The sequence below is a fragment of the Urocitellus parryii genome, unplaced genomic scaffold (assembly GCF_045843805.1).
Source record: "Urocitellus parryii isolate mUroPar1 unplaced genomic scaffold, mUroPar1.hap1 Scaffold_37, whole genome shotgun sequence".
NCBI classification, from domain to species: Eukaryota; Metazoa; Chordata; class Mammalia; order Rodentia; family Sciuridae; genus Urocitellus; species Urocitellus parryii.
This window is the reverse complement of record NW_027553327.1, coordinates 6,899,622-7,043,800: the sequence shown is the minus strand read 5'-3', so window position 1 is coordinate 7,043,800 and position 144,179 is coordinate 6,899,622. Positions and strand designations below refer to the sequence as shown.

At 34.7% G+C, this 144,179-nt stretch overlaps 1 protein-coding gene and 1 pseudogene across 1 annotated transcript; one reads left to right on the top strand and one right to left on the bottom strand.

Annotated features, from left to right (window-relative positions):
* Positions 1–67,806: 67,806 nt before the first annotated feature.
* LOC144252107 (cysteine-rich secretory protein LCCL domain-containing 1-like) lies at positions 67,807–110,297 on the bottom strand. The gene is given in 14 exon segments (XM_077794661.1): positions 67,807–67,858; positions 70,372–70,508; positions 74,665–74,740; positions 80,163–80,235; positions 80,333–80,376; positions 82,430–82,560; positions 82,773–82,840; positions 82,949–83,008; positions 83,191–83,331; positions 84,934–85,034; positions 85,707–85,822; positions 86,819–86,951; positions 87,284–87,402; positions 110,040–110,297. Coding segments are annotated over 14 exon segments (1,509 nt in total).
* Positions 110,298–140,293: 29,996 nt separating this feature from the next.
* LOC144252173 (heat shock cognate 71 kDa protein pseudogene) lies at positions 140,294–141,655 on the top strand (annotated as a pseudogene).
* Positions 141,656–144,179: the final 2,524 nt, after the last annotated feature.

The window sequence follows — 144,179 nt, the reverse complement described above, 5'->3', positions numbered from 1 at the left end:
AGACCAGAGATCCTGAGATTGACTATAACACAGTCTTTCATATTCTATGAAATGAGCATCACAGTGTTACATACCTCAATGACAAAAGAGGTCGAAATAACAGCAGAATCTACATGTTATCAAAAATCTAGATGGAAAGAAAAAAAGCAAACAAAAACCAATGCAGGATCCAAATATTTTCAATGTTGAATATTTTGAAACCTGGATTTAGAGCAAAGATTTAAAATTTTAATCTGAATGTATCCTTTGGCTTTTAAGAGAACCACTGCCTAGTACTCCTACCCTAACCTACCCCCCAATCCTGCTTGAAATAGCATCAAATAAGCACAGGCTTCACTTATTTCCTTCATTCAGATTTTTGTTTAGATCATGCATTAGTCAGCTTTTCATTGGTATTGTAAAATACATGAGATAACCCACTTAATCAAAGTTTTGTTTCAGCTTCCGGTTTGTGGGCCCCATTGCTTTTGAGCCTGTAGTGAGACAGCGGATCATGGCAGGAGCACATGGTGGAGTAAGCTGCTTACCTCATGGTGACTGGGAAGCAGAAATAGAAAGAGCAAGAGACCAGCGTGTGACAGTCCCCCAGGGACATGACCCCAATGAACAATACCTCCCATTACGCTCCCACTCTGAAAGTTCCCATCCCCTGCCAATTGCACCAAGTTGGGCACTCAGGCTTTGAGTGACGCTTAAGATACAGACTGCAGCAGATGACTTATTCACAGAGGGCCCTCCCTGGTCATTCTATCTAAATTAATAATATTCTCTTATTCCTTCCTTTCCTCGATACCCTTGACCTCCCTTATACTTTCTTTAAAATGGTTATCACAGCTGCTGGGGTTTGAATATTTGTCCCCCAGAATTCATATGTCAGAAACTTAATCCCCAAAGTCATGTGTTACTGGTATTTGGAAGTGAGAACTTGGGGAGGTGACTTATTAATGAGGGAGCTCTGCCCGCATTAATAAATTAATCCATTCATAGATTGATGTGTTAATATCAAGGGAATGAGCCTGTTAGAAAAGCCACTTTGGACATTGGGATTCTGCAAAGAGTCCCCACAAAAAGAAGGCCTTCATCAGATTTGACCCCTCAGTATTGAACTTCCCAGCTTCTAGAAATGTAAGAAATCATTTTTTTCTTTATAAATCACCTGATTTTAGGTATTCAGTTATAGCAGCATAAAATCAACTAAGATAAGATAACATGTAATATACAGGCTTTTTTCCTGTGCCCAACACACACACACACACACACACACACACACACACATACACACACAAATTATAAACTCTATGATGTTCACTGTTGCATCCTTAGTACTCAGAACAGTTCCAGAAATATAGCAGGAACTTGGTAAATAATTATTTAAATAAATGAACAAAATGTTTTATGTAAAAATATATAACATGGAAGAGCAAGAACAAAAATAAATGCATTTGGCATAAATTATCCATATGAATCAATAATATTGAGCAAGTACCTGAGTGCATAGTTGTGGCAAAATCAATACAAAGGTCCCCACATTATCTCCTTTTCCCAGGCATATATACTAGATAAGGCCATGGGACTGTGATCTGGCTGAGTACTCTTCAAATTTGAATTTCTATGCAAATTGCCTAGAAATCTTGTAAAACTATAAGTCTTGATTCAGTAGTTCTTGTTATTAATAGTCTCTCAAATGAGGATGGTGCTTCTACTCTGTGAACTCCACTTTTAAGTAACTCCTTTTGTTTTCCTTTTTTCAAATTTATTATTTTTAGATACACATGACAGTAGGGTATATTTTGACACATTATACATACATGGAGTATAACTTATTCTAGTTAGGATTCCATTTTGTGGTTGAACACAATGAGAAGTTTCATAATCATATATGAACATAGGAAAGTTATGTCCAATTCATTCTACTGTCTTTCCTATTCCCATTCCCCCTTCTTTCCCTTTATTCTCTTTGTCTAATCCAATGAACTTCTATTCTTTCCTCCCCTACCCTTATTATATGTTAGCCTCCACATATCAGTATCAAAAACATTCAACCTTTGGTTTTTTGGGATTGGCTTATTTCACTTAGCATGATCATCTCTAGTTCCAAACATTTTACCAGCAAATGCCATAATTTCATTCTTCTTTATAGCTGAGTAATATTACATTATGTATATATACCACATTTCCTTTATTCATTCATCTGTTGAAGGGCACCTAGGTTGGTTTCATAGCTTTGCTATTGCGAATTCACTGTAGTATGCTGATTTTAAGTCCTTTGTATATAGCGAGGAGTGGGATAACTGGGTCAAATGGTGGTTCCATTCCAAGTTTTCTGAGGAATGGCCATACTGCTTTCCACAGTGGTTGCACCAATTTGCAGGCCCACCAGCAATGTATAAGTGTACCTTTCCCCCCCACATCTTACCAACATTAATGCAATTCTTATTAAAATTCCAATGATGTTCTTCATAGATATAGAAAAAGCAGTCATGAAATTCATTTGGAAAACTAAGAAGCCCAGAATAGCCAAAGCAATTCTTAGTGAGAACAGTGATGCAGGAGGCTTCACAATACCAGAACTTAAATTATACTACAAAGGTATAGAAACAAAAACAGCATGATATTGGCACCAAAACAGACATAAAGACCAATGAAACAGAATAGAAGACACAGAGACAAACCCACATAAATACAGTTATCTCATACTAGACAAGTCACCATAAACATACACTGGAGAAAAGATAGCCTCTTCCAATGAGTGGTGTTGGGAAAACTGAAAATCCATATGTAGCATAATGAAATTGATAGATAGGGATCTCTCAGCCTACACAAAACTCAACTCAAAATATATCAAGGGCCTAGGCATTAAACCAGAGACCCTCCACCTAATAGAAGAAAATGTAGGCCCAACTGAATTAACTTCTTTACTAAGCCCTTTTAAAATGTCCCATGTGAGACCAGAAGTACCCCAGTAACAACAAGTGCATCCACACAACCAAATAACGGTTTCCAATGCCATTCTCCAGCAGAAGGAACCAGGGCTTCTTTAAGAAATTCCTAATTCTAGGATTGGGGCAGAAAATATGAATCTGGAGGATCTTGTTATGCCAAAAATGATGTGCTTGTTTATGTTAAAGGGACCCAGCAGCCAACTGAAAGATTTCCCTGGTCATCGTGGAACAATTGAAACCACAGAGAAAAGAAGTTCTGGATTATGATCCCAAGTGTAAAATATCCAAGAGTCCATGCTAATATAAATAAGTAAATGGGAAAAAAGAGACCGTCCTCCCATTCAAAAGAATTCCAAATAATTTATTTAGATATTCCCCTGTCAAGAAAAGGAAGCAATTCTCCCCACTACTTGGCTTCAAACTGCACTAAGTGATTGTATTAATCAGTGTTCTCCAAAGATACAGAAGAAATGGATGGATGGATGGATAGGTGATAGACTGATAAACAGATTAGAAGAGATTTATTAGGGGAATTAGTTCAAAGATCTATGGAGACTGAGAAGTCCTACAACACACTGTCTGTAAGCTGGAGTCCCTGGGATGATGGTAATGTGGCTCAGGCCAAGGCTGAAGGTTCTAGAACCAGGGAAGCTAATGCTGTAATTCAGTCCAAAAACCTGAGAACCTGGGGGCCCCTTGGCCAGAAAGCTTGGAGTTTTAATGTCCAAGGGGAGGAGAAGAGGAGTGCAGTCCAGCTCCAGGAGATGACACACTCACCTTTCCTTTATTTTATTTTCTACAGACCCCTGGTTATTTGGATGGTGCCTGACCCCCATTCATTGTGAGTCTTCCCCACCTACATCATTCAGACTCACACACTGTTCTTCTCTGGAAACACCTTCATAGACACACCAAAAAACAATGCCTTACCAGTTTTCTAGGTATTCTCTAATCCAGTTAAGTTGACACCTGACATTAGCCATCACAATGACACCTTCCAAAAAATCTAGTATAAAGGGGGTGGGGTAACAAACACTACGTCAGCCAAGTGATCGAGGTCAACATCAACAGTTTTACATGTCATCAGCGAATACCTTATATGGCTGATGAGAAGGCACCGTCTCTGTGGTCTCCCTCCCCAAATATGTGAAAAGTGCCAGGCAGACCCCAGTGCAGGGGCATTCTACAGAATACATAATCAGCACTCCTTAACACTGTCCTGCCACAAAAATCAAGGAAAGGCTGAGAAACTGTCACAGCCAAGAGGAGCCTGGGGAGACAGGATGACTAAATGCATCCTGATGGGACTCCTGGAATCAAACATCAGACTGATGGGAAGGGCCTCCTTCCATGCTGTGCCCTGGAGAGAGCTCGAGCCTCGCCCTGTGCCAGCCTGTTCCAAGGGACAGATAGAGTGCTATGGTTTAGATACTAGGCATCCCCCAATATCTAATGTGTGAGACAATGCAAGGTTTACAGGTGAAATGATTGGGTTATGAGAGCTTAATACAATCAGTAAATTAATTCCCTTATTAACTTAGTGGTATCTGTAGGCAGGTAGGGTGTGGCTGGAAGAGGTGGGTCCCTGTATTTTGTCCTTATTGAGTAGAGTTTTTTTTCTCTCTCTCCCTCCCCCCACCCTTCTCTCTCTCCCCCTCTCTCTCTGCTTCCTGAGTGCCATGCCAAATCTGCTTTCCTCTGCCACACTATTCTGCCATAATGTTTTCTGCCTCACCTGGATTCTGTGGAATCAGCCATCTATGAACGATGACCTCTGAAGCCATGAGCTCCAAAATAAACTTGTCCTCCTAATCAAAGGACCCAAAAAGAACACAGAGGATAGCTGAAGCAGATCTTACAGCTGTAAAATGGACTAGGGCTACCTCCCCCAAAGAATGTAAAATAAAGACTCAAAGTGCCAAGGCACAGAGGTTTTCAGGTTTTAGAGTTAATTGTAGCAAAACCCACTCCACTCTAATATAATAATAAGAGGTCAGGACACTATGCCCCACAGGCCAAATTCAGTCTGGAGATTCTTTTTGTACAAAGAATTGGTTGGTTTGTTGGTTTTAGGTTTTGTTTGGGTACTAGGGATTGAATCCACGGGTGCCTAACCACTGAGACACATCCCCAGCCTTTTTTTATTTAGAGACAGGGTCTCAATAAGTTGCTTAGGGCCTCACTAAGTGGCTGAGGCTGGCTTTGAACTCACAATCCTCCTGTCTTGGCCCTCAACCTACTGGGATTAGAGGTGTGCACCACCAAGCCAGCAGTTTGCAGGGTTTTAATAGAAAGGAGAAGGAGGAACAGAGACTATAGGTGGCTAGCAAGGCCTAAAATAGTCACTATCGAACCCTTTATAGAAAATTTGTCAATTCCTGATCTATATCTTATAGACTTTCTAAGTTACCCCAAGATTATATTTACACAGATGAGCTCTTAAAAGAAAGATTAAGTTATCACAGAGGCTCCACCAAGAGTCCCTAAATCTATAAGTGACCTCATTTCTTTCTGAAATCTATTCAGAAAGACTTTAAGGGGTTCCTTGGTTTACAAACTCGTATCTGTCCTACCTCCATAGAAGCTAAGCCTTGAAAACCAAGGAACATCATTAAGCATCCCAAACACATTTGTTCTTTAAATTACAAATATTTAATTTTACTCATGTTGTAGTTAAAAGATATTTCATTTCCCTGTGGTATAGAAATAGGCCCTCTAAAAAAATACACCTTACTAATTTCAAAAGATGAAATTTCAATCTCCTTAAATCAAGAAAGAAAGCATTTTATAGATCAGCTGCCTGCCAATTTCTAGAGTAAAGCAATCATTCAAAAGGGCATAGAATTTAAGAGTAATACAGCAACTTGAACATATTTTCTTTTTCACTGTGGGATACTTTTTTTCTGTGAAATAAACTCCAGAGAAATTCAGAATCAAACCAAGCAAAGAAGAAACTCACAATTAATGAGGAAAACTAAAAATGTTGCATTATGAATTTAAGGGAATCTGAGAATGAGTACCTATATTTTGATTCAGCAAATTATCAATTACGAAGTTATTGGCTGAGGGCTGATGATATACCTTACACTACGCTAAGCGGGAATATTTGTTCACTTGAGTTAAAAGATATTCCATTATTGAATAATTATGTCAAATTAACCCTAATATTATGTATAACTAAAACAAATAAAAATACAAATCCACTATAGTAAAAATCAAAGCCCGATGAGTTTACCCATAGAAATATTTGTATGTGGGTGGATGAATGTACTCACCACTCCCAAAGACATAAACAACCTGAGTTTCAAAGCTGTGTTTGTAAGTGATGGGGGGGTGAGGACTTAGAGCACATTTACTGGTGAAAAAAAATTATATTGAAAATGCTGCACAGATGCAGTTGGTCACAAAAAATGTAAATTCTCATGATGTTGACATAACCTTGGGTGTGGTGCTAGAAATTCTTAACACATCCATGGTACAGTTTCCTTTATGATACAGTCCTGCATATGCTGAGCCATAGGCTCTGCTCGCTGACCCAGTTGTTTATGCTGGAGGGCATCCTCTTGTCCTGACCCCGCACAAAACTACTGCCTTTCAGCAATCCCTGGCATGACATTATGGGAGGCACTGAGCTTAGAATATGTGAAAAGAGCCACTCTATAGGGAAAAATACCTACAAATTTACCAATGGAATATTAGCTATAAAATCTAAACAAATTACAATGAGTTTTTAGAAAGCTGGTAAATAGCACAAAGAAAATCAAAAAGAGGAATGTGTGCTATGAATTCATATTTGATTCATCTCTAGAATATTTTCCCCAAAGTTTTTGACTATCAACTTTTCTATGACTACAGTTTTCCACACTAATAACAGAAAGGCAATTCAGTATATTCCTTAGCATAGTTCACCTTTTTTCCCTAAATTATTGATAGTAGCTATGGTTTGGATATGGTTTGAGTGTATCTCCAAAAGGTTTATGTGCTGGGCTGGAGTTGTGTGTCTCAGTGGCAGAGCACTTGCCTAGCATGTGTGAGACACTGGGTTTCATCCTCAGCACCACATAAAAATAAATAAATGAAATAAAGGTATTATGTCCATCTACAACTAAATTTTTTTTTAAATAAAAGGATATAAAGAACTCAAAAAGCTAAGCACCAAAAAAACAATAAATGGGCAAAGGACCTGAACAGACACTTCTCAGAAGAGGATATGCAATCAATCAACAAATATATGAAAAAAAATGCCCATCATCTCTAGTAATTAGAGAAATGCAAATCAAAACTAATCTAAGATATCATTTCACTGCAGTCAGAATGGCAGCTATTATGCATACAAACAACAATTAATGTTGGCGAGGATGTGGGGGGAAAGGCACACTCATACATTGCTCGTAGGACTGCAAATTGGTGCAGCCAATATGGAAAGCAGTATGGAGATTCCTTGGAAATCTAGGAATGGAACCACCATTTGACCCAGCTATCCCACTCCTCAGTCTATACCTAAAGGACTTAAAATCAGCATAATATAGGGACACAGCCACATCAATGTTTATAGCAGCACAATTCACAATAGCTAAATTGTGGAGCCAACCAAGATGCCCTTCAGTAGATTAATGGATAAAAATGTGGCATATATACACAATGGAATTTTACTCAGCAATAAAAGAGAATAAATTCATGGCATTTGCAGGTAAATAAATGCAGTTGGAAAAGATAATGCTAAGTTAAGTTAGCCAATCCCAAAAAACAAATGCCGAATGTTTTCTCTTATATAAGGAGGCTGATTCATAGTGGGGTAGGGAGGGGGAGCATGGGAAGAATAGATGAGTTCTAGATAGGAAAGAGGGGAGGGGGGGAAAGGGAGAGGCGGAGGGTTAGCAAGGATGGTTAAATGTGATGGACATCATTATCCAAAGTACATGTATGAAGACATGAATTGGTATGAACATACTTTATACACAACCAGAGATATGAAAAATTGTGCTGTATATGTGTAATAAGAATTGTAATGCAGGCCGGGATTGTAGCTCATGGTAGGGTGCTCACCTAGCACCTGCAAGGCCCTGGGTTTAATCCTCAGCACTACATAAAAATAAATAAATAAATAAAGGTATTGTGTCAAATGCACCTAAAAATAAAATTACAATTAAAAAAAGAATTTAAAAAATCAATAAAAAATAAATAAATAAGGTTTATGTACTAGAAGCATGTTCACCTGCATAGTGATGGTGAATGGAAGATGAATGCCTTGGTCTTGCATTTCAGCTCCCGTCTCCAAGCACACTTAGGAGACAGTGCTGTTCAATTCTCTGAGAAATGATCTATTGATACCCTGTAAGGAAGATATATCGGTCTCTAAATCCAAATCTCTCTACAAAATGTCTTAATTATCACATGTATCTCTACTGCACCCATTTTCAATGGGTCACTCAGTGAATTTAACTAGAATGATGCAGTTTTACATTTTCCCATTGCTTGTATTATTGACTTGTGGAAAGGTTACTTTCAAAAACACAGACTTATTCATCCAAACAAGTGCCATTCTCAGGTGTTTAATTGCTATGACTTATGTGTATTTGCCGAGCATCTGACCTATTTTTTTTTTAAGGAACTCATTGAGTAAGAACACCCACACAGCTGGTTGACCTAACTTGACTTCCTGCCTGGGTCCTTAGTCAAACTTTTCTTGCAGCTTTCAGTGAACATTAGGTGTCACCGTAGGGAAATCTACTGCAATTATCACCAGGATGTCATTTCCTAAATTAGTTTAAAGTCATTGAAATTCTATTTTTGCTTTCTTGATTAATAACCTTCTACAAATGGTCTCCTTGATAATTTCCCATCCTTTTTTTCCTCCTCTTTTATATTTTATAGTGCCAGCCATGAAGTCAGAGGCAGTCAAACTCCTTCGGGCTAATTGTCTTTTACTTAGAAATGAAATTGGTCTATTATCATCAAAAAATAACGAGAAGGATGATGAAGACAAGGGAAACTATTTCCTTTGCTGTGATGATATGCTTTCTTGTGATTCATTGAAGTATTTTTGGTTAGATATATATTAAGGGTACATGACAGTATTCTCTAAATTTATTTTTAAAATAAAAAGTAAATATGTATATATTTACAAATATAATTGTTAAAGACATTATGAAAAATAGAGTCCCTGTGCCCCTCTGATTCCTCTTCTGCAGATAATTTAACTTCCTTTGGACTACAAGCATTTACATATAGAGATCTAAATAAGATGCATGCAATCTTACTCCTTGAATTTTTCTGTTTTAGAGATTGCTAATGACCACAGAAAGAAATTTGATTCATTCACATTCCCTCCCCCACTGTACACCATACCTCCATCTCCCTTTCCATTATAATTATTTCTGAATTGCAATTCTTAGCTGGTCCATATTTACCATCTATAATGGCTTCCGTTGAGGAGGATTTTTTTTGGTACCTGGAAACTATGAATGTCTCTTTTTCTATTTCTTCATTTGCTCAATTCTGTGTAATTGTCACCATTTCCCCCTCAAAGTTCTAATGTTAAATCAAAACTACTCTTGACACATTCAAACTTTATTTTTAGTTTCATGAATTTATCTTTAACAATTTTATTGAGATGTAAATCACATACCATACAGTTCACCCTACTGCAGTATATGTTTCCATAGTTTTTGGAATAATCACAGATATATGCGTCTAGCTCCACAATATGTTAGAGAAGAATCTGTTTTCATCATCCCAAAAAAGCACTCAGTAGCCTTCCCACCAGACCTAGGCAACTGATAATCTATTTTCTCTATAAATTGGCCTATTCTGGATATTTAATTAAAATAAATATAGTATGTGTTGTGACTGGCTTCTTGTAAAGTCAGTAATAATGGCTCTACTTTCATTTCTGATATTAATTTTTTAAAAATATTTTTTAGTTGTCAATGAATCTTTATTTTTATTTATTTACTTGTTTATGTATATGTGGTGCTGAGAATTTAACTCAGGGCCTTACACGGGCTAGGCAAGCGTTCTACCACTGAGCTACAATCCCAGCTCCTTCTTCTGATATTGATTTTTATAACTTCCTCCTCTTCTCATTACATATTTGTGGGATATATATATATATATAATATATATATATATATATATATATATATATATATATATACACACACACACACATTGTGAAATAATTAAATCAAACTAGTTAACATATGCATCACCTCACCTCATTGACTTAGCTTTTTTTTGTGGTGAAAACATTTAAAATCTACTTTTTTTTCACTCCCCTTTTTTTCTCTGTTTCTAGATGTCCTTATACATGTGTTGGTACATTTATTTATGTACCACAAGTGTCTTAGGCTCTGTTCATTTTTCTATATTCTTTTTCCTTCTGTCACTTCAAAACTGAATAATTTAACTTATTTCGTTTCAAGTTTTCTGGGTTTTTTTCCTTTGCTTTCTCAAATATTTCTAGAAATCCTATAATGAATTTTTAATTTCAGTTATTATACTTTTCAACTCAAAAATTTCTGTTTGTTTTCCTCTTATAATTTCAGCCTCTATATTGATGTTCTCTATTTGGTGAGAAATTGTCCTTATTCTTTCCTGTAGTTCTTTGGCCAAGGAGTTCTGTAGCTGTTTAAGCACATTTAATAGCTGACTTAAAGTCCTTAGTAAATAAGTCTGGTGTTTATTTCCTCAGATGAAGTCTTTTCTCCATTTTCTTACCCTCCCTTCCCCACTACCTTCCTTCATTCCTTCCTTCCTTTCTCCCCCCTCCCTCCCTTACTTCTCTTTCTTTTTATTTCTTATGAGTGAATTTTTGTTGAAAATTGGATGCTCTGAATATTATAATATAGTAACTCTGAAATTCAGATTCTTCTATGTTCAAGGTTTATCATTTATGCTTGGTGTGGTGCTGTAGTTTTTTGGAGAATTTTATGAGCAACTTTTGCAAGGGTTGTATTTCTTGTCATGTGCGATTTCTGAAGTTTCTTTTCTTTTAGCTTAGTGGTAAACTATTGATTTGATAGAGTTGTTTTGTTTTAGTTTTAAACATCTGTCACTGGCACTGAAAACAAAACACAAAATGAAGGAGAGGAGAGGAGATGAGAAAAGAATTCTCTCTGGGTCTTGCTCATTGGCTGTTTTGGGGGTACTCCCTCAATACTTAACCAGGCCATTTATGATCCTGCCTTACTTTTATTTCCTGTTTGCACTGAGTTTAAAAACCAGCCAGATGTGAAGTTATTCACTTCTCAGGTCTTTCATCATGCACCCTCCCCTGGGCATGGTGTTATAGATTTTCTTGTTTATCTGGAAGGTTTCAGATCCTTTATTTCCGAAATTACTATATTTGCTCGATATTCCTCTCTGGGATAAGGCATAACTGTTTTTTCACACCACTGCTATTTTACACTATAGGTAGAGCAGACTGTTCCTTTCCTTTCCTTTCAGTGTTTTGGAAAAACATGCTCCATGGGTGGGGCTGGGGCTGGGGCTCAGAGGGAGAGCACTCGCCTAGCAAGTGTGAGGCACTGGGTTCGATCCTCAGTACCACATAAAGTAAAATAAAGACATTGTGTCCATCTATAACTAAAAAATAAATATTAAAAAAAAACATGCTCCATGGGTACTTATCTGACGTGAGACATTTCTGAATTAGGTAAAACAAAGCAGCCATCTTGTATCAATCCTTCAGGGATCCACAGAAATGTCAAAACAGACAGATTAGAATTCCTTGGGAACAAGGTTCACACTGCTCCATTCTGAACCAGGTACAAACACCAGGAACGTGGGATGTCATTTTCAAGACTGTCTCAGCATCCTGTGGTGTTGAGTTCAACAAAGATAATTTAATTTTCCCAAATTACCCTCTCCCACCCTGCTTCATAACCTGTCTTCTTGTTATACATTTAGTTATTTGCTGGGTTATCTTCCAGACTTCCCATGAGGTTGATTCTGTTAGTTTTTTGAGGTTTTCAGTGTTTCTGAGCACAGATAAACTTCTGGAATTTTCTGCTGTACCATTTTTATTGACCTCCCACTTGCCACATTTATACCCTGTCTTATTAAGCACTTTCTAGTTAAATTTGAGAATCTCATGAGACATAGAAATCTCTAAACTGCTAAATTAATATATAAAATTTTCCTCTGGAAGTGGAATCCTTTGGGCAACTGACAAAAGCAAACTATAAACTATTTACAGAAAAACACCCTTTACCCTAGCTGTACAAGAATACTAGAGGTAAAGTCCCACTGGAGATTAGGAAAAAATATTGAAACCAAGTAAACACATAAAGAAGAGGCTGCCATAAAAAGGATTCAGAAGATTAAACTACAAGAAGATTAGACGGTCATGATCTTAAAAAAAAATAGAACTGCTATTTGAAAATGTTTTAAAATTTGATTTAGGTGATTATATTAACTATACAGCACTGTTGATTGATAGGATTCATGAGACTACAAAAGTTATATTCACATAAAGCTTGAAATGAAGCTAATATAATGCAGAGGCAAACATTAGAAAGGTCTAGGACTTCCAAACAGATTAAAGACATCCCAGTATCTTTTCTGACCAGATGAGGGACTGCAGGATACATCCTTCACTCCCCATCATTTCCATATCAAATGCCTCCATGAAGGCTCATCTCATGAAACAAATAGTTTACTTCTAAAGACCAAATGTGAGTATGAACTTTTTTATTTCAGTTTTATAAAAATTGAATCTATAAGATGATATCTTTGCTTGCTTGTTTTTGATGGACTCAACCTATCCCACTTAGATTTTCCTCCTTCATATTTATATTTATAATGTGGCACCCCACAATAATGGACTTCTTACCTTGTATTTCTTAAGGCCCATTTTAGGAATCATTTCCAGTTCTTTGGCTATTACCACAAAATCAGTAAAAAATCATACTATATTATTATTTTTATGATCTTGTTCCTCTAATATCATAGTTGGGAAACTTGATTATTAATTATATCCACTGAGTAGATTCATCTTTACATTGTCCACTCAGAATATAAAAACTGGCCTGTCACAATGCCTTCTAGATCCAATGTTGTTCTTCCATTTTTGAGCTAACATCTATAAACCCTAATTTTGTGTGACATCTCTGAGAACTGATTGATGGTAGGGGCACATTAAGCTCTGGGGCTGGAGATCACATTGGGCAGATCACATCTGGCAGATTGAACATAGAGCCCAAAGCCATGGAAGCTAGCTTGTAATGGATTGCAGTTGTCCCTTCTCATGGACATACATATACCATTTTTATTTGATGAGCAACTATTGGATTTTTCCCTATTAGCATATAATTTTTATATAATGCATGCTATTATAGGTATTTTATGTGTTAAAATAATTAAAATAATTGTATATACTTCCATAATTGATGCAAAGTTTAATTAAATCACAATACAAGAACAACAATTGCTTTTCAAAGAATGCTTAACTGGAAACTACATCAGAAAAAAATTAGTTCAAAATCCTAGTGGTTACCACTAGGAGGCAGGAATGGGATTTAAGCAAAGGCTTCAGTGAGTAGGTAGAGTTGCTGACACTAGTAACATACATTTGAGTCTCATTGGGGTTGAATATCCCCAAAGCATCCAGTGGACAATGACTCTGCTATGCTCCAGAGAGGCTGCTGTTGGTCAGAGCCTTATTCAAATACAGCTTAATTGTTTCCTGATCACTTTAATAAAATTTATAGATGTTCATGACTTATGAAGCAAATCAATCAATTTTTGTTTAAATTTTTAAGCAGGAAGAGATAGTGGCTTATTTTTGTTTGTTTGAGAAATGTTGCTAATGTCTCCGGACCAAGTAATTCCTGTAATTGTTCCTATGTGTTCCTATAATTATATATTGTCCCTGGCTCCTGTGTTTTAGGTAGTCAATTAGCCAGTGCTTTATTGTGTTCTGATTAATCAGCACCTACCACTCTATGAACTTGATTTTCAGATTCAAATCAACATTATATAAAAAGAATAATGTATAGCAGTATGTTTTGATTGATTCAAATCAAAGCCTTTTTTTCAACAGGTTGTTGTAATAAGCAGAATAATTTACATATCCTTTTGGAATCTCAGTAAAACTATATTGTACTAGACCCACATGAATAACATAGACTTTGACTTTCTTCCATAACAGAAATAAGAAACAAACCATTAGATAAGTCAGTTAGAGAATGCCAATCCTTCTCAACTTTTGCACTCTTGAACTGTTAACTTCTATCAGGTGTGGCTGATACTCTGGAATGACCAATTTATTCAGTCCTCCATAGTTTATGATTAACCTCCTGCATTCCACAACTTTTCTCATAGACCATACAACTATTTAAAAAGGTATTCAGTGGGTACTTTTTATTCTTGATCTAATGTATCTCTGATCAAATCAGAAATATATTGACGATTCCCAGATATGCTATACTGTTTTAAATTAACCACTTAAGTTGGTAAGTTCATTTAACTGGTTTCCATCTAGCATGCTATTATAGTTTGGATACAAGGTGTCCCCCCAAAGCTCCTGTATTAATGCAGCAGGTGAAATTATCAGATTATGAAAGCTATAATCTACTCAGTAGATTAATTCACTTGATGAATTAATAATTTGAACAGACTGAGTGGTAATTGTAGGCAGGTGGGGTGTAGCTGGGGGAATTGGGTCACTGGAGTCCTGCCTTGGGGATTATATATTGTCCCTAGCTCCTTCCTGTCTGTCATGAGCTGAACAGCTTTTCTCCAACTCACTCTTCCACCAGGATGTTCTGCCTCACATCAGACCCAGAGCAATGGAACCAGCCAATGGGCTGAGGCCACTGAAATCCTGAGCCTAAGTAAACTTTTCCCCCTCTAAGTTATTCATTTCAGGTATTTTAGTCACAGTGATGAGACTCTGACTAACATGTGTGCCCAATGAAAGCAGGATAAAAAAAAAAATCGATTTTTTAACAACATCCTTTTATTCAGTTGTTTTAGTAAGAGAAGAGTGTCCTGCCTCTCTCTCTCTCTCTCTCTCTCTCTCTCTCTCTCTCTCTCTCTCTCTCTCTCCTTGCCATCAAGATGTCACAGACATCCCAACAATGCATTCTGGTCGAGTTGACAGAACAATGATAAATAACATTTGTACATAAATTTCTACTTTGAGCCACTGCCTCTGTTTTAAGCCATTTACAATATCTACATTCCCATAGCATTACTACATTATTTTTTTTCAGATTTATTAGTAGAGTTAGGTATGACAGTATATGATGAACCAGTATAGAACAGTTCCAATAAAATTTCTCAGTCACATCCGTGACATCACCACATCACCACATCAGTGCAACAGCAACAATCCTCCACTCTGGGACCAACCTGATATATGTCCTTTAAGCTCACATTGCTTTGGTTAACATTGGTTCCAAAGGTGCTTTAGTATGTGTGTCCTCATAAGATTTTTAAAAATTTATCTCGAGGTGGGAATATTGAAAAACTATGCTCCAAAATGGCATGTGGGGTGTAGCTGGGGGAAATGGGTCATTGAAGTCCTCCCTTTCAAACTTTGTAGCTTGAAAAGTTGATCAAGCAGCTAAACCACATATTCTTTATAGCAATCTCTTAAAATGTTACTAGTTACTGCATTTGTCACCTTCTTTTCCACATTTTGAATTAGCCATCTGGACAATTTCATCCCATTTAACTGTTCTGAAGTTTTTTTCCATCCTTTTTATTCTTAATATTCCCTTTCTTCTAAATATTTCTAATCTTGTTTTCATCATTCAACCCATTTGGAAGAGTTCACCCTGTAGGTCAGGAAGAGCTCTTTTCACCTATTTTTACACTCCTAACAGGAGAGTCACGCAAGAATCCCAAGAATTTGGAACTCAGTTTATCACATGAATCATTTCTTGGGTAGAAGGCCCATATTTGGAGCATACTTTATTATATAATCAATCTGAAGGTGGCTACATTTTCAACATTCCTTCACCTTCAGGAGTATTCAATTTATCATAAAAGTGTGGAAAAAAAATAAAAGTGTGGAGTTGGAATATTCCTGTATCAAGATTTTTTTGTTTTAATATTTTGATACATGCCTTTGCCTTCAACTAGCTTAACATGTTAAGGTGCCCAGATTTCTGAAAAAGACATGCTGTCTGAACTCTTAGAATGTTACCATGACTCAGGTATCTTGTGACCCTACCCTTATCCTATCCCACCATCATGCCCAGAGCCTATACAGACTTTTCAATGATTATCAAGTAGGCAGAGTAACATTGTGATCAAAAGAAAAACTGCAGTTCTTTATCTTATCATGTTCTTGACCCTAACAGACAGAATCATGGCACACTGGAGGCCTTGTGCTTTTTCTGAGTTATTCTTGCCAAAGCACCCAAAAGCAGCCAATGCATGGAATTCTTGGCTGACTTTCTGTCTGAATTTCTTTTTTAAATCCATTTAACTATTTTCCTCCTCTCCAGATCTACCCCCACGTCAAGTTGATATGTTTTTCTTGCTGTCAATGGTCACAGCACCATTCAAATGTACACTAACATGGGCGTCAATGATCCTTCATACCCCATTTCCTCACCTTCCTTTCAACAAAGCTGTATCCACTATTATTTAATCACCAAGCCAAAGGCTCCTTCAAGTATCCTGCTCAGAGTAACTGCGGTAATCACACAGGGTCAGACAAATGAAAATGCTCCTGAGACTCCATACTGTACCCCTGCATGCTTTAAGAAAAGAAAAGGAGATATTGCAGCAGGAGACAGAAAGCACATAGCTTCCAGACTCTTTCTTAGTCACCTAGGACATGAGCTTTGTCTGTGGATCAGGAACCACTAAGACACAAGTGAGAAAGCAGATTTTAGCAGAGCCAAGGCATAGGATTACTGGATTAGTCCTTTATACTCTACTGTTCATGGGATTAAAATGAAGCTGAGAGACCAGGTGAATTAGATGCAAACCATCACTTTATATCTTTTTAATAAACAGTAGACAAACTGGAAGAAAATGCTTCCAGGTGAACTTTTAACTTTAAACAACATGTTATAGCCCAGTGCTGTAGTGCACACCCGTTAACCCAGTGACTCAGGGGACTGAGGCAGAAGGATTTCAAGGTCAAAGCCACCCTCAGCAATTAGTGAGGCTCTAAGCAACTTAATGAGATGCTGCCGCAAAATTTAAAAAAAAAATTGGAAAAAGGTTTGGGGATGTGGTTCAATGGTTAAGCACCTCTGAGTTCAATTCCTGATACTAAAATAAAACAAAATGAAACACAAATAAACAACATTATAAATCACTGACTAGATATTCCATCACTATCTTGTCCAAGAATTATAGTCACAATATCCCTGGATGACTGTTGTCTCAGAAATCAGCAAAGAAATATAAAGAAAACTGAAGTTAAAAGTCATAGAAAATAGATTCAGAACTTAGAATATATGCCCTTAAAAGTAATAAAGTTTACAGTAGAGAAAATGGTGTAAAGGATATTTGAAATGACAATTTTTCCCAACACCGTAAACATATGTAATATTCAACAAGTAAAATAAGGTTAAGCAATATAAATAAATGATAACTCAGTATCTTTAAACTAATATGAAAATAACACCATATCAAGGAGAAAAGGATTGGAAGACAGATTGCCTTTAAAAAAGTCACAAAGAAGACAATGAAATACTATATAAAATATGTAATTTATATGTCTGTAAAGTAAAACATGAAATACATATAACTATCAACTTAGAATTAATAATTCTAAATTACCATTAAGAGTGAAAGCAAAATCAAGGCCTTTTCAGATGAAATGTACGTAAAGAGTTTAGATACAGTAAGGTCTTTGAAGAAACTAATTCTATAGGATGTAATTCAAGAAAAAAAGGAGAAATTACAAGATTTTGATAAATAAGTAAATGTAAATAAGCATTTACTGCAAAAAAATCACAAAATATAATTTGGGAAAAATAAAAATAAAGTGGACTAAATAGTGACAAAAACAATTAATAAGATTAAGAGCAGGGATCTGTGATAATGCTTTGGGAGGAAAGTAGATATGGAGATTAGCTTTAGAGTTTGCTTTGCTAATTGTAAAGGTGGTATCTAAAAGATTAACAGAATCACTTCCAAAATCATATAAGGAATTAATATTTAACACTTAAAAAGTGCCAACCTCTGTGATAATTGATTTTCTTATTTACATTCTTAATTATTTCTGCGTGTCAGCATAGGAGGTATTTTCTTTTATGAGTAACAAGGATCATGCAGCTGGGAGCTGATTGGCAGTGCTATGATTGAAGCCTAGGTTGTGAGGTCCTAGAGACTCCATGGTAAGCCTTTACACTACACTGCTTTCTAGAAAAATAAAAGAAGAAACAAAGAAAGGGAAACAAATGAAGAACAGAATAAATAAATAAACAATAAACAACAATAAAGATAGGTATCAATGGAAGACAGAGAGTTAGAAAATATTGCAGAAATAAACTGATTAAAAATTATGATTAATGTCCAATGATTGAGTATTCATATTTTAAAAAGAGATTGGCAATTTTAATTTTTAAAAATCCTGACTTTGTAATAATATATAATTCTAAAATATAGGGATATAAGATATTTTTTAAAAATGAAGGTATGGTAGAATGATTCATGGAAGAAATGATGGATAAAGTAGACTTCATTAAAATTAAAACCTTTCTCCTCTGTGATAGACACTGTCAAGAAAATGAAAAGACAAGTCGCAGATTGGCAGATAATATTTGCAAAAGACATGTCTAATAAAGTGCTATAATACAAAATATATACAAAGAACACTTTTGTTCCATTTGTTCCATTTCTAAATATCATTTTATTGAAGATTCAGTTATTTATATTACTTATGTTAATAAAAATGTGTATAATATATCTGTATGCATATAAATTATTTGCATATTTTTGAAGGATTTCAATGAAATAAATAACTTGTCATATTTTTACTCTGTGGCATAGGGGAGGAAAAATATAAAGTATATAAACTTACTTAATAGTTTTATGTGACTAGGGAGCCTTTTATCAAAGAACTCTTAAAAGTCAACAATAAGAAAACAAATGACCCAACTTTAAAAAATGGACGAAATACCTAAGAAACCAATTTGAAAGACTATACACTGTATGATTCAAATCATTTGACATTCTGAAAAGGCAAAGCTATAAAAAGATGGTAAAGAGATCAGTGATTTCTATGGCTTGTAGGAATAAAAGAATAGATGGAGACAGTTATTTTTAGGGTTGTGAAATCATAGTATATGATACTATAATAGTGAATACATATTTTTAAATAGTTATCAAAATCTGTAGAATGTACAAGATGAAGAATGTGCCCTAATGTACACTATCAACTTTGGTTGATAATAATGTGTCAAGGTAAGTTTCATAATTATAACACATGTACAATTCCTTTTCAAGATGTCCATAGTGAGAAAAGTTAGGGAAGTTATATGTGGACTGTGGACTGTCTACTCAATTTTGCTGTCAATTTGAAAATGCTCTAAAAAATAAAGTTTGTCAGTCACATTTCCATCTCTGTGACAAACTAGCTGAGAAAATCAACTTAAAAGGAGGAAAAGTTTATCATAGCTTATGGTTTCAATCCATGGTTGTTTGGTGTAGTTATTATGGTTAGGTAAACTATCAAGATGGGGAGCATGTGATGGAGCAAAGCTACTCACTTCCTGGTTGCTGGGAAGCAAAGAAAGAGAAATGAGGAGCTGGGGTCCCAGTATGCCTTCAAGCACACACCCCTTCTAACTTTCTTCTACTAGACCCCACTTCCTAAAGGTTCCACCACCTTCCAGTAGTGCCACATGCTGTTGACCAACACTTCTTCATGGGGAGCCGCCTCAGAAAACACTCTAAGTCCAAATTCAAACAAAAGAGAGCTTTATTTACCTGACCAGGGACTGTCCCCGATCCATTGAGACTGATGCTCTGTGGGAGAACAGCGATTTCCTGGCCAGTGTCTTAGAAATTTCAGGATGAAAACCACAGCTCAGGGGCTTTTCTCAGCATCATGCAAGCAAGCAAGTTACAGAAACTAAAAGAAGCAGTTAGCTTAACCACATCTTGGGTCCCAACAAATGTTAGACAACTATCCTGAGTTTCAGCTGAGCAGGGGTGATGATCTATTTTAAGGTCATGTAGACCCATAAATGTACTCAAACCCAGGATGTAGCTCACCTCGACGACCACCATATCCTGAGTTGAGGACATTCTGTGGGGTACAAAGTACAAAAAAACAATTTTTTTTTAAAGACAGCTTTCATTTCAGTTTCTCAGAAATGGGTCATGCAGGTCCCTCTTTACAGGAGCTGTAACGAAAAACTAGGATGGAGTCTAGAACAGCTAAGATGGGGTCCAAGGCAACACTTCTTATTCGTATAGCCACAGTGATTCCATCCCCGCTATCCCAGCACTAGAAACTTATTTGATGCTTGCAGTTATCTCATTTACTCATTATTTTACTACTGATATATATAAGCCTTCTGTCTACATGATCAAGCTAATACAATTATTATTATATACAATTGTTATTATTAATAATTGTTATATTAACCTTGTCAATATCTATGTTAACCTATCAGCCTCTATTTATCTATTACTATCCTGGCATACTGACTTATCACCTTTCACTGTTCCATATCTTTTTCCTGTGGCTTAAATCCTATGTCTTACAGTCACATGACTTTATTACTCTTACTTAGGCTTACTCCTGATGAAGTTAACTATCAACTTATGTCTTACTGTTCCTTAACTATGTTATCTTACCTTATTCCTATAATCTATAATCTATGTCTATGACTTATTGATTATATTGATCAGTTCACACCACAACAACTTTAACACATGAGCCTTTCGGAGACACTTCAGATCTAAATTATCAAATCCTGTCCCAATATGGGATGGTCAGTCTTGAAACTTGACTAGATAGATTTGAGAGATGCCTAGAAAATTGGTCAAGGGCTATATTTGGGTATGTTTGTGGAGGTGTTTTTAGAGATAGTTTGCCTGTGGGTTAGTGAACTGCTTAGGGAATACCTGCCCTGAATATAGGCAGCACTGTCCAATAAGCTGCAACAGGCTAGGAGCCCAGATGAAATAAAAAAAAAAATAAAGATGAGGGATGCTCATATGTGTCCATGTATGATCAGCTCTTCCTGAGTGGGTGCATTTTTGGCTGTATGTCACACTCCAGATTCTCCAGTCTGTGAACACAGATTTGCTTCAGTGACTCTTCAGGGAGCTCCCAGACCTTCAGCCTTGGACTGGGGCTGAGTCATTTATCCCTCTTATTCTTGATGTCTAACTGCTTGGACTGAACAGCTACTAATTTCCCTGTTTCCAGCTTGCAGATGGCCACAGTGGGACTATTCAGCCTCTGATTTTATAAGCCTAACTAGTTAATACACTCTTATAATTATGCATATATTTCTATTGCTTCAGTTCCTCCAGAGAACCCTCCTATATCTGTATAAAGGGGAAAAAATGAAGGGATGGAAAAAAATATACCAGGCAAATTATAAGTACAACTGTTCTGTTAATAGCAGACAAACCAGGGACTAGGGTCTTTACTAGAGATGAAGATTTACCACATTTGATAAAAGGAAAATTTTACCAGATGGCTCTAACTATACCCATTGTGAAAATTTACCTTTCAAGCTTCTAGAAGCTGCCCATGTCTTTTCTTAGCATGCCTTTTTTCAGTCTTCAAAATCAGCTATGTTGTATCTCTCTGACCATCTTCCTTTCTCTCCTTTCTCCCTCTTCCTTCTTTCTATCCCTCCAGTTCATAAAATTCCCTTTATCAGAGGAAGGAAAATCTTTGCAGTCCATCATAGAGAATGACTCCACACAAGTGAAAAACTTGAAATATCCAAATGCCTGTTGTCAGAAGAAAGGATTAATCAATTGTGAACAATGAAACACTGAACAATAAGATGAGTGAACTAAAGGCTTGTGTGTCAACATAGATAAATCTCAGAAACATCATTTTTAACAAAGTATAAGTTCTATGCCATATTGTACCGTTTGCTTCAAGCTGAAAACAAGGAAAATTATATAACATAACATAATGTTTCTATTTATACAATTTGTGTATATGTCTAAAAACAGTGATAAACAGTGAAGTCCACAATTGGAGTAGGAGCTACTTCTTAAAGGGGAGAGTGAGTTACACAATTAGGAAGAAATATATTGTGACCTTAACTGTCTTGCTTGATTTACTTTTTTTTTTGGGGGGGGGGATGCGTACTGGGTATTGAGCCCAGGAACACTTTACTACAGAGCTACATCCCCAGCCCTTTTTCAATTTTTGAGTCAAATAACCATTCCTCTCATTTATTTATTTTAAATTTTGAAACAAGTTCTCACTATGTTGATTAGCGCCTCCTTGCTAAGTTGATGAAGCTGTCCTTGAACTTGTGATCCTCCTGCTTCAGTCTCCTGAGTCCTTAGTATTACAAGTGTGGGGCACTGTGCTTAGCTTGATTTACTTATTTTTTTAAAAATCTTTAAAAAATGATGTAAATGAAACTACTAAAACTTGACAAAGATGGCAAGAATCTATATTATACTCTATTTTTTTCTTTAGTATGCCTGGTTATCTCATTAAAGTTAGTTTATCAATTTATTAAGACAACACTTGGTAATTAAGACAGGGAATGGTAAGATCTCAACTTCCCTACATCCTAGCTAGAACTCTGGTTCTTTTACCAAGATACTTCACCAATTTGTGTCTCAGTTTCCTTTGAATGGGTTAGTGAGCACTTGACTCATAAGGCTGTGGTAAAAATAAAAAATGAGTTAATACATGTAATATTTAAAACTGTGCTTGGCAATTTGTAGAGTTGGTTTTAATTGTCCATGTGGCTAGGCTGTAATGCCCTGTTATTTGGTTGAAAGCTAATCTAGAAGTTGTTGCAAAGGTACTTGTGGATATGGTTAACATTTACAACCAACAGACCTTAAGCTAAAGCAGATTATCTTTCATAATGGAGGGGATTACATCCAATCTATTAAAAGTGTAAGCAGAGACTGAGCTTTCCCAAAATAGAAATTCTAGTTAAGGCTGTAGCATATATCTTGCCTGAGTTTCCTGGCTTATAGACCTCCGACATTCTGTCCCACAATTCTGTAAGATATTTCTTAAATCTCCACCAACACCCCCCTTTATAATAAGTTGCACTTACACATATATCCCATTGGTTCCATTTCTCTGCAGAACCTTGGCTAATATAGGACTTTATAAAGCAGATATTCTTTTCTCCTTTTGGTCTATATTAGCACAGCACATTGCGTAATGTGAGACTATATTCATTTTTTGAGGATGATTCCATCTGCATGTTCCTCTTTTGCATTTATTGGAATGGGGCTCTTTTATAAAACTTCCTGTGGTTTCAAAGTACACTCTGGAAAACATAATATGTAATGTTTTCCTGAGTAATGAAAGATTTTAATTTGACTTTGGACTACTTTGGTTAAGATAAATCAAGAATTAATGGAATATCTTAAACATAATGATAATGAAATTAATATGTCTGACATATGAAATGCATTCTGGACAAAACCACTGACATTTATGTTAAGATGTAAACATACAATGTGTGACCCCTAGAGGGCAGGCAACATCTGCCACATTTTTTCTAACAAGGCCTAGACTACAGAGGAAAGTGGATGCAGTTAAGTCAATCAAATAAGAAAATGGAGCCCCATTTATGTGTCACTAACTTTAACTGAAATGTGGATATTTAAACTTAATTGAAATTGAATGCATTTAATTAAAAGTCACTTTCCAAACATTTCTCAATATTTAGGTAATTTTCCCAAGACCAGATTTTTAAATACAATGTGCTTGATCCCAAATCAACGAGTATTTAGGTAAAACTAGATTTTAAGTTTTTAAAGGTAAGGATGACACTTTATTTATCTTTCAGTTCTAACATATTTACTGAAAGATTTTAATAGCATGGATATATTTTATAATTTTTAATTATAAAATTCAAAGATTTATATGACAGTGAGATTCCCATCGCTATGGCAAATACCTGAGATAATTCAACTTAAAAGTAGGAAAAGGCCCATTTTGCTTCACAGTTTCAGAGGTTGCTCTCCATGGTCACTTGGCCCCATTGTTTTGGGTCTCTAATGAGGCAGAACATCATGGTGGAAGCATGTGGTGGTAGAAATTTGTTCACTGCATGGCGGCTGGGAAGCAAGGAAAATAAGAGGAGGCTGGGTTCTCCTATGTCCTTCAAGGCACATCCCCATGATACAATTTCCTTCTGCTAGGCCCCACTACAAAACCTTCTATTCTTCCCCTAATGTCACAAGCTAGTGACCAAGCCTTTAGTTGATGGGCCTTTGGGGGACTTTGGAGACCTAAACCATAATAGTATTGAACAACCTAGATACTTTACATCAGTTTTTAATGCAATTCTGTAGAAGTCCCTTTGCCAGATGTACAATGTAGTGATAGTTATTGATCAAATTATGTTCTTTAGGAATTAGGACCAGATGACAGACTTATATGTCAGAAGAAAGAAGTATCTAAAACTATTTCTAACTGCTTGTTGGTTGTTGGGGGACTGACTTAATATCTCCTAATGATTAAACCTCATGTCTTTTCAAGTATTGGGTACTTTGGCCCCATGTTCTGTATTATACAAGCCCCTAGATATTCAGTATATTTTCTTTTTTATTATTGCCTGGTTTGTTTCTTATTAATGTTACCCATAATAAACGACATACCTACTTGCATTTAATTTCAAAGAACCTTAACATATTGTGCTTTTTTTGCTTTAGGATTTGACCAAGACAGACTGAGTTCATAGTTTTGTCTTATGTGATATCACATCTCAAGATGACAAGTATGGAATCACAAAGATGATTTCTTCTTTCATTTGATCATGTGAAAGAGTTAAGAAAAACATATTTTCTTTGAAAATATTTCATAAACAGTCTTCTTCCACAGTTGTCCAAAAGTTGTTCCTTACTGCTATTCTAGGAAGCTATCTTCTTAACTGGTACCTCTTACTCCGTTTCTCTTTTTGAGTCCCCTTCTACCAAGCTGCCAGACGAAATTTATGTAAAGATTTCATTATGCTCCTCTCAAGTCAATATACCCCTAGTGATTTTTCATAGCCATACCAGAGTGAAAGACCTCTATCTGATATGTCAGGTGTCTCAGAATATGATCCCATCCATGTCAGAACTTAATTTTCCCTGATTAGTTAAATTGCAGCTTTCTCTTAAGAGTTAGGCTTCTTGTCATAACAGAGAAGTGAAATTTGCATCAAGTCAATAGTAACTTTAGACTTACTAATTTGTTCATATTATAACTTTAATCTTCTTTAGAATGGGCATTTTTTTTTGTATTTTCAGTGCTTTCCTAAAGCCTTCTACTAAAGAAAGCACAATCATTTTTGGTTAAGTATGTAAGTTTAGAAAATGAAATTCAGGCTCAATTCCTTTTTTCCACCATTCTGTCATACTTAAGTCAATGTATGCTATGGTTTAGATGTCAAATAATCCTCAAAGGCTTTATCAAAGCCTTTATCAAAGGCATGGTGGCATAGGGAGGAGCTGTGAACCTTTGGAGGTCCTTGGGTTACTGTGGATGTGTCCTTGAAAGGGACCATGGGTCTCAGTCATTCAGTCCCTCTGTCTCTGTCTCTCTCTGTCTCTGCTCCCTGGCTCATGATATGATTGGCTTATTCCAATACTTGTTTTCCCCATAGCAATATGATGCCCTCACCAGGGACCCAAAGCAAGTGGCCTAATCCAATCTTAAAATATAATCTCTAGAACTGTGAACTAAAGAAAACTTTTATCTTTAAGAGTAAATTGCCTCAAGTAGTTTGTTATAGTAATATGAAGCTGACTAATGAAATGCAGTAGAGTGGATAGCATATGTGATTTAGTCAGAAGCCCTAGAATTGAGTCCTTTGTCCTTTATCTACTCACTATGAAACACGGGGAAATTTTCTTATCTTTTCTGAAATTGAGGAAAAATCACTATTAGTTGCAAAGATAATGTAGGCATTATGGAAAGATCAGGAAAGAAAAACAATAAGAAAAAAAGTATCCCTAAATCAATTATTACCTTTCTGCTGCTGCTGTAACAAACTACATGAACTTAGTGAGGTAAAACAACACAGATTTGTTATCTCATAATTTTACAGGTAATAAGTATAAAATGGATCTCACCGGGCCAAAATCAATTTTTGAAGGACTGTGTGACTTTTGGCAGGCTCTGTGGAAGGATTCATGTTCTTGACTTTCCTACCTCCTAAAGGCTACCTGCATGCATGTCTTGGTTAGTGACCCCTTTCTGTCTTCAAAGCTAACAGTGACCAGTTAAGCCATTCTCACATTACATCATCCTGAACCTGACTATTCTACCTCCCTAATCAGCATTTAAAACACCCTGATAAATATATTACTGTATTAGTTTAAACAATCCAGGACAATCTCTTTATTTTAGGTCAGCTACTCTTCTTACTTCCATTTGCTCCTTTAATTCACCCTTGCTAAATAACATAACTTATTCAGAGATTCTGGGAATTAGCAATGAACACATATTGGATGATGGCATTATTTTTCCTGTTGCAGTCTATCTGATTGCCCTAAAACATTCATATTGTTTCACATTTAAAAAAAATTCATTCACTTAACTTCCCACAAAGTCTTAACTAATTACATCAGTTCAAACCTCACTAACTCATCTAAACATCATCAACTCAAAATCCCAAATCTCCTCATCTAAACTGTCTAAATCAGGTATGGACCAGGCTCTCAATATAATTCATTCACCTCTGAGTCATAATTTACCTCTATCTGTGAAGCAGTGTCATTCAAGAAACAAGTTATTTGTACCTTAAATAAAATGGCAGATTGGTAAAGGACAACAGTTTGTAGACATTGCCATTTTAAAAGGGATAAAATGAAAACACAAAGGCATCTTTCATCCTAAGCAATTATATGTCATTGAGGCAAGTTTTGTTTTCAAATACTTAAGGGAATCCTCTGAGGGTCATGACTCTATCGCTTTACCTTCTGGGCTCCTAATTCTGTTCTGGGTGTCATCCTTTCTTTCTCCTGAAAGGTAGCACATTTTTGCAGATGATTAGTTTTATCCACCTATTTAAGGATGCCATAGATATTACTCCATCTGTTCCTTTTGCTCCAAGCTAGAGGCATTTCTGCTTGTTAATATTCCTAATAACTATACCTAATCTCTTTGAAGATCTATCCATGAATGCATATCTGTTCTTTTTTATTTTTCTGTGGCACTAGATAAATGTTGTCCAGCCACATCATTGGCTTTTTCTTCAGAGCATGCTATTCAGACAGCAAATCTTCTAACTTTAGCAACTTTTGTAAACTGAAGAGGCTGAAAATTTCAAGAAAAAAAGATAGAGCTCAAGCGTCTTTCTTTCATTCCAAGCTCTCATTAGCATATTAGCACCTATATTTCCACTTGTACTCTATTCAGGACAATGTAAGCATTTTTGATTATACTTCTCAAAGCTTCCCTGGCCCCTTCTCACTATCCAATTCCAATGTCATTTCCACATTTTTAAGAATTGTTATGCATCACTCAACTTCTAGTTCACAAAATTTTTATGAGTCAAGATTCAACCAGAGGAGCAGGTCAAGGAGGAGGTGGATAGTAAAGATGGATTCCAAGGGACTGGTTTTATGATTGCTTGGGCTGGCTAGGTTTGCCTAGAATCCAAAGGACAGAACATCAGTAATGGCAATCTAGAATTTTCTGGTAAGGATGAAGCCACTCTCCAAGGAAGGAACTTCTTATTCATCAGGAGGCTGGATATATATATATATATATATATATATATATATATATATATATATATATACACAATGCCTTTATTTTTATGTGGTGCTGAGGATCAAACCCGGGCCCGCCCGTGCTAGGCGAGCTCTCTACTTCTGAACCACAATCCCAGCCCCAAGAGCCATATTTTTAAGACTTTTCAGCATGGCATGTTTTTGAAGGTTCATTTACCACATAGATTTGTTTTAGTGTGTTTTTTTTTTTGGGGGGGGGGGTTCTGTGTGTGTTTTTAGGAGTAGCATAGAATATAAAAGATACGGGTAAAATGGAGAGGGGTGATAAAGCTGTTATGAACCATAGCTTTATCTTGGGTTTTACCCATTCGTTCTTAGGTGGAAAAGAGTGAGAGGGAAAAGACAGTGTTTTGATCTTTGGCTCTGTTCTGGGTTCTCTTTTTTACTCTGTCGGATCCCATGGCAACTTCACATACTATGGTTTCCATCATTGCCGCGTGAACCACTAACTCTCAAACTTTCCATTTAAGACCAGTTTTCTGAGCTTCAGCCTTTTATACCCTGGAACCCACTGGACGGCTACACGTGAAAGTCTCTGTGGTCCTAGAACGCAACACTTCAAACTGATCTCAGCATTTCCAGGCATGTTTTTTATCTGCAGTTTCTTAGTTAAATACTACTATAACACACCTAGTTACAAAGCCAAAAATCTTGTAGTCAGTCTTGCTACTTTTTTCTTCCCCATTCCCCAGATTTCCTTAACACCCAGATTCTGTCAATAACCACATCAATGAATTTCACAATCCCTCTGAGCTCCATATCCTATATATCTACTGCCACTATCTTCATGTTAGTCTAAACTGTCCTCATCCATTTCCCAGTGGAGCACAAAGCTCTTGCATCTGTTTTCAGAATATCTACTCATTCCCCACTTTAATCCATACAGTGGGAAATTCTACTCCTCATTTCTTTGTAGTAAGAACATTCAAAAATCTTTCTTCTAGTTTTTTGAAATATATAGTACATTATCATTATCTATTGTCATCCTACAGTGCAATAGCACACCAGAACGCATTTCTCCTTCCTGATCATAACTGAGTACCTGTTGATCAATTTTATTCTGCTCTTCTTCCTTTTTATTTTCCCCAGCCTCTGGTAACCACTATTGTTACTTTCAACTTGTAGGACATCAACTTATTTAGATTCTACATAAGAAGCTTTTCTGTGCCTGACTTTTTTTATGTTAAATAATTTGTTACATCCATCCATGATGTAACAAGTGACAGAATGCCATTCTTCTTATGGCTGAATGGTATTCTATTGTGTATATGTCTTCCATTTTCTTTTTCCATCCATCCTTGATGGACACTTAGGTTGTTTCTTTTCCTGGGTTATTGTGAATGGTGCCACAATAAACATGGGAGTGCAGATGTGTCTTTGATATATTGATTTCATTTCCTTTGGATATATAAAACCAATAGTGGGATTACTGTATCATAAGGCAGTTCTATTTTTAATTTTTTTTTGGGGGGGAACCTTCATACCATTTTCTGTAATGGTTGTGCTAATTCTCTTTCCCATCAGGGTTGAGCATTCTACGTCCTGACTGGTGCTTTCTATCATTTGTCTTTTTGCCAAGTGCAGTTCTTACCAGAGTGATGTGATGATATCTGAGTGTCAGTTAGAACTATATTTCTCTAATGATTAGTGATGTTGAATATTCTTTCATAGTCTTGTTTGGAGAAATTTCTGTTCAGGCTTATTATCCATTTAAAATTATTATTGTTAACGGTACTAAGTTTAAGTTTTTTATAGATTCTGGGTATTAACCCCTTGTCAGATATATAGTTTTCAAATATTTTCTCCCATTCTGTAAATTATTTCTTTTTTTTTCTGTCAATTGTTTCCTTTGCTGTACAAGAGTTTGTTTGTTTGATGACATCCCATCTGTCTATTTTTGATGTTGTTTCCTGTGGTTTGGGGGTTCTTATCCAAAAATTCATTGCCCATTCCAATTTCTTAAAGTATTTTCCCTAACTTTCTTGTAGTACTTAATAGACTAAGTATTTTCAGTACTATATATTTTATACATTATTATCTCCACAATTCAGTTATGAATTCCTTGAAGGCAAATCAAGTGTCTTTTATCCTCAGTGTAGCACTAACCACATGTTGGTGTGATATGTGCACTGCTCAAAGGCACTCAGGTCCAATGGTGGCTAGGAGCTGAAATTCAATGTGACCTAGTGAAGGACTCATAGTATAAACAAAGAGGGGCTTTCCCTAAGCTGTGGAAAGGCTCTATTGGCCTAGCTGTGATGCTACTCTAATGCCTAGTATAATTCATTGTAATTAATTAAAGTTTGTTTAAATTCAAATTCTTCTTTGATACAAACAAAAGTCTCAGGACTCCTCTGTCCAGAATGACAATCTCAGAACATCATGTTCTAGAGGAACAGGCATAAAAATTAAAATAGACATAAAAAAGAAGGAAAATACATAAAATAAAGCAAAGGGAGAATTGTTGCTGAAGTGTAAGCTAGATGAAAAGAAAGGGGACATTCCAGAGGTTTTGATGTGTGCAGAGGTGACACTGATGATGTTAATAGTGGTCCAACATAATTCACTTCTTATTGTTGAATTTAGTCTTTAATAAAGTGAAGAGAACAAACACACCTGGCTTCAAAGTTTTCTTATAAATGTTTTACAAGTCATAGGGGTACGGTGACATCAATAAATGGAAAGCAATCTTCAAAAAGAATATTTAAAACCTATGTTTTTTTTCAGTTAAAGAGATGAATAATATAAAGATAAAATAGAAGTAAAAGTTACATTTAACCCCAACATTAAAAAAGGAAGTAATACAGGTTTAGATCAAATATATATTTTGGCAAAGTTCAAATTTTAGTGAAATCTGATAATGGCCAAGTATTTTATGTGTTTGCAAAGTTACCTGGCTTAGTATCAAAATAAATTTTCATTTGGAAATTTAAAAGTCTATATAGTGGGGCTTCCTCTTACCAAACTTCACTTAGGTCATTGAATAAAGATTTTGTGAATATAAAGAATTTAATAGTATTTTACTAACTCTGAGAAGAGTGAGGAAATTTTTGGTCACCAAAATAGTAGAAAAGATTGTTCTTGACTGACTTTATTTCCTTCTTTCTTTTTTCTTTTTAACAATAAATGGGATTTTTCTAAAGAATACATTTAACATAGAGAATCTTTGGTTGTATTCCAGGTAGACTAAATTTTAAGCAGACACTAGTAAATAATGATTCTATGTTTGATGCTGAAAATGACCAAAGTCATTTTCACAGATACTTGAATACCTGTCACCTGAATATCAGCAAGGGTTTTGCAAGAAATATACATAATATATAGATCTGAGGATATTTTAAAAGCAATTATTTACAAAGACACAAAATAGTTTTATCAAAAATGCTATTAAAGTGTTGTATTTCAGGGGCTAAAAGACCCAGGAGCTATATTGTCTCATGTAAAGATAAAGGTAAGAGTGATTTTGCTGTTACCTATAGCAGAAAACCATACAGTGACCCTACAATGACCCTTCAAAGAAAAATAAGAGAAATAAATATCCTAACCTCAGATGTTCTTGTCCTTCCTTACAATTTTTGATGGTATTTCCATTAAGTTAACCAAATATATGAATGCTTTATTTTTCCCCTTAATGCTGTTCAGCTAGTGAAAAAGAAAAATATGAATTGCTATAAACTTTTTCAGTGAAAAATTACCAAATCTTGTAAGAAACCAGATAAATATGAGATAAAGGAAAAGTATTTTTAGTAACATGGAAAATTGTCATAATAATAATAATTAGAAACACAGGCTATGAAGTCACCTATCCAATTTGAGCACAACTAGTTAAAATGTATGCACCAAATAAAAATGAACATAAAAGGTTTATTCTTCAAGGTTTACCTTCTAATAGCAAATGTACTTTGAAAAACAAATAATCAAAGCTCTTTTACTCGATTAAATTGTGAGTGTTTATTATTCAACAGTAGAGAGATTTAATTTATTCTCCAGTCCAGGATAGAGAATCACACCCTAATTGTCAATTGTTAAAATTGATGCAGTTTACACAACATTGAAAAACAAATCCAGGCTCTTAGTTGAATTAAGTTTGTCACATATTCAATAAATACTCTGGCCAACTAAACTGTTTATAAAGTAGTGGATAGCTTAAAGAGCACAATAGTATATTGGTTTCAAATTGTAAATAAAAACTAATAGCAAATCCAGTGGTTTCATAAAATGGGCATATGTTTCCTAGGAATTTGATTAAGGTGATTAGACTATAATTAGTTGCTAATTAGCAGTTACTTCACTCAGCAAAGAGAAATTGATTTTCTATAAAATTAGGGGGTAAGATTTAACATTTGAATTTAGATTAGAATTTTAAAAAGTTACTTGAATATACACTCTATTTTTTCTTCTCAGTATGAAAATATTTGAAGTGTATTATTATTATTATTATTATAGTAAATTATAAAATGTAAAGTCTCACCTATTTTTTGATAACTAGCTTCATAGAATAAACAGATTTCATTCCTATTATTTCAAATATGTTTTTAAGAAAATTGCTATTTTCCTCCCAGTGGGAACATTGATTTTTTTCTATTTCTGCTCAGGTATTTTTGTTCACCAATATGCACAAAAATATTTGCATCCTCATGTACTTTCACACATTTTCCTGTCCATACAGTGTCCATCCACAGAAGCAATTCCATTCTTGATTGCATTTTCAGAACAGCCAAAGTCCTCACCCTGCTCTACTTTGTATCTGCCCTGTAGAGAAATGATAGAGAAATCACAAGTCTAGGTAGGATAGACAGATGTTCCAAATTGAAACTTCAGATTGGAACACCAAGCAAAATATTCTGGGACTTTTGCTACATCCTACTCCAATTTTTGGATGTGTTGACTAGAGTTTTGAATTTGTTTTAAAGTAATATTACTTTTGCAATGGTTTCAGTTTTGGTATACTTAAAAATTATTAAATGATATGTGTGGTGGTTTATACCTGTAATTCTAGCTACTTGAGAGGCTAAGGCAAGCTTGAGGACAGTCTGGACAACTTGGTGAGTCCCTGTCTCAAAATAAAAATTAAAAAGGCCTGGAGATGTAACTCAATGGTACAGCACTCTGGGTTCAATCCTCAGTACAATTTCTGGGCTTTCTATTCTGTTGCACTTATCTATTTTTCTATTCTTTTTTGTCAATACAACACTGACTCTATTAGTATAGCCTTAGAGTAAGTCTTGAGATTGGGTAGTTTCAGTCCCTCAACTTTGTTCTCCTTCAATAGTGTGCTAACTATTCTGAGTCTTTTGCTTCTTCATTTACATTTTAGAATTAGTTTTTCAGTGTCAACATAATAATTTGATGGGATTTGGATTGGTATTGCATTGAATTTATAGGTAAAGTTGTGTACAACTTTAATTTTGACAATCTTATTATCATCATATCCATAACCTCGGATAACTCTTCATTTATTTAGTTGTTCTTAGGTCTCATTCATCAGAGTTGTTAAATTTTTCTTATATAAGGCTCAGACAAATTTTGTTATATTTATACCTAAGTATTTGATTTGGAGGGGTACCATGTAAACAGTATTGTGCTTTAAATTTAAAATTACATGTTTCTTGATGGTATATAGAAAATGATTGTCTTTTATAAATTAACTTTGGATCTTATAAATTTGCTAAAATAATTTACTAGTTCCATAAGTTTGTTGCCAAACATTTCAGATTTTTCATATAGATAATCATGTTATCTGTGAACAAAACCAGTTTTATTTCTTCCCAATCTGCATACCTTTATTTATTTTTCTTGTGTTATCACATTATCTTTTACTTCCAGCACAATGTTGAAAAGGAATGATGAGAGAGCACATCCTTGTCTTGTTTCTGACCTTAGAAAAACTTCTCTTTTGTCACTAATAAGTGTGGAAACATCTCTAGATTTTTTTATCAAGATAAAAGAAGTTCTTTTCTTAATTCTTTCTCCCTTTTCCACATGAGCATTTATTCATGATAGAGAAAAAATGATCAATTTCTCCTATTTCTAAAACAGTAAGAAAAATTCCTCTCCTTGATTCAATTTTCCCTCCAAACTTCCACTCCTACAAACATTGTATATATTCACATATCCTCCATTACCTAAATGCATAAGCCATTGCAATCTGATTTCCACCCATAGGAGTCCACTGAAATGATGATTAAATTGGCTAATTACATTCTGTAGATTATCTTTAATCTTTTTTGCTGCTGTTATTAGACACCATGGCAACATCTGAAAAATAATGCTAATCTCAATTATCTTGAAAATTCTTTTCCCCTGCTCACACCTCATTTGGCTTCCATGATCACTAGAAATTCAAATTTCATTCTCTCTCTCAGTCTCTCTAGCTCTTTATCTATTTAAGCTGATGTCACTAGGGCTTACTAGTTGCCCTCCTTCCACTCTGTACTACCTTGTCCATCATATGAAGTTCCTATAAGAAATTATGCTATAATATTATATGTATAATCTATAGGGAATGGTGCTACAATATTATATGTATAGCTTCTTCCTCAAACTTTAGTTAAGATGAGTTTTCTGAGGTAAGTTAAGCACAACATATTCTAAATGGCACTGATAATTCTAGTTCTCTCTGCTCTTTCAAAATGTTGACCCTTTGATATTTCCAGTGTGATACATGGTACCAGCCAGAAACTTGGGAATCATCCTTGAACTTTCGATTTCCTTCTGGTAAGATAATTTTATTCTTTAGCTTTCAAAATGTCTTATAGCCAAATTTAATTTTAAAACAGTTTTCCAATTAATAACCTAAAATGAAGGATAGGAATAGAGAAAGGCAGAATTGCTTGTATACAAATAATGGAAAGGCTAGGGATGTAGCTCAGTGGTAGAGCACTTGCTCAATATGGTGGGAGGCCCTGGGTTCAATCTGCAGCACTGCAAAGAAGAAATAATAAAAAATGAGAGAAATTTGTTCAAAATTTTTTTCAAGAAAGTGGTGTGTAGTCTGTGGCCCTGCAAAAGAAGTGGTAGTGTTATAAATAAAAGGTAAAAAGTAAGACCAAGTCACATGTTGTAGGGACATGGCTGGGATGAATGACAACTAAGGATAAACTCATGATGGCAGCATTTGTTCCTTCATCTTCCTACTTCCATTATTTTAGTAACATCTTATAAAATTTATAGAATGCATGCCCAAATCTTCCTGTTTTCCTGAGCAAGACTAAATATCTATCTGTATCTTCAGACTATGTAAGAACAAACTTCTATTGTTTTAAAGCACACAATTTGCAGAACTTTGTTATAATAGCCCTAAGAGTTTGCTATGCACCATTTTCCTAATGGTTTCAGGGTATTTTTTTTAAGTATATGACATCTTCTCTGATTGAGAATCTTGACTCATGTAAATTTTTCACTCCATCTTTGAAATTTCATTTTAACTGAATGTTAATTTCCCTCTATTCTCCTTTGCCATGGAAGATTCTCATATATATTCTTATTTTTATATAGCATGTAACACAAATTAGTAAAGACATAATTATTTATTGTTTTTTCCTTCCACTATGAGGTAAGTTCTATGAGGACAGAGATACACATTCATCACTCTATTCTTTACAGCTGAGACCATATCTAGTGGAAGATATTAAATAAAAATGTTAAATTATTTAATTAATATACATGATAGCAAGCCTGAATTTCAAGGTACTAACATTTATAATTTAAAGAATATGCCTGTTTAGAAATAGGTTGACATTAAGACATTTTTTTCCTTTAAAAGAGCCCAAAATATTAAATACATATTTATTTATTAACATGTCAGGTTAATGAATAAAAGGTAGAGTTCTTATTATGTTTTCTTTGGAGGGATTTAATTGATGCCATCAATGTTGGCCATCCACCAGAACTTTGATCCTACCTTAAAACACATTTAGCATGCTCACTTGAAACAGTTTTCCTTCATGGACAGAAATTTCACTTTCATTCAGCTTTTACCCACCTGAGTGCCTCTCTTTCCACACTTACCCAAGTTATTTTTTACACACATAAACAGAGAGAAAGAAGTCAGTGACAGGGATAGAAGGCAAGAAACATGTGAAGAGAATAATTAAACAAAGTGTCACATTGTTTTTGGTTTCAGGAGAATGGCCCAGGGATAGGTGCTAGCAACCAGAAAAAGTATGATAATAAGCTAGAAGCATGGTCATGAATAAGCTTTGGGAAGCTTATGTGGAAAGGGGACTGGGGAGACAATCACAGAAATGGGTATGAGCCAGAATACTTAGAAACAGACAAAACCTGATCCCATGGAAAGGGAAAGGAAAGAACAAAACAAAACAAACTCTGGTTTACAAATAGAACTTTTACAAACAGTTGTTCTAGCATAGCTGCAAAACTGACTTCACACTAAAGAGATTTCACTAATCTTGGACTTCCTTACCTTTTCTGTGGAGACAGATCACAGCAACTGTATCGAAGTACAGCCTTTCCGTGATGCTAAGAATCAAGTGCTGAACTTCAGACTCAGATTCTTTTAAATGAGGATGCATAAATGAGTAAATCCTTGACAAAATGGTCAAGAGTTTTAAAATAGAAGTAGCTTAGAATAAAAAGTTTACTTTCAAATTGTACAATCAATAATTCACAAATTCTTTTTGGCAACCACAGACATGAAGAAATTCCCCTTAAATTTGAAATGCATTAATTTAATATTCAACACCAAAATGATTTCCACTTTTTAAAAAATATCTAAATTAACATATGCCCTCACGACTTCCATTATTTAAAATAAGCAACATATCTTTCCCTTAAAAGGTAGAAATATCTCTTTATATATCTATATCTATCTATTTATATATATGTAATTTTTTTTTTTGGTACCAGAGATTGAGTCTCGGGACACTTAACCACTGAGCCACATACCCAGCCTTATTTATTTTACTATTATTTTTTTTTAAATTTTGAGAGAGGGTCTTGCTAAGTTGTTTAGGTTGCTAAAGCTGTTCTTCAACTTGTAATCCTCCTGCTTCAGCCTCCCAAATAGCTGGTATTATAGGTGTGTACCACGACACCCAGTTTACCTATATCTTTTAAAGTTCAATTTCATTTTTAATCAATGTAATAATGGTACATTGTTTACAGTTTTAACCAAGCTTTTCTAGGATTTTTAAGTCAAATTGCATTGAATGCTTTAAGTATTTTTCTATATGTGGTTAATAATATATAACTCCCAGCAAATGAGATTTTTGGCCTTTTCAATTTCCTAAACAATGGAGAAATTAACTTCTTTTCATTAAACATTTTATATTTTACTTTATGACCACGCTTTTAGAATTATGAGAGATTAGGGTTATTGAATTTCTGAGAAGAGCATTAACTCATTACTCTTAAGTTAAATTGTAAACTTAAAGTGAATATGTGATAGTTATTTGTGATCAAAAAAAGTGACTTTCTCATAAAATTGTAACCTTTCTGTTTCCAACTGAAAGTCAACTACATCTCATTAGAGATATTAACTAACCTTGCTCATGAATCTGTTACAGTTAAGGACCAACTTATTCAGGAGGAATTTATTCCTCATCAAGCAGCTTCTCACATGAGCCACACAGCTCTCCCCCAAGTTTGCCCCATCTCCATGGAACAGAGGACTCACCATATATTTTCTTGGTAATGGCAAAAGTATAGGAGAACAAAGTTGTTCATATAATGCTTTTTTCCCTTTGGTTGGATCACATTCACATACCTCAATTAGCTAAAGCTATATATAATAGGTGTGTTGGGGTACAAGTAAAACCTGCGTCTATATCAGTAATTTGTTCTACTTTTACTGTTCATCTAAACATCAATCTATTTATTGGAGATAGGAAGCCTAAGCATGCCAAGTAGAAGAATCTAATAATAGAAAAAGTGGCATTTATTAAAATAGTAGGTGGGTAAAAATGATTCCTGTGTATATGGGTGTACTGAAAACTAAGGTTTGGCTTTATGCAGGAAAGCAAATTAATAGATCCTTACTGCCCTATGAAAACTACAGTCCTCAGCTCAAGGGCTGAAAGATTTATTTCCCTGTAGACCAAAGTTTCAGCAGATCAATTAATAGAGCGTGTTCTTCTCTTCTGCTGCCACGTGAAAGAAGAAAAATGTGTTGATTATGCCATTTTAGAGTCCTGTATACACAAAGACAACTCTATGGGCTGGTCTAACCTACAGTGCAGGACTCAGAAATTGGGAACCAGAAAATAATCAGTCTCTGTCCACTTGGCAGCATGAACTATCATGAAGGCCAGTGGTTGGCAGACAGGCTCTGGGACCTAAGAACTATGTTCTTAACTTTTATTTAAATAAGAAATATGGTCAGGCATAAATTACTTTGGATGATTTAACTGTTTTTGTTTAATATCAGTGAAGTGGCTATTCAATACTCTGAACTATTAAATAGAATTCCAAATGAGGGAAGGAAACACATCAATTTTCAGTCATTACAGCTACTGCCTATGAGTTGTAATCTTGCAGAAAATACCATTAATCACAACTCCACCTGGGTTTGCTAATGAATTTGAACCTTTTAACTGGTTGGCTATGATTTCAATCACAGGGCATATTTAAATGATTATTAAACTTTACACATTTCTGTCAAAGGGCAACATTATTAACATTAATGTCATTACTATGTAAATACCACAAATTGGAAATTAGTCTAAGTCTTACGACAGGGGGAAAGTACTTTATATTCATAGCTTACGGAGTCACGTTTTTGGACAGCACATAAAATAAATCTAATTTGATCCAATAAACCCATAGTAAGAGAAGGGAGAAATGTGTCCATGGAGTCATTCCAGGCAGTTAGGATTCTCCTCATCTCATCCTTGGATACTGTAGTTGGTTCTTTCACCAGGTTAAGTTCAATTTCTCCTCTGCACAGAGTAATAGAAGCTGCAAATTCATGTCCTTAAACTTCCAGTAAGAGAGGAAAGGGCTCTTCCCTCTCTCAACTCCAATGTGAAATTTTCCAGGGAGGCATCTCACTGCTTAGCGGGCCTTGATTGCTCATTCCTGAGCCAACTCTGAGGCTAGAGGTTGAAGGTATTCTGAACATAGCCATGTGCTTCAAGGGCTTATGACTCTACTGATCATCATGGAAATGGAAGCAAATTATTTAAGAAATGGTGGCTTCTATTCTAAACATCTTTAAATGAGATGTGTGATGTTGGGAACTAGAAAAATGTTTTTAAAAGGAGGGATTAGTTCTCAAAGAAGAAAAGGGAACTGGGGCGATGAACACACACATTCTCCACAGTGAACTCTTGGCTCTTCAGAAAACTCATTACACTCTATTACAGATCCCTTGGGGTTCATAGGCATAGTGCAGTCCCTCCACTATGGGTAGTGAAACCTACTTTTTTCCTCTTTTCAGAATTCTAATAAGGTCTTTGAGTCAACAAAACAGTGGATTTGGGGTTCTTTTCTCATGCAGTCAAGAATCCGAACTCAGACAAAGGAGTGCTGATGTAGGGTCTCCACAGTGTCACCAGTGTCCTCTACTCCTTCCATCTTTAACTTCTGTCTTTCATTTGCATGTATTTTTAAATGGGATTTCTTGAATGTATAAATTGGTGTTTGCAACTGTGTCCTTGTAACCGCAATGCTATTAGGAACAAGAATAATCAAGAAGTAGAAAGATGAAGTCAATATTAGTGAAACAAAATTTTCCTAACAACCTACAGGGTTTCTACTCTGTGCAGCATTCTGGGTTTCATACTGATATGCTTTGGTTGTTGGTTTTAATGCATTTTGCTTAGTAACCTCTTATTTTCTGACAATTTATGTTTCTGTGCTGAGGCTTTTTCATGAATTTTTTTTTATATATTCCTTACCACAATTTTCCACACTGATTTTTTTCTGTGACTTCAATTAGAACTTGGAAATTTCGAATCAGTTTTTTGTAATGTCAGAAAATTCTATTTTTATCCATTTTATAAATTTGATCTATTATGTATACCTGTTATATATTTGTATATTTACTCAGAACTGCTCTTTTTGCTCTTCTACCCTACCCATAGGTTTTACTTTTTTTTAAATAAGCATCATTGTTGTTTGTTGTGGATGCATCCTTTTTCTTTTAAATCTCAACATAAGGCTTAAAAATAGTTTGCTTTTTAATTCCTTGCATTTTTTTTCTGTTTCTTCCAAATTTTTAAAAATTCGGTGTTCATATTTAAGGACATTTTAAAAGGATGTGTGTATTTATAGAACTTACTTTGAATAAATGAAAAATTACCATAAAATAATCTAGCTGGCTGATGCCTCGATATAGGTGACTTTTTCCTTTCCCTTTTTGATCTGGTTAAATTTCCCAAAGAAAATTCCAGTCTTTTTTCTGGAAGTTGAAGGTCTAGCACATTTTTAGGGTCTGCTGAGGAGTTACCAACTTAGTTGGTAACTTCTGTTTTTCCTTCATTTTTCTTTTGAGGGAATGCCTAAACAATACCTTTCTTATCATTGTAGTGGCATTTTGAAAGAAAGCAAAATTAAATGTATGAGCTTAATTACCTACCTACTTAAGCAGCAGAATAGTCACTACATTCTTAGCAAGGGAGATCTACATGACAATTAACAGCATTTCTATGCTTCCAAACAATTAGAAAGAATCACTATATACAGAGATACTAATTATTGCTTGTATTTTTCAATTTTTTAAAAATAGGGTCCAGTAATAGTAATTCAGGCTGCATTAAAACATCTTTCTTTTTGATTATGGCACAGGCTGTGTTGGATAGGCATGAGCTGAAATCATGCTGCAGATGAAAAGATTGAGGAAAACTCTTCTCTTCATATATTATTTTTCAACATATTTACAACAGATGTGAGATGTTTTCTGGTCAAAAGTAGTTGAATTTCTCCATTGGTAATATTTGGGACTGTACAGGGAACTAAACAGAGATTAGATTTAAGGGCAAGGCAGTGGATTTCTGAGACAAAACCCACAATAAGCCACAACTAATAATATTATTGCACTGTTATGGTTTAAATATTAGATGTCCTGCTGCAACTCCCATGTAAGACAATGCAAGAGGTTTAGAGGTGAAATCATTGGGTTTGAGAGCCTTAACTGAATCAGTAATTTTATGCTGTAATAGGAATTAACTGAGTGGTGACTGTAGGCAGGTAGGGTGTGACTGGAGGAGGAAGGTCTTTGGGGCCATGCCTTTGGGTTTATGTTTTCTGAGCTGAGCTCAGTCTTTTTCTGTTTCCTGATCATCATATCCTGAGCAATTTTCCTTCACTGCACACTTCTGCCATGATACTCTGCTTCATTTCTGGTTCTGAGCAATGGAGCAAGCGGTCTATGAACAAAGACCTCTGAAACTGTGAGCCCCCAAGTACACTTTTACTCCTCTAATTGTTCTTGTCAGATCTTTTGGTCACAGCATTGAAAAAAGCTAAAACATTGAATGTTGTTAGTAAATGGTCTGACTGAAAACCTGCACCCATCCTGACCAGACAGCCTATCCATATTTTTGCATGTAGGAAAATAAATGTTTGGATCCTGAATAAAGGTAGTATTGTTACCTCCTCCAATATGTTTAAACTTAGTTTGAAAAAACATAATGCAAGAATCATCTGTTTGCTATGTTCTCAGGAGTAAAAATGCTGATGTTCAGCTTTGAGGAGCTTCAGAAATTTTATGGAGTGATTTTCATTTGCATCAATGGTGCCAAAACACCATCTATTACTGCATAGAGAAATAGTGAGCTTATTGCTCTAGTTCTTTTTACAATAGCTCTCATAGGAAAAGTGCACATGGAAGCAACCAAGGAGAATGATGGAAACCCATATGTTGTGTCAAAATGCACTAAGTTTGAAACACAATTCTCCCAATGGGTAACTGAACATGACTTTGGATAACAAACATTTTTAAAAGGCTTAATTTTCTCATTGACACAGTGAAGGTCATATTAGTATTGACATTACAAGCATGCTATTAAGACAATTTCTGCTCATATAGCAAATGCACAGTAAATTTTAGTAATTATTTTTGCTTTTCCATTATTATTGTTCAAGTATATTTAGGAAGACAAAAATACACTACTCCACTGAATCAGGATCCCCTCCTGTGCAGGACTTAATGTACATACTTTTGAAAGCAAAATATTTACCAACAAATTGAATCCATGTACCAAAGCTGTGACTATGACCTCTACTAAGGCAAATCTACAATACTCTGGAAAAATTCAAATGAATGCAATGAAAAGGAATAGTCTTCTCTAGTCCCTCCCCATGTGCCTGGCACCCAGATCTGGATTAAACATTCCTAGTACAGAAGGCACTTAGGAATCTGAAGGCCCCTTGAGCTACTATGAGAAAATTCCCTGTCTAAAGTGAGCCTGTGGATTTTTTTTAAGTTACCCCTGTATAATCCTAAGAAAGAAAGAAAAATGAAGCTTTAAACAAGCTAATGCCATGCTTGTCAAAACAGTTCAGGAGAGTCTATAAAATATGATTATAGAAAGAGACAGAACCCGTTGGAAAGAAAGCTAACATAAAAATAGGAAATTCTAGCAAAAAAACTTAGAGACCCAAAGCATCAAATGTTTTTCTGCACAGATGTCTGGAATTTGGACAAATACTAGAAAAGTGCCGGAGGCTGCGCGGCTAACGGGCGCTGAGCCGAGCTTAGCCTCGCCACCTCCCTGCTGGGCGCCTCGGTGCTAGCGCTGCTGCTAGCGCGTGCCGGCTTGCGATACCGCACGCAACCCATCTAGGTGCAGAAACACAAGCCGTTCGAATAGAAACAAAGTTTTATTATTTAAAAAGACCGGTAGTGGTCCGTGTGTGTCGCTGCTCACGAGCCGGTCCACACACGTGTGTCTTTTCCGGAACCCGGGGCACCCGCACCTCCCCCGGATGTTCCCTCCTACTATCCTTCCCCAACCAATGGGAGCTCTCCCATTACATGAGTGACATGAGTAACCATAACAGGCCCAGGTGAACAGCAGGAGTCCAATTTCCATATGAAATGTAAAGCTTATCATCTCAATGGTTAGCTGGCTGTCACCTAGACCAGAGGTGCCATGTTTCATAATACTTTGCTGTGGCTCCTAGCAGAAAAGAATCAGTCAACAGAAAAATTCTACAAAATTTTTAGTGGTTTTATTCAAAATATGAAAAAATTTGATTAGTTTCTTCCTTTTTAAAAAATTTTATTTTTGTTTAAATACAATCTGACCAGTGAAAAGAATAGAATCATGTCTTGTGATAACAGTTTGCTTAATCGGGGTTCAAAGTCAGTGTTCCCTGTCATCCAGCTAATTGTAAATGTTCATGTGTGTTATGGACTAAATGGTGTCTGCCCCTAATTCACATGTTGATCCTTAATATCCAAAGTGAAGGTGTCTGGAGAAAAGGGCCTGTAAGTACTATATGTTATAGGATGTCCTGAGAGCAGGTCTTGATGTCCCTGTTTGAAGAGGAGTGAACTGCAGAGATCTCTCTCCCATGCAAGAGGAAAACTCATATTAACATTCAGCAATGAGACCATCTACAAGGCAAGAAAAGCAACCTCATCAGAAACTGACACTGATGGCACCTTGAATTTGAACTGTTAGCCTCCAAAACTATAAGTAAACAAATTTCTTCTATTTAGGCCATTGGGTTCTGTAGTGTTTTGTTATGGTGACCCTAGAATACTACTACAATCTATAAAATCCATTTTAACCCATTAGTGTACAAAAAACAGGTAGCAGGCCGGAGTTTGCTGACTTTAAGCTGCATGATCAAGAAACCATTTATGAAAAGTTTTCTTGAATGGAAAAAGGAAAATGGGGTAGCACCAAAGAAGGGATCTTAGTTGCTTTTTGAATCAGATACATGGAGGGCGCCAGAAGCTGCTCATGGAAATATTTCCCATTCATTACAGTGTGTAAGGACTATATCCTCTCTCTCGAAGTCAAAAATCATGTTGTGTGTGTTTCCCACAAAGAACTTACATTCAATCTTCTTATTATCCTTGAGTTGTTCTTATCTTGTCATTTAACATTTCTGATTTCCAAACTATCATAATCTTTGTAAGAAGAAGAGCAATGCCATATGACCATTTTAAAATAAGTAGATTAAATGACCAGCTCTAGAGATATTTTGAGATTTCAGATGGTTTACATTCTCTGTTGTTTCAGGGGTGTCTGAGGGTTTATTTACTTATTTATTTTTAACATAACATGCACTTGCTGTGGAGGTTGCTCAAGTTACTTTCATTTCAATGTGTTTTAGAGGGTAAAAAACACATTTCAAATATTTTTAGTTTAAATAGAAAAAAAAATTAAATTTTCTTCATTTTCTCTCATCACTCCTTAACAGAGCTGGGCGGGGTTGAGGGAGAACAGTTAGCCGGAGGTGGGGAGGATGTCCCTGGATGGAACCTCACCCTAAGCGTCTCATCTTTCTGTTTGTATGCTCTTCAGAATAACACCAGAAGGGAAAGAGATGCTCATAGATGCATTAATATGTAAGTAACCTTCTTTTAGTTTGATACCATGTCTCAAACCTTGCAGTATTTACTCTGTGGCCATACTGTGTTCCTGCACAGATGTCTGGGACCATACTATGTTCCTGCACAAACTACTCTGGAGATTAGAAATCATCTCTTTACTGTGACACTAACTGAAAGTATAACACAATATGTTACCATGTGATGCGCCTCACTTTTTTCACCATACCCGAATATTTACTCAAAATACAAATCTATCTTATGTCATTAAAACAAAATACAACATTTCTATAATTTTCCATATGTCAACTAACTGATCATCCCAAGGGTTTCTCACTACGAAGAGCCAAAAACAGGAAAATAAATCAGAAGGATTCTATTAGAATAGTTGCACCTTACCATAGAAAACAATATTTTGGGATATTATAACAAAAGGTATTATTGGTCCCCCAAATTAGTTCTTTACTTCTTTTAAGTTGATAGAATTATTACCTGGGCACCAGGCTATGTGGAATAAAGTCTTTGTTTCAAACTCCTTGCAATGTTGGCCAGCCATTAGACTTAGTGACCAATGGAGTGTCAGTAACAGCAGTAGGTGAGAACTTATTTCCCCTTAGGGTCAAAAATAGAAACCTTTGAAAAATATCAGGGAAATTAAAATTTGGGGGCTGGGGTTTGTGGCTCAGTGGAAGAGCTCTCGACTGGCATGTGCTAGACACTGGATTCTATCCTCTAAATAAATTAAATAAATGTACAGTGTCCATCTACAAGTAAAAAAATTCAAATTTTAAGGCTAAAGACGAATCTGGACTTAACATCCTATCTTTTTATTTATTTATTATTTATATTACTGGGAAAATCAAGAGAATAGGGCATCTTTAACTTATTAACCTCTTTGGGTGGTCCCAGTATGCTTTATCAACAATTGATATATCAATTGTCAGAAATTCTTCCATTGTAATGAAGATCCTTTTCAGCTCCTGGGGGAACTTACCTAAAAGTGTGTTAAAGAAACCTGTCTCCTTTGACAGCACTTCAAGTGAGATGATGTCTAAAGGGATTGTTCAGCAGGTGAACTGCAGACATTGATGAACAATAGGATTTAAAAATTTCTTTGAATCAACTGGTAGGTGTAAGGGTAGGTTCTGCAAGAGAGGAGGTAAAGAATAAAACCTGAATCCAAGGAGTTATCATCAAGCAACAGGAAAAAGTACATTTTGCTAAAAAGCAAAAATACATGAAAATGAGTCACCTGAACAAGCAATATTTATCACTGTCCCCAAAACCATTCATTTGAAACTTCATTGACTGAGCTCAATGTTTTAAGTTAAAATTTTAAATGATAAATGATCATTTAAGATCTGTAGAAGGAATGACAGTCATGGTTGTGTATTGGCTTTCCTTGATTTTTTTTTTTTTGTGTGTGGTGCTAGAGATTGAACTCAAAGCCTTGTGCGTGAGAGGCAAGCACACTACCAACTGAGCTATATCCCTAGGTCTTTAGCAGTGGTTTTATTCTTGGTAATCCTCATTCTATTACTAATAGCATAATGGATTATTTTTGTAGCTAAAAATTATCCCAAATAATAACTCAACTTCAAATAATTAAACTAACACTGTTAATCTAAGAATATGTTTGTTTGCTTTTTAAAATCTAACTTCTCAATTGTTCTACTTAGAGAGCTAAGTGATATTCTTAAGAAAAAACGTATAATATGAACCATTTAATTGTACAAATAAGAATGAGAGTTATGTTGGAACTATAGCAGAAAACTTCTTGTGAAACTGCCTGAAAATAAATTTAATTTGTTGATTTTGATAAGACTTGAATTATTTATTATTTATGGAATGATTTCTAATGGATTTTATGCCATAAAATGTACATTTCCCTAGCAAATGAGCACATAGTTACAGAAAATTTCCTCTCATTGAATGCAATTTTACAATGTAATTTACTTGTTGGATTATTTTCAAAATGTGTTACATATGATTTTTATAAATTTGTTTATTGATTCTATTCTTTTTATCAATAAACACTTATTTTCTTGAGATAAAATTGTTTTAAATTGATTAGTAAAAAAAATAGAAATAAAAACACTCATAAAGAATCTTTCTCCCTTATCATTTAGTTGAAAAATTACCTTTTGTTTTTAACCATTTTTTTGCTATACGAAAAATCATTGCTTTTAATCAGTTTTTAAAATACTGAGTTTCCACAAATATAATACCCCCAAACCCTTAATTTCTTGACTATGTGAAACTAAATTACTAGTAGAATGCCTCAATGTTCTCAGTACATCACTATGTAATTCCTGCTGACAAGGACATTCTCCTGTAGGACCACAGTACAACCAACACTGATAGACGGCTACCTCTAAACTACACAGCACACTCAAGTTCAGTAACAACATGGAATTCAGTTGTCTAGGATTACATGTTCCATTTAGTCTGCTTGTTTCTTTTTGTCCCTTTCAATCTAAAACAGTTTCCTATGACTTTCATGATTTTGATGTGAGAAGATTACAGGTCAGTTAGTCTCTAGAATTGTTCCCAACAGGGGTTATTTGATATATTCTCATGATTAGATTCAGGCTGTATGTTTTTGGGTTAAAATTCTCTCAAGTGATATTCTATCCTGGGCATTCTCAGGTAATCAGGTAGTACCCCATTTTGATTATTCCATTACTACTGGTATTAATTTTATCACTTGGGTAATAATATATTCCCAGGTTTCTTTACATTAAAATTATTATTTTCCCTCTTTACTGTATTTGTAGGAGGAATTCAGACCATGTATGTTTTAATTTCCTGTGTATTTTTCATCCAATAATTTGTTAATCGACTGTGAAATGGGATTTTCTGATTTGACTATCCTACATTTGGTAATTGACCAGATTCTGTAAGAGAGAGGATGGAGTAAGGAATATTGTAAAGACATGTCATTTATTCTATCAATTTATGTATTTATTTCATTATATTCATATGAACTCATAAATTCCTATTTTATTGACAGTTATAATTCTTTATCATTGTTATATTTTTTAATGCTCAAATTGCCTACATTTGAGTCAAAGGAGCCTTTTTAATATGATTTTTTGATCCTCTGGACATACCCCTCATTCCATAAGATCTTCCTTCTCTGTGCAAGTCAACTCAAAGTCGATTAATGAGCTAGGAATGAAACCAGAAAGCTTGCAACTGCTAGAAGAAAATGCAGACCCAGCATGCCATCATGTTGGCTCAGGAACCAACTTCCTTAAGAAGACTCCTAATCTTAAAAAAAATTCAAAAAATAATAATTGAGATGGCATTGAATTGAAAAGCTTCTTTAGAGCCCAAAAGCAAGAGCATGAAGAGACAGCATGAAGAGAGTTAATTTGTTAACAAATTATTGGATGAAAAATACACAGGAAATTAAAACATACATGGTCTTAATTTCTCCCACAAATACAGTAATGAGGGAAGATAATAATTTTAATGTAAAGAAATCTGGGAAGTATATATTATTACCCAAGTGATAAAATTAATATCATCAGAAAGATTTGGAGAAAATCTTTCCCACTTGCTTCTCAGATAGGGTATTAATATCCAGAATATACAAAGAACTTAAAATACTTAACATTAAAAAATAATAACCCAACCAATAAATGGGCAAAAGAATGAAACAGACACTTCTCAAAAGAAGAAATACAGTCAACAAATATATGCAAAAATGTTTAACATCTCTAGCAATTAGAGATGCAAATTAAAACTACATTGAGATTCCATCTCACTTCAGTTAGAATGGCAATTATCAAGAATACAAATAATAATAAATGTTGGAAAGGATGTGAGGGAAAAGGAACACTCATACATCATTGGTGGGACTGCAAATTAGTGCAACCACTCTGAAATATATAATGCAGACTCCTCAATAAATTAAAACTGGAACCACCATATATATGACCCAGCTACCCCACGCCACAGTATATACCCCAAAGATTTAAAATCAGCATACTACAATGATGAACCCATATCAATGATTACAGCAACCTAGGTTCCCTTCAACAGATGAATGGATAAAGTAAGTGTGAGATATATATATATATATATATATATATATATATCTCACATATATATACATATGTGTATGTATATATATAATGGTATATATATATATATATATATATATATATATATATATATATATATATATATATATATATATATTGTGTATGCATGTATACACACACACACACACACACACATGCAGACATAAAGAAGAATGATATAGCACTTTGATGGTAAATAGATGGACCTGGAGACTATCATACTAAGTGAAACAACCGGTCCCCAAAAGTCAAAACTAAAATGTTTTCATGTTTTCTCTGGTAAGTGGAAGCTAGTCCAAAATTGGAATGGGGTGTAAAAAAATTGAAGAAAAATCAGTAGAGTAGATTAAGGGGAATGAAGCAGGAGGGTAGGAAAACCAAAGAGTGGAATGCATCTGACCTAATTTTCTATGCATATATATGAATATACCATAGTAAATCTCACCATCATGTACATTCACAAGACACTAATTTAAAATAAAAAAGTCCTATATGTAAATAGCAGAAAGATCAGAAGAGTAGAAGGAAAAGAACAGAAGAAGGAAGGAGGAGAGGTTAAGAAAAAGTACTGGGGACTGAATTAGAACAAGTTATATTTCATGCTTTTACAATTATGTCAAAACAAATCCTGATATTATGTATAAGTAAAAAAGAACCAGAAAAAAAATAACTGAACCTGAAAAAAGAAAAAGGACTTCTTTATTTTATGTGAAAACAGGATGTCACAGAATCATCTTGTTCATTTCATGCTGTAGATAAAAGCAGCCATTTTTAAAGGAGTCTTGGTTCTTCAAAAGTGGTATTTAGGAATAAAGACTGGTTGCTAGGAGCACCCACTAACATTTATGTAATGTTCTTCCATACATGTATGTAATAATATACATGTATGTATCTATGTTTATATGACTGGAGATATGCAGACACACTTGTACATACATATACACTGCAGATATTAACATAAATTTGTGATTTTCAATATTGTGGATAAAAGGTTAATATAGATTTTATATATATATATATATATATATATATATATATATATATATATATATATTTCATTTTATCAATGAAATAACATCAATTCAGACTAAGACTTCCCAATCTAATCCACAGAGTTCATTTTTGTTTCTCCTGTTACATACTTGATATTTTTGTTTCCAGCCATAAACATGTGGTTCCATTGCAGTGTGAGGGCTTCTGAATGGTCCTACAGGAACAGAGGATCACTCTGTGGTTTCTTGGAGCTTGAGCTTAAAAAAGTCAGATTACATTTATTTTCAATGAATTTTTATTTGCTTTATCTGCTCTGGATGTAAATAATCTCCAGTCAGTGTCACTGCTACCCATTTTGCCTGCCTTATGCATTCTCCTCAGCTCCTAAATGATTTGCTGGATGACTTGAATCCACACCTAAAGCAGATAGTTCCCTTCCTTCCTCAGTCTTTGACAATCTACACACAGCAGCTGTGCAGGCATAGGGAGTCGTAAACAACCTAAATCTGTTTGCTCAGGATCACTAGGCAATGCTGAGCTGACGTGGATCTGGGGCGAACAGTCTGGGCCTCTCAGAACACACACTGAGCCCGGATCGGCTGAATTCAAGCTCCCGTTCGCCTGCTTCCTGCAGACAAACAGCTGTGACTCAGCACTAATCCATCCGGCTGAAACAACTGGTCAGCCCTTCTGATCCTATGGAGGTAAATGCCAAACGAGCCTTCATAGATAGTGGCCACAGGTTTGAAACGGGGCTTGGGAGAAGACAGTAAGGACCCACCCATTGCATTGGTCACCAGGCAAAGGGAAACAACTGTCGCCATTTGCAAGAGATACCACCAGGGCAGAGAACTGACGTCATCAGACTGCCGCGGAGGAGACAACTTCATTGAAACCTGCGGCTACAGGTGTGTAATTCCCTAGCCTTCCCTCTCCCCACATCAGGGAAACCTTAAGGGCCCCTCCCAGCTCTCTCATAAGGGTCCCTCCCAGCTCTCCCGTGAGCACGATAGCCAGACCGTGGGAATTAGAGGTGGTGCGGGACCCGCTACATGGAACTACCACTCCCACCAGTGCTGACAGCTGAGGTCTCTTGCACCAGCTACCAGGGGTGTGGATACCGGAGGGCAAGTAAAATTCGCTGAGGATTAATAGAAACATTACAGAATAAAAGCCCAGACATCTTCAGTCCTTTGGTGATTAAATGCACATTAGCAAATCTATGTCTTGTCCTGATTTACTGTTGTAAAGCATGAGCCGAGGCTAGAAGTATCATCTGGATTGTTGCGAAATGTTTAAAAGCAGTGGCTCTCTGCTTTTATTCATTTCCCCCATCATGGTTTAAGTATAAAGCACTGTGAATGAAGGTAGTTGTCAGGGTTAGCTGCCAGGGGTATAGGTGTGTTTATTTTTTATTTTATTTTTTTTGAGGGGAAAGGTAGTTTTATTTTAATTTTATGGACTCCTTTCACTCCCCTTTATGGTGAGCTAATTTCATTGGTTAAAAGCAGCTAACCAGTTCTTTAGAATATGCTCTCTAGCCAAGTCTAACTTTATTTAGACTCTGTAGATGGACAAGCTTGATTGTTTGAATCAAAATAGGAACATTAAACAAACATCACAGCCCTCACTAATAACATTGTGACTTTGCTGTCAGGTGTAGATTTCCCCCCTTCAAAAAAAGAAAAAAAAAAGAAAAAACTTGTGACCATTTTGTATGGCTTCTCTGGAATTCTGTAAATCTTATGTTTTAGTAAAATATTTTTTGTTATTCTACTTTGCCTTTGTACAGTTTATTTTACTGTGTTTATTTCATTTTCCCAATGTGACAATCGTATTTAAAAATTAAAAAACTCTGAAACATTCTGTTTTGGTCTTCACCATCTGACAAATTGAATGGCAAGAGATTTTGCCAGTTTCTTTTCACTGATGCAAACTTATATTAAGAATTACTGAATGGATTATTTATAAATTGGCCCTGAGCATGCATAAAGCATCAGTGTCTGACTTTTTTCTTAACCTCCTAGAAATTAAAAATAAATGTTCGTTGTCTGATTTAGGTAGGCTATCATTGGTCTTGCCACAATGTTTGACAAATTACTGTACAGGGATTAGTCACAACAAAGAAAGCATTAGTGACTGACATGTAGAACTTTCACATGTCGTGCCACATTTTTACCTCAGATGTGGAGTATGACCTTTTTCTTGGTTCCTATCTTTAAACTTCCTATGTGGCCACTGGTGTGCATTATTAGGAAACACCAATCTGGTATTCATTTGGGGTTTGCTGAGGCATTTGAGTCTTCCTTATAGACCTAAGAGTGTATCTCAAGCAACCAGCTTGCATAAGTGTCATCAGAAAGGTTTCTTCCTTTGAGAGCATCAAATCTTAGTTAATGTGCTTTCACCTCCCTAGTATTTGCTTTGGAGCTTTTTTTATTCTTTAATTTGTTATTAGTAAATTTTTCTTCACTGACAGTTTCTTCCCTCACAAAACTGTTCTTTTCCACCTCTCTCCACATCTAATGCCTGATTCTTATTTTCAAGTCATAAATGTAGCCAGTCATAAATATGTAAATGTTAACCTTCACTTTGGAATCTTTTGTTTCTTGCAGTTTAAGGTAATGGATATCGTAGCCCAATCTGAATTTTCCTCACTCTTATTCTCATAATTTCTGGAGTTTCTTCAGAATGTGGTGTATTTTATTGTGCTCCTATGTAAGATGAAGAATTGTCTATTAAAATTATGTTTTCAACATAAAAAAATCGGTTATTTTAAGTCTGTGTCTGATTATTCCATTAATTGGGTCACAGACACATCTGTGTCTTATTATGTGTCTCTCTTTCCTGTTTGTTCTGTTTCTTGTTATGCCTGGTCATTTTTTATTGAGTGTTGGGCATTTTGTATTGAAATTACAGAGGCTCTGGATTGTTATTTCCCTTCTTTGGTGATATTCTGTGGTGAGCAGCAGAAAAGCAGATCACCTCAAGCCAGTCTGAGGCTGCTCTGACTTAAGGATTGCTTACAGTTTGTCTCAGGCTTCCTTTATCTCTGCTTATCACCACTCCCAGATGGAAGCATTCAGGGGTCTCAGATTTTCCTTAGGGCATAATTTTTGGCAGACCCTGACACTAATTTTTAATTCTCTCTCTATCACTGTGATACTAACAAAAATTTTCCATTTCTTTTTAGAGCCTGTGCTTGGTTTCTTAGCATCTTGCTTCTCAGAATACAATCAGCAAATTCCCTGACCTTAAGGGGTGAAAATAATTCAGAGCTAACTACTTAGGGTCTCTCTTCTTTTGAAACATAGCTCCTCCTCGGGTTCTGGCTGACTTAGCATCTCTGCACTTGAAATTATCTTTCCCCAATTCCTTGAGTTTTCCTAAGGCTTTTCTGGTTTCTCTGTCTCTCAACAGCCACGCTCTACCTAACATTCCAGTTTTGTATCCAACAGCAAAATTGGCGAGTGCCTTATGGGAATGATGAGCAAGTACAAAGTCAAGTTTACTTCAGTGATTTTCCTTCTCCTCTGGGACCTGGCCCTTTGAGTCCTGACTGCTTTCACAGTTCTCAAATGTCTTTATACAAAATTTATGATTTTTAAAACATTTTATGTGGCTATTTTAATTCTTGGTAAGTATTTTGGTCTGCCATAGGCTTCACTAATATAGGCAGAGTGGAAGTTCTATGTGGAGTCTTGAAGGGCAATTTAGGAATAGAAAACCGAAAAAGAAAATCTGTATAACAGTCAAAGTAAAAAGCATTGCAAAGCACAAAGTAGAAAGAAACTATGCTCTGTTAAGTGGGCACAGAGTTCCAAGAACAGAAATAGTACAAGTTTGATAAGGGGATAAGATGAGAGAGAGATTCTGGGTTTAAGTAAGCAAATGTCTTGTTTATCTTTATAAGTGATGTGTATTTTGTCTTATAGATAGTAGAATGCCATTAATAGATATTTGGTATGGAAATCACAGAAGATACATGAGATATGTTTTTTTAAAAAGTAAAAAAAATAACTCCTATGATATTGTAAAACATGAATTTGAAGGGGTACGAATGATGGGTAGGTCCATTAGGTGGGCTGTCGATATATACCAAACAAGACCATCTAAGGACTTGAAGTGAGAAAGCACCAGTGATGGGGGGAGAAGTGAATTACAGAATCAATGTGGATTTTGTGATGGATCAAGCATTATAAAGTAGAAGATGGATTCAGAAGTAACTCAAGTTTATGACTGATGGAAGTTTCTACCATTCAGTTATAAACAGAATACAGACAAAAAACCAGATTTGTTAGTGAAGAGAATAATATGTTGGACTTGACTTTCCGAGGCCTGAAGTACATTTATGCAAAGATGTGCAGTAGGTAGCTACACTGATATGTCCAACCATTAGCAGAAACTTTGGGCAGGAACTTAGGGTGGGATGTCATTGTGGGCTGAGTGTTAGCTTCAAAAATAGCACCACTCAGGCAGTACTTGTTCTCCTTTTTACTCTAGCAATCTAGTGGAGACATAACTTCAGTCCTTCCCTAGAAAATCAAGATATCAAGAAATTCTTTTTTTCTAAAAGTTGCTAGAAATTTGTTTGGATCATAACTCATTTTCAGACTCCAGAGTTCAGATAAACTATCTGACTTGATCTATGCTTCTAATACAAAGATAATTATGAATATTTTTAAGGATATTATTATATACAAACATATACACACAAGCTACAGATTGAACCCAGGGCCCTCAACCAATGAGTTATTAGCTATACATCCTAATCCCTTTTAATTTTGAGACAGGGTCTCATTAAGATGCCAATGTTGGCCTTGAACTTGTGATCCTCCTGCCTCAAATTCCTTAGTTACTGGGATTATAATGGTACACCACAGTGCACAGCTATAGACATAATATTGTTACAAAGGGCTCATAAAAACTTGAATTAGGCGTGATTTTAAAGAATATTTGCTGTGGATTACTCTTTCTATTCATGTGGGAAGGCATTCTTGCAAAAGGAAGGCTTTTGTGGCAGGTAGAGAATCTATTATTTGGAAGATATTTTTCAATTCACAACAAAATTTCTGCTGGCAAAAGTAACTCCTATGTGATATATTAAATTGCTCTATTATTATCTTAGGTATTAGATCATAAGTTGATTTATTCTGAAACTATTTATTAAGAAAAAAAACAATACTAAACCTAAAATTGGATACATTTATACAAGGTATGTAAAACATTAGCATTGTCAAAATTACTTAGATAAGACATAAATTTTGTATCGATAATATTGAAGATTCAAGACAATGTGCTATGAGGGAATAATAACATTACAAATTTCAAAAACATGTCAAAGAAATAAGTCCAAGGTCTGGACTCTCAAAATACTCCCATCTAGTATATTTTAGCCCTTTTTAGTTTTGCCTTTTCCACTTTATCCATTTCAGAATTATAATATTTTAAAACATTTGAAGTTCTCAGTTTATGCCTTCAACTTATTTGTAAGATGAGATTTCTGATTGTTTAGAGATAAAATTGTCATGTTGAGTACAATTTCTGTGTTCTTCCAAGCTTCAGAAAGCCTCCAATAGCATTCCTGCTTTCTAATCAAAGTCTAGGATTGATAAACTAGTGATGTCTGTGAGAAGCCACTAACATTTGTATGAAGTAAGGTATCTAACAAGACCAATAACACTTTGCAAATCATGTTACTTTTTAGAGATAAAGTGGCTGCTGTTATTTAAATCTTTTAATCTAATTAAAGTAAAAAGTAATGGAAGATAGAATTCTCTTAGATTATATTTCTTTAAAACTAACTGAGGATTTCTGCTTCTCACCATGATGGAATGACTGGGCCAGATTTCCCTTTTCAACTGAAGTGTGTAAAATGATGGAAAAACTACATGAGTACACTCATTTCAGACTTTATCAGATAACACTTGTAGTGCCCACAGGAAAGAAAGCCAGCAAGGTGATTCCCATGATCACCTTGGCTCTGTGCCCTGAGGAACATCCCATCTGGGCTCAAGGAGTAAGTTCCCAAGCAGAGTACCAGAGCAAGATTGTCTGAGCTGGGCAGACATGATAAAGTTCAAAGGAAACATACTCTATATACAAAGATATGAAAAATTGTACTCTATATGTATAATAAGAATTGTAATGCATTCCGCTGTCATGTATTTAAAAAAATAAAATCAATAAAACTAAAAAAAATAAATAAAAGCTAATATTTTTTTAAAAAAGAAATTAAATTGTTTACTCCTGTAACCAATTTTTAAAATAATTTTTTAAAAAGAAATTAAATGTCATACTAAGTTTTCTATTTTTTATGCTTCAAATAATAAAAATGTTTTTCCTAAAAAGAAATTTAAAAAAAATAAAGTTCAAAGGAGGCACTTCTGGATATTGTAGATGAGACTTCTGGAAAAGAGGGAGCGATACACAGAATGAGGTCAAGAAATGTGCATGGGGTCACGTTGAGTTTTTTTGCTGAATACGAAGCTACTCATGTATAATATAAAATTCCAATTTATTGATCCTTGGTTTTATTTTTTGTGCTTTAGGAGTCATATTAGGGAAGTCAGTTCCTAAGCTGACATGTTAGAGAGTTGGGCCTACTTTTTCTTCTAGTAAGTATAGGGCCTCTGGTCTAATTCCTAAGTATTTGATGCACTTAGAGTTGTGTTTCATGCAGGGTGAGAGGTAAAGGGTCCAACTTCATTCTATTGCATATGGATTTCCTGTTTTCCCAGCACCATCTGTTGTATCTGTATTCCAATGTATGTTTATGGTGCCTTTGTCTTGGATGAGAGACTTTATTTATGTGGGTATGTTTTTGTGTCTTCTATTTTGTTCCATTGATCTCCATGTCTGTTTTGGTATCAATACCATGCTCTTTTTGTTACTATACCACTGTAGTATGATTTAAGTCTGGTATCATGCATGATGCCTCCTGCATCACTTTTCCTGCTAATGATTGTTTTTGCTGCTCTGGGTCTCTTATTTTTCCAAAAGAATTTCATGATGGCTTTTTAAAAATTTCTGTGAAGAATGTCATTGTCATCTTTATAGGAATTGCATTAAATCTCTATAGTGCTTTGGTAGTGTGACCATTTTGACCATATTAATTCTGCCTATCCAGAAACATGCTATGAAGAAGAATGAAATAATGGCATTTACCATTAAATGAACAAATGCAACTGGAGAGAATATCATGCTAAGTGAAATAAGGAAACCCCCCCAAAAAACAAAGGCCAAATATTCTCTCTGATTTGTGGATGCTAACCCAAAATAAAGGAGGTTGTGAAGGAAAATAATATAAATCCATTGGATTAGACAAAGGAAAACAAAGGGAAGGAGCAGGGAGGGAATATAAATGACAGTAGAACTAATAAGACATAACTTTTCTAGCCTTGGATTTGAATAAACAACCAGGGTAACTCCACATCATGTACAATCACAAGAGTGGGATTCTAAATATAATGAGTTATACTCTATGTGTGTATATTTGACAAAACACATTGTACTGTCATGTATAACTACAAAGAACAAATTTTAAAAATATTCCAAGAAACTGGCAAAGAAATATTCCAAAAAACTGGGGCAGAAATGAGGAAACTACTTCCAGAGCTCTGATCAGGGACAGTGAAGATTCTTTTTTCATCGTTTGAAACACTTAACAGAGCCTTGGGATGGACTCAAGTATGAGGCTAAACTCTTTCTAGAGAGTGATAAAAAGACAGTCTTAATAGCTGCCAAGGAAGAACCAGCTGGTGCAGTGGCCCACTCCTGTAACCACAGAGGCTCCTGAGGCGGAGGCAGGAGGATCACAAGTTCAAAGCCAGACTCAGCAACTTATCGAGGCCCTAAGCAACTTAGAATGACCCTATCTCAAAATTAAAAAAATAAAAAGGGCTGGACGTGTGGCTCAATTAAGTGCCCTAGGTTCAATCCCCAGTACTCTCCTCCCCCAAAAGAGGAAGAACCATAATTTAAACCATGATTTAGAGATGAATGCATCTATAGACGTTTCCTCACAAAACACATAACTCAGAAGACAATGAAATGTCTTCCTTAAAACTGCTGCTAGCAAACCACTGTGAACCTACAATTCCATGCCTAGAGAAAATATTTCTAAAAAAAGCAAGTTAAAACTTTTGAAGAATACTTATAAAAATAAATTTGTGAGTGAATATAAAGATATTATATGCTATGTCAATGTACAAATATACCACAATGAACCACATCTGTGTACACATGTGTATATATGTGTATATATATATATATATAGATATAGATATAGATATAGATATATATGTCATAATAATGTACTAATTAAAATAACAACAGTAATACAGGGAGATTAGTAGAGTAGAGCAAGTGAACAGGGAAATGATAATGGGAGGGAGCTGGAGAGTAATGGGAAGAAGACTCAGCAAATTATTATGTATATGTATGGATATAGTGAGTGAATTCCACTATTATGTATAATTCTAATACACCAGTAAAAACTTCTTAAAAATATCAAAATATGCTTGACAATTTAAAACAAACATAATTGTGTATTGTGAAATTTACAATAAGTTAGAGTTAAATTTATGTGACAAATAGTATAAAAATGTGAAAGGAAAAATGGGAGTACTTTACTGTGTTTTATATTTAAGTAGAATCATACTTTGTAGAATAACTGTGATAATTTTAAAGATGCATATTGTAAACACTAAAGAAAACACTAAAAAAATTAAAACAAAGAGAACCTGAAAAGGAGTGAGCAATGGAGATAAAATGGAATATTAAAAATATTCAACTAACCCAAAAGAAGACAAAGAAGAAGTAAAATAAGATTGCAAGTAAAATAAAATCAAAAGCTGGAAGGTTGAAACCTGACCATATGAATATGTACATATATAATAAACAAAAAATATATATATTTAATATATATGACCTAAATATCTAATTAAACTAAAGAAATTGTCAGACTTATTTTAAAAAGAAAATGCCCTATTCTATGCACCTATTAAATATATTAAGTAGAGAGATTGAAGGTAAGTCTATAATAATACATTCTCACTGTACACCTATTTGAATGGCTAATACCAACACATGCTGGTGAGGATGATAAGTAAATCTCAGACGTTGCTGGAGGAAATTCAAGACACTTTGGAAAACTCTTTGGAATATTTAAAAATGGTCAGATATACAATGTAATTTTCAAGGCAATCCCTATAAAGCTTTATTTATAATTACCAAAATGTGAAAACAATTTAATGTCCTTCAGCTGGTGATGAATAAATACACTGCAGTACAGCCACATAATGGAATAGTGCTCAGCAGAAAAACTTAATGAGCCATGGAAGAAGGGCTCAATATGGAAGACTCTCATATTGGTTATGCTAAGTGAAATTAGCCAGAATCAAAAAATTACATTGGTTCTACTTATATGAAATTCTGGAAAAGGCAGAACAATAGTGACAATGATTTCAGGAACTGATAGTGGAAGACAGGTCTGACTTCATCAATGTAGCATCAGACAAATTTGACAATGTAGCATCAGACAAATTTGACAATGTAGCATCATTACAAAGTTCTGTAATTGAGTTATTTGCTAAATGACTATATGTATTTGCCAAAAGTAAGAGAATAGTACACTAAATATTATGCAATATATATAATAAAATGCATGAAAATTAGGTCTCAAAGATTAGTAACTGGATGGATGAAAATCTGTTCCAAGAACAATCATAAAAAACCTGGAATGACAAATAAGCTAGTCTTTAGAATAAAATTATTACCAAATATTTTATAGAGATTATAAGTTGGAATAATAATATTTCATACACATTGGATTTAATAAAACATTATTCAAATGAACTTGATCTTTTTTTCATTTTATTAATGTAACTATTAGAAATTTTAAGATGATATATGTGACTCACATTAAATGTTTATCACATAGTTCTGGAGTCATGTGTCCAGACTTTTTTAAACACGAATATCATGGTAATTCAATGGGAAAGGACAGTTTTTTCAACAAATGGTACTCGGAAAACTGGATATTTATATGGAAATATAAATAAATAAGTAAGTAAATAAATAAATAAACAAACAAATAAATAAAGTTTTCACTCTTACCTCACATATCCACAAAAATTAAATCAATAAGATCATAGAATTTGATCAATCCCTGTTATCAAAACTAGAAGAGACCACTGGAGAAAATACTTGTACTCTTATGTAAGCAAAGAATTCTTAAAGATGACACAAGAAGCATAATCTACAGAACAAAAAAAATGACATATTGGTTTTTATCAGAATTTAAAACTTTTGCACTAACTGGAAGTAAATATTTGAACTATATGTATTAGACACAGTCCTTCTAGCAATGATATATATTTATTTTTATTATAACTCAATAATAAAAAGACAACCAACATAATTGGGAAATAGGCAAAAAATATGAACAAATACTTAAGCAAAGTGTACAAATGGCACATGAAAAGAAGCTTAACACTCCATTCATCAAATAAACACAAAATAAAACCAGAATAAGATGTCATTACACACGTATAGAAAATGTAAAATTAACAGGTGAAAAATACCAAGTTTACCAAACATGTGGATCAACTGAACGTTTCCTCACTGTGGAAATGTCAAATGTCACAACCACTTTGAAAACTAATTCAGAAAAATGTTTTAATTTAGTCATACATTTACCATATTACTCAGAAATTCTACTTATTTACCCAAAAGAAATGAAGATATATGGCCAGGCACAGTGGTGCATGCCTGTAATCCCAGTGGCTCTGGAGGCTGAGGCAGAAGGATCACGAGTTTAAAGCCAGCTTCAGCAAAAAGTGAGGCCCTGTCTCTAAATAAAATTTTAAAAAAATAGGGATGGGGATGTGGCTCAGTGGTTGAGTGCCCCTGAGTTCAATCCCTGCTATCAAAAAATTTTAAAAAATGAAGATATATTTGAAGACTTGGACATGTAGATTCATGCACCTTTATTCCTATTAGCCAAAATTTAGAATGATTTTAATGCCTGTAAATAGGGTGAGTGAATAGGCAATTTGTTGTATATTTATACAATGAAATAAATACAAGGCATTGAAAAAGAGGAGAAAATTACTTATAAATGTAACTGCATAAATAAATCACAGAAACATGCAAAACAAAAGATAACAGCACAAGATAGTATATATCATATCACTAAATTTATATGATAAATTTAATCAGTAGTGGAAAAAAGGATAACAGTCATTGCTGAATCTGAGGGCATTTGGGGATTGACAGGGACCAAGTGCCAAGGAATTTGGGGGAGTTTGTGGAAATGTTTATCTTGATTATAATGGTTGTATATATGAATATATAAATGGTTGTATATATGAATGTATATATTTGTCATCACTCAGGTAACGGTTTAAATTGTGTTTGCCAAAATTAATCTGTGTAAGTCCTAATTACCAGTACTTCAGAATGTGACCTCACAGATTAACTAGTTAAGATGAGGTCCCATTGGAGTAAGGTAGGTCTCTAATCCAATATGATTGATATCCTTATAAAAAAGAAATTTTGAACAGACCCACACACAAGGAGAATCCTCTGTGAAAATACAGGTTAAGTTACAAGCCAAGGAATGCACAAACTTTCCTGCAACCCAGCAGAAGACAGGGGAGAGGCATGGGACAGATCACACATGCAATCAGAGGGAGCATGCCCTACCAACACCTTGGTCTTAGAAGTTTAGACTCCAGAACCATGAGACGGTAAATGTCTACTGTTTAAGCCATTCCATCCGTGGTGCTTTGTTCTAGTAGCCCTAGGAAACTAATACAACCCATCAAAATGTAGCACACATTATTTGTGTCTAAATTGTACCTTAATAAATTTGATTTAAAATAATTGAATATATTTCATAAAATAATTCTGAAAGAAAATCCATGTAACCTCTGAGAATACAATCTCCTTCTGTGCCCCTATGTGTGTATGTGTGTGTGTATGTAATATCATTTAATTAGTGTTCAGCAAGTGCCAGGCAATTTCATCTATGTTCTTTAATTTCTCATATCAATGTTGTGAGGAATTTATCATTCCAGCATTATATGTAAACAAACTATACTGGAGAAGTTTGATAAAATGTCTCAATAATATGGCATTATCTGATTAGAAAAAGGCAAAACTGTTACAAAAATACATTTCTCGCTAGAAATTCTGTGCTATATCATGCCTTACCCTTAATTTTACATGATTACTGATAGTATCAATGTGCTTGGATGACTACTTATATTGCATATTTTTATCTTGAAGTAGAAATTTTTCTATTCCAACTTCCACAGCTACCCTTAAGATTCTGACTTTTAGTCCCCATCACGATGTATAAGCTTGTCTTCATTCTCAGTCCTTAAAGTAGCTGAGTCTTTCCTCCTCTGATTTTCAAAGTCTAATATTGTTTTTGTCCTCGGATATTTTTATATACTATCCTGTTCTTGTTTACTTGTGTACTGTCCTCTAACCTCCCCTTTGCGGATATTAATAATACTGTTAGAGGAATTTTTACCTAAAACACTGGTTTCCTCTGATATCATTTGACATTATGCTCATTTATCTGTGCCTTTCTCTGATGACCCTTTTAGTTTTTATGTTAATGTTTGAAGAAATTGATTCATGAACATAGGAATCTCTTGTTATCAGTGGTGGCCTGACCTAAGATTCCCTTATGCACCTGGTGACATGTTGGTTGGTTGGCCTCTTTTGCTGTTATGTGGGCAGGGTTAGGGTCAGAGAGTAAAGAATGAAGTCCAGCTGCCAGCAACTGGATGTTAGAAAGGAGATTCTGTGGTCACTTTAGTCTGTGACACTACCATAGATTCACAAACTAACCCCTCACCTCAGTGTCAGTCTTCTCTGCTGTGGGTGCTGAGCCCAGTCTCCTTGTGCTCTGAATTAATCACCAGTATAATTCCAGCTGCCATCCATATTCAGGACATTCTTGCTTTTATGAGCACATTTGTGTTTCTCTTTATTTTCCCTTTTATGAACTGGGGGAGGGGTATTCAGTCTGTTTCCTCGGGAAAGTAGCCCAATGATTCAAAATCTGTGGAACACAAACTTCAGCTTTCTTTGATGTTTCTTGAACCAATATTCTTTTTATCTTTGTTATAGTCCACTTGTAAAGAAAGCTATTATCTCTATTCCTCTTCTACAGACCTTCCTACATCTACCAAATTCCTGGAATAGCCAAGGATTATAAAATGTTCTATGTTTCTAACCCTGGCATGGGAGGAACTCTTGAGTTCATTCACAGTCCCAGCAGAAAAATCTTGTGAGGGTGATCCAATAGAGGAGAGAGGACATTGCGCTTAGAGAATGGAGATGTGAATTACTTTTCTCAAACTGGAGACACAATTTTGCTTAACCTTTGAGAATCTGCATTCTAACATTTAAGAATGGAAATACAATCTTGTCTCTTGAGTTTAAAAATCAACATGAAGTGTATAGTGGTTTCTCTAACACATAGTTGGTGCTCAATACATGTCATCACTTCTCCCTGCTCATAAAATCATCCACAACCCACGGCTGACAGACGTTATAATTACTTGAGAGTCAAACTCTTTAGGTTCCCAGAGTATTAAAACACTTTATTGTAAAGTGATAGAGAATTCTAAGATTGATTTCTTTATAGAATGTGTTCATTACTTTTCCTTCTGTGCACAAACTTTGAATACCTGAGTGCCTTTTGAGTGTATTGATACCTGTCACTTCATATTACTTATTCAATCTAGGCATCTCTTTGAGCTCCAATAGTGCATTTTAATCCTAGAGAGGTTCTATCCAGGCTTTTCTGTTCCCCCACTTTGGTCCTGACTCATATAGCACATTATTTGTTCTATGCCTTCAAAACATACTGACCTTTTTTTTGTTGTTGTTGTTGTTGCTGCTATTCCTGCAATATGGTATTTCCTTCCTTCTTTCTTGTTGGTGTGATTATAATTAATATGTCTAATTAATATGTCTCCCTCACTAGATTCTGGTTTCCTGAAGACATTTTTGCTTACAGGCATGCATATCTACATTGATCAACAGTCCACAGCACATTGTAGAAATTCAATATTTTTCTTGAATGAATGAAGCCCCAAAGCAGAAAGCTTCAGGAGAGGCTATTTGTATTTGTTTTTTGTTTTTGTTTTCCTTATATTGTTCCTAGGCATGCTGTTTTCACATAGCTTTTAAAAAATTCTTTTTATGTTTAACCCTCAGGACTCAATCAGTTTGGATTTTAGCAACCTGATTGTTATTAGCAACCTGATATTTTAAATCAGTTCTTGCCTTTTAAATATAAATCCTGGATTTCTAATTCATTTTCTGTGCATGTGTCTTTTTAAATTGAGCTTTTCAGTTAATCTTGTGTGAGCCTTCTGCTTTTCATATTCATGAACATAGTCATAAACATAATTGACAACAATTATGGTTTTAATTAGAAAATAGTTTTTAGCAATCATGGAAATATTAGTTTCCAAAACTTAATGGTCTAGTGCAAGGATGTTTAGTTATTAGCATTGTTTTCTACACTGATTATTTTGTGCAACATACATAAGAATTGGAGGATAAGAATAAATAAAGAATGTTTAATTGCAAAGTGGTAATTGCAGTTCTAAGGAGAGTGCCTGCCTTTTTAATCTCAAACTGATATAATTTAGCCTTAATTCCAACAAATAAATGAAAGAGAATCAGATTATTTCATTCAACTATAAATAACATTTCTCCTAAATGTTATGGTGCCAGGGTGAAGATATCACCTCATACAAGTTTGTTTGTTTGTTTTTCTTTTTAAATCAACTTAAACAATGTAATTCTTTGTGAAATAAATAAACTCCAAATCTGAAGATTGGTATGTTTGTGAAAATGATAGCATGTTTCTTTGCTTAGTTCATAATATTATTTAGAAGAGTTGAAATTTCTTTTAAAAACATTTTTGAACTACTAAAGAGATTTCAAAATAGAATATTGAATGGAAAGTAGACACTAATATGAAAATTAACTAATGGATTAGGAGAGAAATTTATTTTTGTATTTTTCTCATTTGCTTGAAATTTAGGAATTATTTTTAATAGATGAAGACACTAACGCAATTAACATGTGTTCTGTTAAAAATTGAAAGCTAAAATAATGATGCTGATACTATTCTATAAGTATTGACCTGTTTTAAATCCACATAAAGAATGTCTATCATCTCCATGAGCTATAATACTTTACATTAATGTTGACCTTCTACTATGATAATATGCAAAAAAAATATTCACTTATGTAATCCACAATCAAATTAGGAATCCTTGTAATATTCATTCAACAATATAGACTCGGTAATTGCAGAGTGCAATAAGTGCAAACTCATTCAGCTAATTGTACTCTCAGGTAGAGAGAGATAAGAATATTATCATTCTCAAAGACTTACTGTCAAGTTTAAAGAACTAGATATAACACAAGCTAATTTAATAATTAATAGGGTCAAATTAAAAAGGCATGATATTGGAAGCATTGAATTATTACCAAAAGAATTAAAGAAAAATTCCTAGAAGATTTCACACTTACTGAAGTGTCAAAGGATGAATAGTATAGTATGATAGGTACATAGTTTTTCAAGGTAAATAATAACAAAATAATGATAAAAATGAACACTGACCATATATTATTTGTGTAAAGTTCTTCTTAGTACATTACACATAATGTCACAATTGATTCTGAGAGCACTCTCTCTGAGAGGTTATATATCCATTTTTCAGGTGTGGTAACAGAAGAATAGAAAGTTTAATAACCCACCCAAGTCCATAGCCTTGTGTAGAAGACAGACAATATAAATGTGACCATGTAAGTTCTTAAATGCTTTTATAATGGAGTTTGGTTTTCTTAAACAATGGAAACTCAGGAAAGGGAAAGATTGATGAAAAAATAAACATGCATTGAAAGGAAATGAGAGGGACCAAACAAAGGGGCTCCAGTGAGTGACAGTGCATGATGGAGCTCTAACTAGGGACAAATTCAAGAAACTGTGTAACTAACAAAATTGATGGGAAGTCCCTACTGTGGGATAACAAGTGAGAAACAGAAGAATAAATTCATAACACACTATTTTAAAAGGTGGTAAAGCATGTATGTTTTAGAAAAAGTGCTCCCACAAAATCTGCTTTAAGTTTTGAATTTTTAATGTCTAAATCAAGAACTTTTGGCTATCTATATTTTGAACTGGCAATCTGCCTGTTGATTCTCCAATAAGAAATTTTGGCTCATTCACAAATTTGCCTTTCTGTGGTCATATGATTCTCTTTTTTTCTTTTTAATTATCCAGCTTGCTTGCTATCCTTGACCCCTGCATATAAATGATCTCCCATTTATCTGCACCTAAACACTGCTCAATTACTCTCTAAAAATTCTTTAGGTATTTATTGTCTTGCCAAATCTTTCATAATTTCAGTCACTGCATATCTTTTGAGCTCTTTTCTTCTACTTTAAGAATACATTTCTCTCATTTTATTCAAATTTTTTTTCTTGTGATTATACTTCTAAAATGACATGACTGTAGCCAGGCCTGGTGGCGCACACCTGTAATTCTAGTAGCTAGGGAGGCTGAGAGCCAGGACTGTGAGTTCAAAGCCAATATCAACAACTTAGTGAGGCCTTAAGCAACTCAGTAAGACCCTGTCTCTAAATAAATAAAAATATAAAAAAAAGAACTAAGGATGTGGCTCAATGGTTAAATGTCTCTGGGTTCAATCACTGATACCAAAAAAAAAAAAAAAGTGTTTTCTCCTCCACATTTTAAATATACCTAAGTAATTACACTGACTTTGCAACCTTCTATTATTATGTTTATTTATACTAATACCAAAGTTATGGTTTGGATATGAGTTTCCCCAAAAAAAAACTTCTGTTAATGCAGAAAAAAGTATTCAGAGGTCAAATGATTAGATTATGGGAGTGTGACCTAATCAGTTCATCCTAGTTTGAATGGACTGAATAGGTGGCAACTTGTACACAGGAAAGAATGTGTCTGGAGGAGGTGGGTCACTGGAAGGGCACATCTTCCCCTCCCCCTCACTTTTTGCTTCCAGAATGAGCCATGAGCAGAGCAGCTCTCCTCCACTGGGCCCTTCCCCCATGATGTACTGCCGTGGGCCCAGAGCAACAGAGAACTCTATGAAATGAGACCTCTGCAACTGTGAGCCCCAAATAAACTTTTCCTCCTCTAAGCTGTTGTTGTCAGGTATTTTGGTCACAGTGAGGCAAAAACTAACTAAAATAGTTAATAACTCGAATTTAGACAACTTCTACCAATTGTGCTCATTAATTGCAATAGTACTTCTAAATCAAAGCATGCACCATACAAACAGAACTGAAAACAATACTTTGAAACATTATTAATTTTAATATGTTTATAGGAAATGCACAAATTCACCAGCAGAAAAAATATCAAAAGTAACATTTTACAGATTTTTTTAGTCTCAACGCACAAAACATCTTTCATAGAAACAAATATATCACCACTATTGGTACTATAATATGACAACATTTATACATAAGGCCATTTGCCACTATGAAGATCAGTAGCAATGATGATGCAATACATTAGTTCATCTTTGTTAAATGTTTTGCTATTATACTTCCTGGCCTGCATGAGTATTTGCCACGATATAAAAGACAATGTTGTGACCTCAATTTAAACATTGCACAGGAAGCTATAGCTACCCATGCTTAACCTATATTTATGACATGATCACTAGAAATGTTTTCATACCACTACTTTTACCTTATTCCATTTACTATTAAAGCCATTCCCAAGAAACCAAACATTTTAATAGATTCATCTGAATATTAAAGAATTATTTTAAACAAAATAGCGAGTGTAATAACATGATTTACTATTCTATATTCCTAAACTTAACAAAAGAAAAAAAAACTGTTCAGGTATTCAATGGAAAACAAACTTGAGATTTAGTGCAGGTAACAATAGCTGAGGAAAATGTGATAAAAAGATTTCTTTTCATTTTAGAGTTGATTATTTTTAAATGCACCAGATAATTTTCTGAGGACCATTCACATTCAATGTTGAGATTTGTTTTATTAGTGGCATATACAAAGCACCATATAATATAACATATATAATGTAGAACAATCATGACTATGTAATTAACTGTAGAAATAACTGCTAAGAAAATATAGCAATATTTAACACAGGATTTCTAAAACCATTACATATTCATTACTTTTTTCAAAGTTAATGTCCCATGTTTTATTTTATAGATTTTGTCTATCAATTTTTATGCAGTTGGCACTTTTGGGGGGCTGAAAATAGTTGCTATCTTCTGTACAGTAATGTTACAGTTTTATACAAACTTCAGAAATATGACATTTGAAATAGTCTTTATGATACCCTTCCAAGTGTTCCATTTCACACAACAGCAAATACTCTGAATGCCTTTCCTCCTGGAGGATTCTGTAAACTGCAGAAATGAAAAAAATATTGATGTCATCTCTAAACATAATCCTTCTAATAAATCATGCTGTCTTATGACAGTTATATGAATCCAGATGATTAACTTTCTAAGGCCACTATAATTTGTAGCTATTGGAATGTGTGAGTGAGGATGACATAATTCTTTAAATTTTGGTTGTACGCTAGACTGAAAGTTCATTAAAGAAATTGAAGATGTGCAATCGGAGTAATAGTAGTCTCTAGAAAATGTCACAAAGTCTGTATCAAGTTTTCATATTTTATTTCCTTTGATTCTAATAAAACAGAGATAGGCACTCATCACTCCACTTTTTTGAGGTAATGCGGAGACTCAGTTTACAATTGATTTTTATAGACAAAAGTTAACTCCAAGTCAAAAAGATGTCTGATACTTAAGCAATATTGTGGAGTACTAGGTCAGTATCATTTCTGACAGAATTTAAATTATATTGCTATTGCATAGATTAATTCTTCATAACATCCACATTCTCAAGGAAAATATTAGCAGGAAAATTTAATGGTGAAATCTGAAAACATTCAAAAATTTCTTCATCAAAATGGGAAAACACACACACACACACACACATACCACAAAGCATGCAGTGTCATTTTGGAGGTACTTTTAAAACAGAGTTAAAAGTAATGAGAACCATAAATTCTACTCTTTATTAAATTGTTTATTTTTTATTTGGCATCAATGATTAAACTACATTTTGCTTAAATTTCTAGAAATTAAAACATACTGATAAGATCATTAATCATTATTTCATCTTTCAACTAGAAGCTTTTAAAGTTTTTGCTTTTTTACATAGTTCTATTGGCTTAATAATTTTAAAAGATTTTAAAGGCAATAAATGATCAATACAATGAATGCTAAGAAAGAGATAAAGTGTAAGTGCTTTCATGTATTTCTTTATATATATGTAATAAAAGGAAGAATTTTAGGAGTTCTTTTAATTTTTTTTAATATTTATTTTTTAGTTTTCAGCAGGCACAACATCTTTGTTTGTATGTGGTGCTGAGGATTGAACCTGGGCCGCCTGCATGCCAGGCGAGTGCGCTACTGCTTGAGCCACATCTCCAGCCCTGGAAGAGAATTTTAAAGTGAGAAAAATGATGCAGAAACCACAAATGTGCATACACACACAAAATATATGGATGGACACGCATGCACCAAGTTTTTCACACAAGCAAATGCTCAAGTTCAAGGTTTATCTCTGAGCCCATAGCCTTAGTGTGGAGTCTGAGTTCAGGGATTATTAAGCTATGTGACCTTGGGCACGTCAATTATTTAACCAACTTGGAACAACAGTTAACATGTGTATACATCAGAGTTTACAGAACTGAATAGACATTATGGGGCTTTTGGTGAAGTTGAGAGAAAATACTTAGAGTATGGTAGTGCCTAGTGTCTGGAATATTCATATCAGATACTCCAAAATTATTATTCTCAATTTTGTTAGAATGCCATTTTATAGCTTCAAGATGAATTTAAGAAATATAAGCAGTGAATGGAATCATATCACTCAGGTTAGCTTATAATGGAAATATCAGATTCCATAGACTCAAGAATTCACTTTGCATATCATATCTGATTCTCGAGGCCAGGAGGCAAGTTATTGAGAAATCCCCCTCTCAATAATGGCCTCTTGATATGATCTCATCTGAATATAGATACTAAATGCAGATTTGTCTTTTTATGAGGCTGATACCCAGAAAGTTATGTGAAAGACAATCTAGATATCCTGCATGGCATATCCTGTGGTGTTCTTTAGAGTAACTAGTTGATATACGAATCCTCCATTGGTAATTTTGGAAATCCCAGGAAACATCTAAAAGTTAGGGATTTTATTCTGTGTCTATACAAATAAGTGGGACATAACATTACTTCCAAAGTACCAATAATTTCAAGAAATCATTGAGGGTTCATTTATCTTATTATTTATTAACACATGATTAGGTGAGCCACATGAATTTTTCTCAAATCCCCAGGTATATATAACACTAATGAGCTAAATACCATGAGAGGACCTGAAAGAGTTCGTTTACAACATACAAGGCATCCAAGTTCCAGTGCAAAAGAGAATTTGGTTCTAGGGAAAATCAGACTCATTATTTTTGTCAAATACTTTGTCAGATAACTGGATTAGAGAAATATTCAGTGCCTTGTTCATCGAGAAAGAATTAAGTATAAAACCTAATCTAGAAAATCCAAAAGAGGTTGAAAGAAATTTCCTAATTATAAGAGCAATTAACAAAAGAATGGTTCTGACTTGTAATCAGATTTTCATGTTGATTTTTATAAGCCTGCAGGAGACAGGCACCTCTGGTACTGCAGATTCTCCCACCCCTGGAAAACCAGTCGTTACACAAGTATGTAAAGGAAACACCCAAGCTGGGTCGCCTAATGAAATCATGTGCAAGTGGGTCTGCTGTGAAGCAACCATACATCACAAGGTAGGTACATGAAAACAATTGCACACACTACACATACACATACACACATGCTTGTTTTTACCTTTCTGAGAAGAAAAAGAAGCCGTGTAAGTCTTCCTTTTGTCCACAGGCATAACATCAACATAACCACCATGATTTCGAACCACTCCAGCATGTACTGCTGCTCCGCAGATACTGGACAGCTGAGGAGGCAAGGAGAAAAACGCACCACTATTAGGAAAATACTGCGGAACTTGCACAGCCTATTCTTCTACTTCTGACATCTGTCTATGCAGCCATTTAGGAGTTCCTGGACAATGTTTGGCATATAAAGGAATGTTTCAAAAGGCACAAAGTCAAAGCCAATCCTGAGAAAGTCTGAAGGAAGATCTTGAGGGTGGCTTCCATGGTAACACCCTTCCACCATCTAATCTACAAACACTAGTGCTGTACAAAAAACAGGCTTTTATAGTCAAAGCAATAAAAAAGCAAGTTAGGTCCTTTTATCTCCTCAGGGTCCTATGTGTCATTATTAAATTTTACCCTTTGCTGATGCATACTGAAATCAGTCTGCTGAAATGTTCATAGGTTGGATTATCTGTGCCTCATTCATGTTCCCTTTTGACTTCCATATAACCTTAGTTTTATATCTCTATGGTCCATTTGCCAAAATATGGGCATATATTAAATGGGGATTTTTTTCCTATTACATAATAAAATTCTATGCAGAAATGTTTTGCCCTACAGAATAACACAAAGTGACCAGATTACAGATTACACTGTTATATTGTGTGCATTTACAAATATGTAGCAATGAATTCCACTATTATGTGTAATTATAATGCACTAATAAAAATATTTGTGACAAAAAAGAAAAAAATATAGCTTCTACTTAGATTTGCAACGGTTATTATTACTCTGGTTTGAAGCACCTGACATGAGTATTAGAAAAATGACTTTGTTTACAATGTACCAGTTACATAATCTGAATTTAATACAATTTCTATGAAGGAGAAAATTACTGTTTCAAGTCTAATACTTTCAAAATTTTTAAATGAATCCTAAAAGTCAAATAATTTCTTTTGGCCTATCACAGTCTTTCCTAGATTTTACTATTGGCTTTAAGCCAAATGTTCTACCAAAATTTGTCGATAGCTGAGTGCAGCCTAAGGAAATCCCATAACAGGAAATGCCTGAACTGTTTCAGTATAGAGCCACCCACCTCAAATCCCCATGGGTCTTTCCCAGTCTCATTGGCATGTTCTGTTCTTACCTCTCTGCACATGTGGGTGACTGAATATGCTTTTTTAAACTTCACATAAGCGTGTATATCTTACATGACCTTGCTTTCTCGCTGTGCTCTGAACTCTGTGCCATCAGTCAGTATTTATTAGCTCAAAGAGCCTTAAGCCAGGCTGTTTAATCCTTCTCAGGCTTTTCCTATCTCACCAAAATACCACACATCTAAAACCTTGTGTCCAGACTCTAAGGAGGCATTTTATTGACCATATGAAAGGCCCACACTGAATTCATAATCGTATCCAAATACAGTTCATAACACATGGAAATAGAAACAGTTCTGTACACATATTTTTGCTCTTCTGTTAAAAGGGTAATATCAGCATTTTTTCCCCCAAGGCAACAAAAGTGCTTAGATGATAACATTCACTAAATCCAAACACTTTTACTATGTTTTGAGACTATTGTTTAGCTTACAGCTCTGCAGTCAGCAGGCATTCCAGCTGAGTTCAAAAGTCAGAAGTTTTTTTTTTTTTTTCATATCCATACTTTGTAAGAATATATTATTTGAAAGAAATAAGAATTTTCTCCATGCATATAGTGGAATTTTGTAATGAATGTGAAATTAACAATCTGTAATAAACTACCAATAAAAATTCAAGGCAGTAAAATGTGCACGTTCTAACTCTACAGTGTAAAGTAGGAGAGGGCGGAGAGAAAGAGAAAGCCAGAGGGAGGCAATTTGGTTGACTAATGCTCATCTTTCCATATCAACCTTATTTAAAGGGATTATATATATTGTAGGAGCTGGGAACCCTGGAAATTATTGGTTTAATCTGACTCTGCACTCCCCATGTGACTGTAATTTTTATATTGCCAACTTACTCCCTAAAGAACCAAATAATGATACATATTATCTACCCACTTTACTGAGATAGGAAGATAAAATGATATCAGGATACAAGATCTAACAAACTCTAATTCTAGAAAATGGTGGCTTCAAGGTATAGAATTGAATGGACAATTCTGAAAGACTTTTTTACAGGCATGACTAAAATTAAAAGTTCTGATGCTTAATGGGAAAATCGGAAGAAACAATGCTTCTGGAAGTCTCTGAAGAGTCCAGATAGACACATTCCTACACATTCATTAGTTGTTTTCAGCAAATATTTATGTGTAAGATATTTGCTTAGAGTCGGATGACACTGTGTGCTCTAGGTTCTGTCAGAGCAGAAACAAGCATAACTTGGCAGATATCAAAGAAGTGATGTAGAAATGATGGACAGCACAGCTGCTGCCCTTGAGGAACTCACAAACTAATAAGACAGACAGGGTAACCAACAGGATACCTAACAAAATAGGTAAAGTGGTAAAGGCAACACAATAGGAGATGAAAGCAGGATGAATTCATGATTGAATTAGGAGGGCCAGCAAGGTACCTCACAGAGAAAGTAGCAATAATTTGGAATATAAGAAACAGCCATGAATTTGACAGAAAAATTTCAAAAAGGGTGTATTTCAAAGAGATAAGAATATAAACACAAATGTGAGGGCTAGCAAATTCCAGGTATCTGTAGGAAATTTAAGCAGCTGACAGTAATAATGCAAATTGCAAATCTAAAGCTTGTAATGCTTAGAATGGGAGAATAATTTCAAAGCTGAATTTGGGAAAACCTTGGACTCAAATGAATGTTTCAAAAGAGACAAGGTGGTAATATGCATATTTCAGGCTTCTTTACACAATCAGATTCTTGTAGTATTCTATTGAATAAGTACATTCTTACTTTGGATTGTGTAGAGGGGAGTGAGAGGAGGGGTGGGGGTGTTGGCAATGCAAAAGACAGTAGAATGAGATGGATACTATTACCCTATATACATGCATAACTACACTATTGGTGTGACCCTATACTCTGTACAGCCAGAAGAATGAAAAGTTGTGCTCCATTTGTGTACAATGTGTCAAAATGCATTCTACTATCATGTATAACTAATTAGAGCAAACTAAAAAATCAAAACAAGAAGATTCTTAAATTTGTTTTTGTAACTCTTTGGCTTAGAAATCTGTGATGGTTTCTACATGTCTACAGCATGAAATCTAAACTCATCAGCATGACTTTCAGCGTCTTCACCTATACATTCCCAGAGCAGATTCCTCTCTCTCTTTCAGACTAATTTGGCTGTGGCCTTTCTTAGCTCCAATTTTCAAGGTATGGCTACGAGCAACACATTTAATCCATGTATTTGTAGATATCATGCAAACCACCCAGAATGTTCCATAATCTCCTCTACCAACCAACACTTTAAACCTTGCTCAAAGTACATTTATCCATAAGGAAACCATCATAGTTAATATTCATTGTTCAACCCTCTTAAGTCATCTACTTACAGCATACATGCAATTAGTTTCCTTTTGCACTTTAGGGAATGATCTGATTTGTATTCTAAGCTACTTCTCAAATAGATCTTTTTAAATTTTTCAACTAAGTTTATTAAGGAATAATTTACATAGAATAAAATTTACCAATTCAACCTTTTCTAAAAAGGCATACAGTTCAGTGACTTTGTCAAACATATAGTCATGTAACCACTAGAATACTTTCTATGCATTTAGCAAATTCTATATGTTTAGCAAATCCGTAACCATCCAATTTATACTTCAGATGTGGATGAATTAAAAGGAAGAAAAAATAAAAATGCATTTTCCTTCCCAATAATGCCTCCAAGGTTATTCCTTTAAGTGCCTGATATAAAATACATGAAAAAGATATATGCTAGGGAGTGATATGGGCCAAATCATATTGTCATATTGTGTGTATGTAGGAATATGTAACAACAAATCCAATCGTTATGTATAACTATAATGCAATAACAAAAACTGTGGTGAAAAGACATACTGGAAAGATATAAATAACAACTTATGCAAAATAAACTATTTTACACTCATATTTGCACATGAATATACTCATTTTTCAGTGATATTATTGAGTAACTGTTCCAAGAGTAAGTCTCTGGGTAAAGAAACTTTTCTTATTCTCTACATAAAGGCACATATATACATTTAAATACATGTATATATTTTTATATAAGCATGAATATTGAGATCTGTATTAATTAAGATACATCAGAGTAAATTCGAGATCCAATTACACGAGCATAATGTGGATTTGCCTGCATACAGTTACGAGGACAATATACTCTGAAAAAAAAAAACAACATGTAATGTAAGTGGTTTACTTCAGTCATTCTTATTAATAAGAACATAGGCATTCATACACAGAACCAAACTCAACATTGTAAACCCTATTATTTTTTTCTCTCCTGAAGTAGGTCAATTGTACAAGCAGGCAATCGGCACAATTGCTTCTGTTTATTTTATCCACATCTAAGTTTCAGCACAAATGTGAGATCTTAAATTTAGTCAGGAAGACATTTAACTTGGGGATTCAAAGCAGAAGAAAATATCAAAAGCACCTCTATGCAGTGGGGAATCTGCTACTCACTGTGTCTGTAGAAAAATGTAGTCAACAGACAACTAGGAAAATCTGAGTCACTGTCATAACATCTCATAGTTCCTTTTCTGTTTACATATTTTGTCTTATATTCAATTCATGGCTTTAATTATCATTTACAAACACCTGATTTCCAAATTTGTATCTGCAGTTGGGACTTCTTTTATTCAAAAATTATAGTTGGGTGAGATGGCACAAGCCTATAATCCCAGAGGCTCAGTAGGCTGAGTCAAGTTCAATGCCAGCCTCAGCAAAAGCAAGGCTCTCTCTCTATATATATATATCTCCTGCCATTTATTCAACCCTCCTGTTAGTTTGAGGTCTAATTAATATCTCAAATTTATTTTGTATGAATAAAAATTCCTAATCTCTACTCCCCAAATCTATTTCTTTGTAGGATTCCCATCACAATACATGGTATTTTCATTATTATAGGAGTCTCAGCCAAAACCTTTATTCTACCCATGGTCCCTTTCTTTATCTCACACCTTACATTCAACCCAGCCATTTCTATTGGCTACACCTTAGGATATATCTAAGATCAGAGATCCCTAAGCATATCAAGCTCAGTGACTCTGGATTCTATCATCTACTGTCAAATTGACCGCAACAGGCTCTCCAGGGATGATCTTGTTCATTACTGGTTCTCTCCAATCTATATCCATATGTATAAGTCCAAACACATCATTTCTCTGCTTCAAATACTCCAGGGGCTTTCCATTTCATTCAAAGAAATGACAAGATGCTTAGAATGTCCAATAAGCCCTGCATATTCAGTACACCATTAACTTTCTGAGCTAAACACTCCTCTTTTTCTTCCTCACTCTGCCCCAGTCATGATGGTTTGACATGATATTTCTTAAACACAATGTGATTCTGCCTTGGGACATTGGGACATAATCATATTCTTCTTTGCATAAAAAGTTCTTTCCCCAGATATCCTATTTCCTGTTATCTGACTGGATTAGTTCATGTAAAACAAATTTCCCAAAACTTTATTTAAATATAAAGTTCAATTATCAGTGTTTAATCAAAAATATTTTCAAATCTACTCCTAGAGTTCAAGAAACTGTCATATAGCACATTTTTAAAGATCAATTGCTCTTCTTAGTTTATTCTCTCCCCCTATCTCATGTACACACATGCACATGCATGCAAGCATACATGCCAACACATATTCATGCACTAAAAGGAAATATAAATCAACATTGGAAAAACTACAATTAAGTTTTACATATTAAATGAGATTCTCAATATAACAACTACATGAAAATCACTGGTGGATGGTGGTATCAATGATTTTCAAAATTTTCATTGAAACTACCTTAACCAATTAAGCAGCTCTTCGTCAGGATAGCTTTTAAAAATAGCTCTAGTTCTTATTTCTAAAATATGCATAACACTGTATACTTTTGACTGTACATATTTCATATTTAAATATCTAAACCAGAACTATTTAAACAATAAGAAATAAATAAATCTGAGTGTTTTATAACTTTGAATTTAAAAACTGACTATTATAAAAGACAGTGTTGCGGGGCACAATGGCACATGCCTGCAATCCCAGTAGCTGTAGGGCTGAGCCAGACTCAGTAACTTATAGAGGCCCTAAGCAACTCAGTGAGACCCTGTCTCTAAGTAAAATATAAAATAGAGCTGGGGATATGGCTCAGTGGTGGAGTGCCCCTAAGCTCAAAGCTGGTAGCCCCATCTCCCCCCCAAAAAATACATTGTCTGGGGTTTTAAAGAACGAAGGGTGTCCCATAGACTGGAAAATGAGCTGACTATATTTGGGAACTGTTGGACATTCACTGCCCTCCCACTGGTTGTAAAACTACCTGCTATGCCCTTAAAGTCATGCTGTGTGAACTCTACCTTACTTATATTTAACACTTGGTTTACAGAAGGCCAAGGTCAATAGCTTTGAGGTGAGTTAATATCTACTTAGTTAATTTCAGGTAAAAGCAGAAAAGACAGGGCAATTTTTTTGCTTATATCCTATATCTATTTTTAACATCTCATTACATTCTACAGAGAAGGTAGGCAGTGATCTAGTAAACATTCCATTATCTATATTTTGCCTGTAAGCCTTGAATTAAAATGCTAACACATTTTAATGACACTTTTACATCTTAAGTATTCAATAACTTTAAAGACGTAATTATTTATAGATAAATGTAAAGCAGGATAAGATTTCTAGTAATACAAATGTGTGTGCACACACGCGTGCATACACACACACACACAAATTCTACAGTTTATTTTAGGTTATTCTGTATCTATGAAACCTCCCAAGGACATGACTATGCAAGCAGTCCTTCATATCCTTCATTAGCTACTTTATTTATATTATCCTTGCCATTGTTCTCCAGGATATACCCTTAAGTGAAATAAAACTCTAAGGCAGATACATCAATCATATAGTTCCCTAAAAGTTATAAACTATTATATCAGTTATACAATTATGACCTAATTTATGAGCTATTAAAAATTTTACATGAGAAAAGATAATCTTGGTTTCACTATTCAATAAAACAAAAAGTTAAAAAGTGTATAAGGAGGTACTTTCCAAACTACATAAGGTAAAAATCATGTATAAATTATTAACTCTATGGTTTTATTATTTGGTGAAAACATAATAAAATTAAAATTTAAAAATTTATATCATTTTCCTTTTTTGGATGCTTCCCTTCCTGGAATAAGACAAGAAGTAGGAAACTCATTAATTAATATTTTACTTGAATGATTTTTCTCTATGGGAAAAATATTTTTATACATACTGTGAGAGAGACAGAATTACCATTTGTTGAGTATTTACTAAAGAAAGACTTTATAGTCTATGCTTCATGGAGATTATGCTTATTATTTATTCCTACTCATTTAGCTGCATGGGCCCTAGCATAGTACTGGCATATGGTGAATAATAAATATTTATAAATGTGGAATTTTGATGCTAAAATTCATCAACTTCACCTATCAATATATCTCTACTTCTCCCTATAAACATGTAATCTGTAAATACAGGACTAGTCTGAAAAAAATCCTGCAAAATTTTCTAAAATTACATAATGACTTAATCAAATCAGTAGGCTTTGTAATAGCATAACTGGTGAAGCTCTAGAAACAGAAGATTATTTTATTATAACAAATTTTTAACATAGCCAGGCAACAAGTAGCACATGCCTATAATCTCACTGGATTGGGAGGTTAACGCAGGAGGATCATGAGTTCAAAGCCATCCTCAGCAAAATTGAGGTGCTCAGCAACTCAGTAGGACCCTGTCTCTAAATAAAATATAAAATAAGGCTGGGGATGTGGCTCAGTGGTCAAGTGCCCCTGAGTTCAACCTCCAGTACCCCAAAAAATAAAAATATTAAAAAAAAATGTTTAACATATAGTTCATTTGTGGTCAGATGGTGAAAAAGTATACAAAGAATTTCATACAGTAAGGGATCCTCAAAGTATTCCATCCATTTTGTAATCTGCTGACTTTAATAAAACACATACGCTGAAGAATCCAGAAGTCTCAAATCAGTATGCACCAAGTTAGCTGACCAAAAACATTACAACAGTATTCTTGCATTAGAGTAGAAATAAAAGGATTTAGTGTTCAAAAGGAAACAGGTTAGATATTCCTGTGCGAAAGAATTGATACCTTAAATCACATCAATAATTGAGAATCTTCCTTCTGACAGATGAAGTATTTGCTTTCCTGTATCAACAACATAGTCTTCTGTTACTTTGTCAACAACAAGCTCATTCTTTAACTGAGATATTACTTCAGTTTTAAAAGGGTTTTCCTAAGTAAATAAATTTTACCATATAATTAGATTCCTTAATTTTTTTGGCGGGGGGGGGGGAGAAGGGGGAGTTAGCAGGAATTGAACTCAGGAATGCTTGACCACTGAGCCACATTCCCCAGCCCTATTTTGTATTTTATTTAGAGATAGAGTCTCACTGAGTTGCTTAGGGCCTCACTTTTGCTGAGGCTAGATTTGAACTCATGATCGTCCTACCTCAACCTCTGTCATCAAACTACCATTATTTCTCTAAATCTCATTATGAGTTTGGGAAGTAGCATGTCTATGATTAAGACAGTATGTGTAGGCACATAGTTTACTTTTCTTCAGTGTTGATGATGGCTTGTGGATGTACTGTTCCTCTAATAGTGTTCATCTTAGCTTGGTTCAGAAAAGTGAAGACTTTTTCTTCATTATTTTATAGTAGATAAATTTCATTATAATTTTTAAGAACATATTAAAAACTAAAAGAAAAGCAGACATAGGCCTTTTGACTTATGAGTTGCAATTAGATTAATCTAATTTAGAAACTGAATAGCAATGCTAAAACTACATCATTTCAGTGTCTATGGAGGAACATTTTATAGAAAGAATGTTTTTGTATCTCAAAATTCATATGCTGAAGTCCAAACCCCATTGTGACTTTGTGATAGGACCTTTATGAAGGGAATTAAGGTTACAACATGACATAAGGGAGGGCCCCTTACCAAATATAAGAATTAGTGACCTTCTAAGAAGAGATACAAGGGAGTAAGCCCTTTCTCCAGCCGCCATGTGAGGACACAAAATACATTATGCTACCTGACAGCTAGGAAGAGTCCCAATAAGTAACCAAATTATACGGCAACTTGATTTTGGACATCCCAAACCTCTAGAACTGTGAGGAAAACATTTTTGTTGTTTATACCATCTGGTCTATGGCATTTTATTATAGTAGCCCAAGCAGACTGATAAAGAACTCTTTTGTAGCAAATATGAACATACAAATCACATGCACCATCCTTGTTGCTAAAGAATAGCAGTAAGTACTCTGGAATTTGGAGAAGACATACTAGGAGGGCCAGGAGTGTGTGAAGTTTGTGAAGTCCTATCACTTTTTACTGCTTAGCAGTTCAAGATCGTATGTATATGATCTTTTTTTTTAGTCAATAAATTCCACTATAATTTGAATCCTAGAGACATAGAATTTCATGTAAAAACAGACTAAAGCCATACACACACACACACACACACACACACACACACACACAAACACAAACATACATATGCACATATACATACCCACATAAGAAAATTTAGAAAACATTACCTTGGGCAATGTGAAGCAGGCTTATGAAATGGAAAGAGCTGTTCCACAGTAGTTTCACAAGTCACAGCCTGAACTGAAGAATAAAAGCACAAAACAATAAGTGACTCTGTTAGAAATGAAAACTCAACACACAGTAATAAGGAAATGAAATTTAAAAAAAAAAGTCTCACCTGTCACTTTAGAGACTGTGAAGGAATTAGCAGACTGATATTTGCTAAAGATAAAAAGACAGTAATATCAATCATTTGCTTTTAGGCATCATCATAAGTGTAACTGCTAGGGCCTTTCAGATCCATGCACACTGTATTTTTAAAATCTTTTTCATTAAAATGTAAGAAGAGATATAAGTATACCTATGTAAGTAGAGATATAAGAATACATCACCTAGGCTAAATCCATACTAGCTTCACTTCTTAACATTAGAGGGTGGTTTCTTTTCATTATTAATCTCAAAAATAGATAAAAACACAAACAATGAACATACTATCTACACATTGGTTTCATATCAAAATTAAAATTCTCAAATACTAATTCCCAGTTTCCATGGAATCCACAGAGATAAACACAAGACAATGTTGTACAAAGCCTACAAATAATATGTCCCTTAAAGGAGTATGCATTAATCAATTTTTATTTATCCTCATATCTAGTGAAGTGTCTACAGCACATGAATGAATCTCGCCTCATTATATGAATTATTAAAAATAGGAATATAAAGTTAGGTACACCATTGTATGTCAAAATTTTAATTGCTTATGCATGTCCAGATTTTGAGATAAATACCTGTTACAGAAGGTAAAGATTTTTGTGATGGTATGTGTGTGTATGTCTGTGGGTGTGTGTGAAAATATATATATATTTGGTACTGAGGATTGAACTCAAGGCCACTCGGCCACTGAGTCACATCCCCAGCCCTATTTTGTATTTTATTTAAAGGCAGGGTCTCACTGAGTTGCTTAGCTCCTCACTTTTGCTGAGGCTGGCTTTGAACTCAAGATCTTCCTGCCTCAGCCTCCCAAGTTGCTGGGATTACAGGTGCACCACCACACCCAGCCATGTGATGGTATTTTTAGCATGGATATGATGTGTTCACCCTCTGAACATGTTAGCTCAGTATTGAAGGTGCAAATCTTAACAATATTTTATTTCAGTTTCAAATTTAATATTTAATATTTATCATCTGCAATGTGACATCCCTCCCAATAACATTATTTGAGTCACAAAGTATATATAACCTATCAAATGTAGTACACTTAATATTTCAAGAGAATTTCTACAATAGACAAGCAAAACTTAAACTTAAGAGAAAATATAAATGTTCTTTAATACAATATGCAGAGCTTGGCTTAATAAAGATAATAACTAGTAATTATTTATTGATGTAATTTATAAAATTTTGCTGAATGAATTAGCTAATAAATATTTCTACAAATATATTTTACTAAAGAGAGTTTTGCAAGTAGCTAAAACCTACATATCAAGCCTCTGAAAAAAAACTGTATACATTAAAGTTCATTCCGCAAATTTTAATAATTTATTTTCTATAACTATGAATTCCAGCTTAACCCTACTACGGAGCTTGGTTAGATTAAATTGTATAGTTACAAAGAAAGGAAATTACATTTGCTAAGAAAAACATTCTTCTGAGGCTCAACAATTCTTCTGAGGTTCAAAAGACACTACACCAAAATATGTCAAATATTATTTCTATTTCCTATAGAAAAATGAACAAAACTGTAGTGTTTTAGAATAAAGTACTTAGTGTATATAACATGAGAAACATTGAAAACAGTAATCAGTGCTTCTTATGGTATTGAATTGTATTTAGACTGACAATGGAAGACAATATAGTATATTATAGACTTAGCCAAATGCTCTTTACCAAGTAATCTGATTTAATTCATTAAAAATTGCTGTTGCATAAAATAAACCATTTTCCTTAAACAGAGCAGAAAGAATATGCAAATTAATTAGTCTTCTCTGGGGTATCACTTGCCATAGCTAAAAATTCATTGCTTTATATTAAACTGTAAATTTACACATTCTTAATGAAACTGTTGAAAATTCAGATCATGCCCTTTATAAGCAAAAAGGTTTCAACTTTGAATTTAGATCCTTTTCCTTCTTCTAATCTATGGACATTAAGTAGCTAAAACACATCTTGAAAATTACCAACTTCTCTCGTCATTAATTAAATGCTTCTACACTTTGCCCTAAAAAAAATGTTTTAGTTCATTTTTACAATTTAAAATCATCTGGGTACTTACCCTATTGTTTGAACACCGTTTCTATTGGATTTGATGAAATAATGTTTTCTTCCTTGTCTGGTGATATCAACCCAACCACCCTCATTGTCTATGATACCATAATGAATTGAAGCTCTACAGATGCTGGATTGCTTGAAGGAAAAAAGAGGAGACACCATGATGTTAAAATATTTAATCTCTGCCTAAGATAAAACTACTTGCTACTAATATGACTTTAAATTAAATAAATATGTCTATGTCTAAGAAAAATATACTTAATATAAGTTGCTATATCCCACATGCAAATCTTTAAAATTATAGGGAAGGATTCTATTTCCATAAAATTAACATTTTTGATACTTACCATTTCATAATGTACACTGCCAATGACTTTAGCTTTACTATCCAAACAGCCAGCAGGACATTCATACCCAAATGAAAGTAATGGAAACAAAATTTAGCTTCTCTGTACATCAGTTTGAAATAAAAAGATTTCTTATATATTGTCAGTTGATTTTGAGAATGATAGTAAGTACTACCTATTACAGGTTGTCCCTTTGCACTGGTCTCGTAATCTTACTTCACAAGAAACAATCTGGGCTAAAAAGGAAAATAAAAGAAATCACCAAAATCATCTAGATAATGTAAAAGCTGCTACATTTGTTATGTATAATACAATGACAAGTTTGGGTTCATTCCCAAATGAACCAAATTAACAAAATCTACATGGCCTGGCCATCTAGGACAAATTTTAAATTCTTATAGTGATGCAGAGGTCTTACACATTTGCTGTGTGCTAATGACCTCATTTCTGTTGCTGTCATCTGATCTTGTCTGGACGTGGGTATCATGAACTTGTGCCTGCTGTCACTCAATTTCATTGGTTTCCTCTTCTCCAGGAGGATAATAGCTATCTGACCCTTCTGTCAGAAAGAAAGAGATATTTGAGAAAAATTAATCCCAGTTTACATGAGCAAAAGTTACTAAATAATGAAATGCCTGTATACAATGTTTAGTATTTAAAACTACAAAAATCAGTACTCTTTTGGCACAGATTTTATCTTAAAGCCATAATATTATGTACTGCACTGAAGTAAATGAAATACACATACAGGACTTTGAGCCCTTGATTCATCTGTGTGAGTATCTGGCTAATATTCAGTGGAGTCATTTCTAAACTCTGCTTGTATTTCAGTATGTTATCAGTGTTTGGTTTTCATAATGACATCAGAAAATATGCATAGTGATTTAATAATGCCAGGTATTAGGAAATGTAAGTTTTGCTTTCCCAAATGAAATCATATTTTTAGAATTTTCAGCAGGATCACATTTAGAATTCTCCCACAAGAAGGACTGATGTGCCTAAAGAAGGATTGATGTGCCCTTGTTATTTACTACCATATCCATTTCCATGGAAAACATTTTTTAAGAAGGAATTCAGTGTTCAAAAATTTCATCTTGACAATGGGAGATAGTTTCAAGCTTTAAATATATTTTTTTTTCTCAGACTGTCCTATATCAAGGGCTTATCAGTGGCACGTTATAGAGCAGTATATTATTTTCATGTGTGTCCCAGAACTCAAAACCTAGGAAAAATGAAGTCTGAAGGCAGAGGAAAGCCAACTTTAAGAAAAATGATCCTTGGTAAAGGGCAGAGACATAGCAGGTTCATGGGTAGAGTATAAAAAACAAAAACTAAACCAAACAAACCAACAACCCCCGCCCCCCGCCACACACACTCACAGTGAAAAGATGGTGCAAATGCTTCTGGGAATTTAAAAATAATCTGACATAGATGGGTACTTCTTGACTGCTCAGTATAGCAAATGAGCATTTATTCATCAAGAGAAAGTAAGACATTTCAACCAATCATCATTAAGAAGAATGTACAAGGCAATAAAAAGCATCCCCTTGGATCCTCAAAAGCATGACTTTCACAAAGCTCTGTTAAATATAATTTTTCTCTGTGTACTATAAATGTGACACCATATTTATATTTACTTTTTAAGATTTCAAATGCATTTGAGTGTACTAATATTATAATTGTTTTGTAGTACAACAAATGCATTAATATTATAACAGTTTTATAGTACCATTATATATGTTTTGGGATATTTTGGCATAAAGAATTGTACAGCCTACAGTGAAAAGTGTAGAATCAATATAATTCATTGTATATAAGGTACATGGAGAGTTTTGCAAAAACTCTAAATTCACTAAAAATAAACTTAAATTGTCAAAACCTTAAAAAATTAAAGCAGTTATGGAAACACTCTAGTCAACAATATATCCAAAAACAGCTATGGAAACTAAGTGTACTTTTGTGTAATTAAGTACATTTTTAAATTAATTATTATTATTTTAATGTGTGTGGTGCTGTGGAATGAACCCAGAGCCTCATGCATGCTAAGTAAGGATTCTACCCTGAGCTATACTCCTAGCCCTACTTTTTTTTTAAGTACAAATTAATGCAGACTGAATTAAAATATAAATCAAAGTGAATATTACAAAAAAATAGCACTTACCTTTGTAGCACAGATTTTCTCTACAGCCCCCTCCAAAACTAGGTGGGTAAGCAGAAGAGGGTCGTCCATGTTTGTAAGGGGCATGGCCCCACCAGTTTCCCCTTAAAGATATGATACACTCCATTAAGAGGTAGTCTAACGGCATGATTTATAAGACATTGCAACATATCACCCTATATGAATCTTCCAAGTAATGATCTTGATGTGTTACATGTATATATTTTGGTAAGCAGTCCTTTTGTTTACTAGGTTTAAATACAGATTTCTACCTCATTCTTCTGAAAATTATCAAAGTAATTTACTATATTACTGTTAAAAATTTAATTTTTTTTACTGAAAACTAAATATTATAATGAAATATTCACCTATATCCCATATTCTTTAATCAAAATAGCTCACAAATTTAAATTTGTCCCTAAGAATGATTGTGGAATTTTTTAGAGTATGTTCAAATGGTCTTTATAAAGATAAAAATACATTTTCTCTAATCAAAATTCTAAACATCTATGGAACAGAATAGTTCAATGAGTGAAACTGAAGACATAAATATATGATTCCTGACTTCACAAAGATCATATTTTTAATTTTCATAAACACTTTAAGAACTTATTTTATGACCTATGCAACTATAATCACTGTTATATTAGGTAAAGTGAATTAAAACAATGTGATTTACTCAATATATACTGAAAATGAGAAAAAAATCACAAATATAAATTATTTTCATGTTCTTAGAAAAATTTACATCTAAAGGTAATGTTTTGTCTACTCACTTTGGGGAATAATTGCACACCATGTAGACAGCTTTGGGCCATATCTGCCCACAGATGTTCATGTTATGGAACAAATTAATGGCACAGTCTATTCTGTTAGTGGTTGCCCACACCACCTACATTAGAGAAAAGAAAGATTCAGAAAAAGCAGGCTAAGATGGACTAAGATGACATATCCAGGAGAAAAATGAATAAAATTGAACTGGAGAAACCAATATTTATCAACCAACATGAAATGAGACAATATCAAAAAGTGTATTTTCCCCAAGACTTTGGTTTCTGCTGAATTAAACTTTTACAGGGAATCTAAAGGTAAATAATTCTTTCTTGAATAAAATGTCAGCATTTATGAAATATAAACTTACTAAATAATTCAAAATTTAATATCTTCACAAACCTGTCTGCCATATTAACATGTCTATGAACTGAATTTTACATCTTAAACAGAAAGCACTCAGAAAAAAATTGAAGTGTTGAGATTTCTTATACGACAGGATCTTTTCATTGTGCCACTGGTAATTAGGAAGTTCCAAGTTGATCTTAAATCTTATCACATGGCAAAGACGTATAGGTTTCATCTCACTGGTAGATTATTAGTCTCACTGATAATAGATTGTAGGAATTCTAGAAACTGAAATCAGTGGTGAGTTTTGTCTAGTCAAATCTGCCTATTATTTTATTTAGAAGTTTAGAACACATTCAATACCAAATATGAACATAAAATATAAAAAATATACATAAATTCTATAAATCTATAAAATGAATTGTTACTGGTAAATAAAACGAAAGTTCTATACTTTAGAGTAAAACTTTGACATTAAAGATAGTAAACTGCTCCCCATATGCATTTATTAAGGCCATATTAAAAGATGTTTCATATGAAAAATCATGGAAATAATGTCTTTTTAAGTCTTTTGGAATTTTTGTGATTGTTAGTTTTATTATTTAAAGAAATTTATAAGGCTGTTTCATGTAATCAGTAATGATGTGAGTTTTTAAAACAATAACCATTTCAAATAACATAATAAAGACACATACTCAGTAAACTTTGTTCTCCTCCTGTTGCTTAATTAAATTTGAAAAAAATGAAGAGAAACATACCCCAAACATACCTGCGTATAATGAGTACATACACGGCCAGAACATCTGAATGGACAATACGGGTTACATTCATGTTCATATGGGTACCTAAAGTCTCTCACTTCATCATACCATGCTTGCACATGAAACGTTGGGGGTCTATACCTATTAGAAGCAAATAACCACAAAGAATAAGTAAAGTTGGAAAAATTTCAAAACAAAATATGGCAAAATAGATATATAAAACTTGGTAGAAAGATAGTTCCGTGTAAGTTGCACATTTTAAGCACTTCTGTCCATTATATTGTATCAATTATTTAAAACAAGCCTAAAAACCTGCTGACAATTCTGGTATGATATTTCATTTTTGTTATTTATTTTATGATATTTTATTCTTTTAAGCATCAAGGCTTTGAAAGTCTGCAATGATAAATTAATAAGTATTTCATTTCTAGCACTTATGTTTTTGAAAACAAAAATTCACATTTTTAAGCTACCTTCCCCAATGTGCTCCCAAGTTTTGTCCGATGGATGGCAGCAGGCTTGCAGGTCTGTACTCCCACAAACAAGTTTCAGCCCAGGATTCTGCAGATCTTTCCAGCTCCACATCCCATGTCTACAATTCAAAACAGAAATAAAATACAGTTACAAGAATACAGTGTGCATATAGAGAGTGTGGACATTTCTTAGGCTTTTAGCATTCATTATTCAGTCCTTAGGATTTCTTCCTTCTCTACAAAGTCAACATCTTGGTCGTATCATCTTGATTTTCTTATCTAGACTTTTGTATTAGTCATCTAATTAATCTCCTTGACTATGTATTTCCTCCAGCCAATTTGTCTTACAAATGTTGAGAGCTACTAAAGTGATCACAAATATATTTTTCTGCTTAAACACACCCAATAAATTCCCATACACATAAAACCCATGGTCTTTGTTCCTTATGATGACATGCTATTCCTTGCTGGTATTGTTTCCTTTGCCTTAAACTTCAGTTATTGGTCATATGCACCCCTACTCTTTTTTTCCTATCCTACCTTACATAACACAGTCTCTGTGATACCTTTTCAATTCTTTTAGAAATTGAAGCTCTCAAAGACTCTTTATTTAGCACCTATGACACTATAATATTAATGTCTGATTGCATGTCTGATTATTTTCCTGAGACATAAAGTTGTCACAAGGCAGTTTACCTCATGCATTTTCTGAGTCTGTCAATAAATGCTGGTTGAAAACATGAATGAATAATAAATTTGATTCCTATAAAATATGTATGATTTTTATACATTAAATTAAATGACAACCAATTCATTTTAAAATAATCTATAAGGAAATTATTAAAATTATAAAATGATTACAGAAATAACTTTTCAAGCTCTGGGTTTAGAATTCAACTTGGTATTAATTTGAAAAATAGGCAGTGTGCTAAACATGATAGTAAAGGAACTAAGTCAGGTAGAAAGGGGATTGATCTTGGCACTACCACTTCAGTGTTATGAAGACAGGGAAAGAGTTCAGGGAAGAGAACATGAGCACAACTAAAGGACTAGCAAGGAGATTTCAGAGAGTAGATGAACTGAAATGACATTTAGGAATCTAAATTCCTCAAAGTTGATGGGAGACTGAAAGTAAGTGGTAAAGAAACAGAAAAGGTGAAGATTGACATGTTATGAGAAAGGAAAAAAGGGAAAGAGAAATAGAAGTATGTGTCTGTGGATTTCCCTGGCAGAATCTCAGCAGGCAGTACAAGGACTATATATCTGCCAAGTAGAGCACAGAAATATATAATTGGAATTCTGGAGTTCTATGTGAAGAATTATGCAGTTATTCACCCAAAGATTAATTTATTCAGGAAAAAAGATGTAGAATGATAAGCATAATTAAAAAAAATTATAGGGTTACCAAAATCAAAAGGGAGGAAGAACAATTAAGATTGTACATTGTGTCAAAAAATGATCAGAAAATTGAGAGAATCTAAAAAGGACTAGATTACAGGAATGACAGAACAAGAGATTTGAGGAATCACGAATGGGCAATGAGGCCCAGTGCCATATAAAGGTTGAGAAATATGAGGTTTGCTAAGTATCCATTCAGGATTAAGAGCAATTTCAGATCAGTGATGGGGAGAAATCTTAAAAAGTTAAGTGGAAAGAAAGTGGGGAAAAGCAAGTATGAGTGAATTAATGCTTTGCACAGAAGGAAGAGAGGTGAGGTAGAAGTTGAAGAAGGGAGGATGTCAGGGTGTGGGGAGAATTTGTTACTTTGATTTTAAAAAATGAAAGAAACCATGGAGACAGACAGACACACACACACACACAAACACACACACACACCAGTGTGAGGAACAGTCTCATAATTCATTCATATAATTTTCCCTAGATAATAATTCCTCCCTTTATGTTATGAAAACATAAAGAAAATCATGTTTTCAAAGTCACAAAGTAAAATATAATCAAAGTTAGAATAAGTATATTCCTATTATTGAACACTTTTATTAACCAGAAAAATACACAGGGACATATGTTTACATGCAACTAAAATCTTAGGAGCTGTAAGACTTTCATAAAAACTTAAATTTTACTGTTAATTAATGTCAAATATTCAAGATAACCAGTTTTATGACAAATATGAGAAATGCATGCTACAAATAAATATCTATCAGACATGTACTCTTTGCTAATATGGGCATACTATTCATTAACTTGTAACTACTAATTAATTTGTTTGACTTAACTTTATAATTACATATTTTATCTATTATATGAAAATATAATGCAAGTTGCTATAGTTATCTGTCTAAACAAAATTTAGGTTAAAACTAACGAATTCAGCTAAAGTCCCAGAAAATGAGCAAAATGCTGATTTTCCTTTTGTTTCTAGAATGTTGAAGAAATAATCACCTCTCATGTTTCCAAGCAGAACTAAGAAATAGGTTGTCCTTAAAGGACAAATTGTCCACAATGCTGGAAATCAGGGACTTGCATCTTGTTAAGTCATACTACAAAACTACACTTATCCTAAGGTGTCCAGTCCAGCAACCGCCTGTCAGGAACAGACAGGAATTGGAGGAAGATCACACACAGATACATATGGCTAGGGAAAAAATGCCTAGTGATGTTTTAAAATGCTCTCCCCACACAAGGTATAGATGAATTCCCCCCTCTCTCCTTCAGTCTGAGCTGCATAGTGACTTCTAATAAACAGAATGAGGTTGTAAGACTTTTAAGGCTAGGTTAGGAAACAGAGCTTTTATCTGCTTTTGGTTTATATTTATTTTCAATTTTAAGAAACATCTTGAATACCTGAGCCAATAATTTAAAAGTTGGGCCACAGCAAAGAGATAGCTGGAAAGACAATGTGGAGAGATAACACAGAGATGGAGATCAAGAACAGCTTGCTCCATTAAGGAATTTGGAGCCCAACCCCACAATATGTAGATCGGAGCCAACTTTTTCTTCTATCAGATGCAGAGTCTCTGATTTGATATCAAGCTCTTTGATCCATTTTGAGTTAACTTTTGTTCATGGCGAGTAAAAGGGATTCAGTTTCATTTCGTTGCATATGGATTTCCAGTTTTCCCAACACCATTTGTTGAAGATGCTATCCTTCCTCCATTGCATGCCTTTAGCCCCTTTATCAAATATAAGAAAGTTGTAATTTTGTGGATTGGTCTCTGTGTCCTCTATTCTGTACCGTTGGTACACCTGCCTGTTTTGGTACCATTACCATGCTGTTTTTGTTACTATTGCTCTGTAGTATACTTTGAAATCTGGTATTGCTATACTGCCTGATTCACACTTCCTGCTTAGACTTGCTTTTGCTATTCTGGGTCTTTTATTTTTCCATATGAATTTCATCCAGCTTTCTGAGCTCCAGCCAAGCCCTCAGGTGATGGTGATCCAGGTCATGGAAACATGTAGGACCCCAAAGGAGCACCACCAGATAACCTGCATTAGAGTCCTGAAGACCGTCATTTGAGGTCATTTTGCTCTTGTTTCACATGGTTCTATAATCTTAGATGTTATTTTTTTTGGATAAAATTGAAGATAGACCCTTTTTAGAGAAGATATACAACTAGCTTCAAATTAATAAATTTGTAAATTTTGATAGTTTGTTTATATATACTATATAGAATTTAAAATCAAATCTAAAATATTGCATTCATATGCTTTAGGCTAATTTTTTTTTAATTTGTAAAATATGTCAGCTGAAATTTGGTTACTCAGAAAGACAACTTTGAGGACTAAATTCATTTATTGTGTATACACAATGTGTAAGTTGCTTCTAAGTTGCAAGTTCAATTTTTGGTAAGCCCACTGAAAATAGAAGGAAAATACATTGAATAAACTATAATATCACTAATAAGGTCATTATTATTTTAACATAAGGGCTGAGGCAGAGAGGGCATACAGCAAAATTCAGTCCTTTATCAATATTTAATAAATATTAATTAGTGACAATTTAAAATAAATTATTTAAAGAATGTAATCAAGAATAGGTATTTAGGTCAGATTCAATAATACAAATCAAAAAGATTATTAGAACACAAGGTACTGGAAATATAACACTTCTGGAAGAAATACTGTCATGACATGATGACAGTATGGTATGTGTATATTTTCATACTACAACATGTTATTTCAGGTTTTAAGACTATCAATAATTCATTGTACCCATTCTGTTTAAAATTAAGGTTGGTCTCTAAGAATTGCTATTTAAATTCAGGTTTGAAAATTAAATCAAGATGGCCTAAGGGGCTTTGGTTTTGTTTCTTTCCTCTCTGAACTATTCACCCAGCATTCAAATTAAACTACACTAAAATTACCATTTAATAAAATGGATCCCGAGATAAATAGAAATGAAAACACCTTTGTTTTCCAGCAACATTTATATGTTGTTCATTCTTAGAACATAGTAATGTCTTCAATGAAATTTTATTAATAAAAGAAACATTGAGAATACTATTGACATTCTTCATTTCATTTCATTGTATTTTTTCTGGTTTTTGTTTCTGTAGTATTGGGGATTGAACCTAGAGTTTGCATACTCTAGGCAAGTGCTCTACCACTGAGCTACACTCCCAGCTTAACATTTTTAAGCCAGTCCAATATGGCGGCTTACTTATTCCAAGTATGTGTGTGTACAAATTTAAATCTTAACAAAAGACTTTGAATACATAATGACTTTCGTATTAAAATATTATATTTGTAGAAAGTAGAAATTCATAGTTATCTGGACTAACATTAAACTTTGACCACTATCCTTTGTGAAATATGAATGAATATGAGCAGTTCATATTCCCACCAGGATATCTGCTATCTTGCTCAAATAGAGTATTCAATAGTAGTTGGAAATCATTCAAGAAGATGGCTTTAGTAGAGGTAAGACTACAAGCTTACCAGTAAGTTATATCACTACATATTAGGCAAAAAGACTCCTTAGAAATTTAGTGTTTTCTCTCTCTTAAGTATGGAGAAGTTTTCCCTTTAACAGTTTTAAGTATTTTCAATTATATCTTCTTGAGCATAGTAAGTTTATAGCTATTTTCAGATTTATATAATTTGGAAATTGATGTTTTGGGAATTCACTCTTCATAGCTTCAAATTTTTTATTGCACTGTGTCATACAAGAGTTTAAGATGAATGTTGATTAGTCACTATGAACTGTTTGGAGATGAGCATTATCTGATAACTAAGTCTTTGCAATTGGTAGTTGCTATGATTTGAATATGAGTAGTTGTCCTCCAAAAATACATATATGATGACTTGGTGCCCAGAGAAGCTCTGTTAAGAGGGGCTGTGAAACTTTTAGGAGATAGGGCCTGATGAGAGGTTCTTATGTCATTGGGGGTCATACCCTCATAGGACTGTGGGCTCTACTCATTTTCTTCTCTGCTTGATATGTGACTGCTTGCTTCATGATGTGCTCCCACCATTGCCATGGGATGCCCTCACCAAAGGCCCAAAGCAATGGGGTAACCTAATCCTAAATTTGAACCTCAAAAGCTGTGAGCTAAATAAACCTTTTGTCTTTATTAATTGCCTCAAGTATTTTGTTTTAGTAATGTGAAGCTAACACAGTATTAAAAACTACAGTGAAAGACAGACCATATTCCATGTAAAAGTTAAACATCCATTTCATACAGAACATGTTATAATCAATTATTGAAAAACTTTAAATAGCATAAACATATATAAGACTAAATTTGTTGTATGTATTCACAAAAGTGATATATCTTTAATGTATTCCCAAGATGAATGTGAAAAAAAATCATAATCGGTTCTTAAGTATCATCCTATTAAGTAATCTAATGAAATGACAAACACAAGTCCATGACATAATTTACAACTTAATGTGGACTTTTAAAATATGCATTACTTTCTAGCAAAATAATAATCTAACATAAGCACAGTGGCATTAAAAAAGCAGTAATGCTGGACGTCTGGATCTATGTTGGATGCTCTGGCCTTGCCTTCCCACCACTGAAAATTTCAAGTAACATGAAAAAACTATTTTCTAAAGCTGTTTGAGCATTTGGAATAAACTCTGAAAAATAAATTCTGTGGTCAAGGGTGATATGTTGTTTTTTTTCCTCATATGTGGATGCTAGAAAGGAAAAGGGGGGAAAAGATGAGTCTTTGATCTCATAAAAGTAGAAAGGAGACCAGTAGAATAGAAAAAGAGGCCACGTGGGGAAGAAAGGGAGGAAAACAGGGATTTATTCAATATAGCAGAATGATATATACTCAATATAATAGAATGATATTGACCAGATTACATGGTTCTATCATTGGCACATATGTATAATTATAATGCACCAATACAATATAGGAAAAATTAACAAATAATAAAAATTTAAAAGTGATTATGGAAGGGGTGGGAATACTTCAATTTGAGGAAAACTAATTAATTTCACAAACATCCTGCATTGGGTCCCATGACATACATAATTTGGAAAACCACTCCTGTATCTCCAATACTACCCACCCCGTTTCTGAGCATACTGTCAGAACCAATGAGAGCAGCTTTCTGTGAGGCTAAAATGTCCCTTCCTGAGGGCTTCGTGTTCTGGACAAATACCTCAAGGGCATGAGTAACACACTTTCCTCCCATTTTATTGTATAGGCTGAGACCAAGGTAAAAACTACTCAACCATAGGTAATTAAATAACCCATAAATCAAATACTATTAAAATTGTACCTTTTCATCTCTATCCCTTTGATTATGTCAAGTTTGGTTTCTGTTTTTCTTATCTGTAACATCATAGAAATGGAAAATATCTTTTTCCTTCCTTTTAGCTTTAAATGCTATTATTTGGACTTATGTTCCCTTGGAAATGGCCTGTAGTACTTTGCAGCACCCATAAGAACATAATAACAGTAAAATAATACTTCTGATGACAATAAAGAGATTCTCTTAACTAAGGGGCAAAAGCAGTTTTGTGACTTCCAAGATCACATAACCAAGTAGACTTCAGATGTTCTAATTATGAGTAATTTTTAAAGCAGAGCTCAATGGTTTCTGAGCCGCTTGTATTAACACTGTTCAAAATAGATATATATAACAAAAGGTACGAATTTCCAATTAAGGGAATAAGAAGATATTTTTAATCAAGAAGTTAAAACCAGGCCTCTCTTTAGCCTTGTTCTGAAAACACAATGGTAATATATTTGAAATAAGGCACAGTCCTCTTTGTGTAATTTTTCTGAAAGTTAACAGGAACACAGTGATTTTTGTGTCAACTCATGAATATCAAAGTAATTTAAATATATATATATATATATATATATATATATATATATATATATATAATTATCTTTTATAATAACACCTTTACGAGATTATTCTTGCTATCTCACCACTTCTAAAAGACAGGTTCTTAAATTAATCATCTTACTTCAAAAATTAAATACCTCCTCAAATCACTTGTTTTTTCTTATTTAAATCAGAAACTGCAATAAAAATAATCAGATGAAATGTGTTGTCCATGTGATCCTTTCTTTAACTGGATCACCCAGATATCCCAACAATTCATTATTCTATGGAAGCAACATCAGACAGTTTAAAAGTCACCGTATTCAAATTCCAAATACAACTCTTCATTCTAAGTCTTCAAGGCAACTTTCTTTTCTTCCAAACAGACATCTTCGAAATAAATAAATAAATAATTCTGTGCTGAAAAGGCATCTGATATTTTAGTTAGCGAGTCACCTGGTATTAAAAAGCACTATGGAAAAGAGCCGCAATGTGCCCCTGGCCATTTGAGGTTACTGCAGGTATTCAACTGCTCTGTTTCACCTGTCCTGAGAAGACTTTATAGTTGTGGGGAAAATGCACAAGGCTCAGGTTTCAAAGGAAGCACTTAAGTCACCAGCACAGAGGCACTGCCAACTAGAGAGCAGGATCACCTCAAGGCCATACACACAGTGAGGTCTCCAGAAAACTGCAGAGACTGTGAGGCAGGCCAGGCAAGGTTTCTTTAAAATTGACTCTAAAACAAAGCCACATCACTAAAAGAAAAGTATGTAACCCCTGAGAGAGATGCCTAAAATTAATTAATTTCTGATATGGAAATCAGAATTCCAATTAAACACCCGTGTTTTAATATTATACTAATACTATACATATACATATATTTTTTTTCTGGGGGGAGGGGGAGTTATCAGGGGATTGAACTCAGGGACACTTGACCATTGAGCCACATCTCCAGCTCGATTTTGTATTTTATTTAGAGACAGAGTCTCACTGAGTTGCTTAGCACCTTGCTTTTGCTGAGGCTGGCTTTGAACTCACCATCCTGCCTCAGCATCCTGAGCCACTTGGATTATAGGCACATACCACTGGGTCCACGGGTACTATATTTAATATTATAACAGATGCATAATATAGGGCAGACTTTCCTCATGGTGCAATTGAGCCATTAATCTGAAACAACACTTACATTACATTTTGTCCAGCATTTCTATTAATTAACCTCATCTCATTGTACAATTGAGGCCCTTGTGGCTCAACCATTCTCAACATGGGCCCTTTACAGCTGCTCTAATAAACTTTTACGATGGCTCCTTATATAAAATTTGGCTTAGAATAGATCACAAATAAACACTTATTGATTATTTCGAGTCTCACATTTGGCCTGGGACTGAGCAATAGCTTAGGTCAGATGTACCAGAACCTGGGTTCCCAGCCTTAGATAACCATGCTTAGAAACCACTAGGGAATTCTGTCAAAATATAGATTCTGACTCAGTTGGTCAGGAGAGAAATGCTAAGTCTCACCTGGTGCCAGGACCGTGCTGAGAAGCCATGCTTTCAGTAGTAAGGTTCTAACACCTGTCCATTCATATTTCTTGGTCACACCAGAGATAACCACAGGACTGTTCTCTCTATCCTCTCTTCCTTAACTACTTAAACCTTATCCTTTTTCCTCTTGGAAAGTCCCTTCTCTTGGAACCAACTGCAACCACAAAACTCCCTTTATCTCACCCTCCTCTGAATCTTTTTTAAACATATAAGTTACCTATTACTATATGTTATAGCTTGTATGTGCTGTGGTTTAGATCTCGAGTGTCCCCCAAGGCTCATGTATTGTAGGCATGGTCCCCATGAAACAACATTCAAAAGTGGATATCTGGAGATAGGACAGGATTGTGAAGGCTCTCATCTCACCAGTGGATTAATTCATTGACAGATTCATAATTTGAGGGTTTTATTGGGAGGTGGTGGAAACTGTATAGAATGTGAAGCCTAATAGGAGGACGTAGGTCAGTGTGGACATGTCCTGGAAGGGTATATCATGTCTCGTGTCCCCTTTTCCCACGCCCTCTCACACACTCTCTTTTTTTCCTATCACTGTCTATCTGTCTCTTTCACTCTCTTGCTCTCTGCTTCATGGCCACCATGAGCTAGCTGAACAGTTTTCCTTCCACCATGATGTTTTTGCACTGGAGTCAGCACACAATGGCCTGAATCCTCTGAAACCATGAGCCAATATAAATTTTTCCTCCTGTCAGTTGATTTTCTCAAATATTTATCACATGAATGAAAAGCTGTCTACCACACTACATATTCTCCTAATTCTCTCTATTGCTTTGAGTCTTACCAAACCAGAATTTTAACTCAAAATTTGTGCCTTATACTTTTTTTCCATGGCACCTATTTGCCTGAGACTGGGCAATAACTTAGGTCAGATATACAAGAACCTAAGTTCCCAGCCTCAGACGTACATGATGATTTAAATTTAGGTGGAAGGACGTCCGTTACATAGGGGTAAGTCCCTATCAGTTGAAGTTGAATTTTTCTGTAAATGTCATAACTTTTTATAGACTTTCTCATAAAGGCTACAGTAATGCCATTACTCTGTTCATTGTCATGTAAAGAGAAGAGTCGTTTACTCTTCAGGACTAAGCTCTCAAGATCTGAGGAGACCTCAGTATTCAGTTTTTAATATTTCATATATTTTATATTTTAATATCAAAATAATAGTAACAGGGTTTGAAACTAATTAAAACTTGCTTTAATTTACTGCACTTAGAGATGCCTACTTTAAAACCAAACATTAACATGACAATTTTGTAAAAGAAAAAGTTGGTGGACAGATAGAAACAGACACTACAATTTAACATCAAATTTCCCACTTAAATCAATGACTAATATAAGAAACATTAAATGCATGTTACATATTTTGAAACTCCAGTATAACACTATTCATTTTACCTCTCTCACTGTATTGAGAATTCTGTGTTATTATCAAAGATTCTTGCCTCAGGAATGACAGGTTTCTATGCTTCCAGAGAAAGCCATGCAATCTCTATGTCTTCTGTTTTCTTGACTGCCAAGAAGCTGAAAGTTATTTTAATAACAATAGCATTTCTATCAGATTCTTCACTTTACTGGGGAATATGCCTACAGCATCCTCTTCCTGACATTTAAAACAATGACTATCATGATGGTAAATATGCACATACAGCTTTCCAAAGTCTTTTTCTGAAAACCTGAGAAATAAACTTTATGTTATTCTTCATTTGTCCCCATACAGTCATCTCAGCCCCTGATGTCATGTACTATGCTTCAAAAGGCTCAACTACCTAGAGTCCCCTCAGGCTCTCTGGCTTCTGGTTGTTTTTGGCCAATGGAAGACACGGATGACAAATCAGGGCAATTTAAGTACTGATTATGCCTTCTGAGTCCTCTCCTCTCTGCCTGTCCATGGTTATGGTGTTCCCTCACACAGTCCAATTCCAGGTTTCAGTCCCACTAGGTTGTGGCTCCACCACTCAAGGCTGGACATCCAACCATCTCCTGTACATCTCTCACCTTAACCCAGTCCACACTCTGCCTATAGACCTCTCTTTATTATTCTATTTCTGTAGAGCACATATTAATGTATCATTTGTTTCCTGAGAAACAAATATCTGAGTATAAAAGGATCTCAAAATTATATCAGCAAACTAACATATTATTTGACACATACCAGATCTTAATAAATGTTTTCTTCTTCCTATTACTCTAAGAATCACAAGACTCTAAGAATCTGCTGTAATTAATATAAACTTTTAATTTCCATTTGGAACCTTGATATTCACATGACCAAGGATGAATTTCAAACCCATTTTTTTTCATCAGTGTTGGGGATCAAACTCGGGGCCTCTTGCATGCCAGGCAAGTACTCTGCTGTAAGCTATGCCCTCAGCTCCCTAAATCCAAAGTTTTAAATGATCTAAACACAGGATAATCACTGCCATCTAAAGTTCAAATGAAAGAATAATCACAGAATATGAATTAAAATTTAGAGTAAGTTATTCCTAGCATTGCTTCGAATCTCTTAATAGTCAAATAATTGGAGACCTTGCTAACATTAAATTCCCAAGATTACATTTCTTCTAAAGCTTCTAACTTCAGGAAATAAATGATACAACAACATGTGCTCTACAGAAAAACTAAATAAAAGAGTTTAGGTGATACCAATACTATATATATATATATATATATATATATATATATATATATATATATACACACACACATACACAGAAATACATGTTTGTATATATACATGCATATGTATCTATATATGCTAAGACAAATATTTTTAAAATATGAAGAAACCCAAAGTTTTAAAATAATTTGTATTGATTTACGGAAACCAAACTAAATGCTGCCAAACTACTCCCAATGACATCTTTCTTTACAGGTAAGCAGAGAAAAAATTAATAGTGATATGCTCTTGCTCAAGTCTGCCATGAGTATCACTCAATAGAACAAGGTTCTCCATTATTTGGGAAAATATCCCTTTGAATATCTACAAAATAGAGGCCCAGATCAGTTCACACAGATCACATCTCCCACACTCTCCCCTTCAAAGCTGCACTCATATTTCCCTACCAATAACTGCAGATAAAGTTCTCACCATCCAAATGCTCTCTACTACAGACCCTGCTACATGATCACTATAACCTCTTCCAAATAGCATTTCAAAATATACCTCTTCTAATATACCTCCCCTAGCCACTCCTTCATTCTGAATTTGTTATGCTTATGCAGTTTAAAAGATACTAATGTTTTCTTCTTACCACATGGTGATTTATATTTTGAAGACAGTTCTCAGTGGAAAGCCCTGGCATTGTGATCATTCTATCTTCAGGAAGATTCCCCTCCCTGCCTTCAGAGAGGTTCTGACCACCCCACATCACATGACAGAGATGTCAGTGACCCATTGCAGCTCTGAAAATCACAAAATCCATGAGAATTTAAAAACCCATCATGCTTACTAAAGAAGTTTTTCCCTCTAATCAAAAAACTGCTGCACTTAAAAATGGAAAATTAAGTAAAACATAAGCTCTCTACTTCACTGGGAAGAATGCCTTTGCAATTTTCTAACGGAACTAACTTGTCAAAACAGAATCAAATCCTTTGCATTCAGTCCACTTTAAATTGTTGAAAAATCTAGTCATCTTTGTATTCATTCATTACAGTGTTTCTCCTTCCAACTAGCATAATACTGAGCTTAGAGCACCTGTGAGCTGCTCAGCTGGGGATTACAAAGATTACTACAGCACAGTCTCTAACCACAAAGTAATGCAAGGACAGGGGGGAGGGGGGACATATAGAGAAGAGGCAGAGGCATGTCTAGGAGGTTATGGAGACCAGAACTGGGGTGGAGGCAACATGTGACTCTGGAGGGAAGGTTTATTCAAAAGCTGATTATGAGGAAAAGTAGAAACCCCTTAAAGAAAAATAATCTGCTGGGATGAATGAGCTTGATCAGCATAAAAACCCCAAGGCATACAAAATGAGTACAGAGATGTTCCCATGTAATAGCACTGCTTTTTATTGTTTTGGTTTTACTCACTTTGTTCACAAAAATCTCAGCATAAGAGACCTCTTGGTCTTTTCTTCACAGATAAGATCTGATGTCCTTACTCCATCTTCATTCAAGAGCCACCCCAATGCATTATCATGTCAGTATTTGGGTGACTGCTCTTTAATGCTGGATTTGCAACACCATCAACATAAAAGGGAGAGCTCATAATAATAACTCCATGTTCATGGCAGGTCTCACCTAGTAGTGAGACCTGCCCTTTCTGAAATTCGCCTTCCTCCCTTCTCACTCATATGCCTTTGAATTGTCTCCTGTCACTGGCAGCACTTTCACTATCCTGTAGAGCAGGGTCATTGCCAAATTTTGATGTTGCATTTCCTACTCCTCAGATGGAGCTCAACAGTAGGCCGACATATTGGACATGCTGTCCAAGCCTCTTCATTTCTGAAGTCTAAATACTTAGGAGGGTGGAAAGGGGCTTCTCTTCTCCTGCATCAGTTGTTACACTTGCTAAATATAAAAAGAGAGAAGGAGAAAGAAATCATTGAGAGGGAAAATTAAAGAAACTGAATTCTGGAGTCAGCTATTCATGTCTGCTTTTAAACCTTGCTTCAAGCTTTCCTTCTACTTCATATGGGGATCCCAGCAGTTACCATAATCACCTGGAACCTTGTTAGGAATGTAGGATATTAGATCCACCCCTAGATCTACTAGGTCAATATCTGCATTTTAACAAGAACCCAGGGAAGTCTATGCACATTAAAATTTGAGGGAAATGGAATAAAGTACCCCTATTTCTACCCAACAAACCATATCTCATTGGTTTTTTAATGAAAAATATTTTCTACCCTTAATATCCTGGTAACTGATTTCAAAATATGTGTTAGTTAAATGTGTAAAATATAAAGCATGAACTGCTTTATGCAAAAGATACTGCGTTGGTTTTCATATTTTGCCTTTGAAGTTGATGAGCCACTAATACAGGCTATCTGTTGACTTTCCCCCAATGAGCTACATGTAGGTAGTTGACACAGTAATACCTTATTGATTCTATTAATCAGTATAGACTAAAGAAAACCAGTAAGATTCACAAGATCACAGTGTTAGGTTCCTATCTTTGGCCAGTTAGTAACCCATGAATGCAAGTTACATAGTTGGGTCAATGGTACCTAATTGTATTTTTTAGAGTTCCTATGCAAATATCTATATTTAGCATTCAGTTTTCAATGTAAACCTCAAATATACTATCTGGTCTGTGTATCCTGATCTGTATTGTCTGATATCCAGATATTTTAAAATGGATCCCCTCCTATGATGACTTAAATTATCTCTTTTTTGCCTAGTCAAGCCATGGCACTATGGGCAGTGGCTGGACAGAGTGATCTGAACAATGGCAAAATAGAGAAGGCACCATTATTTACCATATCTGATTTTTTTTAGTAACATCATGACATACTAGTAAACTTCTCCCATACCTAATAGACTTCTGAACTTAAAAGTAATGAGAGAAAAGTGAGCTTGAAGTATCTCAACACCTCCCATATGTCTGACTCCATAAGTTCCCTTACTCAGAATCTCCAGAATCACTATTTCATAATAGTGATAATAGTCCTATCTTTAAACCCCCTTCTTTCCCTCCCACTCAATCCCAGCTAATGATTTTGCTTCATAGTTCACTGGAAGTAATAAAAGCATTCATATAAAAATTTCCTTTTCTTTATCAAACACACCAAATGACCTACTTCTGTGTCAACAGCCTCAGCCTTTGCTGTTTGAATAAATGAACTGACCTGTAGTTCTATTTTCTCTCTCCCACACCAAGGGCTTTCTCAACTTGTTTGTTTCCACTGACCTATAAATACGTTCACAAAAAATTAAAGCAAAGCTTTTTCATATGCCTCTATAGCTATAGTCTCCCATTTCTCCAATTTCCTTCACAGCAATGGTATATTGAGTAGGTAAGTTACTTCATTTGCATATCCTCTAATCTGTTCTTACTCCTCACCAGGGCTTTTGGGCACACTTCACCCCTGAAATCCCGTAAGAAGGTTACCAACAGCCTCCATATTGACAAAATTAACTTATCTTCATATCTTACAGCTTTTTCAGCAATACTGAAAAAAGTGACCTCTCCTTTGTCAATCTTTCCTCTCCTGGCTTTGTGACACCAATTTAATCTGTCTTTCCCTCCAAGCTTGCCAGCCACTTGTTCTCAACTTCTTTGCTGGCTTCTCCTTTCTGCTGGATCTTTTCATAGTACCATGCCCCTGGGCTCAATCTAAGGTGTCGACCCCTGTAAATAAATCTTCTTCTAAAATGATGTTGCTCAGCAAGTTGAGTTCGGATAGCTCCTAACAATATCTATATGATCCCCACACTCTTATCTAAATTATTTTCATCTCTTCACTGACCTTAAAATGCAACTGAGGATGGCTCAGAACCTCAAACTAAACTTAGCCAAAATGAAAATCCTGATTTCACCTTCACCTTCTCCTGCTGTTTCTCCTCCTGTCTCATCAAATGCTTCAACTATTCACCAAGGGGCTTTTAAAACCTCAGAACAGGAGCTGGGGGTATAACTCAATTGGCAAAATGCTTGCCTTGTATACATAAGGCCCTGGGTTCAATCCTTAGTGCATGCACACACACACACACACAAAAAAAAAAAAAAAACTCAGAAGATTCTATATTCTTTCTTATACCTCACTGTTTACAAAACTAGTCAACAATATTATTACCAAACATTCACTGAAAGCACATACCTCTCTCCATCTTTATCAGTCTCACCCTGGCCCAAGTCACCACTATCTTTTCCCTAGAATATAGTGATGGATTCCTAACTCAGTGAAAGGCTGACAGAGATTGACACTGGCAATAAGGCTACATCAGTTCCTTAAAAGAAACTGTCCAGTGGCTTACCATACTAGGAATAAAATCCAACCAGACCCAAAAGTTCTCTGGTCCATGCTTGTGTATCAAGTTCATCTTCACTTCCCCTGTTACTGAGGAACATTCAGTCACATTGACCTTCTTTATGAAGCTCCAATAGATTACTTGAAGACTTTGTGTTCGGTATGTTTCTTCTGCCTAGAATAATAGTCTGTGTATCTCTGCTTAGCTGACTCCTTGTAATTCAGTTTTCATTTCAAAAGCCAGCAACTCAGAGAAACCCTCCGCTACTATTCAACAGGACTAGTCAACAGATGCTTAAATCATGTCCAATTATTTGGTTGTATGAATTCCTAAAAGGAATATCTACGAGAATACAACCTGAATGATAACAAAGAATAAATGATCCTGAACTATCACTCTTAACCGTGATTATATATAGCTACAAATATATATTTTCAATCTTTCATAAAGGACTTCAGTAAAGATAACAAAAAAATGCAAGGAAATTGCATTTTCATATGACTGCCTGTAATTTGAGATCTGTTCCCTCTTGAATTTCCTTTTTAAAACTAAGTTGAAAAATTACAGTTAGCAGAGCATTAGCAATACACTGTCCTGTTCTGAATCTCATGCTAATATTCTCATCTTCTATTATGCATGGAACAGGGTAAATGGCTGGGTTTAGGGATTGGGGAGGAGATAAATTAGGAAAACAACAGACTTCTTTTTTCAAGGAAGTTACAAGGCAAGGTAAATTCTACCACCTTAAACTTTTAGGATTGTGCTGATAACATGAGTATCAAGTAACTGGTGATATTTGGAATCTCTGTAACCACTCTGGAAGACCCTGCAAGTTGACAGATCCAGAAACTTCTCCATTAATATTTAAACCAGAATGGATAATGCCCTCAGTTTTCAAAAACCTGAAGCCTAGGCATACAGAGATTTAGATCTTGTACTAGATGCAGAAAATCCCAGCCTACTAGAAGCAAAGTCAATTGCATAATCTGGCAACAAGGCTTTCTTGAATTTTTCAGGATCAATGTTATGATTACAAAAAGGTTTACATTCACACTCTTGCTGCTTTTCAACACCTTCACAGCTGCCACCACATTCCTAGCCACCGTCACTGTGATTACTGCAGTCACTGTGTCTCTCTTCCCATCATTGCCCCTCTGTTCACCACTTAAATATGATTTTCAACAAATCCAAACAGTCCTGAGTAAGTATAAGATAAGCTCCTCCTCTATTCAAATCTCAAAAAAAAAATTTAATCACTAAAAGGGAGAATCTCTATAATGACCTGTATTTTTCCTTGCTAACTAGTTCTTCAACCTCGTTTTCTACACTTCCCCAGCTTTATCAGGCACATTGCCAGGTCTGCACACTCAGGGGCTTCACATCTATTCCTTGCTAGGAAGAACGCTTGCTAGGTTCAGTGCTGGGCCTCAAACAGTGCATGGTAAACACCAACATATATTGAACAAAAGAATTAATATTATTACAATTGCAGAATTTTGTGGTATTCTTCTAACTCTGATTATTTCATTGTAACTCCATGCCATGTCTTGCCTGTCTAAAGCCCTACTTCAGTTGCTTACATTTAGTAACTCCCAGAACTCCAGAGAGTTCCTCTACAGTTATTATAAAGTTCAGTAGAACTGGGCTATAAGGTCACTTTATTTCTACAAGCAATAGCAATTTCCAAAAGAAAAAAATTTAAAGTGTCAATGCATTTTTTAAATACAATTTTCATAAACTTTAAAATCTTGTAAATGAAGATACTTAAATCAAAATATTATTTGCTTTAAATATATATATTATTTTAAGCATTACTGAAGTGAAATAACACTTTGGGAAAATCAAAGAATCTATTTCATCTGGATATGGTGGCACATGTCTGTAATCCCGTGGCTTAGGAGGCCGAGACAGGAGGATGGTGAGTTCAAAGCCAGCCTCAGCAAAAAGCAAGGTACTGAGCAACTCAGACCCATCTCTAAATAAGATACAAAATAGGTCTGGGAATGTGGCTCAGTTATCAAGTGCCCCTGAGTTCAATCCTGGTATATAAAAAAAAGCTATTTTAAATTTAGAATAAAGAAATTTTAGTTACTTTAAATAATAATATTATATGAAACATAAAGGAGATGTACCTTTAAGTGCATGTAGGTACTGCATAAAGTTAACAATATTTAAATTTTGAAAATAACCGGAGAAGCACTATTCACAGAAAACTATTGCATTAGGAATCAAGAATTACAATGAAACTTTCATTGTGATAAACTGAGGATACTATTTTAGAGTAAGAAATGTGTAAACACTGAGTTATGGGTCAATGAGTCTAAAGCCATCACGTGTTCATCTGCATTTATTTTTAGATATATGTTGCTGAGGGCAAATAAGAGATTTATGATAGCAAACAGCAACCCACAGCTAGAGACTTTTGCACATCATTTGTACATCCCAGATTAGCATTACCCTGTTCAAAAAACAAGGCTGCCCCATGTTAAGTTTCTGGAATTATGTGCTATGAAACACATAAGGAAAAAACCCAATTTCCAATTATAAGCATGGCCTTAGAAAGAATGCAAGGGACACATTGGAACCAAGCCACTGTTTGCCTCATCACACACTGCACATTGTAAGTACCACTGGGTTCACAGCCTCCGGTTGCTTAGCAAAAGGAGAGGCCTTCAGTGGTATTTTGTTCACATTTGGAATACAGTCCTGCCAAGCTTCTGCCCATATCCTCACCCACATTTGAGATGAGAGTAAACACATCCAGCCATCAACTCTCCCAGATGGCTGCCAACAGGTCTCAGGAAGACATGGAAACAGTAGTAATAGCAGGAAATGGTTTATATAATTGGGCAGTGTGTCGTTTTTAGGTCAAGCGCTTGATTGCTAAGGCACATTCTAGACATAGCTGCACTTTGTACAACAGTAAATGATTTTAGATTTTAGTTGATCTATATAATGTTTTAAGAGAACACATGTTAAAAAATGTGTTAACAAGATGCAAATACCCATTACTACTTCTTGCTATTTAAGTTCCAGGACACTTGATAATTTTTAGCATCCCCTGAGTATCTGAAAAAACAAATTTTGAGGGGTTCTGAATTATCTGAAGTATTTATGCCTTCTTCTCAAGTTGTTTCTATTTTCCATTCAGTGTCTCTGGTGTTGGTAATATTCTTTTTTCCAGAACTTTAATTATTTAATAATAATTTTAATTCTTATTACCTGACCTTCTTAGCTATCCCACATATAATCTTACTTGTTCTTTTATCCATCCCTTCATTCAACACATATTTACTGAGCATTTAATTAACAAACACTTACTGAATACCTCTTCTATGCACCAAGCATTGGATGCTAAAGATAAATAAGGTATGATCCCTAATGTTCTAGGAAAGGAAAACAGAGAGGCAAATATTTTATTGCAATGAAACTTAAATACTATTAACAGGCTACAATGAAGTGCTTTAGGAGCAGGGTAAGGAAATCAATACACCAAAGAAAACATCATAGGAAAGAATGTTTCAACTTAGCCTTGAGGGATAAATAGGAGTTTGCTAGGAGGAGACAAGAGTATAGGTGAGTGACGGAGCATATATTTGTTTAATGAAAATGTCAGTTTTCCTAAAAGGGAGGAGGGTGGATTAAGTCAGAAGTAAATTAAGAAGAGATTGGTATGCTAGGCAGGTGGAAAACTCTACTACCCATGTAGATGTGAGGCAATGAGCAAATGATATACAAGAGGATAAAATAGAAGGGATTCTGAGACAAATTCAGAAATATTCCTGAGACAAACTCTACTGAACTAGTCAAGTAGTTGGTATTCGTGTTTGTGTGTGGAAAGGGGTGGCAGGACTTGAGGAGGGGTCTAATTACCTGCTGGTTCATTTGTTTCTTGGGACTGAGCAGACAGACATCAGTGACATTCACTGAGAAAGATGTCAAGAAGGAATGCAGGTGGGCAAATGAGAGTGAAAGAAAAGGTAGTTAGTTTCCTTTTCAGAATCCTTTGCTTGAAATCTCTGTGGAAGAATATCACACAGAGATCATGCAAGGGACAGGAAGAAGTATGAGAAAGATGTGCACAAAGAGAGCGCTCAGATGGAGATATGGAACACGAAGCCATGAACATCAGAGGGTATTTAAAGTCAGGGAGAAAAGTCACCATAGAAGGAAGAAGGACAAAAAGCAAAATCCTGGGAAACAAATTTTTAGGATGAGGAGGAAACAAGGACATAAGAATGTATAAGCCAAACAATGAGGTCTCACAGCTCATGGACTGAAAGGCTTGAAGAAAGCAAACCTGTTCAACAGACTCCAATGTGTCCTCTCAAGGGAACGTGTGGGCTTTATATTTTTTCACTGATTTTACCAATGAAAGAAACAATATCCATAATTGTTGCCAACCATCAGAGTTAATACCAGCAATCAGCAGAGAAAAAATATGACCCTATTTAGTTCCAAAGCCAGTATTTTTTCCTTTAAAACCCATTGCATCTTCAGCAAGAGTTTCCTTTGATGACTAAAAGGATTCCATTTCTCAATGTGCCCTAAATTAAATATAGAAAATCTCTCTTCAGTATTACTAGTTCCTGTCGTCAATAACTCACTTCTCCCCTTCCTGACTCTGCCACATGTATGTGATTTCATCAGCTCAATGTGCTTCTAGTTCCTGATAATCAGCCTGACAATCCTTGCCACCTGCATGTGTCTGATCCTCTTCTTCTCATTGACATATGCTCTCCAATCTCTTATAGAATTTGTGATGCTGACCACCTTCATGAAACACCAAACAGCTCATCATTCTAACTCACAGTTAGAACATTCCACCACTCTATGCTGCCTTGGAATTGTCCATAAAGAAAGAATGTTGTTTTCTGGCTTACTAGAAAAGCTTCAGGTATTTCTATTCCTTCTTCTCAATCAACCTGTAAGTTTTGCAAGGGAAGACGCAGCTTTCCAGAGTCAATGTTTAACCCTCAAGTTAAATGAGGATAAGAGTAGGGTGGGGATGTGATGCTAATAAGTGTGGATGTGGCTTGGCTACCCCGGCACTAAAATAAGCACTAATTGTAAATAAGGTAACTGGTTATTCAAACATGGAATAAGAAATGACATACATTGTATACATGGCCAAAAGTGGTGGCATCTATCATAGGACATGGCAGATTTTATGAAAACAGCTCTTTGGACAATTTTTAATAGTATTTTCTCAGAAAATAACAATTTGAATCAATTGTATTTTACAAGATTGATCTATATCATTACTTACACTATCATAAAATGCATAAATCAACAGTATTTCCAACAAGTAATATTTTTTAAACTTCCCCTTGAATGTGTATTCTAAAAATCCTGTATCCCAGTATTACAGTGAAGCACTGAACTCCTCTGAAGCCTGGTTAAAGGCCAAGACACAGTCCCAGTGCTAATAGTATCTAAGGGCAACACAACATAAACCCTGGCTGGTTTCTGAATCTACATTTCAAGGACAGAATGAAACCAATGAAACTAAAAAGAAACTCATATAAACATCCCAGACCAGACATCATACAATAGACAGTTATTTTTTTTGGAAGTCAGACATGAAAGGGAATCACAGAACTGTTCTTTCATGATTTCCATAAATTTCTTAAATCACACACAAATATTTTCAGATTTCCTTTTGTGGGTTTGAACTCCCAAGGTCTTCTTTTATTTTAAAGAAAAAGCTACTGAATACCTAGACACATGTAATAAGCATACAGTGGCCTACTTGGAAAGGCTCCCTAATTGGGAGCCTGTTTGAAAGTTGGTAGATGAAGAAGTCATGCTGTCTTTCACTAGCTAATGAGCTACACATTGCACAGGTTATCTATCTCATTTAATCCTCACAACAACCATCTAAAATTAGTACATGCATTATACATAAGGAAATGAAGTAGAGAGAAACTGCCCCACATCACACAACTAGTGGGGGTCATTGCCAAAATTTAAATCCACACAGCCTGGTCCCCAATTCTCAATTTCTCTTGAGTACTACCTACCTTCTTTGGGGTAAAATATTTTGCCCAGTAAAAATCAAAACAATATAATGCAATATTTTCTAATGGGTAATGGAAACTTAAGACTTCTATATTTCTTGAAAGTTATCTAAATGAAGAATACCCAAGACAACTAATGTAAATGTAGAAAAAAGGAAAAACCAGAATGCATTAAAAATAACTACACCCTGCAATGTATGGAAAGGAGAAATATTATTTCTAATGTTCCTTAAAGAATCTTTGGTGTCACCAACTGCTATTTACTATCAGGCTTTGCTAGTGCATAGCTAATTCATGGAAGTAATATCATGAATAATTGATGTTTTCTAAATATGGAGAATATACTCATACAGAAGTTATTTAGTTTTCCAAACTTGTTAATTGATGCTGAGTAAATATAAGGTTATCAAGGATAAGGTGGATATTTTTATTTAATACTTTGCCCAGCCTTATTTTTATACTTGAAAGTTCACAAAAAAATGAATCCAGGGAAGGGGAAAGTCATTGCTGAAGCACTGTAACATATAAAGCAACCACAGAAATATGCCCTTTATAATGTCAAAGGCCCACTAGAAAAAAAAAAAATATATATATATATGGAATCCAGAAAGCTTCTTCAGATTCATTATCTTGGAACTTTCCACAACCACCATTCATAAGGTTCTATCAGATATTAGAATGTCATTATTCTATTAAGTCACTTATAAGCCAATGCCCCTGCTGTCCAGCAGTATAGAGACTTTCAGGTGAGAGTAGAATTTGGAGCAATTTAGTTGCATTTAAAGGTACTTAATTCTCTGAAATTCAAAGAGCTCTTAGAAATAAGAGGAACACTAATAAAGAATGTGCAGAGGAAGATATCCTTGAAAAAAAGCTTTTTTTTAATTTCATACAGGACAATGGTAAAAGATTAAAGAAAAGTATGAAGAAATCTAACCATGATGGCTGAAAGCATCAATAAACATTTCTTTTGTATTTACCACTTGAAAGACATCCTTACCATATACTCCATATTTGAAGCTGTTGGATACACCTGACTCCATAATTTATTATGAAGGTCCAAGATACTTTGCATGTCATTGTCTGTGATGGCCCTTTTGCCTCTTTGCTTGGCCGTCCACCACTCACCATCCTCATCCATGTATTTTTCCAACAGTTTCTCCAATAAAGTAGCATTAGGAACCACCATGGCTGGAATTGCTCTAGCCATGAATAGCACTGTGGTTACTCTCAGCCACTCTTGCAGGGTACACTTCATAATGAATGACCTCAGAATTTCCCCGGAAAAATCTCCAAGACAGGCTCTTCCACTCCTTTTGGCTATAACGACATGTCACGTGATTAAGATGAACATACCAGTAGATATTATTAATACTCTAATAACAAAAGCAAAACAGTAGTTACAAAGGGTATGTGCCAGTTTGTCTATATAAAACCTGCATTTTCTGAAATGAGTTATCTACTTTCTTAAATTAATTATCTCCAATCCATTTATTTTAAACAGTGCACCATTTCCATAAAATAGAGAATTATATTTTCCAAGATAACCACGAGGTCAAAAACGAATGGGAAAAGTAGTTCAGGAGAGTCTAAGCTTGAAAAATTTTTTTCTTTCTTAAATACAAGACTTTAAACTTCTACACATTACATAGCCCCTGAAAAAGGTGTTATCTATCTAGAATGTTTATTTCCATCTGGAGGTTCAGTGTTCCTCTTTGGTGACTTGTAAGGTATTTTTTGTTTTAAAATTAAGGCATTATTTGATTCCAGTGTCTCATTTCTTGTTAAGAGGCATTCATAATGTCCATTACATTTCTGAAATTGAGGGTGAATGTTTTAAAGAAGTATAAAATGCAATTCATACTTGTATCCGTGGGCACACAGAGAGGACCTAATGAATGGTTAGGGTCACTGGGGAAAGTCTCTTATCCGCGCACAGGTCAAGAACTCGATCACTCTTTCTTGGAAGGTATGTGCCTAACCTGTACCTCATCCAAGAAAGCCAGCAACTTCAGAGATTTTCCTCCCTTATATTAAAGGCGCACACTTAACCCAATGGAGAGCGCGCGCCAGGGGAGGTGGTGAAACCAACAAAGTCACTTACAAGAACAGGATCCCGCTCATCTCCACAGCCACTGCTTTCTCAGTAGCCTACCTATCCTCCATGCTGAACCATTCTTAACAAGTTGGCTTTTTATTATTCTTACTTAGAGTTAAAAAGAAAAGGGGAGCTTGAAAAAGGTAGCAGTATGACCAGTGAATGATGCGTTTTAGAAACGCCCTTACCTCTCCAGTGTGAAGTTTCCTACAGGAGCTGAGCACAGCAGGACAGCCGGCCTCTGCAGCCGCATCCAGTCTTCACACTCCACTGCAAACACACAGCCCTGTTCGGGAGAGACCCGGACACAGCGAGTCCCTGAGCAAGGAGGGCGCTGACTACAGGGGGACGCGAGACTCTGACTCCTCGGTTCCCTTTAAACCTGGAAGAAGTAGCAGGCAAAGCGCTCCAAGTTAGAGCAAGAGCTTTGGGGCGGAAAGAGAGCTGCTTCTTTAACTTGCCATGGTGGGCGCCCAAGCGTCTCTAAGCGTTATCTGCAGGAGCAAGGGGCGGGGACACCAGCAGGGCTCACAGCGACCTCGCGCTCCTGCCGGGTGCAGTCTGGGCGCGCAGAGCCAGGCGCCAAGCACTTCCGCCCTCCCTCGAGCTCGCGGGCATTTATTGCGGTTCCTGCGTGCGCACGTGATGTGAGCGCTCCTCCTCGCCCATCCCACCTCCACCTCACCCGGCCCTGGCCCAAAGCCCGCTGCAGCACAGCAGCAGCCCGCCCCGCTTCTCCTGGCGCGGGGAAACCAGGGCGCCCAGCCTTCGTGGGCGAGCTTTGGACCTCAGAGACCAAGGAGGGGAACGGACTGAATCCTGGGAGGTGTGTGTGTGAGGAGGCCCCCCAATTCCTCCCGCCCCTATGGACTCCTCTACTTTCAAAGATCCTCTTCTTAGTTCCTTTCTGATGAGATTCTAAAATGCTTCAATAGCCTTTACAGAAACGTAGCTGCCCTGCCTGAGAACAGCGGGTAGAGGTGGGGGGTTATCCACACCTTAAATGGAGACACAAAGGAGAACTGGGGGAGGGATGGGGAAAGGAAGACTTTTTTTTTTCATTTTCTGCAGGGGTCAGCATCTGTTTCAGGAGCTAGTATCTAGAATAGAGAAGTTATTCTTTTTGGCTCCATTAAGTCTTTATGAGGTCCAGATGGAGAATGGGTTTCATAAAATGATGGAGCTATGGGTGGTTAAGGTTGCCTGACAACTGAGCCACAATTCACCCATCATATATGCATCACTGCCTTCCCACGGTGACAGCAGAATTTTTTTTCTTCCTATTAATGTATATACTTATGGAGTTAATATAAAGGGTACCAGCAGTTAATTTAAACAGTACTAGGTTGACACAAATTCAAACTCCAGTCCTAGAATAGACAATGAAAGAGAGTCTCCCTGTTGTCTATGTTGTAATTTAGAGTAAGAACATTAATAGGTTACAATCCATAATGTTACAGGCTCACCCTGCTGAATACAGTGATTTCTACAGGCACGATTTTTGTTTGTTTGTTTGTTTAAGTGCAAAAACAGTTTGTAACTTTTATTCTTTTAAATTTATTTATTTATTTATTTTTGCATTACAATTCTTAATACACCATCCCATTACTTTTGGAAAGAGGGGTGGTACTGCAGATAAAATCTAGAGCCTTGCATATACTAGGCAAGCACTCTATTAGTGAACTGCCTCTCTAGCTCTAATTCACTTACCATTTCTCCGTTTTGTATTGAGTTATAATCTCAATGTCTAAATACAGGAGTATCCAGCATATGATTAAAGTAAAACATTCTAGTAACTCATACCTCAATGGCTGCCTGTCTTCACCATCCAACTACACTTCTTTTTAAATTAAATTTGAAAAGCTCAGCTTTAAGCCTCATGAGACTTTGCTTCTTCTCACAGGAAGAAAGAGGAAGCATCATTTATCTGAAGGGTGAGAAAGGTGTCAGGTTCTGGTGCACATAAGTCTTCCATAGGTATAATTTCACAATTTTATAGCAACTTAAGGACAAAAGGACTGTTAAATGTATACTTTTCAAATGATTATTTTTAGTTCTCATGCACTAGGTTCAGAAAACTTGATATCCTTCTACAAACTGATGGAAGATCCCCAAAGTCCATGGTTTAAAAAAAATCATTTGTAAAAGCAATCATTTGTTACAGCAGTAAAAGATCCTGTTTCTATACTGCAACTTTTACATGGCATTGGAAATAAAACAAGTATTGAGTAAAAAGCATTAAAAGTAATAATATTACTTGAAGTACTTTCAAAGAAAACTCAAATTGGGAAAAAGGAAATTAAGATAATACGGAAATTAAGTTAAATGAAGTATAATCCTTGAAAATTTCAGTTTTAAACCTTTCCACACAATGGACAAACCTGACTCAAAAATGCTTGCATTAAAGAAAATAAAATTTAGTTTTAAGATTTTAATTCCAAACTTTCTCCAGGCAAGAGAAAAAAAAAGACACTTTTAACTCAATGTTTTTATTGGCTTTCAATTGGGGTAATACAGGTCATATTTTGATATAAAATAATGATTTTATATAATTCCCATGTTAAACATTAACATTTCAGTGATAAATCTTGTTATTCCTGATGTTATTTTGAAAAGAAAAAATCATCAATTAAATATTTTTTTTTAAATTAACTTAGCTATGATAAATTTTCTATGACAGTTGATGCATAACAGTGGTTTGCCTTAGTACAAAATTAATTCCTTAAGGAAAATAAATGTGCTCCCAATTATATAGTTATTTGACATAGTTTCAAATTTTTGTTTTGATAAACACAGTTTAACTATTGTGAATTGAGCTGCTATAAACATTGATGTGGCTGCATTACTATAGTATGCTGATTCTAAGTCCTTTGGGTATAGACCTAGGAGTAGGAGTAGGATAACTGGGTCAAATAGATGAATGGCTAAAGAAACTGTGATATATATATATATATATATATATATATATATATATATATATATATATATATATATCACATATACATACAATGGAATATTACTCAGCATTAAAAGAGAATAAAATTATGGCATATGCAGGTAGATGGTTGAAGATGAAAAATATCATGCTAAGTGAAGTAAACCAATCCCCAAAAACCAAAGGCTGAATGTTCTCTCTCATAAGTAGATACTGATCCATAATGGCAGGGAGTGGGGTGGGGCATGGGAAAAACAGAGGAACTTTGGGCAAAGGGGAGGAAGGGGAGAGGAGGAAGTATAGGAGCAGGAAAGATGGTGGAATGAGATGTTCATTAGTATCGTAGGTGTTACATCATGTACAACTAGAGAAATGAAAAGTTGTCCTGCAATTGTGTGTATACAATGAGTCAAAATGCATTCTGCTGTCATATGTACCTAATTAAAAATAAATAATAAACAAACAAACAAACAAATAAATAAATAATAAAAAGAAATGCAAAAAGAGAAAGTATCTTTTTAGATGCTTATATATAAGTTTGTGAAATTTAAAGATGCAGTATACCAAGAAGAGAGATAACCTGAAGGCAGAGACATATCACCCTGCTCAAACATGAAAGCAGATGTAGCCTGAATCTCTATGACATTAACCCATCATCGGTACACCTTCCCTCCATGTTCTTGCTGTAAGAGCTAATGAACATCTGAAGCATGTTGATTTCAGAATTCAGTTATTTGCAGCATAAAGCATTCTAGCAGAATACATTTCTACAGAGATGATTTCTTCCTCTATCAACATCATATTTTCTTCATGCTGTTATGTGCACAGTTAGATGTTATTTTTAAATATGTTTTTTCCTATGTGTGTTTTCTAATTTCTGCACTTACAAAAGTGAGCATATAATCATTTTTAAACATTTCATTCATTGTATATAGTTTTATGACATCAAGACTTTTCTCTCACCACATAGTTGGTAAGTCCATCTCTACAGGGAGAATAAAATCCTCATGGTAGTTAGTTTGGGAGGAGGTAGCAGTGTAGCACAATATATTAAGACATAGAATGTAAACTAAGCTACTTAAATTCATGGGGTCTTGAGTATGATACTTGACCTCTGTAAGCCTTAGATTCTTCGTTTTTAAAGGGAAATAGCCATCTCACATTGTCACTTTGTGTATTAGGATGAGTTAATATGTGGAAGCACTTAAAACAATAACATAAGTAGAAAGTACTCAATAATGAAAAAGTATTACTACAATCAAAACTAAAGAGAGACTTTGTATTTGCTATTTTATAAGTCAATGGGCTTTAATAAAAGTGTTGTGTGGTTTTAAGCATTAAACTTTTGAATAGAAGTAACTGGCTATACACATGATTCTTAACAAATCTTTAAAATTTTTGGTCATGTGTAGTGAATTTATTCTCACAACCAAAACAGTTTTCAATTCTGCATATTGTAGGACACAGTTTCCATTCCTATTAAAAGCAGTCATTTTAAGATATATGAATGTATATAATATGCAATATTTTAGAATGTTCTATTTATATTACATGACAAAATTTTAACACACAAAGCCTTTCTATTTTAATTGCAAATGTATAGTTGATTATTAAAAGCTCATTATTAAAATGTTGCACACATGCAGTAAAGTGAAAAAAATCTTAAGTATGCAGTTAATGAAATTTTCCAAATTTAACACACCTGTATAAAGACCACTCAGTTACAGGTAGAGAACATAACCATCTCTCCAGAACCCTCCTTCATGCCTCCTTCCTCTCCAAAGATAACTTATAATCTTATTTTTGCAAACCAGTTTTGCTTACTTTAAAACTTTATATAAGTGAAATCACAGAGCAAGTAATTCTGTGACCAGGGATGTAGCTCAGTTAATAGAGTACCTGTCTGGAATGTACAAGATCCTAGGTTCAATCCCCAGTATTATGTGTGCACCCACATACACACACAAAAAAAAAATAGAGCAGATGATTCCATTGTATATCTTTTGTGTTTAGAGTTTTTCATTCAATATATTTGTAAGATATATCCATTTTGTTTTATATAACAGTAATTTATTATTTTTGTTTGATGACCATACCACAAGTTATTTATTCATTATGTTGTTGAATATTAAGGTTGTTAAACATAATTAAACACAATGTTTCTACGACCATTGTTATATTGTGTCTTTTGGCACACACATTTATGCTTTTTAATATTGGCTATATAGTTAGGAGGAGAACAGCTGGATGCTAAAATATGCTTATTTAGAACTTGAGTAGATAAAGTGAGTTGTATAGCTTTTTCTTATTGACTTGTAGGAATTTTTTGCAAGTGTTGGGTACATGTATTTTATTATTATTCCTCTCCATTTTTTGCCTTTTACTCTGTCTCTTAACAGAATATCTATCCAAATTTCAAGAAACTTCAATTTATTAAGCTTTCTCTTTATAGTTAGTGCTGTGTCAGATCTGTCAGAGAAACATTTGCCTATCCAAAAGTAATGAAAAAAAGTACACATTTTTATCTTCTAATTCTATTATTTTACATTGTAAGTCAAGACTTTAATCCATTTGTAATGAATTTTTTGTGTTATAATGTAACCAAAGAATATTTAAGATTACAATGTTTACATTAAAAAGTCTACATTACTTGCCATCATCATTGTAAAACTCTTCATGAATTATTTTTATGCTTAAAGTCAAATTTGAGAATTCAAAGATAGAAAAAAAAATCATTGGTATTTGCAATTAGAGATATAATGATGCTTCATCAATTGAATTATTTAAAAAAAATGTGAGTGCTGAGACCTACATTGATGCTACAAGCTAGAAACTCAACCTATTTCTTAGTGTGTAGAGAAGTAACAACTTTAAACTTACTTTTACATTTAAAAAAAATGCCAAATGCTTTCTCTGATATAAGGTGACTGACTCATAGTGGGGTAGGGAGGGGGAGCAGGGAGGAATAGATGAACTCTAGATAAGGCAGAGGGGTGAAAGGGAAAGGGAGGGGGCAGAGGGTTAGCAATGAGGGTAGAATGTGATGGACATCATTATCCAAATTACATGTATAAAGACAGGAATTTTGGTGTTAACATACTTTATATACAACCAGATATATGAAAAATTGTGCTTATATTATGTGTAATATGAATTGTAATGCATTTTGCTGTCATTTATTTTTTAAAAAATCAATAAAAATAAAAAATATACATACTTCTCTAAAAAGAGAGAGAGAAAGGAATAGTCTTTTTTTCCTAAATCTTTTTTTTCTATACGTTCTTCCTAACCATTCATAAGAAAATGGTTCCTATTGATGGAAGAATCAAATTATATTTCAGAATGATGCTCTATTTCATTGATTTTTTTTAAATGTATCTTTTATCAGCTGATAGCTAATATTGCCACACATCTCTTCATGGCTGATATGAAGATCTGCCATTTTCTTAGTGTTAATTTCTGTAGATTTTAAGTCATAACAAAAGCCATAGATAGAAAACTGAAAAGAGCTATTCAGTGATATGAAATTCTCTGTCCAGGTTAAAGAACTGTATGTTTAGGGGCCATGGTTGTAGCTTAGTGGTAGAGCACTTGCCTGGCATGTGTGAGGCTCTGGGTTGAATCCTCAGCACTAGATAAAAATAAATACATGTGTCCATCTATAACTAAAAACTTTTTTTAAAAAAAGTAAAAGAACTATATTTTAATTTCTCCCAATCCAAATACCATAAACAATTGGTAATAATAAAACCTTTTAAAATTTAAGGAGTGTTTCTAAAATACATTCAAGTTGGCAAGAGAAATCTAGCAGCGGCTCTATCTTTTGATGATCACTTTTCTTTCTGGACCCACAAAAGGACTTGACAATGTACTTGGGTTAGAGGTTGCCTGTCAGGTTTACCAAGAAGGGCAGCTGAAAGGCAGACATTGTAAATGGAAAAGTACTCACCTTTTCATGTGCAGAATTAATGTCAGACGGGCTTTTCATCCCAATATAAGGAAGATGAAAGCTTTCTCAACTGTCATTAGTTAGCCCATGAAGAAACAGTTGGAAGAAAACCCCTGCAGCTCACTTTTAGTGATGATTTTAAAGAATGATATTTACCAAAAGTGAAAGAGAATTCCTAGTGTCTAGCAAATATATATCCTCTCCAATTAAAAATTGTATGTGTGCATGTTCATGTAGTACTTGAACCTTAAACTCATTCTTTAATAGATAGCAGGGGAGAAATTAAGAAAATTTAAGTTTAACTAGGTAGGTTGCAGGGAAAACACGGAAAATGTGGAAGAAAATGGACAACTTTATATTTGCAATGTTACCTCTAACTATCCTCCTGAGGAAAAGCCCAAGAATTAACACAGACTTTAGAAATTCTTTGGTTCTAAAAGAATGAAATAACTACAAAATAAAAGCTTTGGTAACTAATGATTTTATAAACAGGTAATAAGCACATGAATAAATAGAAAATATGCTTAAACACGCTTTCATACATGAATCTGAAATGGTTTTTAACTCAATGCTCTGCAGTTGTGTAGTTTGCAGAACGTGCCCTTTACTTCTGCTTTCATCTTACTTCATGTTGTACCCTTATTTGGATACCCATTCTCACTATTTCTCTGCCTCTTAAATATTCCTAACTTTGTGCTGTTTGCCCAAATTCTTCCCCAAATTATAACATCTCTCTTAATTGCTGCACGTATCTCTCTTTCTTTTCCTTTTCTTTGCATCTACAATCTGATTTCTCCCAAGAAACATACCTATTTAGAAGTATTCTACCTATACTCTAAAATCTATATAAACCTGAAAACACTCAATGAAAGCCAAAGTTAACTGTAAAACTATGGGTTTTTATTCACTTTTTAAATTTTGTATTTATTTATTTATATTTGTTCTTTTCAGATATACTTGGCAGTAGAGTGTATTTTGGCATAGTATACATACATGGAGTATAATAATCCTATATAATCCTATTCTAATTAGGATTTCATTCTTGTGGTTGTACATGATGTGGAGTTTCAATGGTTGTGTATTCATATATAAAGATAGGAAAGTTATGTCTCATTCATTCTATTTTCTTTCCTAATCCCATCCCCTTCCTTTCTTTTTATCCCCCTTCTCTCCTCCATGTTTTATTGTGTGTTAGCATCCACATATCAGATAAAATATTTATCCTTTGATTTTGTGGAACTGGCTTATTTTAACCATCATGATAGTCTCCAGTTCCATTCATTTACCAACAAAAGTCATTCTTTTTATGGTTGAGTAAAAAAGTAATTCTTTTTATGAGTATTCCATTGTGTATAGATAATACATTTTCGTTATCCATTCATCTGTTGAAGGGCACCTAGGTTGGTTCCATAGCTTAGCTATTGTTCCTTGAGCTGCTGTGAACATTGACATAGCCCATTACTATATTATGCTGATTTTAAAAGTCTTTTGGGTATATGCCAAAGAGTGGGATAAGTGTGTCAAATGGTGTATCCATTCAAAGTTTTCTGAGGAATCTCCATACTGCTTTCCAGAGTGGTTGCACCAATTTGAAGTCCCACCAGTATATATGAGTATACCCTTTTCGCCACATTTTCGCCAACATTTATAGTTTCTTGTATTCTTAATAATTATCATTCTGACTGGAGTGAGATGGAACCTCAGTATAGTTGCAATACGCATTTCTCTAATTGCTAGAGATTAAAACCATGTTTTTTAGACCTAAGAAAATCCAGGCTTTCATTGGAATTTTATATTATACAGCGGATCCAGATATTAGGAATTTTAAAAATAGAAATTATTTTATTGAAAATAAATATTTATTTATTTATTTATTTATTTATTTATTGGTGGTACAGGGGATTGAACCCAGGGCTTTGTGCATGCAAGGCAAGCACTCTACCAACTGAGCCCTAGAATAAATATTTTAGCAATCTAAACACATAATAAGCACAATTAGGTGTAACATGTACTTGCTAGAATTTATGGGTAAAATATGTTTTTTTAAGGAAGTAGCTTTAAAGTATTCATGAAATAATTCATAGATTGAATTATTTGCCTGCAAATCTTCTTTATCTTGCCATTTACTTCGCAAGGGGCAGGGCTCAGCCTTGTAACTTGCTTTGCATTATAGAATGTGGAAAGAAGGGATGGATTGTCTATCAAACTAATTCCTTTGGGGACAGGGAAGTTTCCATTTGTGTACTTGGAATTTCTTTTTGTCATGAGAAGCACATTTCCAGGTAGCTATGGCTCTTTTAGATTGTTTGTGTCTGAATTGACCTAAACCCTAGAGTCCAACCTATTCTACCTGAGGTCAGCCAAGACTATTCGGATCCCTGAATACCATTTCTCTAAGCTCCTAAGAGTTTAATGCTGTCTGCCTTACAAAATAGCTCAGTCCAAGGCTAACTGATAAATACTATATTTAATGTACCAAACTTATATTGCCTTTGTGAAATAAATATTATTGGGGTTCAGAGAGATTAACTGAACAGAATTTGATGATAAATCTTTTCTTCAGAGCAAATGTTTCCACCAGAATGTCTCCATCCCTGCCACATCTGTCCCACCCCACTGCTCTATTTTTTAAGGTGCAAGTGAAAAATCTTTTGTAAATGCAAAAAGGACATTGGAAGTAAGGAGAAGTGGAGAAGTAGCCAACTAATACAGAACCTGTATGCCAAGCATTTTGTTTCAATGTTTTTAAATTGTACTCATGGATAAATATCCTCACCAGTGACTTGTCAATTGAGAATGTTTCTTCTTTTCTTTCTTTTAATTTTTTGTTCTTTCATTCTTTCTCTATAAGTCTTTACAAATGTTGATTGGTGTCTCTTACCAAAATTAATACAAATAATTATACCTATGTGATCCAACTTTTACGATAACAGGAAGATGGTGGGTAAAAAGTTGTATCATGCTACACCATAATTATCTAAGACTAGAGATTGTTCTTCATTGGAAGAATTCTATCACTTTCATAATGAATTTCTTGATTTAAAAATTATATGTTTTGGAGCTAGGGATGTGGCTCAAGTGGTAATGTGCTCCCCTGGCATGTACGGGGCGCTGGGTTTGATCCTCAGCACCACATAACATAAAAAATAAAGATGTTGTGTCCACCAAAAACTGAAAAAAAATTTTTTTAAAAAATTCTCTCTCTCTCTCTCTCTCTCTCTCTCTCTCTCTCTCTCTCTCTGTTAAGTCAATTCTAAGCTATTGTTACACAGTATTTTAAGAAAGAAGACATATTAAGGGAAGAAAAAAACAACCTTGAAAGAATGGTTCAATGGTTCAATGAGCAGGATTCTTGCATTTAGAAGAGTCTGGGGGTGCAAAAGGCATATTCACTGTATGAAGAAACAAACAACAGGAATTATATAGTGTCAAATCCATGTGAGACATATTTCTTGATATAGAAAAGACAAAATGAAGTACAAAGACTTTCTGCATTCAAGAATATTATATAAAGGAAGTTGTGTTCTGAAAAGTAGGGTCAAGTTTGTGCCAGGAAGGACGAAGTAGGTGTATGTGTTTTGAGACCTGAAGAGTGGCTAACATCCAGATGGCAGACAGCACGGCTGGAGGAGGAATCAGAAGAATTCAAGACATGTTTCCCTGCTTGCCAAAGCAGTAATCGATCCAAGTTTATTCAATATTTAATACTTCAAATTGAGGTGAAACTGTAACTTTAATTATACATTGGGAATATGTGAAAATTAAGATTGCCTGTAGTTACAAAAAGAACATCTGGAAAGGAACATGTAAGAAAAATGATTACCTCTGCAAATCCCATAAGACAGATTCAATTTCTCTTTTAAATTAATAGCTTATCTGTTCATAACAATTCAGCTCACAGACCATCCATTAACAAGAAGAAGCACTGGTCCCACATGTTGAACAAATTGCCTTTGCTTTATCAAGCCAAATTTCATGTTCCACTTCTGGCCTCTCACAATTTGTTTGAAGTCTGCCCTTGGCTCCCTTTGTTAACCTCAAGGATAGGAATAGAATTAGAGGAATGCAAACATGAAGAAAAATAATTTAAAGCTATACAGTGTACTCTCTCTTTTCCTTTTGACTATTCTATCCACTATTCCGCCTTTTCACTATCCTCTTTGAAAGACAATGTCTTGATTCTGACCCTCCATGTTAATTTTAATATTAACAGGTTTAGACCTTAAATCCTCATTTAACTAAGAGTTGTTTTCTGGACTCTTTTCTTTTTTAGCTATTTCATTTGGGCAAATTTCCTTTGCAATTGATCTTCATTTAGTGGCATAAACCTGGCATCATTGTGCCACTGTGACCCTTGAAGGGAGAATACAATGTCCTTATACAGAAGTAGCTCTGTCTTGGCATTGATGAATACTTTGTAATTATGACTTACTGATTCATAAGTCTTCATGACTTTGGTTGTTTTCCATTGGTAATCAACAGCATGAAAATACCTACAGAGAGTTTCAACAGACCTCTGGAAATGTATTTTATTCATCATTTAACCTTTACTTATTTATCCATTTTATAATAAGATGGTAAATACCTTTGGGTGATTATAAAAATGAGCAATTCCAAATTATTACTGGCATAATCATAGATGAAAAAGGCACATTTAAAAGTAATTTTTCTTTATTCATGCTTATTTAAAAGTAAGTTCAGATAAAAGAAATGAGTATTCACCACTGTGTTTATGTATATACTAATGATAAAACACTGTTAATTTTTAAAAATTAAATTTTTCACTAATTTTAAGAACCTCCTGTCAGGAAATTTTAGTTTGACTTGGTCTGTTCTCAAATGTTGGAATCATGACCTTTCATAACTATGAGAGAATAGTAAAAGCCAAAGGTCAGTTTAGTCTTGAGGTTTAACCAATGAAGATAATATCTCCAAAGACAAAACATGTTCAGGATGTCTACTTCATTACTATGCCCATTTAATTAAATATGGTATACTCAAAGGCCATCATGCCTGCAAAGGACAACTCTCCACTTTGGTTCCATATTCTGAGGAACTATTTCCATCTATTTTGCCAACTTCACTAACACAATTTTCTTTTTAGCTCATTTGCTATTTCTAGATTTCCAATACAAGAAATAACCTTTACTTCTGGACTCCACACTGATAAAGTCACAGTTTAACCACTATAACTTAATGAATTAAAAAATGAAGAACTCAGCACACATGGAGATTTCTATGCCCTTTTCTGTGTTTTTATGGTCAAATCATTCATTTTCTAAATGGAGGAATACATTTACAAATGAAATCCAACCTATCAACTTTGTATTTATTGCATCTAAAAGTTGAATGTTTAAAATCATAATTATAGAAACTTCTGTTTTATTTGGCTTCCAATTAAATGGTTTTACCATTTTAAATTAAATCTGAGATTCAACTTTAGATATGTCAGATGAAGTTCTCAGGCAAGTCTTGATAGAATGATGGCCTTTTGACTACTATAAAGACCAGATACCTCAACTTCCACAAGTGCTTATAGAAAATGATAAGGGTCATAGCAATCACTAGGGAAATATAGCTTTTGATAAGATTAATGTCTAACTCTAAAATTTGAGCCAATGGGTTTTACTTCATTGCTCTGTGTAGGCAAGAGGTTTTCCGAGATATATCAATTGGTTTTTATTTACCCTAGTTCATGACAGTAGAGATTTCATAATGTATTGGAGGATTTTAATTCTTTTCATATATCAAATACATACTCTTTTTACCTTCTGAGTCCAAAACAAAACAAAGTGCATCCATGCAAACATCAGCTCTCTCCCTTTCTAGGATTGTTCTGGATGGGATGTGAAGATGTGGAATGATTCTGTGAGTTCAAAAAAATTCCAGAATTTTGAATTCTAGATAAAGTAGAAAACAAGTTGCGTCATGAAATAAATAAAAAAGTAGACAACTTGTATGACTCCTCTTATTCTGATCAAGTCATGAACAAAGGTCAACTATTAGGAAAAGCAGTGCCTTCTACCATTGTTGGAGCACTGTAGCCAGCAAAGCTTGGTGGAATTTGTTTTAGTTAGAGGCACTTCCAGTAGATATTTTATGATTATAACCCCTCTAAATTTATCTTTTTTCAGAAATCATCCTTTTAACTGAGCACCATGACTAGTGATGTGGTAGCTATGATGGATCATTTTCAGGTGTCCTTTTAAAAGTATTTTATTGCCCACTAAAGTGCTTGTCAGACTAAGAAAAGCCACTAAGTTGATAGGGAGTCAGTCTTTATAGTCTTTAGGAAACTATCTCATGATAGTTTCTCCCAGAGTGATGTGTCTACAACCCTCAAGTATGATCTGAAGGAAAAACAGTCAATGGTATCCACATGGTTGGCTGTAGAACCTCTTGTTAGTTATGTTCCACTAAAAACATCCTATCTATCTGTCATTAAACATGCTTGTTGGTTCAGGGATTGGCTACCTGACCAATGTATCAGCACAATATAAACATACATGTATTTGAAAACTTGATATATAACAGTTGTGGCATTTGTAGAAAGAAGTGGACTGGACCATTCAACAAATGGTGCTATAAGATATTGTCTTCATTGTGGAAAGATGAACTGATATATTTATTTCATACCACAAGAACAATGCTGTTTCCATTAAATATCCTTAGTATGGGAATGGGGCTTAAACTTATAGAATTTAAATATGGGGGAATATCTTTTTAATACCAAGCAAAGAAAGAATTTCTTGCACAAGACAGAAAAAAAGCATAATACCCAAAAGAAAACTTGATCTACTTAGCTATGAAAAAAAAGTATAATTTGTTTAATTTAAAAAGTAAATACAGTTAAATGACAAATCACAGACAGATTTTTATGCAGAATAAGCAAATAATCTCAAAAATAATTTAGAGGAAACCCAAATGACCCAATCTAATAAGGGCAAATGCTGAAAAAAAAAACAGAGTGAGAAAATTGAATAGCTAATAAACTTATTAAATGTTTTGCCTTGTTACTAATGAAAGAAATGAAAATTAAGATAATGGAGGACGTTATTAATCTATATATTGACAATATCAATTTGTGAGGGGAAGTACTCAGGGGTATTTGACCATTGAACCACATCTGCATCCCTATTTTGTATTTCATTTAGAGACAGGGTCTCATCGAATTGCTTAGTGCCTTGCTGTTTCTGAGACTGGCTTTAAACTCACAATCCTCCTGCATCAGCCTCCTCAGCTGATGGGATTATAGGTGTGCACCACTGCACCTGGTTGTGATATCAATTTTGACCAGAAGGTAGAAAAGATGAATTTTCACACTGACATTGTTGAGACATGCTACAGACCAAGAACTCTGCTAAGAACATGTCAATACTGATATAAATTTATGTATGGGTAAATAAATGATTAAAAAATGCATGGGAAGGACACATCATCTTGAAATAGATTTTACTTTTAAGAAGGATGATAGAGAGAAAGAAAAATGCAATAAGGGAAGATAGATACCAAGAAGATTGTCAGCATCTGTGACCCTTTAACTTGAGACACAGAAATATAGAGGTGGAGAGATCCAGTCCAAGAGGATAGCCTTTACATTGGGTGTTTTTTGCCTTTTTTCCCCTCATCTCGTAGCACTGTCCTCCCAGAGGTCTTGTTCTTAGTATTGCTATAAATGCTCACAGAAAATTGAGGAAATGGTTATTATTCCACTTAACATGCAATGAAACAGAAACTGAGAGGCACCAATAGATTTGTTCAAAGCTAGCAACTGAGAGAGTCAGCCAGACCTGATACACTCCAAGAAATTTTCTGGAAAGGCCTCCTACTTGTTTTATCAGAAGGAAGATGGTGGTGGGAAGTCTGAGGAGGAGGCCTACTCGAGTCATGAGCATCATGAACTCACAAAGTCCCATAAGCTCACTGAGGCTTGCAGAGTCTTTATTTGCTCATTTTAAGAAGAGGTCCAGTAACACCTCCAGCAGAGAGTTGTCATGATGGTCAAATGTGATATATATAATTTGGTTTATGCAAGGCTACAAATTGTTTTAGAAGAAAAAAAGCAATTTCTTCTGATTAGGGACTAGCAATCCTAAAGTCACCATTTCTTCTTAGTACAGTGTCTTGAACCTAACAAGCATTCAATTAAAATTTGTTGACAGTATATTGACCTTGCCATGCAGGAGACTAGAAGTCCAACAGAAATGCCAGCTCTTGATCAAAGTCCCATGTAAATACATTAGCCTGTCCTGTGGTTTGACTATGGTCTGACAGTGTCCCCACAAAGATTCATGTGTTAAATAGTTGGTCCCCAGGGTTAGTGCTACTGGAAGGAGGTGAGACCTAAAAGAGGTGGGGCTGAGTAAGAGGTCCTTGGTCATTGGCAGTGATTTCTTGGAAGATAGCTCTCATGCAACCCCTTGAGTTCTCATGGGAAAGTTTATATAAAAGGAACAAGCCTTGCCTCTCCCATTCTTTCTCTCTGTTTCCTGGCTCAAGATATAACTGCTTGCCCAGACAAGCACTCTGACCACAGATGTCCACCATCTGCCATCTTCCAGGGACACCGAGCTGATTCAGACACCATGCCCCTGGACTTTCAAAACTGTGAGCTAAATTAACCTCTTTTCTTTTTATGAAGCCTCTGTCAGGTATGTTGTTAGAGTGACAAAAAGTTGACCAGTACACTTTTAAAAGGACTAATACACCCTGCAAAGGAGTACAGGCTGATTTAGAAAAATAACATATTTATTGATTACTACAAGAAACACTTCTATAATACCTGATCTTTTATTCTTTGAATGAATAGTATTTATGACATTTTTATATGACAACAATAATAATTGTAATAATTCCCAAGCAGAGAATAGAAAGATATTTCATTTTTTGTCCAGCAAGGTTGATCAAATGATCCATTTCTAATGCAGACAGCTGGCAATTATCTACTATACCTAGAAGAAATGTGAATTTTGTAAATATATCCCTGTAATTCTAAACTCGATGGATAACTTAAAACTCATCTCCTGTATACCTACCAACCTCTTGAGTACTTCAACATTGCTGGACAAGATGATAGTGTGATGGAGGGGGAGACAGAATAGAAATAATCAAGAGTTCTTTTTTAAAAAATAAATATTTTTTAGTTGTTGTTGGACACAATACCTTTATTTATTTATTTGCATATGATTGTGAGGATCAAACCCAGGGCCTCGCATAGGCTAGGTGAGTGCTCTACCATTGAGCCACAACTCCAGCCCCAAGAATTAGAATTCTTAATGGCTGCTATCAAAACTCAATATTTTGCAAATTTTATAAAAACTAAAGTGAAATAATACATTGCTAGTGCCTTTCCTGGGGTCCTGAAAAGGGTGAAGACAAACCACAGGTCCTGAATTTTTATCTTCATCAACAGCATCAGGGTTATCTGCCTCTTCTATCTGTTCTCTGAACAGGGATTTCCCCTCTACCTGTCTCCTACCTGTCAAAATAAGTCAAGGAGACAAAAAAGGGTACTAATGAACAGGTAGAGAGAGGAGGAACATCCCTCCCACTTCTGTTGGTTCCTATTGGTAATATTATTAGTTGTCAAGCTTGCCTGAAAACTGGAGAATTTCAACTCTCCTCTTTAGTGAAAACTGTGGAAGAGAACATCACCTTCCTGCCAAAGCTCATATTCTTCCAATGTTAAAGAAATTAAAATCCAAATGCTGTTTCACTGATGTCTAAAGTCATACAGCTTGACAGAAGTGGTTTCTGTTATCTTTGGAGAGAATTTATTTCCTTCCTAACAATGTATTAGGTATGTGGGAAGATGCTTCAGTCCTCTGAGGCTAAAAAATGTCTGGCTGACACCATTAAAGCTCAGTTATGAAAACTGGGCACCAAAGGGGAGAGATGAACACAATACCTGGCATTCAGTCGCCCATTGGGTCACCATTAACAGACCTTCCTGTGTGCTACATGGAACCCTGGCAGCTTAAAGAATTACTGCACCCTGGGTTAGCATCATGGAGCCACAGAACGTACATGTTATTAGAGACACATGGTACATTTGGCACAGAGGAAAATAGGCCTCAGCGTGAAGCCCAGCTCTTTTGCCTTTCCATCTAGGCCACAAGGAAGAGGCAACTGAGTTCAAAGAGGGACAGCTTCACAAAGAAGGCAACTTAAAAAAAAAAAGTCTTAAAACCACACCACAACCATCCTCACACTAACCTGGCCCTGTGGAGCCCTAATTCCAGTAACACCCTTGGATTGCATCCACTCTTACCAAGGCTCTCTCCCAAAACTGAGTGAGCTGAGCAGTGCCTTTTTGCTCAAGAGACACTGAAAAATAGCATTCAGCAATATGGCAGAATACTCAGCAATATGGTTCTTATAGGTAGATGAGGCAGCGAACTGCTATGCAGAGCACAGTAGCCCTTCCTGAGTCACTGGTTTAGGCTGTTAGTACATGCATAGCATACCTCAGTTACCAAAATTTACCTTCCCTCAGTATAGCCTAAGCAAAAAGTTTGTTCTGTGTTTAAATGTAGCAGGTGCACCTTATGTTACATCTGTATATCCATTGTTTTCATATTTCATATATTTTCCATAGTTCTAATATTTTTATATAGGCAATTCATTATTTAAAAGACATATGGAGAGAAATGTAACTATCTCAATAAGCATTGCATCTATTATGGACAACATTCTAGGCATGGCACTGACTCACCAGTATGAAAGAAATATTTTCCAGTTTAAATTGCAAAATGATAATTGACACATTTTGGGGCAAACTCATCTAAGATAGCATGCTATATATCATAATTGTTTAAAGAAAAGAAAAAGTATCTGTCATATTATCCCTTGCCTCCAGTCTCCAGAAAAATCCAAACAACTTTATATTGGCCTTTAGTCAATTTACATATGCTATATTTATTCAGATATTGTAAAAGCAAGAGGGAAAACAGTAAGAAAAAAATCTTCTGTCACTCAATCCTGTAATGGGCAAATGGTCAAAATGGCATGAATGCAATGGAAAAAAAGAAATTGGTACAAGGAACTACCTTGAAGTCATTATACTGTCTAATTAGCATTCTCTTTTTGCCATCGTTCCATCCTAACTATATCAATAGCTCATTTAATTTCTTCAGGAAAGAGAGGTAATTAAAAAGTAATTTGTTCCATAAATATTTATTCACCTTACTTAATATAACTTAAGAATCATAATTTCCTTTACCTTTTATTTAGATAAATACAAAATAAAACTTTAAAGTGCCAAAACACTTACATAAAACTGTAGCTAGTTTTCCAAGGTCTTATGTTTATACAAATTAAAGAAAAGTAGCCAGATCAAGTATTTAAATAGAGACTAGATAGATTGCTCCCTCGTCTGGTAAACTGATATATTTTAAAACAAAAAGTACATATTAATAAATGTGAGGTATTTGGATTCCAATCAGGTTTAATCATACAAAGAATCAAGTGTTATTACAAACTGTTCAATATAAATTGTAGTTAATTAACAGAGCCCCCAAACTGAATGTTAGAGGATAACTTTTAAGAATAGGATCTTTGAGAACTCAAGGTAAGTTCTCTTGCCTCTGGTAAGAAGTGAAAAGTTTCTAGCCTAGACACACCAGAAGCATTACTCCAAACACTGCTCTTAAAGATAATCACAATTCAGATTGAGAGCTGAGATAACTGGGAAGCACTATATGGGAGGAGAGGATTACTGAAGTACACATACGCTTCTCTAATTCTTTTTTTAAAGTTCAAAAGAAGATGTAACCAAAACACACTTATTCCTGAATTTTTATTTAATTTGTCTCTTGCTCAGCAGGGCAGATTAGGCTTGGATAGTCTAATGTGTCACAATCAAAGGAAAGAAAAACCAGACACTTTGGAAGAAACAATGAAAATAAACTTTTTGCTACTGTTACTTCTTTTTCTGTCTTCTTTGATTTAATTATTACTGAAGATCACTCATATGAATGAATTGTGTCTAAAGTGAATTTATAAATCAGGTATTGGGATTTTTCCCCCAGAGAATTAAGGCTATCAAGGGGGGTTAGTTTCTTAAAAGTCGAATACATGTATAAAGTAGTAGATAAAAAAAATGATCATAGCTGGGCATGTTGGCACAAGCATCTAATTCCAGACTCAGGAGGTTGAGAAAGAATCACAAGTTCGAGGCCAGCCTCAGCAATTTAGGAAGGCCCTAAGCAATTTAGCAAAACTCTGTCTCAAAATAAAAAAGAAAAAGGGATGGGGATGTGGTTCAGAGGTAAAACACCATTGGGTTTCATCCCTAGGACAAAACAACAACAACAACAACAACAACAACAACAACAAAACAGAAACAAAGAAAATAGGTAATCTACTTATCTACTGGTGTAGTCGTTCAGGCACGTTCCCTACATAGTGGACTTTGGAAGAGAAATTGTGGTAGCCCTAAGGATTCAGTCTGTGAAGAAACCATTTACTCATCCAGTTAAAAGTGTACTACATGCTGCATAATAGGCGAGATGCTGAGAGAACGATAGGAGAAAGCCTGTGTCATGTGGCAGAAGACCAGAAACTGGGGGGAAAGGTGATCAAAGTGACAGCCCATAAGAACAGTGTATAAAACCTTTTGTCTCCCCCAATCCCTGCTGTAAAATACCGAGAAAGTTGGCGCCCTCTAGAGGACCATTTTTGAAATAGGTTAGGGTTTGGGATGGGGGAAATTTTTTAGTCTCATGGTTTATCTGGGGAGTGAAGATCTTGGCCTGTGAGGAGGGAGATGCTAATGTTATCTAATAACAGTGGGATCTCAAACTATTTTTTTAAACAAAACACGTTCTTCTTTTGGGGTATTAATTTCTTTAATTACATCGATCCCATCTACACATTAATTAGTCTTTGAAGCCCGATTTCATAACCCTAGCACTATGTGTGACCTTGTTTCTTAGAAAAAAAAAGAAAGAACAACACTTATGTGAGATTGCAAAATACATCTTAAGCTATTATTTTTAAAACAACAGATATAAAAATGTGAGTAACGAAAACATCCCACTGAATGTTTGAGAGCAGATTTTAAAACGTAGCCCACAAATGAGCAGTTCACATTGTCATTGTGCCTGTTCTACCAATACATTATGTTTCTGATGAAACAAACAAAGCTGTTTAGATTAAAAACATATTCTCCAAAGAAACACCCTTTTAAAGTTGGCAAAATATATCATGCTTCTATGATTTTAAGAAAAAGCTTGAAAATTGTAAATACAATGACCAGAATATTCCCCCCAAATATCACATTGATAGAATAAAGTTCTAGCTGACAATTATGGAATAGCACAGATAATAACAAATTATAGTGAACTCTATATGCACACTAATTAACAAAATATAATTGTTGGACAGATGACACTACAACAAAGAAAGAAATGCAACGGATACAATTTCTATGCCCCTTTTATGATGTTTTGTGCAATATTTAATATTATACAGATTTTTATCCAATAAAAATTAAACATCAAAATTAAAATATAAAATTGTTTGACACAGGTTTTTAATGTATTTGAAAAGATCAGTTTCTCCTAAATTTATAATGATATGCAGATTTCCTTATAGTGAACAACATTATCATCAGTTTATCAACAAATTTAACTTTCTTTAAAAATTTCCTTGCTATACTACAGGGATATAGACACATCAATGTTTATAGCAGCACAATTAACAATAGCTAAACTGTGGAACCAACCTAGATGCCCTTCAGTAGATGAATGGGTAAAGAAAATGTGGCATATATACACAATGGAATATTATTCAGCATTAAAAGAGAATAAAATCATGGCATTTGCAGGTAAATGGATGGAGTTGGAGAATATAATGCTAAGTGAAATTAGCCAATCCTAAAAACCAAATGCCGAATGTCTTCTCAGATTTAAGGATGCTGATCCATAACATGCTGTGGGGAGGAATGGGCGGGGCGGGGGGAGGATTAAACCAACTCTAGATAGGGCAAAGAGGAAAAGGGGAGGGAGGGAAAGAGATGGGGCATAGGGATGGAAAAGATGGTGGAATGCGATCATCATCATTACCCTAAGTACATATAAGAAGATATGAAGGATGTGACTCTACTTTGTGTACCAGAGATATGAAAAATTGTGTTCTATATGTGTAATATGAATTGTAATGCACTCTGTTGTTATATATAACAAATCAAAAATTTTTAAAAATGGTTAAAAATGGGAATACTTACATTTGGAGAGAAAAGAAAGTTAGTTTCTGTCAAATTTTAAAGAGAAACATGAAATACTTTATTACTCAAAAGCAAAAATAAAATTATCTGTCATTCTTTCATCCATGTCTTAATTCAAAATATTACTGATATTTTACTATGTACCAAAGAAGTAGTATATTTTAATATATTATAGTAGTATATTTTAATATATTTTTATATTTTATATTTTAATATTGCTTATAGTATTCTCAATGACATTTACATGAAATACATTGCTTTACTTTTACTTTTTTTATTTCCTTGCTGACCTAGAATTTTTAGCTGCTTTTTTTTTGTAGGCTGTTATATAAGTTTATAAGTATTGGTTAGAAAATGATTTATTCTCATTTGGAGACTCTTAAGAAGATAAGCTAATGGATCTTAAAAAGTCCATTTGAACTTAAATAGGAAATTAGTACACTAATTTGAAACAGAGATGATACTTACTAGCCAACTTTTACAGAAATGGTTAATTGAGCTAAAAACCTTGAGAGCAAGGTTGATTTATTGAATATCTGGTAAACATAGTGGAGGCTTTCATACACTTTTAGAAATAAGGTAATTATTGTAGCATTTTAATTTTTAATGCAAGTTTTATGCAGGAAAAGTTTTTCACAGAAGTAGTGTAGCTACTGAAACCGTAATACCTCTGGCAGGTATATACAAGAGTGGGGACTTCAGACCCATTCTTTTATGTGAATGAAATATTAAAATATCAGAGACATGTTAAATTTCATTAATGAAGTGAATAAATGAAATATTTCATATTTCTGCCAACTTAATATCTTTCATGTACTGTAGCATAATGGTAAGTAACCTATTTTGTTAAATTTTCTTATGTAAAACATTTATTCTTGTATTATCTATTGCTTTTTTCATTTTCATCTGGTATTGTCCTGGTGGATTTGCAGCATCACTTTGGGTAGACTCTTTTACCATTTTACCTTTGTTCCAACCTACTGTGGTTTGGGTGTCACTTAAAGATCCATATGCTAAAGGCTTTGCACTCAGTTAACAGTGCTATTGGGAAATGATACAAATTTAAAGGGGTGGGGTCTGATGGGAGGTCTTCTGGTTACTGGAGGCCTGCTCTTGAATGGGAAAGGGGGACACTGGTTCCTTCCTCCTCTCTGTTTTGCTTCACAGCTATGAAGTGAGCAGTTGTGCTGTGCCCCTGGCCAGAGACCTAAAATCAATGGCAAATCATAGACTGAAATCTGCTAAAACTGTGAGTCAAAATAAATGGTTTCTATTATTAAGTTGATTATAGGAATGGAAAGTTGACTACTAGAATCTACTGTCTGTTTCCTATCAAATACTGAAGGTAGAGTTTTTAGGTTATTTTTAGGAATGAGAGACTGAATATGGTGAATGTGGTCTTGATACATGTTGTGATTTTAGATAAAAAAGTATTTGCTGTTATATCTATCAAAAGGCTATCTCATAAAGTCAGAAAGCAGTTTGATGCTTAAATTAGAAAACAAGCTTGTTTGAAAAAACATTGTACTTCCTTATTTCTCCCCTTTAACAATTAGTAATCTTTCTCAGAACAAAAATCTTCGACTAAGCTATTTACATCATTCTCTCACTATGTAAAGTTCACTCTGGCTTGTAATTATTTGTTTTAATCCTTTTACTTTTCTTTTTATTGTCTTTATTTTCCTCATTACAAATATTTTCTTACAAATACTTTCAACAATCATATGATCACTTCATTTTACCTTCCAGTATTTTCAATTCAGAATTCCTAGACAGAAAAAACATAGTTGTATTATAAATTATTCCCTTTTATTTCTCCTTGCTATTTTAATGATGATACCATATTAATTTTAACCATTAAGCACTCAAGTTAAAATTAAGTGGTATGTGATATTAATCAACAACAAAAATGATTAAAAATAAATCCGTTTACACAAACACATCTAGAAGAGATAAACAACTTTGTTAATTTCTCACCAAAAACTTTCTTCATTTTATGTGTAGTTATAGCTCTGGAAAATTCAGTGTATATTAGAATCACAAAAAGATTCTTGTTTTATCAAAAGAATGTATCAACATCACATGATTTCACCCATGTGAAAGTCTAGTAAGACATTTGAAAGATATGTATGACATAACCTAAAAAAAATCTTTACTGAGAAAAATGGTCCCACAAATTGAGATAGGGAACTGCTACATTTTATTGGCTTTCTTTTCTTCTTTTTAAATTAATTTTATTTCCATTATGTTTAAATTCCTATTTTTTAATATGGATTATTATGGCAGCATAAGTTACATAAAGTCTGTGTTACTAATTTCAAAACGAAAAAAAGAATTATGATAATGTTAACAAAAAATTGAAATGAAATTCCTCAGCTATAATTTGGTTTTATAAAAGAAATCTACAATAGCTAATTAAATTATTTTACTTTTTATATCTATGTTTGATGTGTCATATAATTGAGTGAAACTGAACATGTATATACAGTACTAGAGATGGGTAAACTTGGCCTCTATTTATACATCTTTTAATATGTTTTTGTAAGGTTTTAGGTTCAAAAACATGGTATAAGTATTTGCTACAGGGCCTAAATTATAGAAAGATAAATCAATAGCCTTTAATCATTACTGAGGATAGTCTTTCGGGATACTTATTTTTATACATTGAATGAGTATGCAATTATTCGCTGGAGAGATCATGGTGATTTTTTTCTTGTTTAAAGCTAGAATCATTTGAGCAAGAAAATAAATAAAGTAGATCTATATTTAACTCATAGGAATAAAATAAATATACCCTAGTCCATTCAGATATATGTGCCTGAATAAATCAATAAGTGGTAGATAGCAGACTAATCTCACAGACAGAGGAATTCCATATAATATATGTAGTTACTTTGTCTTCAAGGAGTGGCACATGACTCTCCATTCCTCAGCTGTGGCTTGTACATACTGACTGCCTTCCATAGAGTATAGTATAAAAAGAAATATAAAAGAATAATTTCACAGTATAGAAACCTGATAAATCCTGCCTCAACCAGATGATAAAAGTCAATACCAAGGATAATATATCACGTTGAGGGTAAATAATACTGTGGCAAATCTTAAATAAGAACACTGTACCAAAGATTGGACCATTATTCTTCAAATATGACAGAGTCATCAAAACTAAAGTCTGAGAAACTGTCACAGCCTACATAGTTGGGAATCTAGGAAGACTGAGTTTAAATGTAACAGTATCCCAGATGGGTCCTGAAACAGAAAAGGAAATTAGGTAAAAACTCAGGGGATCTAAATTCAGAACACATATTTGTTAGTAATAACGTATTGGTATTTGTTTTGTTATTGTTGTTGTTGTTGAGATTACCAGGGATTGAACTCCAGGGCACTTGACCACTGAGCCACTTCCCTAGCCCTGTTTTGTACTTTATTTAGAGACAGGGTCTCACTGAGTTGCTTAGTGCCTTGCTTTTGCTGAGGTTGGCTTTGAACTCACCATCCGCCTGGCTCAGCCTTGAGAGCCGCTGGGATTACAGGCATGCACCACTGCACCCAACTCTGTTATTTGTTATTAATTGTAGCAAAGCACCATAATGATATAAGATGTTCGGTCCTAATAAGAATAAGTTACACTCCATGTATATATAATATGTCAAAATATACTCTACTATCATGTATATCTTCATAATTTTTTGTAACTCTAAATTGCTTGAAATAAAATAATCACTTTAAAAAGTCTTAAATCACATACATTTTAAAATAACATAACCAGGGCTTCTTGGGGGAAAATGACATATCAAAGATTGAGTAGGATGAATGTAAGATGATATTGGAGCATTTGTTTTGCCAGAAAGTAAGAATGCCTTTAAAAAAAAAAGGAAAGTAGGAAAGAAGGAAGGAAGGAAGGAAGGAAGGAAGGAAGGAAGGAAGGAAGGAAGGAACCTCCAAAACAACCCAAACAACACAAAATAGAGATAGAAGAACACAGGAGCCCAACTGAAAGAGCTCCCAGTAGCCAAAACTAGGATAATATGAGCAGCAAAATAGATAATGATGGCATTAGAACTAAGAATTGGACCTCAAGAATAAAATAAATTCCCACAATTCCACAAGATTATAAACACATTATTGAAAAAATAAACAAATGATATGAGAAGGGAGGTTCCAAAAAAATTCAAATGATACCTTTTTTTATTGGTTGTTCACAACATTACAGAGCTCTTGACATATCATATTTCATACATTAGAATCAAGTGGGTTATGAACTCCCATTTTTACCCCAAATACAGGTTGCAGAATCACATCGTTTACACATCACATTTTTACATACTGCCATATTAGTGACTGTTGTATTCTGCTACCTATCCTATCCTCTACTATCCAACCTCCCCTCCCCTCCCATCTTCTCTCTCTACCCAAATGATACCTTTAGATAATTCCCAATTCTAGGCAGAAGAACTTAACTCTCCTCTGTTTAAGTGTGAGATGGAATTAGCAATTTACTTCCAAAAAATTAGAGTATACCAAGTTAACAGCCCTTAAACCTGGCACACATTATGTTAACTTGTGATCCAGATTAATATCACCAAGGACAAGCCATGTGGTGACCATGTGCCCACCTATTCACTGATATGATGAGATCACAGGGACTCTTCATTTCTGAGCATTTTCCCCCAAACTCATAATACCACTTCATCATGACAAAGTATCAGACAAAGACAAATATGGAGACATTCTACAAAATGCCTAACAAGTACTCTTCAAACTTCTTAGAATCATAAAAACAAGAAAAGACCATCACAGATCAGAGCGACAGAGAAGATTTGGTGAATAAATGCAATGAGACATCCTGGGCAAGATTTGAGAAATGACATTAGAGAAAAATTGGTGAAATCCAAATAAGGTGTGCCATTTAGTTAATAGTATGTGACAATACTAATTTCTTAATTTTGATGATTATATTGTGGTTAAGTAGGATGTCAATATTAGGGGACAGTGAGTGCAGGATTTGTGAGAATTCTGTACTATTTCTGCAGTTTTTCTGGAAATCTAAAACTATTTCATAATTGTTTATTTACTATAATAATGCAAATTAGTGAGACTATTTATATTTTTGAATTGAAACATCAAGAAAACAACTAAAAGAGAGGAGCCATGGCTTGCTTTGAGTCTCAAAGCTATCTATTGACAGAAAAGAAAATGCCCTCAATGAGAACTGCTCTTGAGGTATCATCAAAATCTTTGAAAAGGAGGAAGATATTAAAATTACGATTGTCCAAACACATACAGTTTTGTTACTACTGTGTGGAATTAAATGTTAAAAAGTTTTCATAGAACAAGATAAATTTTTAGCTGTTGGTATAGATTCTAGATTATTTTAGCCAGTCAACTCTGAGGAGACAGTTGTCAAATGTAACTTTATCAGAACAGAATCTTTGCAGGATTTATTCTGATTCTTTAGAAGGGGAGAAATGAAAGAAAAAAAAATTGAAGTACAGAGGAAATGATTTTTAGAATGTTCTATATATCTTTAACCTCAAGAAAATTGTCATATAAATATTATTTTAACATTCAATTGAATCAATGAATCCTGCTTTGTAGAGGTATTTATCAATCAATAAATACTGTCAAAGAATCAAGACAATTTCCTTTTTACTCATGATTAGTATAAATAAAATTTGCAGTATCTTTTGGCATCCCCACAAACACCCAAGCGTTCAAGAGGTGTCTCATCATTGCTTTTCAAAGCACAATATTTCCAAAGCCTATTTATTGTCCTTTCTTAAATTATTCTCCACTTCTAGGAAATTTGTCATGTGACAGGAACACTTTGAGAAAACAGAAGAAGCTGTTTTTGAAAAACAGAATTAGATTCAAGAACGTGCATGTGACCACTGAAGTAAAGCTTTTAATTTTTGACAGAGAATGTAGGAAATTGATTGTAAAAAAAAAATGCGTTGAATTTTTATTTTATTTTATTTTACTTTTTTCAGAAAGATAGGGACACAAGTGCTATCTTGATACTAAAATTGGACATTAGCTTGCATATATGTGTGACATAGTCTCTCTCTCTCTCTCTCTCTCTCTCTCTCTCTCTCAAGAAAGAAGGGATCAAGAAAACTTTGGTCTTGTCCTATTAGAGAATAGTTTTATCTTCTTATTGACAGTGAGGGAGCCTGTCTGGCCGTTGCTTCAACTTATGGAAGAAAAATCAGTATTGGTTCACTCTCTTCTGTCAATAAAAAGCACACCTTGCCACTTCTAGGCTGAGGGATAATAATGAGAGCAGTTGGAACAGAGCCATATATCTTTTCACCACAGGGATTCTAATCAGAATCATTACCTACTTTTGATGTATTGTGAAGATATGCCTTTGCCAAGAAAATTTGAGACAAGAAGTTTCTTTGTGCTATGAATATTAAACATTCTTACATAAAATTGTTACCATCTGCTTACCACCCAGGTGTTCAATGATGAAGTATTGTGAATGAAAAGCTTGTATTACTAAAAGCTTTGAAGACTTATGCTTCATTCTTCACATTGGTATTTCTAATCATTTGATTTTCCAAGCTATGTTTAAATAAGGTTTTGTTTTTCCAAACTATATAAAGGGATAACTAGCTTCAAGATTTAGGGGCTTTTTCCACCTTAGGCAATTTGAGTATTTCCAACTTTTTATACTAACATATATTTTATTAGGGTGAAGATATTTAAAAAACTATACTTTATTATATTATAAATGAACATACATAGACAATGTTTAATAATTGGAAATTTGTTTAAGAAAATAGATTGCTTAGCAAATCCTAGGTTTGGTACAGAATTAAAGAACTCAGCTGAACTATCATAGAATCTATATATTCTACAAAGAACCATGTTTGGTCATTTTTTAATATAATTTAAAATTTATCAAACTGGAACCACTTTCTTCTTCAATTTTCAAACAGCCAATGGAAACACATTGAAGAGAGTATAAGCAATAATAATTTTGTCCCCCATTCATTGGTTTCTTAAAAAAAAATTGAGCATCTCCTCAGCTGACAAGCACTGGTCTTTAAGATTTGCTATTGCTATATTGACACCGATTCTCTCATATTTGTGTGACATGTAATCTGCTTAAACAATCATTAGGAAAATTTTCAAGTTCTTTTTATTATTGAGAAACAAGTAAAAGACAGTATAAGTCAGATTGTTAAGAAAAATGTCCAAATAAATATGATTTATAATTATCTCCTTTGGGGAAAATAAGTCTCTTTAATAATTTTGTTTATATCACTAAGAACCAGCAATGAAATTGTTTTGATTTCTGATCAAAAATTCTGAATTTAAAGAAAAAGCAAGAAAGCAATAGAATTCATGAATAAATATACTAATCACAAAATAGATAATTTTCAGAGGAATCATGAATGTCCAAAACTGACAAAAGAAATAGAATATTTAAATAATAAATTGTCCTTGGGAAAAAATGGATTATACAAAGCAAATATAACCCTAAGTAAATATTATAGAAATACCTTTAAATATATAGTGAAGGAAGAACACCAAGGAAAAGTGAAATTTTAAAAACAATAGGTCAGATCATTGAATGTGGTGGCAGCTTTTGAGATTTGCATGTTTTTTTTTTTTTTTTGGAAAGTATATTCTGGCCTATGGAATATTCTGGCCTATGGAACCATGTCTAAGGGACCTGCAGTCAGCATTGATCTTGGCACCACCAACTCTTGTGTGGGTGTCTTCCAGCATGGAAAAGTGGAGATTAATTATAAATGATTGGGGAACCCAGCTACCCCAAGCTATGTCACCTTCACCTTCATTGGCAAAGAATGATTGATCAGTGATGCTGCAAAGAATCAGGTTGTAATGTGCCCCACCAACACAGTATTTGATGCCAAATATCTGGCAAGGCAGAGATTTGATGATGCTGTTGACCAGTCTAATATGAAGCACTGATGGTGAATGATGCAGGAAGGCCCAAAGTCAAAGTAGAATACAAGGGTGAGACAAAAAGTTTCTATCTAGAGGAGGTATCTTTTATGGTTGGGACAAAGATGAGGGAAATTGAAGAGGCCTACCTTTACCACTGGCCTACTGTTACCATTGCTGTGGTCACAGTGCCAGCTTACTTCAGTGACTCTCAGCATCAGTCAACCAAAGATGCTGGAACAATTGCTGGTCTCAATGTACTTAGGTAATCAATTAGCCAACTGCCACTGTTATTGCTTATGATTTAGACAAAAAGGTTGGAGCTGAAAGAAATGTGCTAATTTTTATTTAGGAGGTGGCACTTTTGATGTGTCAATCTTCACTATTGAGGTCAAATCCACAGCTGGAGACACCCACTTGGGTGGAGAAGATTTTGATGACCCTGTGGTCAATGTTTCTCTCTGAGTTCAAGTGAAAGCATAAGAAGGACATCTGTGAAAACAAAAGAGCTGTCCAACGTCTCCATACTGCATGTGAAAGAGCTAATCATACCCTCTCTTCCAGCAAACAGGCTAGTACTGAGATTGATTCTCTCTATGAAGGAATCAAGTTCTATACCTCCATTACCTGTGCTTGATTTGAAGAGTTGAATCCTGTTCCGTGGCACCCTGTATCCTGTAGAAAAATCTCTTTGAAATGCCAAGTTAGACAAGTTACATATCCATGATATTGTACTGGTGGGTGGTTCTACTCATATCCCCCAGATTCAGAAGCTTCTGTAGGACTTCATCAGTGGAAAAGAACGGAATAAAAGTATCAACCTTGATGATGCTGTTGCTTATGGTGCCGCTGTCTAGGTAGCCATTTTATCTGAACATAAGCCTAAAAATGTTCAAGATTTGCTGCTCTTGGATGTCACTCCTCTTTCCCTTGGTATTGAAACTTCTGGTGGAGTCGTGATTGTCCTTATTAAGTGCAATACCACCATTCCTACCAAGGAGACACAGAGCTTCACGACCTACTCTGATAACCAGCATGGTGTGCTCATTCAGATACATAAAGGTGAGCATGCCATAACTAAGTATAACAACCTGCGAGTTTGAACTCACGGGCACATCTCCTGCACCCCTTGGTGTTCCTCAGATTCAAGTCACTTTTGATACTGATGACAATGGCATACTCGATATCTCTGCCATAGATAAGAGTACAGAAAAAAAGAACAAGATTACCATCACTAATGACAGAGATTGTTCAGGCAAGGAGGACATTGAGAACCTGGCTTAGGAAGCTTAAAAGTACAAAGCTGAAGACAAAAAGCAGAGGGACAATATGTCATCCAAGAATTTGCTGGAGTCTTATGCATTCAACACGGAAGTGACTGTTGAAGATGAGAAACTTCAAGGCAAGATAAATGATGAAGATAAATGCAAGATTTTGACAAATGTAATGAAATCATTGACTGGCTGGATAAGAATCAGACTGCATAATGTTAATCTTTTCTTCCTGCTCTTCCTCCCTGCTATGTTCTTAGTTGCTCTCATTATATCAAAGAAGACATTTGGTATTTGTGTTTTAGGGATTGGCTAGCTTCACTAAGCATAATCTGCTCTAGTGCCATCCATTTCCCTGCAAATTCCATGATTTTGTCATTTTTTAGTGCTGCGTAATACTCCACGGTGTATAAATGCCACATTTTTTAATCCATTCATCTATTGAAGGGCATCTGGGTTGGTTCCACAGTCTAGCAATTGTGAATTGTGCTGCTATGAACATCCATGTGGCAGTATCCCTGTAGTATGCTCATTTAAGGACTTCAGGGAATGGTCCGAGGAGGGCAATAGCTGGGTCAAATGGTGGTTCCATTCCCAGCTTTCTGCGGGAAGAAAAGAATAACATTAAACAGAGACAGGAGGTGGAAGGGAAAGGGAGAGAAAAGGGAAATTGCATGGAAATGGAGGGAGACCCTCATTGTTATACAAAATTACATATAAGAGGTTGTGACGGGAATGGGAAAATAAACAAGGAGAGAAATGAATTACAGTAGATGGGGTAGAGAGAAGATGGGAGGGGAGGGGAGGGGGGATAGTAGAGGATAGGAAAGGTAGCAGAATACAACAGTTACTAATATGGCATTATGTAAAAATGTGGATGTGTACCGATGTGATTCTGCAATCTGTATTTGGGGTAAAAATGGGAGTTCATAACCCACTTGAATCTAATGTATGAAATATGATATGTCAAGAGCTTTGTAATGATTTGAACAACCGATAAAAAATAAATAAAACATAAAAAAATAAAAACATAAAAAAAAAGAATCAGTCTGCAGAGAAGGAAGAATTAAACATCAGCAGAAAGAGCTGGTCTGCAACCCCACCATCGCCAAGCTGTTCCAGAGTGCAGGAGGCATGCCAGGAGGAAATCCTGGAGGGTCACCTCTCTTGTGGTACTTCCTCTGGGCCCACTATTGAAGAGATTGATAAAGTTAGCCCAAGTACAGATGTAGCATTGTTCTGCACAGTAAAATATGGAAGGGCTCAAATTTGTAGCAAATTTAAAGTTGCTTCTATAGAAAATTACTGGGCATTCTCAATATTTGCATATAGAACGGGTACACAGGTAAAGGAAATAACATTGTACTTTATAAGCACTGTATTGCAAATGGAAAATGCAATGTCTTAAATAAAACTATTTAAAATTGGCAAAAAAATCCTCAATAGGTCAAAGTATATGACAATTTGAGTCTTCAATTTCAAGATGAAATATGGCAAATTGAATTTAGCAATACATTAAAATAATTGTTCAGAATGGTCAGGGAATTTTTATTCTAATATCCCAGAATGATTGAACATTAGGCAATATTTGCATATAATTAATCATAAAATAAAATACTTGAAAGGAAATTATATGGTAATCTTGATTTTTTTCACTTTTTAAATTCTAATTTGTTATATATGACAGCAGAATGCATTACATTCATATTACATATATAGAGCAGAATTTTTTATATCTCTGGTTGAACACAAAGTAGAGTCACATCATTCATGTCTTCATTCATATACTTAGGGTAATGATGTCCATCTCATTCCATCATATTTCCTACCCCCATGCCCCCTCCTTTCTCCTCCCTCCTCTTTTCCCTATCTAGAGTTCATCTAATCCTCCCATGCCCCATCCCACCACATTATGAATCAGCATCCTTAAATCAGAGAAGACATCTTGCATTTGATTTTTTAGGATTGGCTAACTTCACTTAGCATTATATTCTCCAACTCCATTCATTTACCTGCAAATACCATGATTTTATTCTCTTTTAATGCTGAGTAATATTCCATTGTGTGTATATATTACATTTTCTTTATCCATTCATCTACTGAAGAACATCTAGGTTGGTTTCACAGTTTAGCTATTGTGCTGCTATAAACATTGATGTGGCTGTGTCCCTGTAATATGCTGTTTTTAAGTTCTTTGGGTATAGACTGAGAAGTGGAATAGCTGGGTCAAATGGTGGTTCCATAACCAGTTTTCCAAAGATTCTCCATACTGCTTTCCTTATTGGCTTCACTAGTTTGCAGTTCTACCAGCAATGTATGAGTGTACCTTTCCCCCCACATCCTCTTTTAAATACATCTTCAGATTGATTTTAGGAATTTACTAATTCAGTAAGAATTAAAGGATGGTTTAGAACATCCTGTTTCAAACAAACTGCTAAGTTTATGTTTATAGGGTTTGACTTAGTGTCATTGCCACTAAAATAAGTGTGATAATCAGGATGTGATGATTGCTATAACAAGCAGTCCTCCAAGTTTGTGACTCACCCAATAAAATTTGTTCATACACCATTTCCCTATGAAAGAAATAAATTATAGCACATCCATAGGAAGCAATATTATACCCCTATTAACTATATAATGGCACAATATAATGTCTAAAAAATGAGGCACACTTAATTGTATTTACAGTATGATATCATTACTTGTTAACTACTTACACACAAATAAACACACAAACTTA